A 144179-nucleotide genomic window follows, 5' to 3' on the forward strand; every position below is an offset into this window, starting at 1 on the left:
TTATCATCCTTTTCATCTAAGACATTTATTTTAAAGTCCCCAAACAAGGGTTCAAGAAATCTGTACTGACATCCAAATAGTATGCCTCCTTTACACACTGACCATTCTTCTTCATTGCAATCAAATCTTTCTTCCTCACCAATGAAGTCTTTGCAGACAATTTATGAGTCTGAGTCTTTGAGTGTGAGGTGCAGGTTTGGCTTTGTTCACTTGTTTAGAGGTGAGTTTAGGAGTTTGCAAACATAAGGACCACCCAAGGATACTGAACTATCAGTGCATTTAATTCATTGTCAGTGTGACCCACGACCCATTTTCAATATATTAGTTAAAATAAATTAAAAAATAATTTGGGGCTGGGGATATAGCCTAGTGGCAAGAGTGCCTGCCTCGGATACACGAGGCCCTAGGTTCGATTCACCAGCACCACATATACAGAAAACGGCCAGAAGCAGCGCTGTGGCTCAAGTGGCAGAGTGCTAGCCTTGAGCGGGAAGAAGCCAGGGACAGTGCTCAGGCCCTGAGTCCAAGGCCCAGGACTGACCCAAAAAAAAAAAAAAATTTGTATCTGTAGGAAGCAGACATTAATACTGCTCAAAGCTGATTGGAAGAATAAAACGGTAAAAAATATTTGTTTTAGCAGTCCAAATCATTCATATCCTTAATCAATGTTAGTTGAAACATATATATTAGGCTTGGAGTATATTTTATAGTATGTTTTTAACCAACATCATTATGGAAATCAAGGTATTTTTCTTTTTTTTAAAATTTTGATTCATTTCTTTATGTCAAGATATTGGAGAAATATATTCCTTATGATACTGAGGAATAACAAAGAGGGTTCTATTTGTATAGCATTTCTGTTCTAGTTTGCAAAGAGATAAATAATTACATAAATCAATGAAGAGAAAATGCCAAGTGATAATAGGTCAATGACCAATAAAACAGAATAATATATAGAAAAAGAGGAACTGCTTTAGGTGGATCTCCAAAAAAGCAGCCCAAATGCATTACTAAGTATTAAAGCAGAAAACTGAACAATAAGAAAGGCACAACTATATTCTTGTCATGCATGTTCATCAAAGAACAAAGAAAGAGTTCTAGAAGTACATAGTGACTATATATTGATTATCCAAATGCTACTTCAAGACTACTAGTATTGACTCCTTAAGCAATATCCATCCAATGATTTCTAGAAACCCAAACATGAGCCTAATGCTTCCTTAGGAAATCTTTTTTTTTTCTAGTGTGTGTTAAGATATATTGCATAGGTGTGTGTTTTACAAAATGCAATTATTTCTTACCAGCTTGATCTTTTACTTGATACGATTATGCCACATATTTGACCTGTCATCATGATGACATTTTCCAGAATGTTAAGCCTGATTCATCATAACATACATATTTTTGATTCTTATAATTGATAGCACATTATCTGGAGATTCCCAAGCCATAGTTATAGAAGTGAATACAGTTCCACAGTTTCATGCTACAACTTTTTCTCTATTTCTGTACAATAAAAACTATTTATAGGAGCTGAACAAATACATATTTTTGGAGATGTTATCATATAAAACCAGTTCATTCGCAACCCTCAAGTTGATTCTAGGGATAAGGAGATAGAAAAGAAGATCATGAGTATTTCCATGGGAGGTGACTAATGAATCTAGTTATGAATAAATGCTGAGTTTATAAAGCTCCCCTAGTTCTTAGCAGTACTGGAATTTGAACTCAGGGTCTAACATTTTTCCATGCCTTCAACCTTTTTTTTTTTTTGGCTAGGTTTTTTGAAGATAATGTCTTACACACTCTTCTGCTTGAGTACAGTTAGGTCTTCAATAAATGCTATTCATAGAATGATTAGTAGTATCCAGAAAAGGCATTAGAAATATTGTAGCTCAAAGTAATTCATATATAATAGCTCCCTATACTACATCTCACTTTTTGTTTTGTACCCAGCCTGAGTTTTTAACTAAAAGCCATAGTAGTGTCCCTTAGCTTTTTTGCTCAAAGATAGCACCCTACCACTTGAGCCACAAGTTCACTTACAGCTTTTTGTGGTTAATAGGAAATAACCTTTTCTCCAGCGCTGACTTTGAACCACCAACCTCATATCTCAGCTTCCTGAATAGCTAGTATTAAAGGAGTAAGCCAACATCACCCTAGGTGTTCATTTCACTTTTCAAATTATATCTGAGACTCCCTGTCTCCCAACACAGACACACACACACTCGTGCGTGCGCACACACACACACACTTGTTCCATATTCAATTTTCTATCTTCCATTTGCTATTTTTCATTCTGACTCCACGTTATTCTCCCCTTTATTTGCAAAACCTATTAACTGTTCATTGGTTACCAAATGAAATCCACTCATTTTATTTGGGGGCAGGGAGGGAGTCATGGAACTTTCATTCAGTCTGGGTGTTGTCTCTGAGCATTTTTTTTTTTTTTTTTTTTGCTCAAGGCTAGTGCTCTATCACTTTGATCCACAACTCCACTTCCAGTTTTCTGATGGTTAAGTAGAGATGAGTCTCTTGGACTTTGCTGCCCCAGCTGGCTTTGAACCAAGATCCTCAAATCTCAGCCTCCTAAGTAACTAGAATTACAAGCATGAGCCACCAATGCCTGGGCTCACTCTTCCTACTCTACCCATTACATTCTTTAATGTCTGATTGTCACTCATTCAATACTTTGCTATGACTGGTTATAATCTTTATCACTTGAAAGTCACCATTTCCTCTAGCATCATTATGTGACTCTCTTGGATAGTTTCTCAGCTTAACCAATTTCCTACTGAGCATGTTCCTGGAGACTGCTCATATATCCTAGAATTCTCTCTACCATCCAGGATTATTTTTTAATATTAAATCCTTTTACTGGTGTGTGTTTTGTAAAATGTTGCCTTGCAAATTTGTCAGTTTTACCTTTGGCCTGTGGGATTCTCCAAAGACAACTCTTCAGTGTAGGGGAAGCCTGTGTATGTACTAGGAAGTCAATCTCAAAGACCAAAGTCATTCCATTTTGAAAAAGAGACAGCCATGTTAGGGTTAAAACAGATTCTGAGAAGAGGAGAGTGCAATTACTGAAAAAAACCACAACTACGTGCCCATCAGTAGCTGACCAAACAACAGATAGGGGGCAAGCTGACCTAGCCAAGAATAAATCGTTGCTGTTTTGAAATGTGCAGATGCCCCTAGTCAATCCAGTTTGAACATATCAGGCATTGCTGAAGTTAACCAATAGGATAGCTGACAACATGGGAAGCCCCTGAAGTTGTTTGTTCACCTGTATAAAAAGTGTGCAATCCCTTTTCTCAAGGCCCTCATCTCTTAGCTGAGTCTGGTGAGCATGTTGGCCCGAATGCGCATTTGCTAATAAACAGCACCTTTGCTTTTGCACCGATCTCGGTCTCGGTGGTCTTTGGGGTGTCAGAATTTGGGCAAAACAAATCCTGGTAGAAGGCAGAAAAAAGAAACAGGATTGGACCAAGGGAGAAATTTACGTATATAGCAAGCCCAATAGCTGGTGCTGATCAGGAGCTCAGAAGCTCTTGGTCTCGGATCCTCTAATGGATCAGCCTTTATAAACTCTCTTCAGTCCAGCAGTTAATATGGGCCTCTTCATAAAGAGGCTGAATTGATCAAGATTCCTCTCTGCAGCTGAGGTTCTTTTGTCTCTTTGAAGAGGCCAAAGGTGAAGAATGTTTGCTAGCCACACAACTGGGAGTAGTGTTTTATTGAAAAACAATGCAGGAAGTACGTTTCATTGTACATCACATACTCTTAAAGTAAAGCTAGCTAACTGAGCTTAAAAATGCATGACTGAAAATGTTTTGAATCTTTGTACCAGAACCAATTTTCAGCAGGTCTGTGTCTCATATGTCAGATAGTAACAAGCTTTAGTTGTGAACAGTTCGTGTGATGAAACGTGAAGAAACTTGAGTTTTTGTCCAGAAAATGACCCTCTTTACACCCCATGGATAGATGGGGAAAGCAGCAACGTTATTACTGAATAACACAGAGCTACTGCCCTGAGTCATGTATTTTAATATTTATTTAAATGCCAGGAAAGCACAGAAATTTAGAGATTAAAGTCAGAGTGCATTTTTCCTATGAACCTTGCTTTTGCCCTCACAGCTCCCAGACAAGACAACTTATCACCCCCAAAACATCACACCATCACATTTCTCCCTGCAGAACATGATTGCTAATCACAATTTCAAATAGCTTTTTGAGAGCCGTAACCTTTTCAAAGGGTCCTCGTCACATTGATTTCTCAATAGTTTGAATCTCCGCATTCTCTCTGAATTCTACTATCTTATGGTGACATTTTCTGTCAGATAATTAAGTATATTTATCTAAAGCTGAATTCATGCATAGATAGCACAATTCTTCTATTCAAAAACGTCACTGGCTCTTCAGCTTATTTGAGCAACTCTTCTATAGTATTTCTTCAAATACTTAAAACACCCCTCATATCTCTTGTGTTAGGTTTCACATTCTGTAATAAAAGAAAACCAGATGGTTGTAGTTGGGGCCAATTATTGATCTGCTTTGTCATCGTGATCTTAATTCAGTACACTCAATGCACTTGCAATTATTACAAGGCATTGTGCTAGGCACAATGGGTATTACAAGTTGGAACATAAAATGAAACCAATTCTTTATGGGATTGATTTGCAGACGCAGTTTTGGAGTTTTAACTTGAAATAAGATATATGCTAAGCAGTTATTAATTAAGTTTAAGTTCACTTTTGTTAAATGAGGAATTGATATATTCTTCATGCTAGAGATAGCATCATCAATGTTTGGCTTTAAAGTTTGGATAGTAATTTATTTACGTTTATATTTATATGTATTTATGTTCTGAAACACCATCAATAAACATTGTTTAGTATAGCAAAAGAAAGAAAGGATGAGAAAAAGAAAGAGAGAGAGAAATGAAATATAGAGAGGCTAAAATAACAATAAGACAAAACCCTATGCAACATCTCATAATTCACACTTGGTTGAAACTTTTACTTGATTTGTTTTTCTCCATAGAATCCATGTCAAGTCAGATGCTGGTGGTTCATACCTGCAATCCTAGCTACTTGTGAGGCTAAGAATGGCTGGATCACTGTTAGAGGCCAGCCCAAGTAGAAAAAGCTTAGGAGACTCCACCTCAACTGGAAAGAAGCTGAGGTTGGTGGAACACTCTCATCTTCCTGCAACAGGAAGCCTAAAATAGGCAAATGATGTTCCAGGCATCTATCTAAGCAGGAAGCAAGATGCTATCATAAAAACAACCAGCACCAAAATTGGCTGGAGGCATGTCTCAACAGTAGAGTGTCTGCCTAGCAAGTTTAAGGCCCTGAGTTCAAGCTCTAGTACTGTCAAAAAAAAAAAAAAAGAAGAAGAAAGAGGAAAATGCTTATGTCATTTTTATACAAACCAGTGATTTTAATTACTTTTGCTTATGACTTACTACTAAGTAAAGATTCAGAGTTGCAGGTATATTTTCTTTATTGAGATCATAGATTATGAATATTACTTTATTTTCCCTTATGATTCACATGTGTTTGGTTCTACATTTTCATTTCTAGGTGAACAGACTAAGTTTCAAGTCAGTAATGTGGTATTTACTGAGTTTATTAACTCCTCAGATCTAAAGCTTGGGTATGTGATTTCTGTGATCCTGAACTCCATTTACTTGCAACTAGTTGTCTTCTGCAATGTACTCTAGCATTTGTCTGTAAAAGGTGATGATTATAAAATGAAGATTATAAAATGAAGGTTCAACACTGTACTCCAGGCTGAAAGTTACACATAAATAGAACATAAATAGTTAATTTCCTTACACACATCCAGGAATGAGAAATCAAGAGAATTACCATTAATCACCAATGACTCTTTTACTACATTTTTTCAGTTTATATATTCAGTTTAAAAAACATCCTAGTTGGGCTGGGGATATAGCCTAGTGGCAAGAGTGCCTGCCTCGGATACACGAGGCCCTAGGTTCGATTCCCCAGCACCACGTATAAAGAAAACGGCCAGAAGCGGCGCTGTGACTCAAGTGGCAGAGTGCTAGCCTTGAGCGGGAAGAAGCCAGGGACAGTGCTCAGGCCCTGAGTCCAAGCCCCAGGACTGGCCAAAAAAAAAAAACAAAAAAAAATCCTAGTTGGGCTGGGATGTAGCTCAGTGGCAAAGTGCTTGGCTAGCAAGTGCAATGTCCTGGGTTCGATCCCCAGTACAAAAAAAGAAAACACAAAAAAATACAGTTAAAAAAAAACCCAACCAAAAAAAAAATCCTAGTTGGAATATTTGGAATATCTGAAATACGTTTAGTGTCTTATAATTTTAATTTATCTTCGCAATAGGTTAGTAAAAATGATGGATTTTTCTTTTACATATGAGAAAGCAGAGATGTTAAAAGGTCATGTGCAAAGTCCTTGTCAAGTAGAGTTACTCTGGAGCTTGGACTTAGCCCAGATCTCTATCTTCATTTTCAGTGTGTTATAGTAGATTTTCAAATGCAAAATCAGCCAATTTCCTTCTCACTTTTGAATAATGATACCTGGTGAGTCATTTCAGAAAAGAAGCATTTTTCTGCCTCTCACCTGAATTAACTGTGGTTTGAATGTTACTAGTTATTGGCAAGGGGCTTGGGGCTTGAATTAAAGTGCTGACATATGGGAATAAGAAACCTTTTTGCTCCTTGCAGAAAACATTTATTTTTTCCCTGTCAGGGTATCTTCAAGGTAGCTGATGCCTGTTGGTAATAAGCTCAGAAGGAAAGATCTAGAAAGGTGACAAATGGAGGTGTGAAATCCAGCTGGTCCTGATGTAAAATATGACCCCAGGTGCCAAAGAGCCCTGAACCATGAAAGAGCACTGTGGCTAACAGAGTTTACCAAACCACAACTGAAGTGCCATCCCCAGGGGCCTAGGTGAAACATGCCAGATTAATGTCTGCCATTTTCAATGTGACTTTTTCCCCTTTAGAAGTAAAAAGGAGAAAGTAAGTCTTCAAGTGCATAGAACTTTCTGATAACATTTTAAAAGTAAATCTGCAGGAAAACCTATGGCACTTAAATTTGAAGTTACTATAGAAACATTCAACGTGATCCAAAAGAATTGTAGTAGGAATTTAGAAAACAAAACTTGGCCTATGTAAGTCTTGATGGAAGTTGCTTCCTATAGGGCCTCACAGGCATCATACATAACCTAGCCAAAAATGTTGTTTGACCTCTTACTTTCTCATACTGTGAGACAATAAACAACCTATGGTTTTAAGTATGGCTATCCTGGTAAATGTTAGTTCCAAAACCTAACAAAATGAGTAAAATCAAAGCCTAGTAAAGAACTGCTGGGTGAATGGTATATTTGTAGTTCAAAGTAATCATAATTCTTTGTTCTGTTCAAGCTTCTCCATCTCCATGCACAATCCTACTTTTCCTTCAAACTGACCTTAAGTGCTTCTTTCCCAATGAGGTGCTGTTGATTCCCACATAATGTAAACATTGCTTTACCAAAATAGTAGTTTTCTTTGAATTGTAAAGATATTTTTATACTGGTCCTGCGGCTTGATCTCAAGGCCTACTTTTATTTGGGCTTCTTTGACGGAAGGCTAGCACTCTACCACTTGAGCCACAGCATCACTTGCAGCCTCTTCTGAATAGATTAGTAGAGATAAGAGTCTCATGGAGTGTCCTGCCTGGGTTGTCTTCAAACCATGATTTTCAGACATCAGCCTCCTAAGTAGCTAGGATTACAGGTGTGAGTCATAAGCACACATCTCAAGAAGTATTGTTGTTTTTTTACTTACAAAACTTTATGGTGTAAACCAACTGTACAATTCATGGAGGGAGAGGAAAATGGGGAGGAGAGAGGGAAGAAATGAAGGAGGAGGTAACAAGTTGGATAAGAAATGTATTCACTGTATTATGGATAAAACTGTAACCCCTCTGTACTTCACTTTGACAATAAAATAAATTTTAAAAAAGAAGTTTTTGTTTTTTTTTACTTTTATCACTTAAACACCTCCTCAGAGCTATATCTAGTACCCAGAACAATATTTGGAATAATCTACTGGGTAATGACTAAGTAAATGATAACAGTAATATTCTGAGTGACATTTATGGATATCAAATTCCCTATGTTCAGTTGTAATTACAATAGACAAAATAGATGCCTAAATTTATAATCAAATTTAGTATAAGTTCTATAACTAACATATGCACAAGATACTTTAGGAACATAGAAGTGGAGCAATAATTAACCCTGACTAGACAGGACAAGAGAAGGAGTTTTAAGGTGTTTCTGAAGGCCTATTCTAAGAAGCATTGTAAAATGCTTCCTATAAAAGTGGGATGTGGGCTGGGGATATAGACTAGTGGCAAGAGTGCCTGCCTCGGATACACGAGGCCCTAGGTTCGATTCCCCAGCACCACATATACAGAAAACGGCCAGAAGCGGCGCTGTGGCTCAAGTGGCAGAGTGCTAGCCTCGAGCGGGAAGAAGCCAGGGACGGTGCTCGGGCCCTGAGTCCAAGGCCCAGGACTGGCCAAAAAAAAAGAAAGAAAAAAAAAGTGGGATGTGCTGGGCATTGGTTGCTCACACTTTTAATCCTAGCTACTCAACAGGCTGAGATCTGAGGATACAGTTCAAAGCTATCCAGGTCAAAAACGTCCCTGAGAGACTCTTGTCTCCAATTAACCACATAAAAACTGGAAGTGGTGCTGTGGCTCAAGTGGTAGCCTTGAGCCCAAAGAGGCTCAGGATCAGTGCCCAGGCCCTGAGTTCAAGCACTGCAACTGACCCCCCAACCCCATCAGCCACCCCCCCCCAAAAAAAAAAAATTGAATGTCAATCCAGAATTTCCTTTCTGGTTCAATAAAAGTTACTTACTGTTGTTAATGTTTTATGACTTTAATAAAGTCAATGAAGTTTTATAACAAAAGAAGAACTAATAACCAAAAAAAAAAATTGCAGCTTAAAATAAGTGTCATCTTTCTTTGTCACTTTCAGTCTAAACATCATGTGTGATCTAAAGCAATATGTTCCTCAAATGAGCAAATCACCACACATGCTGATGTATGTATTCTTCTGCAGACAACTGACATTGGCAGTGAGCAGTAAGGTCTAGAACTTCACTCACCTTAAAGAAGACTAAGATGGGCACGGTTTTCGTAAGCAACTATAGACATTGATTTCAGTGTTTCTCTTTAAACATAAATAATGTCTTTCAATTACTTACAGAAGAATAGAATTCCTTGTTATTCTCCATTTTTACTTTATTTCACTATCCCCCAGTCATATTGAGTCATAAAACTGACAAATAAAAATGTATACTATCAAAAACCTATAAAAACTAATTTGTCATTATAGTGTAAAAAAAAAAACAAACAACTACTTAAAATTACCCAAACAAGATACTCCAATTAGAAATAAGCAAAGAACTGAATTCTTTTTTTTTTCTAAACTAAGTACATATATATCCACTAGGTGCATGGAAAATTCTTGAAAAGTATTTGAAAAACAAACTTATTCGGTAGGGCCCATAATTTAAATAAAAATTCTCTTTAAAATATATTGCTTTTTCTTGGTGCAGTGGCTCATATCTGTAATCCTAGTTACTCTGAAAGTAGAAACTGGGAAGATAACAATTTGAGGCCAACTATGGCAAAAAGTTAACAAAACCACATTTAAGCAATAAGAGCCCGATATGGTGATAATGTATGCCAGTTATCTCAGCTATAAGAGAATGATAAATAGGAGGATAAGAATCCAGTCCAACCTAGACAAAATAAAGAACAAAGAACTTGAAGGCATAGTCCAAGTGGTAGCATGCATGACTGGCAAGTGCAAAGCCCTGAATTTAATACAAAGTACTACCGAAATAAATAACAAAGAAGTTAAGAAAAATGTATTCCTTTTAAAGCAATTTGTAATCTTCTCTTTATTATACCAGCCTAGAAAAGACAGTAATAGCCATTTTTAATGTATTTATATTTTAAAAAATTATTATTAAATTAATTTGTTTATTTATTGTCAAACTGATGTACAGAAGGGTTATAGTTTCATATGTAAGGCAATGAGTACATTTCTTATCAAACTTGTTACCTCCTCCCTCATTTTCCTCTCACTCCTCAATAAACCCCTCTGAGTTGCACCATTGGTTTTAGCATTAGCATATAGTTTTATAAGTATTGCTGTTGCATTGGTTTGTCTTTTACCCTTTTTCTCTCCATGTTGATGTTCCCCTTCCCTTCCCTAGTTCCAATAAATGTATATACACTACCCAGGGTACCAAAATCAGTTATAGTGAACTCAGGGGTAAAACCTTGGGGAAGAAAGACAAAAGAAAATGGCATAATTTCACATGGCACATTGAACATAACAACAACAATGATAAACCATTTATTTCCATATTGGAGTTCATTTCTCTTAGCATCATCTTAAGTGTTCCTATGTACAGAGCTGTTGAGCTATTGTGATCTTCTGCTAGGACTATCCCTGATGTATACTAATTATTGTTTTCTAGCTGTTTAAATGTAAACTTCCAGTAGGATGGAAGAAATATCTTTCTGCTTGATTTTCCTTCCCTACCTAGCAGAAACAGTTTCCACTTTTTGCAGAAGTAAACCATTGTTCCTGCACCTTTGGTGTGTTCTTAGTCTTGGCATGAACAACCTGGTCACAGTACCGCTGCCATTGTGAGAAGTAAATGTTCTATTTTCTTCTCTTTCTTTCAATGTTTCTAACTACTTGTGTGCCTGGATCTGACCTATGTGACATCCCTTCCAGAAGTGGGAGCACTTAAGTGATATCTGTCACAAATGCCACTTGATCCAGGGCAGAAGTGAGAGCATATGAAGTTGTGCAGAGTGGCAGTGTCTGGCATCTTCATTCCTACCAGAGAGCCAGCTCATCCCAATATTAAGCTGGTTATAATCTTCTGAATCCTCCAAATGCTTCTGAATTTTGAGTTCTCGCTAATTTTCTCTTATTTGAGTATGTTCCATGTTTACACTAATTAAAAGAAATGATTGTATTTAGATTTCTGCTTACATGCTATTTTATAAGCACTTTCCCCCCTAAAGCTAGTATGAAACTGAATTTTAATAGGAGAAGGTAATAATTGAAAGGAGGGATAAAAGAACACATGTAGTGGAAAAATGGGCCCAGATTTATGACAGGTGGCAGGGCAAACCAGACTGATATGGAAAAGAGGATACAGATAATCCACACAGATAAGTAAGTTTCAGAATGAGATAAAAGTTTAGCATTTGAAAACACTTCCAGGAAACACATATTAATATCTTCCTAATATGTAATTTTCAAAATGTTTTGTATGATTGTCTCCTTTGACATTCAGGGTAATACTGTAAGATGGTCATTGTTCTTACTTTTAAAAAAATGAAGAAATCCAGGGTGAGGGACTAAATGATTGGCCAAAATTCACAGGAAAAAATTAAAGAACTATAATTCAACTTATCTGACTTCAAGGACACGTTTCTACTGCTACATTTCAGTGATGAAATCAGTCATATCTTCAGTAGAATAGATGTACATGGCTTCCTAATGATTTGTAGTAGTGAATTTAGTCTTCAGAGCTGCATACCAACTACTCCTTGACCCTGAATACTGCATGCCAGCTACTTAAACATTGCTAACAGGTTAACAAGCCTGAAGTACCATAAGGAAATGTCCTCCATATGTAGGTGTTTTAAACATTCTGGCCTATATTTAAGTAAACAGATTTCAACTGCCATGCTGGTGTTTTTAAGAATACACTCATAGAAGACATGGTTAGGATGAAAAGATGTGGCAGAGAATAGTTGGATAGTTACTTTATTTTACCACAGTCTATAGTGTGCTATTGAAACCATAGAAGTCATGAAAAGAGACAGATTAAAATTCTTCTCCATTCAATTTGAAAACAGTCAAGTTGTTGGAAATAGTTTTTCTACACTGTATTAAAAAATAACCTGTCAGTATTTTTCCAGCTTGCCCTCAGAGAACTATGTATTCTAGTGATAAATCTTCACATATTTGAAGATTGTTATTATTCAAGGTATATCATTAGCCTTGAGTTCTCCAAGGAAAAGGAAATACATCTGTAGTTCTTTCAGTCATTTTGTACATGAAATAATTGTCCTTATATTTATGTAGTCCATGTTGTTGAAGCTCACACCAATCCCAGTGGTAAGGAAGCAGAAGTACACATTTGATGCAACAATTAGTGCAATAATAAACTTTCCTCTTTTGAATGAATTCAACTCTTGGGATAGCTAATTCTGTAAGTGAATTTATTTTTAAGGGAACTTTATATCCTTCGTATGTCAAGTAAAGTCCTTCTATCATCAAAGGATACTTTTCTACTTAAAAGTTACTTTTTGGGTAATATTTATTAATTCCCATCTTCTTAATTTCAGCTAATTACTTTAGCCTTTAAAGATAAGCTTCTCCGAAAACTTTTATGTTCTCTTGACATTGATGAGAACATATTCCTCCTCTCTGATTTTTGTGGTACCTGGAATATTAGCCAATAGAAATGTTTCTTTGAATTTACAAAGTAACTATAGGAAGTTACAATTAATATATTAACTGAAACAATATGCAAGATAGTTTTTAGGTGCTGGGTCGACCTGATGGTGCTGTCTTCTGGCCCCAAATCCCCATTCATTTTTATATAAATAGTATGTCAATACCTGTATTGGTCTAACTGTAACTACTTTGATGATGTAAAGTCACATTCATTAAAACATGGCAGTTTTGCCAAAGAACTTATCTTCTTAGCTAGGAAGTGTATTTCTCAGTCTCCTTTGCCAATTGGGTATCTATGTGACTGTGTCCTGGTCCATCAAAAGCCAGTAAAAATTAACTTAATCTTTCTCTTTTCTCCTCTTTCATGGGAAATGGAAACTGATGGAGCAGTTGCTGGAAGTTGAAAGCCACGTGCCAACAATGTCAATGTGTGCCGGCCAACACTGCATTATAGATACTTTTAGGATCCTTTAGTCCAGCTGCTTACACAAGGCCGATAGTCACCATGGAAAATTTATCAAACATCTTGTAAATGTACTATTTCTTCATACTCTACTAATCTTATCACATGAGAATAATTTATACTAATAGGTACCCCCTTTACAGAAGGATGCTTCATATAGTGTTTCCTATAAGTCATTCATAGCTTAATGTCCACGAATATAATTATAGAGTCAAACAAATGCATTATTACATTTATGGAGTAAGAATAATTTATATCAGTGATAAGTCAGATGACACCACAGATTTACCTTTGGAATTTAAGATCTGGGTTAAGATTGGCCTTAGGGAGGAGATGGTAGTTCTCAACAGGCCACCATCATGGCTCTGTGTGATTAATGGGTGTCAAAGCCAGAGTTCCCAAAAATGAAAAGGCATGGTTTAGAAAGCTACTTTTGATACCCTTACATTCCTAATTAGAAATATGCTCTCATGTCTCCTCATGGAAGAAAATATGTTTTTATGTATCATTTTTTGCTTCCCCTTGTCACAGAGAGGTGTCTCATGGAAATCATAGGAAAACCTTGAAGGTGAGGAAGCATAGGGTAAGGCAGCCCAGCTAAGGACCTTCATCTACTACACATCTAGTTCTGACCATCTCAACCAGCATCTAAGCATAGAATTTAAACAATGATAAGAGAGAGGAAGAAAACACAGGCAATGAGAGAATCATGAAAAGAACAAAGTAATATCCATTTACTGGGGCCTGGTGTGGTAGGGAAATTCATTTTCTCTTATGCTATTCTTCAATTTGATTCTAAACAGATCTCCTCTTCTCTGTGCCAGTGAAGATGAGTATCTCATATTTCCCTCATTAGTGACCTAAGAAAGTTACTCCAATTAATATCCCAATGAATAACTTATTGCCTGAAGTGCCCAGTTATTTCAGTGCACTTCTGACAATGGATTCAATTTTTCACTGGAAATAGAGTTCACAGTTTTTCAAGTAGAATAAGCAAACAGGCAATACAGTTTCATCATAATGATAGCATGTAATTCATTACCATGCTAACAGTCTACATGTCACCACATCGTTTGAAAGAATGAGAATGAAGGGTTGAACTACGAGTAAAATAAATTTTACCTGAAATATAGGCTGCTTCTGTTCTCCATCCCCATTTGCTCATATTCCTGAAAGCATCTGTTGTTGAAAAAGTTTGCCAAAAATGTCACTGCCAGATTTTTCTGGACTTGGGCTCCAATCATTCCCAAATGACAGAAAATCAGTCATGGGATTTAGGCTTTAAGTAATCATTAACCATGGGTCCTACATGGTCTGGGTGGAAAATAGATGGTTCTTAATCTGCCTGATCTGAGAAGTCAAGCTGTGCCACATGCTGCCCGCTCCCAAGGATTCAAATCTTGTCACAATGACTTCAATAAGACAAATTTTCCTTTAAAGATATCACACTCCTTCAGTGGTGAGAAGCAGAAATACTCTTGAGGATTTTCTCCATGTTAGAACTAAGGCATCTCTCATTCTTTCACATAGATGAAAATCATTTGGCAAAGTTGTATGAAGGGAAGAGAAATGGCTGTACCATTATCAAACAGTATAGAAGTCATAATTTCATTTCTCATTTAATTGAATGTCTCTTCTTTGGGTATATTCAAATATTGCCATAGACTGAAAGTATCTTCTAATTATCCCTCTGTATACTCCTCAAGCATATGTAAAACAAGCATTATTCAAAGACCAGAATTTGCTTAAATTCCAATTTCATACATATTAAGTGTCAAAGAGTCTTAGTGCCTTCTCTGTTGGAAGTAAGATAGTTATCATTAAAATGTATTGAATTAGATTTTATTGTTCACAGTTTGAGTTGAAAAGAACTTTAAACTCATCAAAAGTAACAACCAAGATATCAACAATTGAAATATCAGCAACTCTTGTTAGACAGGTCAGAGAAATGAAGATGAAGTGCAGTTAGACAGATAGATGGATAGTATGAAGCATAGCTTATTAATGTACAAATCAGTGAATGGAAATATCTATAGGAACTAATGCATCATACTACTTGATATTTAGCCCCAATGAGTTGTAAATTTATATCTACACAAGAACCTGTGTATTGATTTAATCACAATTGCCAAGATTTGGAAGCAAACCAATGTCCTTGGCTATTTGAATGGATAACGAAATCTGAGTACATGCAGACAATGGAATATTATTCAGTTCTATAAAGAAATGAGATATCAGGCCATGACAAGAGATGGAGGTAACAATCCAATCTAGCTTGGAAAGAATACATTTAGAGGGATAGCATTACATAAAATTCTGGGTGGGGAAATTGTAGGCCAGTAGATGCCAGAGTTAGGAAGTAGGGAAGTGATCAGGAATATTAGAGCAGTGAAAGTGTTCTTCATCATACTATATTAGTGGAATCATTGTTATTATACATTTCTAAAAAACATAGGATGGAATTACAAAGAGTGAAGCTAATGTAAACTATGTGAGTGATAATGACACATCAGGAAATTCTACTAGTTTTAACAATTGTGCCACTTGGATACCAGATCTCCAATGGGGTCATGAATATGTTTACAACCAGATCTTTGTGAATCTCTTGTTCCTTAATCTCCATTTTTCTATAAATCTAAAACTGTTTTTAAAATAAACTTTATAAGCCAGGCTCAGTGCCTGCAATCTTAGTCACTTGGGAGGTAGAGATTGGAGGATCACAAGTTAAGGCCAGGTGAGGTTAAAAAAATACAAAAAAAAAAAACCCAAAAAACAAAAAAAACAAATGGCTGGAACATTCACCTGTGATCCCAAGCTAAGGGGGAAGCACACAGACAGGGCACAGAGATGTGTGTCTTTCATCTCAGTGATGTGGTGAAGCATAAATAGAAGGATCACAATATGGGCCTAGCCACAGATAAAGTGAAAAGTGAAAATGACCAGCCCCCAACGAAGATGGAGTTATAGCTTAGGTGGTACAGTCCTTGACTCATGAGCACAAGGGCCTGAGTTCAAATTCTAGTGCTGCCATAAGGAGAATTTTGCTAAGAAAATAATGTAGCAAGTCTTATATTATACCAGTAGCTTAGGTTCACAGATCAATTATAGAATACACCAACTATCATTCTCCATTTATTTGTTTTCATCAACTGAGAAAGCAACAAGGAATTCAAAGGGGCTTGGCAGAGGTGTCCAACCAACAGGAAATAAGAAAATATTTCCTTGAATTATCTACCAGGACTTCTTGTGTAATTGTTGAAAAAGGAAAGGAAAGATAAAATAATACTTTTATAGACTGTTCATCACCTAACCTAAATATATCATACTAACCACTGTCTGGGTAAGCCATAAACTTATAACTTAAAAACTCTACATCTTCACAAGAAGATGGAAAAAATTAGGATCAAAGAATTTTTTGTTATTTACTGTACTCTAAGTGCTATAGATCTAAGGAAGTTTTCAGGTGCCTACTCTGAAATGACTTTAAAATGTAGTAGAAACCAGGCAACAATCTAAATTCCAAAATCTTACAAAACCTGCTAAGTATCAAGTAAAACATAATATAGCTGCTGCAAAGCCATAGCAATTCAAGAAAGCTTTATGAAGAAAATTTCATGTGGGAATATTAATCCATCAGGGACTTTTGTAGGGTATTCCCTCTTCAGTATTGCTTGCTAAAAAAAGCTCAGAGAAGCAAGCTCTGTAGATGCAGCTAGCATCAAGGAGAGAGCAGACAGACTGCTAGCCAAATGAGTACTCCTCTATCCCACAGCTTGTTGGCATTGTCCCACTAGCAATACTTCCCTATCACTAGTAAAAAGCTCAGGAAATCCCAGCAGACCTCTGGGAATGACTGACGTGTGGCTCTTGTCCAGGACAGCTCAGGATGTAGGTTTTATTTCACTTCAACATAAGAATCATCAATTCTCCCAGACACTAATGGTTTCTCCATGATTTGGAATCGTAATTTTGCAACTTAAAATTGATAATGGAAAAGATCTCTAAAATCTTTCTAAAAATGTAAAGGAACAAAAACATTACGTTCATGGGGCATTTCTGTTGATTATAGCAAATCCTATGAGTACAAGAATGTGGTGCTCACATCTTTTTTGTTTTTCTGGTGTATCTAGTTTTTCTTTTATAATTCCATTTTTGGCAGGGCACTGGTGGCTTTCACCTGTAATCCTAGCTACTCAGGAGGCTAGGATCTGAGGATCACAGTTTGAAGCCAGCCAGGGCAGAAAAGTTGCTGTGAGAGTCTTATATCTAATTAATCCCTCAAAAAATTGGAAGTGGAGCTGTGGATGAAAGTGGTGCAACCCTTGCCTTGAACAAAAGAGCTCAAGGACAACACCCAAGCCCTGAGTTCAAGCCCCACAACAGACAAGTAAAACAAAATACTTCCAAAATGAAGTGAAAAACAAAGATAAACAAAAAATGCAAAAATAGATTTATAAGATTATGATAAAGAAAGGTATTTTTCAAAAGAATGAACTGAAGAATAAAAGAGTTTGAATAAAAACCACACACATATACACACACTGGCATCATGATCATCACACATCCAATCGAAGTCACATTAGTTATTAAAGTATTTTTCTAGATTCAAGGATTTTTCTCATTAAATATATAGTGGATAAGAAGTGAGAAAACTTATAAGGAATTTGGTGCAAATTCAGAGGTAATCTAGAAAGAACAGTAGCAATGGAGGGAGGAAATTGAGTCAGGGAAGGAGATGAATGTTTGCCTAGCTAATATTCTCTGTCTCTGTTCTCCTACTCTCTCATCTCCCCGGGCAGCATTTTAGCCCAACTCTACAATCTCTGCTTATAAATATTATTTGATTTTTACTGGCAGAAAAGGGGGCATGTGCAGAAGTAGTATATTATTTCCTCCCACTAGTTCACAAATGGCAGATTTAAAAAAATTCTCATACTGTTTGGTTTCTTTATTTGTATAAATCGAGACATAACTTGTCAGAAAACACTGGTGCTATTGTTCACAACAAAACTGTAGTATTTTAACAGCTATTTGGACATTCAGCTACTGATTTTTTTCCATTAGTGATGGAAGGAAGTGTGCATATCAAACTAGGCTCTGAAAAATACGTTGCAAGCCAAGAATTAGATTTCAGTACATAAAGTGCTTTTTAAAACTCAGGCATTTTTGGATACTTGTACATCTGTTCAGATATTTGTTTGGATTACAGCAAGCAGGTAGGAAATTTCAGCAACCATTACGGACTTCTACTTGCATATACCACACATATACACAAACAATAACTGCTCTTGCAGAATGGCCAAGCTGTGTCTGAGCATTTAAAATTGAGAAAAATCTTGGCAGGAAGTAGAAAGTACATGCCTATCATGTGCGATAAATTAAATATGGTTAAAAATTAGCTCATCAAATTAATTTTTTAATTAGTATTTATCCATTTCATGAAATGAACCAAGTGAACTGCATCTTCTTACTCTAACCAATCTTTGGGTGCTGGCTAGGGATTTTATAACCTGTACTTACCAATAGTGGCACATACAGTCAATGGAATTTAAGTTGGTGTTCAGAGTCATGTGACCCAGAAACAGAAAAGAGGCATACAATACCTTTCTGTAAGCATTGTAGCTCACACTATAATCCTAAAAACTCCTTTTATCAGAGAAAATTGGTGACATTCTGGAGACAAACTTAAGGTATTTATTTATAGATAAGCTATTTCTAATATATCTTGAACTTTTAAAGAATAATGACTGTTTACATCTTTGTATCCTTCACATAAAACATTTAACAATAACTTGTAAATGATAAATGCACAATTAAATATTAAGCTTGGAGGTAGAAGACTTAGGTTTATATTTAGGCTCTACATCTTGACTTACCAACGACCTTATACATTTAGAGTCATTTTACGAAATTCATTTAATCTGCATCCATATATTTTTTTTCTTCTGTGACATGACTGCCAAATATAGTGTTGATTCATCTATCTCATAAGGATCCTTTTCCTATGAGTGTTCCTGAATTTCATACATTTTTTCTTGAAAATTTGATAGTTATTGCGATATCACTGCTGCCCAACTGATATTTACTGGTTATTGTTTATTATGTCTAGGAATAGATAATTTTGGTTTTTTGAAAGGTTATAAATTCATAAGGTAAAATAAGATTCTATTAAGACATGATATACATAAAACACGTAATACTATACAATCTGGGAGACTACAAAAGTGCTATAAGATGGTTATCAATTTTGTTGGAAGTCTTTATGGAAGTTCTAGGAGGAAAATTTGCCCTTGAAGTATGGATAGGAACTGGAAAAATGAAGAAAACACAGGAGACTGTTTCACTAAGCAAAGTGTTAGGGGTACAGTGCGAAGTTTCAGGATTTCACATCATGTGAAACTATGAATACTCCAATTTGGATGGTTTGTATGTGCTGGAAAGAAAATAGTAAGCAGAGTCAAGAATAGAGACAGGGCTTTAGATGACTGATTACATATGTCCTAAACTATTATATTGGAAATTCCAAGCTTTCTAAAGAGATGGACATCAACCATTTGGCATTCATATTGTATGACAATACAGAGAAAATGTAGCTGCTGTGGTACTTGGAAGAGATCAGGAGTGAGATGATGCAAGTAGGAATACAGAAAATGGAAATTAACAAAATCAGCACATTTAGACTCAGAGATGGTATCTTTTTAATAGAGGTGAATTTCAGTACTTCAGAATTTCATGTTAAAGCATGGAGTAGCTAGTTATACAGTAATGACAATTGTCCTGCTCATTCCCAGTACTCTTCTGTTTTAGAAAAAGCTCTCTAATTTTCATCTGGACTAATGTATAGTGTATACAGTTCAGAAGAGCAACATTTGATCTCTTAGCCATCTTTTACCTCCACCTCCACAGTAATGGAAAGAAACCAGTGAAACATAGACTTGGGATTTTGATTGAAATTGTGGAGGTGAACTTCGTGAACCAAGAGGACAGCATGTCATCAGGAAGCTGTGGGAAGAAATTTCAATGTGTGTAGGGACAGACTCTCCTGAGAATAGAGCCAACGCAGAAGTAAGTTGCCTTCAGGGTGGGAAGAAGGCCACTTTGAGTCCCTTGAAAACTGAGAACTTTTTTAGTTTCCATTACTGTGAACTGACATAAATAACACATAAGCATTAGCATACAATTTTATATCCAAATTCATTCCCTGGGCCAGCCCTAGCAAAGGACCAAACTTTAGGTGGCTTCAACCACAGACAGGTACCATCTGACAGTTTTGGAGACAAGTCTTCCATCAACGTGTGGCCAAGGTCAATTCCTTTTGAGATTTTTTTAAAATGAAAGAACCATCCCTTGTCTCTTACCTCAGTTCTTCTCATAGTTATTGGCTTTCTCTGTTCTTCTAGACACACCACCCCAAGCTTTGTCTTCATCTGACAGGACATTCTTCCTAAGCACATGTCAATTTCTGTGACACAATCTTTCGTTTTAATAATGTCATAATCCCACTGGATTATCCAGTAATGAAATGGCCTCACATTAACCTGATCATATGGAATGCTATGTTCCAACCAAGGAGCTTCTCAGGTACTGGAGATTAGGCCTCACTCTCTTTCTGTCACCAGAAGTTTGTCTCTTTCTGGAGTCATATTGCAGTCAGACATTTTCCATGACAGATATAGCTGGAAACAAAACAGTTCTGATGTTCTGAAAATAATTGATAGACACAGACCTAATGTTAAGCTTTTCTTTTCTTTTTTTTTTTTTTTTTTTTTTGCCAGTCCTGGGCTTGGACTCAGGGCCTGAGCACTGTCCCTGGCTTCTTTTTTGCCCAAGGCTAGCACTCTGCCACTCGAGCTACAGCGCCACTTCTGGCCATTTTCTATATATGTGGTGCTGGGGAATCGAACTCAGGGCTTCATGTATGTGAGGCAAGCACTCTTGCCACTAGGCCATATTCCCAGCCCCTAATGTTAAGCTTTTCTAACACCAACAATTATCGCTTAATTAGTACTTAATTAGTATCATTCTCAATTTAAGATTCCTCACTGAATTGATTGCTAAGATAAAGCACAATGAAATGCTGAAGGTTAAGGCACCCAGTGTGGAACTAGTTCATGCATGAAAAGTATTTGCTTCTACAGGGTTAAAGGAAGAGCTCAGAGGATGTGAAGATGGCATTTTTATTTTGTACAGCCAGACAGCCACAATGCTATTCACTTGAGTTATGCTGCTTTCAGTGTCAGAGATTGCTATGAATTATCTGTTGTTGTGTCTGACCACAAAGAGCAAAAATGGCTCCAGCTTCTTAGGTAGCCTTGTGTGAACATTCTTGATTTCCCTTACTGTTGTTACAGATGAAAGATAAAACATTACAACTGAATGTACTTCTTGAATGTGGGAATCTAAGTTGGTTAGCCTGCAGGAGCTAAAAATGACCATCACAGAAAAATAGTTTGTCACTGTTATTATCTAAACAATCTAAGTAGTTATATATGAACAACACAGTGTTGAGCATATTGGCCTGTCTAGATTCAGTGCTTGCATAATGGTTTATTGTCTTTTCGGTACCAGCTTGTCAACAAAGTTGTTGATGGTCTCCTTAACTGATACCTCCGTGACTTTTTCAAAAATAGACAAATCTTGGGATTCTTAAAACAGAGGACTTGAAAAACACTTACCTTAAACTTTAGAAGTATTTAAAAACAATATGGTTTGTATTTGCAAAGAATAAGTCCTTTAGTGGAAGTAGTTGTATTAAAAACTAGACATTTCCAGTCAGAAGAAATTCCACTAGTAAGTGAATGAACATAGATACCTACTCACTTTGAGAATGCTTTGGTTGAATAATGGAGGGAATGATATAGAGAAATTATAAGCTTTAATGCCTGATTCGACTTTGAGTTTGGAACATGGCTCAGCCATTTGTAGTTACACTGTAATCACCAGTGAAGAAAATAACGCCCTCATAGAATTGTTGTGAAAACAAAATAGCCTAGGATATGTAAAAGTAATAATAAAGGACAATCATAAGTGTTAATTCATTAAATGGCAGCTTTAATTTTATAAGAAAGGTAAATGACATAAATCAATATTTTTCTTTTTTTAAGCTTAACATGACAATACTTTGTCAGGAACACATCAAAAAGCATGCACTGAGTCTATGTTTGTTTTCCATGTGTTTTCCCAGACTTAGTGGCTATTATCATATGAATGACCCAGAAGAAAATAACAGTAAGTGTTTTGAGGAACTTTAGTCCTAGTAAATGAGGTTGGTTGTTTTTTTTGTTTTGTTTTGTTTTGTTTAGTTTTTTTTGGCCAGACCTGGGGTTTGAACTCAGGGCCTGAGCACTGTCCCTGGCTTCCTTTTGCACTCTAACACTTGAGCCACAGCACCACTTCTGGCCTTTTCTATCTATGTGGTGCTGAGGAATGGAACTCAGGGCTTCTTGCATATGAGGCAAGGACTCTACCACTAGGCCACATTCCCAGCCTGCCTCAGTTGTATTTTTTTTTTTTTTTGGTGTCTTAGAGAGGCTTATTTGCAATTAGAATCTGAGAAAAAAAATTAATGCACAAAATGATTCATGATTGTTAGGTGCTCCAAGAAAGTACCAAGGAAAAATGAAGCTCAGGACAGGTAAAGAGAAGACACTAAGAAGAGTATTATGCCAGGCAAAATCCCGTGTACTGTCAGCACAGGTAGATTGCATAGGTGAGCTCTAAAATATATGTTGTGTTTCAGAGAAGTCCTCATGTAAGGAAAGGGAGCGGAGCTTTCCTACTTGTAAAGAATGCAAAGGGTTCTGGATGCCCCTGAGTTCAGTGCAAATAATCCTGTAAAATCAGCAACCTTATTTGATATGTGCTTAGACTATGTGTACAGTTAAGGAATGTCAACCGTGAATGCATAAATGCCCATACAGATGAAGACTTCAATCCTTCCATCTCTACAACTCCTGCAACTTCTGCAGTTGCTTCAGCTTTGTTTCTCTATCCAATACCAGAATAATTAAGCATACTTTACAGTGTTATATCTGGAAAAAAGGAACCAGAGTATCTAAACCCAAATGACTTTTCCAACTGCTCTTAGATCTTTCGTTTGTATATTCAACAGAAATCATATTTTCTAACATTGGTCATGGAAAAAATAATGTAGATTATTGTCAGGGTTTTTTAGCCTCCCGCGCTCTCCTGCCCTGCAGGAGAGACGGGAAAACATGCCCCACCCAGATGGGCCAAGAAAAGGAAAGGGCCAACAAACTGCCACCCCAGTCCCCCTTTTGTTGGAGGACCCACAGACAGTCCGGGAGCCAGTCAGAGCTAAGACTCGTTTAATGGTGGCAATGACCTGTTCTTTTACATGGGGGAAGGGGGGGGGCAGAAGGGGAGGGATACGTGCACCTACGTAGGGGCTGTGAATGGATGCCTGACCTGTCCGTCAGGGTGGAGCACCAAGGGACCTCCCAAAGGGGCGACCTACATCTATGTCATGGCCCTCAGGACTGCCTCTGGGTTCATCACCCACAGCCATCTTGGCGCACATGTGGTCTGAGGCGGAAGGCAGGGCTGGTTAGAACCGCCTTCTAATGATGCAAGGTGGCTGGGTGGGCTTGCCCCACAGATTATGTCTATAAACAAAAGAAAATTCAGACTGCAAACTACAAAACTAAATTCAGCTACTCTAAAGCCAGCTGCTCTTATATTTGTCAAAGCTGATGTTTTATACTCTTGTAAAACTTCTGCTGTCTCTATAAGAGAAACATACAAAAAAAATAATAAAAACTGCCGACTCTCATTGTTGGTGGGAATGAAAACTTGTTCAACCCCTCTGGAAAGCAGTGTGGAGGTTCCTCAGAAGGATAAACATAGAGCTCCCCTATGCCTCAGCGGCCCCACTTTGGGGCATCTACCCAAAAGACTACAAGCAAGACCACACTAAGGCCACCAGTACAACTATGTTCATTGCAGCACAACTCGTCATTGCTAAACATGGAACCAACTGAGATGCCCCTCAGTAGAGAAGTGGATCAGGAAAATGTGGTACATATACACAATGGAATTCTATGCTTCCATCAGAAGAAATGACACTGCCCCATTCATAAGGAAATGGAAGGACTTGGAAAATATCATATTAAGTGAAGTGACTCAGACCCAAAGTAACATAAACCCTATGATGTCCCTCATAGGGAATAGCTAGTACATGAATAGGCTAGTCATGGTAGAAGATCAAAATACCTCAGTAGGTACACCCATATGATCACATAAGAAGATGCCAAGTAAAATGAACTCCACGTTATAGAAACAAGAGTTATACCACTGTTGTCATTTTCCCGACATGCCATGTGAACTCGTACTTTTTTTCCCCTCTTTTTCCTCGTCTGTTTATTTGACTGATTGGTTTGTTCAGTTCTGTTTCTCTTGTAGTCCCTTCCTGTGACTGTACCCTCACTACCACTGTATCACATCTGAGTACCCTGGATACTGTTTATACAGGCATTACAACTGGGGAAGGGAGAGGGAATACCAAAATCGAGAGAAAAAGAACAAAAAGACAAACCATTCAAAAAGTAACACTTGGGGCTGGGAATATGGCCTAGTGGTAAAGTGGTAGCCTCATATACATGAAGCCCTGGGCTCGATTCCTTAGCACCACATATATCAAAAAAGCTGGAAGTGGCGCTGTGGCTCAAGTGGTAGAGTGGTAACCTTGAGCAAAAACAAGCCAGGGACAGTGCTCAGGGCCTTAGTTTAAGCCCCAGGACTGGCAAAAAACAAAAACAAAACAAAAAGCAACACTTACAAAACCGTTTGGTGTAAACCAACTGCACAACTCTTGGGGGAAAGGGAAAGGGGAGGGGGAAATGAGGGAGAAGGTAACAAGTTCAACAAGAAATGTACTCACTGCCTTTCATATGAATCTGTAACCCCTCTGTATCACACTTGGACAATAAAGAAAAAATTTTTTTAAAAACCTGCACACGCTATCATTTCAGACAAGATGCATAGGACTCTACTGTCTCTATAATTCTGTATATTGTTTCCTCTCTTCTACTTATTATGTGCCCTTTAATTCAGAGTTTACATCCATTTCTTTTCCCCTAGATTGCTCTAATAAACATTAAATGTTTTAAACTTCTATCATTCCTGTATCCAGTTTTCCCTAATATCATCACAAGGTTAATATTTCTTTTTTTTTTTTTTTTGGCCAGTCCTGGGGCTTAGACTCAGGGCCTGAGCACTGTCCCTGGCTTCTTTTTGCTCAAGGCTAGCACTCTGCCACCGGAGCCACAGCGCCACTTCTGGCCATTTTCTGTATATGTGGTGCTGGGGAATTGAACCCAGGGCCTCATGTATAGGAGGCAAGCACTCTTGCCACTAGGCCATATCCCCAGCCCCAAGGTTAATATTTCTTAAGCATGAATTGAAACACAATCTTCCATTGCATTAAGACCTCCAATGACTCCCTTTCTTCTCACACTCTGTTCTATTTCTCTTTGTTCTAACTAATACACACAGCTTACAAGACTATGATTCTGTCTTCCTCACTCTTCTGACTTCCTTTCCTCAAATTACATCTATATGGATCAATGCCTATTGAAATACTATCTCTATAATAACATGGCAAAAATGTCATTGTTGCTGTACAGTAATGCTTGTTATTTTTAAAAATGTTCTCTACTTTGTAACATTTCTAGAAAGCATTTTCTTGATGCAGAATAAATAATAAAATATGTAAGCCATACCAGTCCTTCAAAATCTGTATCATACCAGACAGTGAGACCTCATTAACCTTTTCAGACATACCTTCTCTATTTTTTCTTCCCCTCAGCTCCACATGCTTTCCAGCCCCTGGAACTTTATAGACTCCTTGCTCCACATTGCATTGCAATGAAGGAACATTTTATTCTTTCCCTGGAAGGTGACCTTCATGGCTTTTCTCCCATTGTAGGGCTTGATTTATTCCAAATGCACATTTAACTCTCAAGCTTTTTTTTTTTTTTAGCTAAATGATAATACAGAGAAGATTCTCTGAAGCCTCTTGATTTATATCATTTCCAGAAAATAGCTTTACAAATGTAACACTTTTACCCAAGTTAAAGTATAAATCAAGCAAAGGATAACAAGTTTTCTGGAGTGAAATACGCTAATGCTGGACTCAGGTAGCAAAGTACTTACTAGAGCCAGCTTACTACTTACTGGCTCTGCAATATTCAACCCATTATTTAAACCTTTGCTACTTGAGTCTTCATCTGCAAAATAAAGGCAGCACTAGTACACATTATTGAGAGATATAGTGAGAAGCAAATGGGTTGATACACTTAAAGCTTTTAGACCAGAATCTGACAAATAGTAAATTTCCATAAGCACTAGTGGTTAACTTTTAGAAAACAAATTTCCTGTATGTCATTGAGCATATACTATAGATTATCAACTGAAGGAGGAACATCCACACTGAACCTAAAAGTGTGGAAACTTACAAATTCAAGGTGAATTTTAAAAGTTATAATTATGTTAATTATAGTTATATAAAAAATAAAAGCCTCAGACTTTTATGGAACATGAGTATATGAATTTTTACCACCCAATTTAAATAGTTAACAACTATGTCCATGGCCTTTTCCTTCTCCAAAATTAGGATACTTTTATTATTTTTGCTGATTAAAAAATATAATAAAATCTCATGATAAAATAATTTAACAACTCAAAAATGTATAAAGTAGCACATAAAATATGCCAAAGCAAGCCAAGTGCTGGTGGCTCACATCTGTAATCTTAGATCGTCAGGAGGCCGAGATCTGAGGATTATGGTTCAAAGCCAGCACAGGCAAGAAAGTCTCTTATCTCCAATTAACCACAAGAAAACCAGAAATGGCACTGTGGCTCAAGTGGTGGAGCTGAAGAACTCAGGGACAGCACCCTGGCCCAAAGTCTAAGCCCCATGATTGACCCCCCCCCCAAAGAAAAGCCAAAGCATAGTAATTATATGTTTATGACTAAATGTCTATATTCACATATATACATATTAATATATACAATATACAATGAAGCTTTGTCATTTGCCCTCTTCCCTTCTCTCACTCCCCAAACCAGTCTCATCAAGTCTCCTCATTGCATTTTCACACAAGCACATCAGATATTTTGAGCATTTTCACCCTCAATACCCTCTCTTTTCATCTTCCCTTCACAAGAGGACCTATATGCCAGACAAGATATGTTTGAACTTCCTAATATTCATTTATCACATTAATGATACACTTAACAATGATAAAGAAATCCATAGAACAGGGCATTTATATCTGAGCTATAAATGCTAATACAAAAGAGCGGCCTCGTCTCATTAACTATAATAGGCAAGTAAGGCTTGCTTTGCCAAGGAAAATCTCATTGGGTCTAATATTTAGAGAACATTTTCATTTCTATTTGTAAGGAGCCACACAAACACAACTTATGTTAGGATACAAGCTTAATGTGTTAGCAATGTTTTAAAAACAGCTGTCATACTCATTTGAAACACCTGGTAAGATGTGAATTCTTGTGCTTGAATAGTCCTAACATTAGCAGAACAAATATTAGGAAGTTTAATGTTGACTCTATAAATTTGCACTGTGTTGAAGCAAAATAATCATGGTGATTGCTATTGCACCAAAGTCATACATTTTTTATTCTTATTTATTGTCAAAGAGATGTACTAAGATGTTACTTATGTTTCATATGTTAGGCCTTGGGTACTTTTCTTGTACTGTTTGTTACCGCCATACCACCCTGAACGCGCCTGATCTCGTCATACATTTTTAATTAATTTATCTATCTTGTTTTTTGAGTTTGAAGCTGAGATATTCATTACAATGAGAAAGTAGGAGCGAGCTCTGAATGCCATGGGTGGGCTCTGAAGTCACTGTGTTTGGGACCCATTCCAAATCATATAAACTCATTGGACTCAAGGGTTGTTTTTTTCCTCTCTTTAAGAAGAGAATTAAGCTGGGTGCTGGTGGCTCATGCCTGTAATCCTAGCTAGTCAGGAAATCTGAAATTGCGACTCAAAGACAGCCCTAGACAGAAAGTCCATGAGACTCTTAACTGTAATTTTTTTTTTTTTTTTTTTTTTTTTTTGGCCAGTCCTGGGCCTTGATCTCAGGGCCTGAGCACTGTTCCTGGCTTTCTTTTGCTCAAGGCTAGCACTCTGCCACTTGAGCCACAGCACCACTTCTGGCAGTTTTCTGTATATCTGGTGCTGGGGAATTGAACCCAGGGCCTCATGTCTACTCTTGCCACTAGGCCATATCCCCAGCCCTCTTAGCTGTAATTAACCACCAGAAAACCAGAAATGAAGTGGTGCCATGTCTCAAAATGGTAGAGCACTAGCCTTGAGTGAAAAAGTTCAGGGACAGTGCCCAGGCCCTGATTTCAAACCCCAGGACCTGCAAAAAAAGAAAAAAAAATCTATTAGATGTATGAAGGGGGTTCATTATCATCCCTTCTCTTCCTGTGGTGATGGTTTTTTGAGGTTCACATCTCTGTGAGAAGTATCAGAGATTGCCCAAATTAAACCACCATGTATACTTCAACAATGGCTTTTCAATAAATCCTTTTTTCCAGGTGATGCTACTCAAACTTTAGTATGCCACATTCCTCCCTCCCCCCCTTTTCCTTTCCTTCTTTCCTTCTTCCTCCTTTTGTCCCTTCCTTTCCTTCCCTCCCTCCCTCTCTTTCTTCCTTCCTTCCTTCCTTCCTTCCTTCCTTTCTTTCTTTCTTTCTTTCTTTCTTTCTTTCTTTCTTTCTTTCTTTCTTTCTTTCTTTCTTTCTTTCTTTCTTTCTTTCTTTCTTTCTTTTGCTATTACTGGTGTTTGAACTCAGGGATGCAAACTTTCTCAGCATGCTTACCCTGCTGACACTCTACAACTTTAATCACATCTCCAGACCAGCTTTTTGTACGTTATTTTGGAGCTCAAATCTCGTAGACTTTTTAGGGGGCCCAAACTGGCTTTGAACACTAACACTAATCATTTGGATTTCATCCTCCTGGGTAGCTAGCATTACAGACATGAGCCATCAGTGCTGGACTGAATGATTTTTTTCTTAGGTGCATTATGCATTTGTCTTTTTGTGTATGTGTGATTCTTACAACTGCATCCTTTCTCCCCAGTGATAACACATGGGAGCAGAGAGAAGCAAGCACTTCCCCAGACCTACCTCCCAAATCAGTAACTTGTACGTTGAGGAGAGATGATGGTTTGAAGAAGAAGTAAGAGCAGATGTTATATCTTATATTCTTGGTTCAAAGACCACCATTCTATATTCTGCTTTTGTATGCTATGATTACAACTCTGAAAATGGTATTTTTCTGTTGCTAGCTCACTGGCTCATTGGTTGGACAATGGGAAAAATTCAGAGGAAGAGGAAAGGAGCCAGGATTTGATTTTTTTCTGTTACTGTTTGTCCCACAGCAATACCTTCATCTTGTCAACAGCAACTGGCTCCAGTCTCCAGCTGTTTTGTTTGCTTGTTCTTCATTCTAGAAATCAGCCTTATCATGACCCTTCAGAGATATGAGCTGCAGTGTGAGAGATCTGAGTCCCAACTCTGCCTCCACACTCCCATAGACACGGTTCCTCCTCCCTATCCCAGACACACTTCTTGGACAGCAGCTTCCTTCTTAGTTGGGAAATGAGTCATGTTCCCAGCAAAGTGCTAAGTAGTGTGAGCTGTTGCTTTTTGATTCTTCTCAGGCAGTTATTTATTTTAGTCACCACCTCTTTGGCTAAAATATTCTCTGAAAATAGCTAAACGCATGGATATCAAATCCTATGAAATACAAGGGTGATTTTGGCTTTCCTTATTGGACCATGACTGATAGGAGATTAAACTTTTGTGGGGAAACAGAAAGTTTAGCTGTATCTGTTGAGTGGTTGTAGGGAAATTGATTTTGAGTCTAGCTGGCAGTTAGAAATCTTAGACTGAAACTCAAAAAATATGATAAAACTGAAATATGGACTGGGTTTTCTCACTTATATAAAGCTGAAATAAAAACAAGCCATTGTTACCAGCTTTAAAATTTCTGTTATGCAATAGTGCATTGATATTGAAATATATATATATGTATATATATATATATATACATACATATATGCTGGTATAATTTAATAGTAGTTTTAGCCATAAGAATAGCTGAACATCTGTGTGTGTGTGTGTGTGTGTGTGTGTGTGTGTGTGTGTGTGTGTATTAAGGAAAAAGTTTTTTTTTTTCATAAGGAGGTTTATTAGTGGGTCCATAGTTCCCATGGGAGAAGGAGATACATGGCGTCTGCACCTTATCCAGGTGGCAGCTTCTCTCTCTGGGGGTAAAGAGGAAGTAGTTAGGTAGTGAGTAGGAGTGGCTCATTAGATATGGGTGGATCTGGGGGCTAGTGGGAGAAGCTGAGGGCCTGAGGCTAGGGAAATGCTAACATATTCCCATTTGTTGTTTATTGATAACAGAGGAGGGGTACCAGGCCGGGAGTATGGATGAAGGTTGTTTCTTCTGGAGCTACTTCCTGCTGTAAAGGGGCGAATTTGTCAGGGGTCCCTGATTTGTCATTTGGCCTGGTACCATCCAGTTTGGTTGGTAAACGTCCTCATCATTTCCATGAGAATGGTTATCAGGGCCAATGGGTGTCATGGTCTCCTCTGGCTACTTCCTGCAGCTTGGGCACATCAAGGAGTCATTGGGGCTGGGGTCTTCAGGGTCCAGATCTGCACTGGGCAGAGCAGTGTAGTAAGAGGATGGCCTTGAACTGCAAGTCCCCAGGTGGCATCTTGGGTGAGGGATGTCATCCTGTTAAAAGAGACTTTTTGAAAAGGTCAGGCAAAAGGCTGACAAGTTCACAGGACCAGTTAACATGAACAACATGGGAGAACACACCCTGGGCACAAGCCAGAAAAGTTCCATTTGGAACCCCAATTGTGGCCCATTACAAGGAATGAGGAATAACTGGACTGGGGGCAGGAAGGAAGTGTTTAGGGATAGTGGACTGGTTGGGAGTAACCAGTCAGAGGCTATATAGATATATATACAAATAGCAAGTAACAAAGGCAAGAATGCAAGTTTCTGTCCAGATGGGAAAATGGGCAGGTATGGACATTAGGTGGGTAAAGAACTATTTCTCTTGATCTCCCGGCTCCGATTAATTTTGGAAAGGCAAGTTTAAATTGGCTCAATTTAAGATAAGACTTCATCTCCTCTTACTCCTCTCCATAGTTCCTCATTGTCAGGATAGACCTTGTCCTGAAGGTCTAGGTGCTCATTGCTTGGATAGCTTGTCCCAGTTGGCATTCAGGGGATTTGAAGTCAAGGCCTGGGCACTGTCCCTGAGCACTTCTGCTCAAGGCTAGTGCTCTACCACTTGAGCCATGGTGCCACTTTCTGCATTTGGCTGGTTCTCTTGAGCCAAGCTTCCATTTTGGCTCTTTGCTGGTTAGTTGGGAGATGGAGTTTTAGAGGGATTATTTTTTTTCTGCCCAGGCTGGCTTCAAACTGCAATCCAAGGAGTCTTAGCCATAAAAGCCCTTTTTATTTCCAACGAAAGCAACAGGAGAACAATAGGAGTAGAGCTTACCTGTAACTCGTTGAGAATTGACCAACAAATACTTGCCAGAGTTCTGCTGTAACACTTAGAGAACAGCAGACTGAATGAGATCCATGTGCCATCAAATCAAAGCATATCATTTAACCTTACCGGCAGGTGGAAGAGAACACAAATGAATGACAATCAAGAGGGCAAAGGGTCAGGACAATGTAAAAGTCTCAGCTTTAGCAGATCCGAAGTGGCTGTGTCTTCCATCCCGAATCAGCAGGCTTTGTTAGTCATGTGTGATGGAGGCAGGCAGGAGAGATGGGTTGGATCTGGGCAAGGCCATAGTGGCATCTCTCAGAGTCCCCTGGATAGATTGTCACACCTCCTGCTGGGTTGCCTGCAAAATTCTACACAGACTGGTTAAAGACATTTGAAATCTCCCATTATTCCCTGGTTGCTTACTCTGAGTACTCTGGCTTTTGTAGGCTGGTGCCCTACTGGTTTAAGCAGGGTGACAACTTTAAAAAGATTTTAATAGTCACAAAATCCACACAGACCAAAGGCCAACCAAGTCTGCTCTCTGCGGCAGCCATGACAGTTTCTGAGACATGGAGGGGGAAGACACCAATGCTACTCCAATGCAACCCTGTGGCAACCAAACACAACTCTGATGTTTTTAACCTTGGAGTAAGTCTCGGTTGCAACTCTGTCATGATAGGCCTGCTATAAGCCCAAATCTAATCTGGGGGTGGGTGGGAGACAGAGCCAGGGCAGGAGCACTCTGGGCCTGTCAAAATCTTAACAGGACTGCTAGATTCTCTGAGCGGTTTTCCATATAAGAGAGAGAGAATAAGGAATCACCAGTAGTGAAACCAGGCAGTTTGGGAGCAGACTGTGGAGGCAGCTTCCTGTAGCCACGGACCGCCACAGTCTACACACACTTGTCGACCTGCCTCCTATAAAGCAAAATATCAATCTTGGGTCAGGAAAATCGAGGTTAGCAGCCACATTTGCACACTCATTCCAAAATGACTCTGGTCCCTTGATCTTAAAGAGTTTATGAGAGCACAGGAGAGAAAAAATGGAGAAGCAAAATCTTAGTCTATACCAAAGAATTGTCAGGATCAGATGTACACTTGAATTTTAGCATAGATGGACATAAAGAATAACACGCTGGTTTTACATCTTAGACACATTTGCTTGCACCCATTTGCTTGTATCAGTTTGGGTTTAAAACCTGTTTGTTTTTTTCTTTTGGCTTGGAGTCTGGTAATAAGGGTCAGGATTGCCTCCAGGTTGTTCACTGTGACTCTACCCACAGGCTACAAAGAACAGTTTAACACAAGAATTAAAGTAAGTTAAAATAGTAGTCAAAAAGGCAAGTAATTTTTAAACCATGATGCTAGTTTTTACATGTTTTACCAACAGACAGACATACAGACAGTTGTGCACAAGCTTTGGGGCGCACTTAGAATTTTTTTTTAAATTGGCCATGTAAGTTTTCTGGAATTCCAGTGGCAAAATTATATTGTTTTGCCCATATTTTAGAACCATATGGTCAGTTAGAAAACAAAAACTTTTCCAGCAAACAAAAATTTTCACAGATTATCCGACAAGGAAATGGAGAAGCCACATTTTGAGAAACCAGTTCAGCTCCAATGGGGAGCTGAAGTGGGATGCTAAGAAGGAGATGGGAGACAGGACACGAACAGAACAGAGACAGGTGGCACGGCTTAATGGCGGTGGAGCTGGTCAGAGCCTTAACAGGCTCACAGCAAGGCACTTTCACCTTCCAGCATTTGAATTGCAAGGCACATTTGAATTGCAAGGCCACAGTTACAGAGTTTAGGGTGGGGGGCAGGGTTACCGGGAGCTGAGTCTCCAGATCCCTGCCCAGCCTAGAGGAATTTGGCACACCCATCACCTGGGGGATGGGTGGGCTTCCACCTCCAAGAGTTTTTGGAACCTTGATGGAACCAAGATGGCGCTTGCTAAAACCAATTCTATTGTCCACCACGTGGTCAATGCTAGAGAAAACACGATTTAGCCAACAACAAGCAGAACTTAACTGAATCTCCAAGCTTAACAAACATCAATAACAAGAACAGAAAACCTTTCTTTGTGTCTTTCAAAGCAGATGTTAAACAAATATTGGTACCTTTGGAAGCTGGTACCAGCCCATCACAAGAAGGCAGGCAGAGTTTAGAGAGGCAAAGAAAGAGAGAGAGAGAGAGAGAACTCTATCTGCTCAAGCGCTCATAGAAGTTATGTAAGTTATGTAAATCCTGTAAAATATTCCAAATTTGTGAGATTGGGCTCAAACTTAAGCAGCTGTCCTGAACCGTTTTAGACTGCTCCCCATTTGGTGAGTGACAGCGGAGCTGAACTAGAGATCAGTTGATGCCAAACATCCACAATTGCTGATTCCCTTGACCTAGCCCAGTGTCTTAAGGTCAGCGGCTCAGTGGCCTTATGCCAAATTCAAGCTCCCGGCTGATGGTCACTCACCCTGGTTGGAGTTTCAAATCTGTTGTGGTGGATGATTGTGCCTGTCCCATGGTAAGTGATTAGCGGAGCTGAGGAGTTAAATACCAAGCGTCCCTGGTTTTACTCTGGTCAGCTGAAATGTAGGAAACAATCAGCAATGGGATCATCACCCCAATCACTGTGTATCGGACCGAGCACAGAGTGTGGCCCTGAAGCCATGGCCCTGTGTCCCTATGCTACGGTCATTTGGAGTGGGGCTCAGAACTTGGCGCCAAGATTTTTATTGTGGCCCTGAAGCCACGGCCCTGTGGCCCTACGGTAAATCGGAAAATCAGATCCAAGCCCTCATTTAGATGATCACTTACCCTGGGTGTGAGGGCAAATTTATAGATTGTCGTGGTGGATGGAAGTAGAGCACTCGGTCAGGAGAAGTTACATCGGTGGTCGTCTGGGTGGGCTTAGGACAGCAAAATAGGTCCTGGGGCAGCTTGGACTCCCCAGAAATGGGGGAGCAAATCCACCAGGAAACCTATCCCGGGTTCGGCACCAATGAAAGCATATGTCTTGGCCAACCAAGAGGACCATGCGGAGATAAGCACAGGCAGGAGAAGAAGGTTCATAAGGAGGTTTATTAGTGGGGCCATAGTTCCCACGGAAAAGGGAGCTACATGGCATCTGCCCCTTATCCAGGTGGCAGCTTCTCCAGGGAAAAGTTCTTGTTAGATTCATGCCTACATACATGAGCTGGCCTCGAGCCTCATCCTCCAGCATTTAGTTGCTGATGCTATTTCTGCTCTCTGGATTCTTCTCTCTCCCATTAACCAAGTGTACTTCCACCCCAGCCTGGTGACTGCCTCCACAGCCAATGCTTGAACACTAGCTTACCTCTTCAAGGGTGTGGCTCCTGAAGCCTTTACAGGCAGCCTTCACTCCTTGTTTTCTCCTGACAACCATTTCTAGCCTAATTCTCTTTCTCCATCACTGAGCATCCATCACTTCATTTCATTTCATTTTTCATGGTTGTGACTGCTATTTTACAGTACATGTTGATTTATTTATTTTTATATTTATTATATGATTCCTTCAATCATGACATAAGTAGTATAAATGCAGGCAAGTTGTCAGTTTTGTTTGATACCCATAGCATAGGGAATAGGTCCTGACAAATAATTGATTTACAAAATCATTGAGTGAATCAACGGACTCTACAGTAATTTGCTATCATGCGATACCAGATTTATTTCACCCAGAATTTTCCAATGAAAAATTCAAACATATAGCTAAGTTGAAAGAATTTTACAGTATCATTTCCCCAATAATTAGTCTATAAGTATATAAATATACACTTTGGTGTGGTAGCCAAGTGTACAAAAGTGTAATATGATAGACTCAGGTGCAACTCAAGTGATAAAATTGCTTACAAAAGCTAACTACTAGTCCAACAAAACAAACACCAGGAATTGGATGCAAAATGGGAAGAGATCAAGAGGAGGGAGCTAGATGAATGAAGAAAGGAAGGAGGGGCAATACAACCATAAAATTCAAAGCATATTCTATAAAATTAAGAAAATTGATAAAAGGGTGGGGTTGGGAGGGCTGGAGGAAAATTATGAAAGGGGTGACATTGATCAAGTTTCATTGTATTCATATACAACCTTGTTGAATGGCAACTCCACTGTGCAACTACTTAAAGATAAAAATAAAATTATATCTGGCATAATATTATATATGTGTTCATTTTTTCCTTCTTTTTTCCATCCCTTCCTCCCTTCACCTATCCTTCTCTTTTTTCCTTTATCTATCTTTTCCTTTCTCCCATTTAGTCCTTTTTAAACAGGTTGTTGCAATGTAGGTCAAGCTGGCCTTAAATTAATTATCCTCCTTTCTTAGCATACTAAATGCTGAAGTTACAGATGTGTACCAATACACCTGGCTCTATATATTTTCTTTTAAAAATTTAACATAAACTAATAGCAGAAAGAGAATTTCATTGTGATAATTTCATAGATCTATTCTTTCAGCAAGTCCACTCCATCTATTTTATTATACTCCCTTTATCTCATTTCTCCTTTTTTTTCTAGTAGTATTGGAGAAGAGGTTTATTATGCTATCATTATTCACATATATAAAACTTTTATCTTCTCCAGCCCCCTAGTCCTCTCTTAATTCATGTGGAATGTGGCTTACATACTTTCAGTGGTTGGTGTAAGTACAAATGGGCCTATTATTTTGGTGGGGTAAAATCAGAGTGGAGATGTTCAATGTTATAGTATCCCAAACGGAAAAGCTTGAAGTGGATGAGCAGTTGTCTATTGTCATTCCATGAAGGGCTCTCCTTTCTTCTGCCAATTGTCATGAAAGGCAATCTAAATACTACTGGAGAGTTTTAGACATTGGGCTAAAGCCTTTTTAGGTTCTGAGAATAGAAGGACAGGGTTTGAAAAAACAAAACACTCCAAAAACCATATTATAGAATTATCAAGTCATCAAAAACTTTCCAGTGTACTTAGGACTTCAAATCCTTTTATATTGTCATCCAGTTGAAGTAGTCATTGTAGCTGATATGAAATGGTACTTTTGAAAGAGATACTGTCTTTGGGAAAGACCTGTATGCACCTTTGTAAGGTGATTAAGTTCAAGGGAAACCTGAGGTACTTCAGTGATTTCAAGGTGGTTTAAATGTAGTAAAATAGATGTGAAATGCTCTAATAAGTGCTCTCAAGTCAGGCTGCCTCCACTACCTGACATTTAGAGGTGTAAAGTGGGCGGGGGGGGGGAACCCCATACAAATGCAACAAAACACGAAGTAAAATCAAGAGATGAGTGCATAAAACTAGCTTGAGCATCATTTTAATGATGACAATGAGGTAAATTATGGAAAAGAACCGTGCTCAATAACAGGATTTTTCAATTTTTTGTCTCTAGTTTGGCACTCACCTTCCTCATTTCAGTTCTCTCTGTTTTTTTCTCCATCGTTGTATGGTAGGGAGTATTTCATGTGCTTTATTTTTTAGGCGAAGCCTGTGCATTTGTCTTTGAGATTCATGTTATTTTCAAAATGCTTCTGTTCCTTAAATGTGACTAAGTCTATGACATACATGAATAAAAACCCACTCATCTATACACAGAACCTATAAACTAGATAATGTGACAGTTTAAGTCTAAGTTCTGAGATGTTCTACATTTGTTTTTATTTTATACTTCATTGCCTATTTGCATTGGCTTTTTAAGTATAGTATTTTGAACTTCTTTGTGTCCCCTTTTTTTTTTTTTTAAGTTGCATGCAAACTACAGAATAGAACTCCAGGGACAATGCCCTTCTCTTGGGTACAAAGCTGCTGTGTTCTGAATGTTCAGCCCTTCAAATGTGCATACTGAAATGTAATCTCACACTATGAAATGAAGAGTTGGGGATCTGAGAAAGGAGACTCATTTGAAGAATGGGACCATTTGAAGAGGGGAGGTCTCCTGATTTGGGAAAGTGACAAGGGTGTGGCAGAGATCATGTACTGTCCCTGCCAGGTGAGGACACTACAAGAAAGTGTCCTTTAAAAAAAGAACTTCTGGAGAAATTGGATGATCTGTCACCATGATCTCAGACTTCCCAGCCTCCAGAACTGTGGGAAATACATTTATAGCCCTTTTAATTGATCAAGTCTAAAGGAGGCTGTTATAACAGCAAGAATAGACAGATATTGATGCAGAGAAGTGGGGGTGCTGTTCCAACAAACACCTAAAAATGTGCAAGTGGCTTTGGAAACCTGGGGAAGGGGCAGATGCTGGAAAAAAAAAACAAAAAACTTAAGGAGCAGGTTAGAGAAGAAAGCCTAGGTTACTGTGAATGAACTAAGATGGAAATGTTTAGTGTCTGGTAAAATGATAGCTATGGATCTCTAAAGAATTTCTCCAGTAACCAAACACTCTCTTCTGTATTGTTAGGTCTTGCCTTAGAAAGGGGTTTCTTAAAATGAATTCCTTTAAAAATATAAAATATGTTGACTTTCTTTGCTATCTAGTTTGTGTCATTGGATGGAGTACAATTATAATGGACTGACTGCTTGAATAATGAACAATTTGGCAAGACTGATTGTCCCAAAGTTTAACAAGAAATGTGCATATAAATCCAGATCAGAACAGTGTAACGGTGAGGAGGAGTAGGCAAGTTGTATGTATAAAAGAAATTATGAGAGGGACACAGGTATAAGTGGATTAGATTCTAGTTTTGAGATGTTGGCCATATGCATATGTTCTATGATACTATTAATGAACTTACCAACTCAAATGGAAGCAACAACTATGACTTAATTGATCTTGTTGCTAATTATTGGTTATCTAGAGAAATAATTTGAAATATTGTTAATACTGTAGACTTGGATAATTAGGAGGAAGAATAAAGCACATATGTTTTTCCACTAAGAAGGCATAATTAAAACACAGAAACTAACTGGGTGCTGGTGGCTCATGCCTATAATCTTAGCTACTCAGGAGGCTGAGATCTGAGGGTCAAAGCTAACCAGGGCATGAATGCCCATGAGTCTCTGATCTCCAATTAAACTACTGAGAAAAAGCTAGAAGTGGCACTGTGACTCAAGTGATAGATCGCTAGCCTTGAGCACAGACAGGTTCTAAGTCAAGAGTCATATTGCATACTACTCACTTTGTTAATGCAAACCTAATGAATTTTCTAAGACTTAATATTAAAAAGAGGCAAATAAACACATGTTCAGGCAGTTGGAGAAAAAGGAAGCATTCTAAGTCTTGAGCCATGAATTTCCCCTTAGCATTTAATACATTAATCTATAGAGGAAGCCAAAGTTGGCTAATTATGTAGTATGAAGCTTACTTATAAATCTTTTGAACAAATATAGTGCATCTACAATAAATGTATAGTCACATTTTAAGGGTAAAATGAAAACTCGCTTTTATGAATATCCTGTAGTGACAGGAGACCTTAAAAATGAATAATTATTTTTTATTACTCCCTTATTAATTTTAAGGAAGACTTCTGGGTTAAAATGGTTAGATATAGTCATTATGATAATCTTAGAGTAAAATTAGAGTGTGGCTTGTGTTTCTATCATTGCTGGAACCAGTATGGTTTATTTATGTCTCCTTGCTTTTGTTACCACAAAGTAGCAAAGATACATCTGAAAACCAATCAAAGCCAACACTTCTCTTTTGGCCGCTGTGTTCTTAACATAAATGATGATGAAGATACTTTCTCTCTCTCTCTTTTTTTTTTCTGCCAGTCCTAGGGCTTGGACTCAGGGCCTAAGCACTGTCCCTGGCTTCTTTTTGCTCAAGACTAGCACTTTGCCACTTGAGCCACAGCACCACTTCTGGCTGTTTTCTGTACATGTGGTGCTGGGGAATGGAACCCATTCCCAGCCCAAAATATTTTCTTTTTCCTGGAGATTTGGCTTCTTTTGTCTAGAAAATATCACCTCAGATAGTAAAGGAAATACTACTGAAAAACTTCACAGGAGAATGAAATTTATTGAAATAATAAAATGAGATAGAGGGAAGGGAAATTCTTATGTCCTAAAACAGTTACTTGCAAAGCTACATTTGGGTAACCCTGCACTTAACATTGCAATTAATCAGACCATACTATGTATAAAATTACTAACTAAGTGAAGAAGTCAGAATAAAAAATTGTTAAAACTACATGTTCCTATTCTATAAAGCTTGCAAATTAGCCACAGAAACTTCTGACTGGTGCCACATTCTTCTTCTGAAATGGAAGTTAATCTTCACTTGAACTCTATATGAGATTTTCATTTTATTTAATCTCCCTCCAATAAACCTTCCTCCTATCTCCTTCTTCCCTCATAGGCTCATAAATACCATCATGAAGAACTGATGGAAAGCTGTGTCTAGCTGGGAGGAAGAACTTAGACGCACATACATCCCCTCTGATGAAAATTCCAGGGTGCTGGCCACTGAAGATGGGGGAGCCAGTGAGTGTACAGCTGATAAACACATCCTGGGATAAGCGGGTGGAGCATGGAGCATCTGCCAGAGCTCCAGGTATCCTTCTCAGGTATCTTTCTCTGTGGACTGAAGCCTTCGCACACATTTCACTTGCACTATTTGATTTTGCACTTACTCCTTGTCTAGTTCTCTGTTGAGTCTCTAAAATTCAGCAAGATTGTAAGCTTTCCCTGAGCAATGTTTGTGCCTGAGGATTCCCTTATAACTAATTCATTCTCAAGCATACTATTTCATTTACTTAGGAGACACATTTCCCCACAAAATTAAACTTTGCATATTAAGAGGACAAGTATGATACTGACATGACAACAATACTTGTCTGTTGGGAAGACTGAAGTCGGGATTTCTGTGGGCCTGGCTTAAGGGAGATGACTTTGCCTACCACTGAGTAAAAAGAGAACAGGTGGAAAGGAAAGAACAAGTTCATTTTACTTGCTGGGATATTTTTATCATTTTGAAGGTCCTCTGGGTTAGAAAATTCAAATTAATTACTATACAGGCTTAATGTGGTGAGCCAACAACACAGTTTAGAATTAGACCTGAGCCAGCAGTTTAGCATCACCATTTTGGTGATCCTTGTTTAATTTTTTTAATGTTAAAAATAGAGGTTGAGTCAATATTTTTTCTCTCTCTCCTCTCTGCTCTGAGAACTGAGATTATAATGTGTGAATTGGCTTTATGAATCATAAAGCTTTGTGCTGAGTTTAGCAGTCATTTTATCTTGCTCATCAAAAGGGGACCAGGCCAGCCCTGTTATACAAAATGACAGTCTTCAATGTGAAATACACAATAAGCTTAATCAAAAAAGGAGAGTTGTTCTTTTTTATGCTTAAATCTGATGAAGAATGGACAGCCATATAGAAATGCAATTGGATTAAAAAAAAAAGTTCTAGTGAGAATAATCTATGTGGAAAATAGAAGTCTACCAGTAAGTAAAGTTAAAAAAAAAACAAACCCAACAGTAACGTAAAGTAAAAGTTTTTCAGTAAGGTGTGTCTCTTTATATTCTTTTGTGGTTTCTAGGTAGCAGTGCTTCCCTCTAGATATAGACAGGACCCTATAAGAATTAAGTTTGTATGACTTTCTTTCAGATAAGTTCAATTAGAGACCTGCTTTGTGGTCAGCTCTCATTTAGAAAGTCCAAGGGATCATAATAATCTTGATTCTAAGACGTTCTCAATATACTTCTCTGTTCAAAGCACTTTGGGGTAGTGGTTTTACCTTGATGTACACTGTGTTTATAAATGTCATATGTGTGTAGGTTTTACTTAAGAACAAACAATGTTAAGAGATCAGCTCGAATAGTTTTTAGAAGTTTCTTTTTAAGAAGCTCCAAACAAACTCAGAATTCTAAGCCGATTTTATTTACAGTATTTATAAGTGCAGAAGATTTAGCATGCAATGGCTGAGTCAGACAGATTGCTGCTTAAAAGCTCAGCATTAGTAATATAATAACTGTTTCAAGCTGCTCATTTCAAATTCTATAGCCTTACCATATCATGTCTTCCTTTCTCTCTCTTTTATCACTAAGATAGCTTTTAGCATAAGAGGCTCAAAATTGCCAATTAATTAAAACTGCTTCCCAGATGCATTCAACTATGTGTATAATCCACATTGAGCTCCGCAGCTGGATGAAAGAATGCCCCTCAAAGATTGACTTCACTATGGTTCAGCTTGAAAATATATAGTCTAATGAACTACAGGAGAAACAGAAAGTCTGTTTTTCCTATACCATATGGCATATAGATTTAAGCTTTTCAGGAGCTCTTTGAAATGTGCATTTTCCTTGATGACCTAGAATTTGACCTTCACTTTCAATGATGGGAATCATTCTTCTGCTCTTCATGACCCAGAAAGGACAGCAAAATAATACTGCTGGTTATCTGGGCTGTCTGGATCACTACCAATCAATGCCAACAGAAAGAGAAGCATGGGTGTTGTATAGGACAGCCATATATAAGCCCTTCAGCACCTTTGCAGAGAGCTATAATTGTGCACCAATCATCAGGGTCTGACCTGCTCAAAAACAATATTCTTTGGCTTCAATGGTAGAAACACAGCTTCCAGACACCCAAAGGAAACATCCCCAATTTTCTGCATCTTCAATGTTCTGTCTAGTTTTATCCAGAGAATCTGATAGTAGTCATTACACTTTTGGTGAACATTTACATTGTGTCAAAAACATGGCATAGTGTGTGATTTTTTTCCCCTCTTTATACTGGAAAGCAAAGGAGGCTTCTCATGTGTGAGGTCACTCCTAGGAAAAATTATGTAAATATGGGTAAATTAGTGGGGAAAGGCAATGATAAGGGGCTGGGGTGGTTACATTATCCTATATAACAACATAGTTAAAATGGTGCTGGAAAAGTTTTATAGTCCAAAAATGGAGTTACTGGTATCAAACCTTAGCAAAAATGGAGGCAAGGAAGGCTCACATGCCCTATTTACTAACAACCGAAATTTTTAAACCACCACCACAGCTTACTGAATTAGTTACATAAAAATATCTTATAGCATTAAGGACAGCTATATTCTTTTTTATATTTAAAATTTTAATTAATTAATTTATTTATTGTCAAAGTGATGTACAGAGGGGTGACAGTTTCATGCATAAGGCAGTAGGTACATTTCATATCAAATTTTTTTTGGTCTTTTTCTTTTTTGATACTGGGGATCATACCCAGGACATTGCACTTGCTAGGTAAGCACTTTGCCACTGAGCTACATCCCACCCTCTTATCAAACTTGTTACCTCCTCACTCATTTTTCTCCCACTTTCCCCCCTTCCCAGCTCTCTTCCAGTTGAACAGTTGGTTTATAGCATATAGTTTAGTCAGTATTACTGTTGTATTGGTTCACCTTTGATCCTTTTTTTTCTCCATTTTGATGTTCCCCTTCTCTTCCCTAGTTCAATTAAATGTATATACAATACCCAGGTACCAAAATCTGTTACAGTGACATCAGCGGTAAAACCCAGGGGAAGAAAGACAAAAAAATGGCATAATTTCACATGGTACATTGAAAATAACAATGATAAACCATTTATTTCCACAACTTGGAGTTCATTTTGCCTAGCATCATCTTATGTGTTCACATAGCTATTGAGCTATTATAATCTTCTGCTAGGACTATCCTAGACTAACTATTACCAATGAAGGAAACCATAGAGTCTATGACAGCTAGATTCTTATACAAGGACACTTTCTTGGGATACTATCTTGTAAACCTCATGCAATGAAGCAACCTTCTCAGACTTTAAGATTCAATGTTTTGTTAGATATTCTTGAAACTTACAAACTAGAGCTTGCCAGCTTCCAAAATACACCACTAGTACCAATGGACTTTCCTTCAAAACAGCTGACACAGATTTTTTGTTTTTCAATAAAATTCCAAGTTTTTCCTTTGTACTTTGGGCTTACTAGAGGCCAACCTGATTTATGAATCATCTTGAATTGCAGTTCTGATTTATAATATTCCCAAATTAAAGCCCTCTGGCTTAGAGAGCCACTTCTTTGCATTTATTTAACACTGACATTGTGAAGGCAGAATTCCAACCACACTCTCTCTGACTGCAGTTCAGGGATATTAATGATAGTAGCTTTTCAGTCAGAAGGTTAAGGGAAATGTCAAGCATACAGGGCACTGGAGTGACCTATATGCATTGTGTCAAATAGAGTTGTTGACAAAAGTTAACAAGAAATATCCTAGTATAGGAAGATTACAGAGAGGGGGGATAAAGTTGCTTTGAGTTACATGGAGGGATATCTGGGCCTTGAAAATAGTAGTTGTTTTGCACTGGGTTATTTCTATGATCAGAAATGAGATAAAAGGGTTCGAACCACAGGGAAACAGAGTGAGGCTTTGATATGGAAAGAATTTTAGGACACTAAGGCTTTTCATAGAATTTGTTTCTTCTCAAGAGTGCCTGCGTCATATACATGAGGCCCTGGGTTCAATTCCCCAGCACCACATATACAGAAAGTGGCCAGAAGTGGCACTGTGGCTCAAGTGGCGAGTGCTAGCCTTGAGCAAAAAGAAGCCAGGGACAGTGCTCAGGCCCTGAGTCCAAGCCCCAGGACTGGCCAAAACAACAACAACAACAACAAAAAACATGGTCTTATATCACATTTTCAGTATAGAATATCTTCTATGAAAGATGTTGCTTCCTTGCAAGGGGAGATGGAATGTGACTTCTGATTTCTGAAATGAGAACCTAGCTTGGCAGAGCCAAGAGACATGTTATCTCCTTTGTCCCAGACTCAAGTGCTATGGTACAGTGCAAACACAGATCTTTGTTGTAAAGCAAGAAAAATCAGGGGGCCTTAGGGTCCATTTGAAGTATAAAGTTTAAAAAGATGCCCTACCCAACCTTTCCTATCACCTTTCCCACAGCATGGAGTCCTTTGTTGTGGGCCAGTGAGGGAGCATGCAGATTGACTGTGGTGCCAAAATACTAAGCATATGCAAATGTGCTCTAAGAGTTGCTTGCTATAAATATATACTTCATGGACTTCAAGCTAGATGATTTAAAATAGGAATGAAAGAAAATTTAACATTATCACAGAAACTATGTCTACAAAACTGAATCAAAACAACTCAAAATAAGGCATGTTCATTCAATACTTAAGGCTTTCCCTTAGAAATGAGGATGAATATGGTCAGTGCCACTTATTTGCATGGATGAAAATAGAATGCTGAAACTAGTTAATATTGTTTAAGAATGGAACCAGAGATACATGGCAGAGAATAGGAGAAGGAGCGAAGTTGATGGATACACATTGTATGCATGTGTGGGATTGTCACAGTGAAATACATCTTGTCTCACTAATGTATGCTAATAGGAAAAGAACTTCATTCAGGAAGATACTGTTTGTAGAATCTCCACAAGATTGTTACTTATGCTTTTAAGTTTTTCACAGACTGACTTGAAGGTCTTAAAATAATCAGATTCAGTGTATTTTTTCTCAAACACTTAATATCCTGAGAGAGACTTCCCTGTTCCACAGTAAAGTATCAAATCTACGCTGTCAATTTAACAGGAGACTTACCTGTGGCTAGCCCATTCATACGGACTTAGTTCTTGTATCTTACTGCTATTTCAGCACAGGCAAAGTATAGAGATGATGCACTTTTAGTTTGTAGAATCTGAATCTTAACAGCTTTTATGTTTTTCTGAATGAAAAAATGGTTATCAACATTTCTTCAGTGATGGATTTGGTGCTTAGTGGAGATATCCATGTTCCTAATCTCTTTATTATGTTTTAATCTTGCTTTTTAATGCTGTTTTTTTTCTATTCTTACCTGCTTCTTATGTTACCTCATGGAAAACAAACAAACAAACACTCCAACGAAAGGGTCCCTGGGTGTCTTTGGCTAAAAGCAAGTGTGCTATGCAAGTGTCAGATGAGGAAACCAGTGAGAGCTGCTATTCTCACAAAGGTTTCTGTCCCCTCCATGGAAATATGGTACCTTCTGCTTCCAGGGTAATCTTAACTGTATTCTACTATAGCCACTCTTAAGAAATGAATGAATGTTTGCTTTACAGCAATGGAGATCCTGCAGCCATGGCCTTCTCTTGTGGGTGCAGGTAGCCCCAGCTATCATACTCATTCTGTTTCACTTTGCCTTCTGAGTCACTCCAAATCTTGAGCTGGTGTGACATTTCCATCCCCATCTATATCACATGGGGCTCTCTCTCTCTCTCTCTCTCTCTCTCTCTCTCTCTCTCTCTCTCTCTCTCTCTCTCTCTCTCTATATATATATATATATATATATATATATATAATCTTTCAATTATAGCCAAAGGAGTTACCATTCATCAAATCAATTTATAAGTACAATGCATCTTGATCAATGTCACTCCTTGCATTGTTTTCCCCATCCCTCACAACCCAACCCCTCCCTTCAATTTTCTTAGTTTCTTAGGATTCCCTTCCTGCCTCCTCTCTTTACTTATTTGCACCCCCTCCTTCCTATGACTCGCCACTGCCCTCCTTTCCATGCCAGCCTCTTTGTATTCATTTTGTTTGACAGTGAGTTGGTTTTTCTGAGGCAGTACAAGATTAGAATTCTTCACTGTAAATACCATACTCCAGCTAATACATTGTGTGTGCTTGTATACAACCCCGTATGTGTTTATTTGTACGCTCATAAATTAGTTGTAACCTCTACATACAAGAGAAAATATGCATCCTTTCTCAGTTCCTACTCAAGTCTCACTTGCTTCTCTGGATTTGTTCCTTGATGTCTCCTGTCAATCGTGCCTATCTTGTTTGTGTCACTCTTTAACTTCTTTCCTTTTATTCTTGTTTCAACCTCAATATTTTTCTTTCCCTTTGTGAATTCATTTTTATTTCAGCCTCGGGGTCTCAATGGATTATGGTTGAGAGCATAATTATTATGGAACACCTACCATATGCAAAAGTACTTGGCAATGTTGTACAGTGTACAGGTATCAGGACATAAAGACTACCCTTTGAACTTGCTTTGAGAGGGCAACAATATTATGTATGTAAGGTTTTGTAATGTCACAGATGATTAGCACCAGAGAAGTTCAATATACAAAGTACAATGTAGATGCTTCAAAAATTTTATAATTTTTCAGGAGAAATGACATCATGTACAAAAAGCAGCCAGAGCATAGATGCAAAAGATTGGATGTCTCTCTGGGAACTAACAGAGTTTGCTTGATGACAGAAAAAAAATCAGATTACTCACTTTGAAGTAATCAGGAAAGAATTCCCAGAAAAGGTTTCATTTAAGTTTGAGGATTAACTGCTATTTGACATTCAGATTAGATACTTGGATGCATATGGTATTATAGTAGTTCACAGAGTTAATTTCTTCACTCCAATAGCTTTTCCTTTTCTTTCCCCCAAATTCTATTGTGTATTAATATAATTGCTAGCTGACATTTTCTTGGAAGGTCGGATATGTTGTGGGTTACAGTTTTCAGTTGTTTGTTCCTGTCTCTTCCTGGCATTTCTTTACTACTGTTGTAGTGGGCATACCTAGACTTCCTCTGTAGCCCAAATCACCTGCATTCTGCCTGGATTGTCCTGCAAGGACATCTCTCCACCCACCCCCCTTTTTTTTTCTGTTACTTGCCACAGTGACAATCAAAGTGTAGAAAAGAACTTGCACAAAGGAACACAAATCATAGTGATTTTCTCTCATTCAAAAAAAAAATCCCTACTGGTGGTAATCTTCTCTGAGAGATCCATTCTCCATTCTCAACAGCAATCTTGACAAGTTTCCTTCCATATTTATTTTCCTTATTTACCTGTTTGTAAAAGTCTCATGCAGAAACAAGAAAAAAAAAGACCTATACATTTTGCTTCAATGATAAATAAGAAGCATGGCTTCAGATTTAGATTAGGTTGGAAGCCAATTTGAGAGGAGGAAAATGAAAAGAACAGGAGAGATACATTAAGAACTTCATAAAACAAAGACTGAATTATGAGTTTGTATCCATTTATAAATAATAAAAACTAAATATGTAAAACCTAATACAATAGTGTCTATAAGATTTTTCCAAAATAACTCTAAACATCTTTCACCATATTATATTTGAGAAACTTACAAAAAGTCTTGTTTATGTACTCAGTATGTTTATGAAGATAATAGAGGATCACTGCAAAGCAGGAAAAGAACTGTTTGTGGTATGAGATGCAGAAGAACATTCAGACAGACCAGTCTAGAAGCAAGGTAGGAGAGAACAAGTCCAATATGTTTCCTCTCAGGAAAGGCACCCTCTTAAAAGGGCAGATTTAGAAACTTCTGGCCTATTTCCAATTTGTATTGCTATAAAAAAAAATAAAGCTAGTTTCATTCACCTGCCCATCTTTCACTTTTACTTTTCTACAAAAACAGAAGTCAGGTATATTTTTCTTCTTCCTCAATTTTCCAGATTCATCCTCCTGTCCCATTCTGATTTGTCATACTCGACATTCATTCCTATTTCTGTCTTTACCTTCTTTGGTTTAGAGACAAGAGATCATTTCACATTTTCTATTTCGCTTATTTTCTACCCAGCTACTGCCTAGTGCATGGTTTGGCTCAGGAAGGCTTGTGGATAAAATGTCAAAAGTCTGTAAAGCCACCTCAGAGATGAAGTGTTATCACAAAACTAACTTCTTAAGGATTCCAGAGAAAAATCAAGCAAACCGATTAAACAGCAACTGCATTTTCACGGTGGAGTCACCTCCCTGGGAAGCAGTGGGAAGTAAATTACAGGAAGGAAGCCTGCAGGGGAAAGTTATTCTTGATTAGACATCACTCTCACTGACCCCTCCAAGGGAAGCCCACTGCTCAGCAGTGGCACATTTTGACACAGAGCTCAGGAGCCATGCAAGCTAAGGCCAAAGGAGAAAGGACTGGTTTCAGGTACTACATTGGGGTTCCATTTTCAGCATGGACAGGGAGCTCAAGGACTTATTTATACGCTGATATTTTAGAGAAAAATAGAGACTCTTCAGATGGGAAAACACTGCTTTCCAAACAAGGAAGCCTTCTGTCTAAATTATGTTTCTTGTGAATGTTAAACATATTTTTTAAGGTTTTCTTTAATAGACTCCCTTTATTCTCATTTCCGACATAGCAACCTGAAACACCTTACCTTCTTCTGTTTACTTCAACTTCAGAAACAAACACAGAAACAAAGAAAAAGAGGAAAGCATACAGCATACAGCATGTATTTGTAAAAATACAAATAATGCTTTTCAAATTCTAAATACAAACAGCCACATCAGGGTAGATGATTACTTTTTGTCACCTAACTTATAAAAGCCTACTTAAGGTGGATAAAGCTGCATGAAAAAGAACAGTCAGAAAGTAGGCTATTATTCAGAACCTTGATTTGCTCTGGCCTTGAACTTGTTTTCTAACATGGGGAGTGACCTGAGTTCACACTCCTACCCTTATTTGCCTCCACATCTGTTTTCAGGGATTGGAGAAGCTGGGATTCTCCTCAACACTCTATCAGCAGCCTGTTGTGAAAATTAATATGTAAAGAGAAGCTACTGATCGCTCTTTATATTAAGTCAGAGGAGCTTCAGCCTGCATGAAAAGACTGTCAGTCAAAGAAAACATTAATTGTTGAGTGAACATATGAACCAAAGTACAAGAAACTCAGACTCTGAACAGCACATGTTTGGTTCCGTGGTATTAAACCAGTTTTAAAAAATGCAATCTGTAGAAATGTTGACGTGATTTCCTTAAAGCTAAAAAATGCAAACTAATATTGCATTGTTTGCTTTTCCTTCACACTGAGCAAGATTTGACATGGAGCTATATATATATATATATATATATATATATATATATATAAATGAAATTATAACAGAAAATCAGCACCACATAACATGGTATAGAGTTATGGTGTTGCTGCTTGGAAAAAGATTAATTCCTAATCATGCTGCAATTTTTAATTAAAAAGAAGGTGGAACTAGATGAAAAAAATTAGGGATGTTCCATAAGCTAGTGATAAAAGCCAAACATTAAATTAAAATGTTTTCTATGAAAATATGAATCTGCTTATAGAGATTATCCCACTAAATGATTTCACCATCTGTAAAATGCATGCCTTTTTGTTTGACTCAGTTGTTGCAAATAGCTTATCAAGAATAGAATTCATTATAAAATGAGTGAATCTTCTTAGAAGATGATAGAAAATGACACTTCAATAGTCATATCCTGTTGGAAAAGTTAAATAAAACTATACAACATATTCATACAATGTATGACAGCATCTGTATGTATGTGCCTTTTATAAAATTCAGCAACCTCTTTTACTCTCTCCTCCTCAAAACCTAAGTGTTTGGGGGATAAAAAAGACTTTTGAAATGTTTGAAAATACTATTCTCTGTTGAGCTAGTGATAATTTTAATAAAGAATACAAAAGCATAGAAACTTGTTGGATGGCTAATCTGTTCTACTAATGGTGGTCAGTTATGCTGACATTGAAGACATTTTTTTAAATCACATTGTTATATCTAATATATTGCAAAACATGACTTTAAAGACTTAATATTCATAATATTGTGCATCTTCAGACACACTATTTCTTCAGCTTTTATTTATATGATAATGAATTGTTTAGAGAATATGCCGCAGTGTGCACTGTATATCCCAGTAATGTAGTTTGAAAAGATAATATGAATACACAGGAGACACCAAAAAGATGTTTATTTATACATTTCTATATACTCATCTAATTCATCTGTTCTCCTTTCAAACTATCTATCCAACATCTTTTATTATATGTTGTGTTTGGAGGTTAGAAGCAATACTCCCTTTTAAGGATCCATAGATTTTTCTAAGTTTGGGTAAAGTCCTTTCTGGGGTGTACTGGGGATTTGGGATAACTAGCATGAAGCCATAGAAAACAATAAGGCAAGAGAAAACACTACTCCACATAGAAATAAGCCACAGAAAATGCAATGTGTTAAGCAGGAAAATATTTTAAGCATTTCAAGCCTTAAAAAATTAAGTAAGTCTTTTGGACCACAGAGATGTCTCCCTTATCACTTGATGATTGCTGCATTGAACTTACAAAAGCAAAAGTTTCACCCACTGATGGATAAATGTTGTAGATAGGGCAATGGAAAAAGTATTTGATTAATATACAACAGAAAGAGTCCTGGTCACATCCAGTAGAAGTCTCATGTTAGAAGCTACTTCAGAGAGATGGAGACAATGTATCTTTGAAAGTTCATTATGAGGACTGGGGATATGGCCTAGTGGCAAGAGAGCTTGCCTCATATACATGAGGCCCTGGGTTCGATTCCCCAGCACCACATATACAGAAAACGGCCAGAAGTGGCGCTGTGGCTCAAGTGGCAGAGTGCTAGCCTTGAGCAAAAAGAAGCCAGGGACAGTGCTCAGGCCCTGAGTACAAGGACCAGGACTGGCCAAAAAAAAAAAGAGTCTCAAAGTTCATTATGATCTTCCATTAAAATTAGTAAAGTTTGTGTTGTCATGGAAAATTTAAATGTGTGACTGTTCTGATTGTCTACCATGTAAGAAGTGGTTAGAAATAAGTTTGTGGGGCTGGGAATATGGCCTAGTGGCAAGAGTGCTTGCCTCCTACACATGAAGCTCTGGGTTCGATTCCCCAGCACCACATATATGGAAAACGGCCAGAAGGGGCACTGTGGCTCAGGTGGCAGAGTGCTAGCCTTGAGCGGGAAGAAGCCAGGGACAGTGTTCAGGCCCTGGGTCCAAGGCCCAGGACTGGCCAAAAAACAGAAAAAAAAGAAAAAAAGAAATAAGTTTGTGGGAGACTTACACTGGGCATGACTGACAATTTTTGTTCATAAATCTGTCTTATTGGAGCAACCAGTGAGTCTCAGAATATAATTGTTAAACATAGACATATGTATGCTTCCTGAAGCATATCCTTTGTTTCAGTTCAGCAAAATTCTTTAGATCAGAAAACTACTAAAAGCTAAAAAAACAAAGTTAAACACAATGAAGGAGATGAAGTACATATTAACAAATATTTGGAAGGAGTACAAATACAGGTATGAGGCTCCCACCTGTAATCCCAGCTACCCAGGAGGCTGTAGGTAGCAGGAGACTGTAGGTCCATGGTTATCCCTGGTGAAATTGTGAGAACCTATCTGCAGAATAATATAGAGGGGGGAAAAAAGGCCTGGGTTGTGGTGCAAGTGCAGATTATTCGGGAATTCAAAGCCTTGTGTTCAAACACCAGGACAAGAAAAAAAAATGAATAAAGAAGGGGTTATAAAGACACTCTAGGCAATCAAGTTAAGTAAGAATAAAATGAAACTGTTTTCTAAATACTCTGTTAAAATGACACAATTACCTGTCACTTAAGTTTCATGTATTTGGTGGTGAGACTGACTTTAGTGTCTGGTTAGATCCTGAGCACTTTAGACAATAGCTATAAAATGAGAATTATCGGGACAATCTGACTGCAGTTCACTGATGATCATTTCAGGCACACTACCACACCCAGAAGGAATGTATAAGTGAACTGTGTCAGCACTCTAGTTTTTGAATGCAAAGAATAAAGTCTAGCACAAATTAAACAGCATTCATTTACACTTACGGCAAACTGGACAAAAGCTGCAGACACTATTGAGTGAAGAGCAAAATTAACTCTTGACAAGAGGGTTCTATTTGGTGAGGGATAAAGAGGCTTTTAGGAACACTACTTGAATTCTTTCAGAAATGAAGAACCATAGAACATTCACACACACACTGCCAGTATATAGATCACATAACATAAACATCTTTAGAACATTAATACATGAAAAAGAAAAAATACACTTCCCTGATTTTAAAGAAGACTCTAGATGTATAAGGATATAGAACATTTTCCCCTTCAAAAGCACTGGATTACACAACATTAATATTTAAGAAGCAGCTATTTTAATTGCAATCATAAAATAGGACTGTTTCAACACTTTCTAAATTTATAGACATATAAAATAGTATCTTTATTGCTTAAACTTTAATTTCCTGAATTCTTTTTGTTGTTGTTGTTGTTGCTTTTGTTTTTGTCAGACATGGGCTTGAACTCAGGGCCTAGGCACTGTCCCTGAGCTCCTCCAAGCCACAGAACCACTCCCAGTTTTCTGGTGGTGAACTCGAGAAAAGTCTCATGGTGACTTTGCAGTCCTGGTTGACTTCAAGCTGTGATACTCAGATCTCAGCCTCCTAAGTAGCTAGGTTTACAAAAGTGAGCCACCGGTCCCTGACCATCCTGAATTCTTAAACACAAATCAAAACACCATCATTTAAGTCCAGGAGAGAAATTCTTTTATCTTCATAATTCAGAGACCCAAATAGGCTATAGGAATGTGATTGTATTCGTGACAACTTAACAACATAGCTCACTGAGAATACAGTTTTGAAGAGTCTCAAACTTAGCAAAACTCTACAGCAAAGTTCACCATTTGAGAAATTTCAAATTAATCTGTGCATGCCGCTTAAAACTTAAGTCTAATATTCTATCTATAAATTGAACATTAAATCTCCCACACCAGGATGCCTGTTACATAAAATATATTTGCTACCATAGGCAAATAAAGCTTGTGAATAAATTATATAGTAATCTACTCTGTAACCAAAAGGAGTTATTAGTCCTTCTGATAAGCTGATTAGAAACAGAACAAAATTGTGTGTTCATCTTCCTTAATTGTATCCTAGAATCTCAGTCCCCTGCACTTTGGTCAGAAGCTAGGCTTGCCAATTTTCTAGAACTGGGGGGCTTAGTTTTGAGAGATAATTCAGAAAAGAAAGGATGGTAAGCTCCTTGGGTTTTAGGATTATTTCTTCACTTTCATATGTAATTTTTTTAAAGGCTCACTATGAGACTGAATTGCAGAATCTAACAACAAATAAACCACAAATTTAAGAAAATAATCATTAAAATCCTTAGGATGAATTAGCCAATAAAATGAAAGACTGATGCACTGAAAACAAGTAATTATTAATAACCGGAAACTCAAATTAATCTGTGTTCATATGTGGAAGACTTAATGTTATTAAAATGTCCATACTACACCAAAAGTATACATTCCATTTAAATCTTCAAATTTCCGACAGAGGTTAATACAAAAACAGAAAAAATGATACTGGAATTCATATAAAAACCACAGAATTCTCTAAGAGTCAAGAGACTGTTGAGTGAAGAGAACAAAACAGGAAGCATCTATTATAAATCAGGCATCCAAACTGAAAATATATCTCAAAGCTTTAGTCATTTAAACAGTAAACAATGGCATAAAAACTGCTATATAGACCAAACAGACAGCCTAGAAATACAGACATTCTACAAATACAAAGCAGACAGCCTAGAAATAAACCCATGCATACACAATCAACAAATCGTTGGCAAAGATATCAAGAAAACATAATAGGGGAAATATAATCTATTCACTAAGCAATTTTGAGAAAATTACATATGCACATTTAAAAGAATGAAATTTAACCCTATTATACACAAAACTCAATTCAAAATGAATTTAAAATTTAAATGTTAGTCTCAAATAAGTAAAACTTCAAGGAGAAAATACAGGAGAAATATTCCTGGCATGAATCTTTCATAATTTCTTGTATATGCTACCCAAAGCATAAGAAATGAAAACAAAATTAGACAAATTCTAAAGAGTTACATCCAAACAAGCAAATTTCTGTATAGCACAAAAACCCCCAAAAAGTCTCAGTAATGAATTAGCAGGATTTGGAATGGGAGGAAATATTTGTCAACTGAATATCTGACCAGAAACACATCTAAAAACATGTAAGGAATTCATTAACAAAACATCTAATCACTTTATTTAAAAAATAGACTTTCTTCAAAGAAAACATACTTATGGACCGTGGGTACACAAAAATATTCAAAGTCCTTGATTAAGAGCGCTGGAAATCAAAAGCACAATGAAATGTTCCCTACTTCTAGAAGAATAGCTACTATCAAAAAGACAAAGAACAAAGAGATAATATGAGGAAAGGGAATCCTTGCAAACACACTGTTGTGGGAAGTTTTTTTGTGTGTATACATACTGCATATATATATATGTGCATATATATATGCATAACTAGGGACTGAGGCAAGAACTCTACCTTTAGGCTCTCACTCTTATTCCCACTTTTTAAAAGACAGTCACTAACTTTGTCTAAGTTGATATTGAACCTAAACCTCCTGCTTCAGACTCCTGATTAGCAGATAATACAGGCATGAGCCACCATGCCTGACTAGTATGGAGAACTACATGGGGGTTCCTCAAAAATAATAAATAAACTACTACTATATGGTCCTTCATTCCATGACTGGCTATATATCCAAAATAATGCAGCCAGTATATTGAAGAAAATCCTAGAGGCTAGGGAGAGTAGAGGGAGAAAGGAATAAGGAGTGAGTAATCATTGTGTAGTAAGTTCTAGTTAGGAATAAGACGTTCTTAGTTGCTATTACATGTTAGCATGACTATAGGTAATGATAGTGTAGTGTATATGTCAAGAAGCTAGAAGAAAAGATTTTGAAAGTTTGAAGAGGAATATTTGAAAATTCCCTCTAATCTGAACATTACACTATATATAACACACAACCAAAAAAAACCACGGTATCCCATAAATATATACAAATTGCATGTGTCTGTTAAATTTAAATTAAAAAGAAAAATATTGTGAAAGATGTAAAGAAATGAAGAACCTTGTACACTGTGGATGAGAGGGTAAAATGGTATTGCCATGATAGAAACAGTGTAGAGTTGCCCTCCAAAACTTAAAAATAAAATGACAATGAGCCAGCAATTTCACTGCTGGGTTAACAGCCAAATACTTGCATCCAGAATTGCAAAGGATACCTGCACTGCCATGTTCATTACAGCATTAGTCACAGTAACCAACATGCAGAAACAATTCATAGGTACCACTTTGATGGATAAAGTATAAGGAAAACATAGAATAGTATCCGTATGTTTATGAGTACTCTTTTATCTTTTTAGTTTTATTTGTATCTTTATGTAGTTGCATAAAGGAGGTGTCATTCAACAAAGTAGTATCTGAATACAATGAATCTTGAACAATGTTACCTCCATTTTTTCTAAGAGAAAGAAACCTTGCCATTTGTGAGAATGTGGATGTCCCAGAGCACATTATGCTAATTGAAGTTGGCCGTCACAGCATGAAAAATAAAACACAATTCCACTTACATGAGATATCTAAAATAATCAAACTCATAAAAACAGGAAAGAATTGTGGTTGCCAGGGGGTACAGGAAAAGGAAAATTCGGAATTTTTCAATTGATATGGTTTCAGTTATGTAAGATGAATAGATTCTGGAGCTATGCGAGCCAATACACTGAGCACTTACCATTAAATGTACCTATAAAGCACTCTAACATCTCTTGAGAGGTTAGATCTCATGTTTAGTGATCTTACTGCAAAGAAAGCAAATAAAAACAAAAATGAGACATAATTTGTTGGAGGTGATGGAAATGTCCATTACATTGATTGTGATAATGGCTTCACAGGTATTTGCATATATCAAAATTCATTTAATTGTACATATTACATGTATGCATATATGGTTTGTCAATTGTATCACAATAAAATAACAGATCTGCTTTGTAGATTACAAAAATCACTCAAGCTTATATTATAACATTCTCTTTCTCCTAGAAAATGTTTAAGTAATATCTAAAGGCTAACAACAGTATGCTGATAACTGTGACTCCTCGATTTGCAATTAATATTTTATCTCTATACTCTGTAACTGAATTTATGTACACTGGAGGTAATAGCTAAGAATTATGGGAGATGAGGTGGTAGGCACTACTCATATATGGACAAGTGAAAATCTTAAGGTCTTAAATATTTTCCTCATGGTGTTGCAAATTGACTATTGTAGTATATCCACTATCTTGTAAATGAACCAGATAATCCAACTTTTTACGAATCAAGTGAATAACTTACTTTGACTGGTCAAAGCATCATGTTTGATTACAGCTAAACAATAATAAAGTCATATATGAGAAACTACCAAACAAATTATTTATTGTCAATAAAATTGTCAATAAAATTGGTGAACTGAAAGCTTGATAAACAAAGTAATCATGGAATCACCAGTTTTTATATATATATATATATATATACATATATATATTTGCACACTTTCATCATGTGGTCTTTTCAAAGAAGAATGTTCATTTAGCTGTAATGGCAATGAAGTAAACTGAAAATATTTAATTCAAGAGAAGCATAAACTTCAACATCTCACCCATGCTTTTGGGGGAGGATGGAGTAGAGGATTATGATAGTTAAACATTTTTAGTCACTAAATCATTAAGGTAAATGAGACACAGTCCTCATTGTCTAGAAACATCCAACTTACTGAAGGTTATGGAAATCATTACGTATTGTTATAATCTAGAAAAGCATGATATGGTCTGGGATGAGTGCTTTCTAATTTTCACTGGTATTGAGATAGTTAGCACCAGCTCTTACCTGAGAATCATTTTGAAATTTGATTCTTTAATGACAAAGAGATCCACAGGAAAAGAATGGAGAGTGCCAAAAGCAGGGCAAACAGATGGAACTGTAGCTGTAAATGGATGCAGGCGGGAGACCAAGGAGGACTATGGTGGTTTAAGGGTGGTGGTGGAAAATTTTAGTATGGCTTGATCATAAAATGAAAAAAGAAGAATGTAGGGCAGGACTGAAAGGATGTTATATGGCATGCAAAGAAACTTGGGCTTGTTCCTGGAAGCTGTTAATAGGCATTGTATGATTTACAGATGCATGTGTTATTTATGCTGAAAAGAAACACATCCATTAATTGGTTTTTCACAGTTAATCATGCCAAGGAAAGTTGCTGAATTTAAATAAAGGTCACTAAATGTTAGGGAAAATGTGCCACATTAGAAGTAAAGAAAAACAAAGGCCACACATCATTTGAAGTCTTTATGAACTTTTTGTTTTTCCCCTGGCAAGTACTAGAGCATTAGCTTGTCAGAAGGGAATGTTCCTACAATCAGTGTGAGATCCTCATGGATGTAGAATGAAAAGAACTACCTACTACTGTCTCCACCCCAAATCAAACTTATCTCTCAGTTGCTTAGAGTTTAGATTGTTTGATCTCTCTCTACTTGAAATAGTTGGAGTGCCATATAAGATAATTAATAAAATGGCTAAGTATTGACCAAAATGCTCAATCACTGAGCAGAATCTATAGTAATATAGAACACAGGACACATTAATAAAGAGTTACAAAATTTAAAAACAGAGTATATGATGATGAAAGCAAATGCAATCTACTGTAAATTCACAGCATTGTGTGGCATTGAGTTTCCCTGTTGAGCTGACATAGTTTTGATTTTGTCTCTACCATTCTTTGATTTGGCCTTCTGAAAGAGCAAGAAAATTTTAGTAGTGTTTGTGCATGCAATATAAGATGCATAGTATTTCCTGTTAGAGTTCATAGCACAGCAATGAAAACAAAATATTTATTTAATATGGTAAATATTGTTTTAATGATTAGTAGGTTATAAAGTTTAGGAAACCTGGTCTTCAGTAGCAGAAAAGTTATCCTTTAGAGTCTCAGTTAACATACAAAATAGACTAAAATGTATAGTTAGTAGGATTTGGGAGGAGGATGTAAGACATATTTTTTAATTTTTTTTTTTTTTTTTTTTTTTTTTTTTTGCCTGTCCTGGGGCTTGGACTCAGGGCCTAAGCACTGTCCCTGGCTTCTTTTTGCTCAAGGCTAGCACTCTACCACTTGAGCCACAGCTCCACTTCTGGCTTTTTTTCTGTTTATGTGGTGCTGAGGAATCCAGGGCTTCATGCATACAAGGCAAGCACTGTACCACTAAGCCATATTCCAAGCCCCAGAACATCTTTTAAAACATTTTCCAATAATGAATTCTATCATTTTTTTCTTATTGTCAATGGTGGAGCTTGAACTCTGGATTTGGGTACCGTCCACATGAGCTCTTCAACTCATGGCTATTGCTCCACTACTTTGAGCCACAGTACCACTTCTGGTTTTCTGGTGGTTAATTGGAGATAAGAATCTCACAGCCTTTCCTGCCTGGCCTGGCTTTGACCTGTGATTCTCAGATTTCAGCCTTCTGAGTAGCTAGGAACCACCAGAGCCCAGCTTGAACTCTATCAATTGTTGAGTTATTTGACTCATAGTTCCAGTTCAAGAAGATGGAAAAACTATCATAAAATGTGGACTGTTAAATAGAGTAGAATCTGCAAACTTTTTCCTGAAACATTAACAGCAGATAAAAATGTGAGGCGCAGAGAAGATGATCTGTTCCACATTTCCTATTGCATCAGTAACATATCTAAATGAAAACACTAAATGCTGAATTATAATTTCTCATAATTCCATTCTAGTCACATTATGGAATATATAATGGGAAGTTTTAAACAAATCAATATGAACATTCCATTTCTCAGAGTCAAGTAATATCCATAAATGCCTTTATTTTCCCAACAACTACAAAAAGAACTACTAACATCAGGAGAAAATCAGCTCCATGGAACTGGGCTAAGATCATATCCGTGATTTAAAGTCATATCAAGTGAACTGAGTCAGACCCACATAAACAGATTCCATGGTTTTCCTCATTTGTAATAATTAGTATATGTCTAAGAGGATCACAGTAACTCAAAAGCTATGTACATACAATCATATAATATGATACTAAACAAAATGAACTTGAAGATATGGAAACAAGAAGGTTTTCCTTATTGGTGTGCTTTTTAATGTACTATGTGAAGTCACTTCTTTTTTTTTTTAGTTTCTTTTTTTCCCATGGTTTATCCCCTGTTGTCACTGTATTTGATTTTGGTACCCTGGGTATAGTATATACAAACTGGTGAGACAAAGGACAAAGGGTAAACCAATGCAACGATACTTACAAGACAATATGTCGGAAATTAATGGTACCACTTGGTGGGGTGGGGATAGTGGGAGAGGGAAAGTGGGAGTAAAATGAGGGAAGGGGTAACAAGTTTGACAGGAAATCTACTTACTACCTTACATATGTAACCGTAACCCCTCTGCACCTTGACAACAAAGTAAAATAAAAAATAAATAAAATGGAAACATTTCCATTATCCTCCATTATTCAAGCCTTCCAGAGCTTTTCCTGCAGTGCGGACAGAAACAATATTGACAAACTACAAGGACTGCACTTAGTGCTTCCTGTGTACTGCAAGTGCTTCCTCCTTATAAAAATGTATTCATAGACATCCCAGACTGTACTTTGTAATACTCTAAAGCATGAAGGCTTTATGAGAGATCTGGGTGGCCTAACAGCATACTCACAGCAAGCTGAACCTATTCTCCCCGACTCTCTTCTCTCCCCACTTGAGGCTTATGAGTCATGTTGTGAGCTGATTACTGTTGAAATCTGATTTTAAGATAACTCTAAAACTGTACATTTCGTCTTTCTCTAATGTAAGGCCCAATAGAGAGGGCCAGTGAAAAGCTGTATTTATTTTTTAAATAAATAGTTTCTTTATCTGTTTCTGGGAAACATTTTCAGATAGTGTCTCCAGAAATGAAGTTTTTCATAAAAATTTATGTGGTAAGTGGAAAGGAAGGCCTTTAATGGCACTATGGTCTATGTTTCTAAAAGATATTTCAAATAACATATTGCTGGGAAATTTAAATAGAACGCTTTAAAAAATGTCTTTCAAAATATCTGTTTTAAACTTTCAGTTGTCCCCCATCTTTTAGTTTCAACAGGAACAATAATGCACCCTTCTCTCATTTCACCAAAAATTATGGAAGAAAAATTAAAAGACACCAGATACAATATTAGCATACTTATATACTGTGCAACCCCTAGACAAGTCTACCCATCTAAAACAGAAACATTCCACACCTTAAAAGATATACATCCATATATATGAAATACAATTTTCAAACTGTATTTAGAATTTCACAGGATTATTATTATTATTATTATTATTAATTAATTAATTTATTTTTTTTTTTTTGCCAGTCCTGGGCCTTGGACTCAGGGCCTCAGCACTGTCCCTGGCTTCTTCCCGCTCAAGGCTAGCACTCTGCCACTTGAGCCACAGCGCCGCTTCTGGCCGTTTTCTGTATATGTGGTGCTGGGGAATCGAACGTAGGGCCTCGTGTATCCGAGGCAGGCACTCTTGCCACTAGGCTATATCCCCAGACCAGGATTATTATTCTTGATATTGCCACTCAACCTGAGAACAATATGGCTCATGAATTCTCACCATGTATAAGGAGGTGAGCCAGAGAACTCATCCTATAGTTATTTAGCTTTTTTGAAGTGTCTGCTTTGGTGACAATCTTAGGAACATTTTAGATACTGATTCTGAGATGGCTCTGGAAGAATATGAAGAGTCTATCTCTGGGCTAGATGAGCTAATTAAAGGAACATGATTTGTAAAATTCCAAGTATCTCTGTGATTTTATTTATGATGAAGAATAAAGTATAATATGGACCATATTGCAGGAGGGAAGCCTGTGAACAACCTTATCAGAATGCAATAATTCCTCATGTATTTTAAAATACTGATTTACAAACGGATTAGTTATATGAAAAAGTACACATAAAAATATATATGCTAGTCAGTTTGTCATTAGTGTGACAAATATCTAACATAAACAATCTGACAGGAGTGAAGGTTGAATTTTGGCTCCTGGTTTTGGTTTAAGTCCAGAAGCGCTATTGCTTATAGGCCTGTGGATTACACTGACAGTGAGGTTATTATCTTCATACCCCTATCATCACAGTGCTTCCCCCAGGTACTGAATCTTCAATACATAAACTTTTCTTGGCAGAAGGTGGCACTTCACATTCAAACTGTAACAACAATATGCCATAAAATTTGGTAATCTGAAGTTTCAAGCAGATATCTTACACTATTCTCAAATGAATGTATTGCTAGAGTATTTATTAAGTATCTTGATTGAATTATCAAGTTTTATTTTAATTTCAGAAGGAAACCTTCACAAAATATTAACTAGTTTGAATCAAATGAAAATGTGAGATTTCTAGGCTGGGAAATTATTTGTTAACCATTCATGAAATGATAATATTCTTAAGCTGGCCAAGACAGGAATTAATTATTTAGCTTCAATAAGCAGTCTACCATGGAATCACAATGCGTTGAATCATCTCACCACCAAACTTTACAAAAGTTTACATGAAACCTCAATAAGGATTACTCACACAATCCTTTTATAAATGAAAGAAAGAAGTCCCTGAAAATATCCCAAGTGATTAACAGTAGAAACCACCAGAACTTGTCTAAATGTAAATGGGGTCATTGTTCCTCTTCTCCATCAGCCCACACTTTCTCTTCCTCCACTACAGAGCACAGGGACTCAGAAAATATTATACTTTCTTTTGGCTAACATAGGTCTACAAGTTTTCCATATGCCTGTCTTCTGTCTCTTCTCCAATAATGATCATGTCTTGCTCATCATTTTCTTCTTATCTATCTCAAACATGGGCTCAGTATTGGCTCTGGACTGAACAGGTGATTTTTAAACTTTTTATAATATCCTAGATTATTAAAGTGAGATAATTTAATTGTAATTATTCTTAGACTAAAGGCAAAGTAAGAATTGTTTCATTGTGGTGAAACCTACAAAAAATGTGTCATTTTAACGATTTTAGCATGATAGTTAATACATTAATAATGTTGTGCAATGTTCAAGCCTGTTTCTCGCTTCTGTGCCTATTTAGCAATAATTCTCTCCAAATCTCCTCTTTCTGCAGCCCTACATTGCCTCTAATTCACTTGCTTTTTATACTTTTGCTTAGTCTATTTCCTGCAAGTGAAAACAGACCTTGTTTGTCCTTTTGTATTTAGCCATTTTTCCTGAGAGTACTTATTCCAGGATCCACCCATCTTGTAACATGTATCAGAACTTTGTTTCATTTTAGGACCAAATGATGTTCAGTTATACTTACATACTATGTTCATTGATTTACTCATCTGTTGCTGGAAACTTGGCTTTTTTTAAGCTTCGAAATGCCACACTCTGATAGGTCAACTCTCCAAAGCCCATACTAAACTTAATGCTTATTTGGTGGCTTTATTTCTGAATTTGAGAATATATAAGCTTAAAGTTAGTTTATTATTTGATTTGTCATCATCAAATTATTTAAAATAATCGAATAACTTGCAAATGCAAATATAAAGAAATCACTTTCTATTTTTCTGTTACATAATTCAAAAAAGGATACTAATTATTTAAATAGTTTATTTTCTTTAAAAAATTTTTCCTATTGTTATAAAAATGATATACAGAGAGGTTATAATTACATAAGACAAGTGAGGAGTATATTTCTTTTTGGACAATGGCACCCTTTCTCTCACTCTTAAAATAGTTTATTTACAATGTCATAATTTATGTTATTTAAATAAATTCCCATGTTGATTTGTAATTATAGCTATAGAAAGATAACATCTAATCTGCATGTTAGTGTCACAAACACATTTGCATATATTAATAATCCTTAGCAAAAGCCAAAAGCACACTTACACTATTTTGTAAGTGATGTGATTCGTGGAACTCCCAGCTCTTCAAAGAGTCTAGATAGAGAATTCTAATCCTGATTAAATCTTAAACTCTAGACAACAAAGATACTGTAGCACCATACTTTATGCATAAAAGCTAGTTTATAAATAATTGTTAGTTTGATATTTGTTTTGGCTCCTTTCTCCCTAAGATGATATTTCTAGATGTTGTGAAAGGATGGCTTCCTGTAATTGGGAAGAAAGTGTGGAAGTCATATCTTTTGCAAAAATTATACTTGAACCATTAGGATTAATTTAGCTGGTATTTTTCAATATGAGTCCAGTAAATACTTCTAATATTGTTAAATAGTTTAAAGTACTTCCAAAAAGAAAGGAAGAAAGTGGCTTCAGTACTTCCAGAGAGAAGTTAATTCACAAAGGAAACTTGTGTTTTATGAGGCTTTCCTGAATTACAGAAATTAAAGATGGAAGGACCCATTAGGTCATTCAGCTCATTCCCTAGGAGTGCCGAATTACTCCCTAAAGAATGTGTACTGGGTTTTTTTCTAGAAAGGAAACATTAAAACTCAACTGCAATTGAGATAGTAAATTTGTAATTTATGAACAATAAAGGTTTTTCTCCTCGGATATTAATACTACTGCATATTTTAAAATCTGGCTAAAGCATTAATAAAATGATTAGCAAAAGTCAAAAAAGCCATTTAAAAGTGTACTTCCTGGTGAAATAAAAAGCTCCTTAGGCAATTAGCTTAGAAGGAAATGAAAATGAACCCCTAATTCCTCCTCCTTATGCCACCCATGTAACACTTTTCCTCTTTTTACCCCAAAATATAATTTAGTGCTATATAACTTGTGGGTAATACTTCCTGCCTGGGTAGAAATTTGCACTTAATTCCTTTTGTTCAGTTACGGCATTCACAGAAGCTTTTTACAAAGATAGCATTCAAAATATTATTTTGACAGATCTGTAAGGTCACTTTCATGATTGAAACTGTTAACCCTTGGAAGGTCTCAAACCCAATTGTTAATCTCAAAAAAATGCAAACTACTATGACATCTGAAAATTTAAAAATGGAATTTATTTCACAAATAAATATCTTCAGACTTGTTTTCCTGCCTCAGCCTCCTGATGCTGGCATTATAGGCATGTGCCACACTTGCTTGTCACCTTATTTTTTCATTGGATACAATTACCAGGATAATAGCTCTACAGGTAAGTTTAAGAAAGCATGCACATTTAATTTCTTTGCACACATAGGATCTATCAATGACTTAAAGATTGGAAACTCCACAATAAAGGTCATTTGGCTTTAAAAAGGCAAGTATTTGGCTCTGTTTTTATTTTGTGGTTACATGACATTCATGGTATTTAAAATGATACCCAAAATGATCAAGAATCAATCTTTAAGTAAGTACCTTGAGAAGCATGATTGCATAAGAATCAGAGTCTTTGAGGTATTTTAAAAAAATCATTGCTATTCTAGACAAAAGGGCTGAAGAAATATCAAGGTAATAAAATGAGTAGTTTCAAAACATGTTCATTGTCTGCAAGGTCCTCTTGTTCATTTTCCATCTGTCCTTCATGCTCCCTCTGTAATTAGCATGGGCCTTAGCCTGGGCAGCTATTGATTATCAGAGGCAAAGACATTGAGAGTAAATGTGTATTTTCTAAATTCACACTAATTTATTAGCTTTATAAAAATTTTATTTTTTTCTTCATGCAATTGTTATTACAAAGGTGATATAGAGAGGTATTACAGTTATAAAGTCAGATAAAGAGTAAATTTCTTTTTTCTTTTAGAAATTTTTATTGGTATTATAGAGGTGATATACAGAGGGGTTACATTTACATGTGTCAGGTAATGAGGACATTTCCTTTTGCACAGTGTAATCTGTTCCCTCATTCTCTCCCAATCAATCCCTCCTCCCATTCTTTTGGAACAGTGTTTTTCTTTCTCTCTCTCTGTTTTCCCTCCCATTCCCACTCTCAAGTTGTGTAGTTCATTTCAACATAGCATCTAGCGTATAACCACTGCTGCATTTATTCACCCTTTGTCCCACTATTTCTGTCCCCTCCTCCTTAGCCTGCCAAAGACAGATAAATCAACAAACAAGACAAAAGGAAAGAAAGCAATAAAGAAAAAAAAAAGAAACCTCATTTCCATATCTTGGAGTTCATTTTGATAAATATTATTTTACATAATCAGATGCACATAGGTGCTGAGTCTTTATGTTTCTCTTCTAAGAAAATCCTTTAGTCTCACTGTGTGTGAATGCCTACAGACCTGTATAATTTATCATGTCACTCTCTTGTGTTTTCTCTGGATAGGTAGCTTCTTGTTTTTGTTTTAGGTTTTTAACTATGATTGCACTACAATTGGCACAGTAGATCAATTTCCGATGACTGATATTTTTCTTCCTGCCTTCAGTTGAGGGATAATCAGAAACCAAGAGGAAGATAAACTAGTTCTCTTTCTCTGTGTGTCTGTGTCTCTGTCTCTTTTTTCTTGCCAGATTCAGAGTAGCCTTTATATGCATGCAATATAAAAACCCTTCTGATTCTGTCTCATTAGATGAAAATTAAAGACTAGAAAATATGCGTCTTTTCTAATTTACCTATGATTAAAATATGCAGAGGTAAATTCTAGTATGTGAGAATAAGAAAGAAGAAATTATGCTAAAGTTCAATGGCAAGAAAAGTATTAACAACAATTATGTACAATACTGTAAAAATGATTCAATGTCTTAAGCATTAATCTCTTCAACTATGCATCAAGGGTCTACTAATTGCTGAAAACATTTCTAGTTCCCATTATCTATACATTTCTGAATTTGGGTTGGAAAGTAAATTTTACTTGTTTTCCCAAACCCAAGGGCTAGATTTGCCCTTAAGACAGAAAGAATAAGAACTAATAAAATGAATTAGTAGTTTTCAAGACACTTGGTATTATATTAAAAAGGAAAGTGATCTTCCAAAGATAAGAGCTTGGCATTTTCCAGGTTATTCAACATAGAGGACTTCTGAGAGTCTTCCTGAGTTAAGAAGACCTATCAGAAGGCCAAGCAAGAGAAAAGTAATAAGAGTTTACCAGAGTACGGGAGAAAGAGTGTTACACAAAAGAAATAGCAAACTACAGACCACTTAATTATTCAGTAGAATCTGACCATTATACATGCATGTGAGGATCGGAAGGGAAGGCCACTGAGATGACTTGAAGGAACAATGTCCACTGATCACACTGGACCTAAGACAATGATATGTCCATAAAACTGAGTGGGGAAACTCCTACTTTTCAATGAGTATTAAGTAGAATAGTCAGTAAGAATGCACTCTGAAGAAGTGAAGCACTATTAGCTCTGGGATAAACATTGCTTAAAATCCTCCTTCAAAGTCATAAATAGTTACCAAAATGAATGAACTATTTTCAAGGAATTTAGCATTCTAGAACAAAGTTCAAGAATATTTATTGCAACACAAAGTCTCTCTCACCTAGCCAGGCAAAAATTTCACAGTTTGGCATCTAGTCAGAGATATGTAGAAATAAAAAAAAAGTGAAAAATCAGAAATCAGAACTTAAAATATGAAGAAAAATCAATCAGTTGCAACTGATCTAGGGTTAGAATTCCAAAATTAGCAGATAAAAAAGTAAAAAAAATTATTCTCCCAGTTATTCTCAATACATTCAAAACCTTAAGTAGAGATCCAGAAAATATAAAGGAACAAAACAATTTTTTGAAATGAATCTTACAATATGTGAGATGAAAAATTACACTGTTTGTGATTAACAGCAGATTAGGAATTGCAAAAGAAAGGATAAATGAACCTGGAAATGTGGGGCTCTCCAAAATGTAACACAGAGAAAGAGAAATTTTTTCTTTGTATTACATGCATTTATCTCACTTCTTTCCCTCTCCCTCCCTTTCTCTCTACTCTTTCTTTTCCTCCTTCCCTCCCTTCCTCTGTCTTGCTCTCTTTTTCTTTTTTCTTTCTTCTTTTCTGTACACTGCTACTAGGGTTTAAACTCAGGACCTAGGTAGTATCACTTAGGTTTTTCTTTTTATGTTGATCTTGGAACTTGAAGTCAGGGCCTGGGCAATGTCTCTGAGCTCTTTTGCTCAAGGCTAGTGCTCTACCACTTGAGTCACAGCACCACTTCCAGTTGAGAATTTTTTTTTAAATAAATAGAGCCGCAGTCAGCTGGAGGACAACTCCAAGTACCTAAATCTATTCAATCACATACTGAGTCCCTGAAAAATGAGAGCATAAAGGAAAAACTCTTGAAGAAAGATGACCCAAAGTTTCCCAGATCTAGAGAAAGCAACAAATCCTTAAATTTAAGAGGTTCAATGGAGTGAAAGAAAATGATGAAAATTACACTGTCATTCCATAATTAAGCCAATCAAAATAGAGATAAGGAGAATAACTTAAAAGTCGCCATGTTTTGGTCTAACGTATGAAACTGTAACCCCTCTGTACATCACTTTGACAATAAATAAGTAATTATTGTTAAAAGAATGTCGCCATGCTTTAGAAATACAACAAAGAAGACTTGCTATCTAACAAAATGAAGTGACAAATGGCTATAATTAACTAGCAAAGGAACTAAAATAGTATCATAAAAATAACCTAAGAAAAAAACTACAAGATGGAACAAAGGATGCATGAAACAGAAAAACAAACAAAAACCCAAATCATGGCACATACAAGGATATTTATAACCCATTAATTATAATTGATCTAAACAATATAAAAGTAGACACTCTTAGATTGGATCAACAAACAGGACTCAACTCTATACTGACTACAAAAAAAGCTTTAATTATAAAGACTGGAAGAAGTTAAAATAAAAGGCTAGCTGGGCACTATTAGCTCACATCTGTGATCTTAACTACGCAGAGGATGAGATATGGAGAATTAGGATTTGAAGTCACCCTGATCAGAAGAGTCAACAAAACTCTATCTCCTAATTAAACAACTCAGAGCTGGAGGTGTGACAAGTAGTAGAGTGTTAACTGAGCAAGCAGGCAGGAGCAAGGTTCTTAGTTCAAACACCAGTACCAGGGAAAAAAAATAAAGAGTAATAGAATAGACTAAAGTGGTGATTTCATAATAAAATGATCAATTTATTAAAGTTCCAATGATACACACTTTAAGAGAGACAAATAAAAAAAAAGGTAAATACACCATTTACCAAAATAAATTTCCACCTCTTTCTCTTGCTTACTATGTGATAGAACAAATTTACAGGAAGGCAACAAGTATGCTACAGTTTAGAACACAAACCAACCGAGATGCCCTTCAGCTGATAAGTGGATCAGGAAAATGTGGTACATTTACACAATTGAATTCTATGCCACCATCAGAAGGAATGACACTGCCCCTTTCATAAGGAAATGGAAGGACTTGGAAAAAAATCATACTAAGTGAGGTAACCCAGGCCCAAAGAAACATAAACTCTATGATGTCCCTCATAGGGAACAGCTAGTACATGAATAGGCTAGTCATGGGAGAAGATCAAAATACCCCAGTAGCTACACCCATATGATCACATAAGAAGATGCCAAGTGAAATGAACTCCACAGTATGGAAACAAGAGTTTACCACTGTTGTAATTATTCTCAACATGCCATGTGAACTCGTACTACTTTTTTTTTTCTCTTTTTCCTTGTCTGTTTGTTTGACTGATTGGTTTGTCTAATTTTGTTTCTCTTGTAGTCCTTTCCTGTGGCTGTACCCTCATTACCATTGTACACATCCAAGTACCCTGGATACTGTTCATATGGGTATTAGAACTGGGGAAGGGATAGGGAATACCAAAATCGAGAGACAAAGAACAAACAGACAAACCATTCAAAAAGCAACACTTACAAAACCATTTGGTGTAAACCAACTGCACAACTCTTGGGAGAGGGGAAGAGGAGAGGGGAGGGGGAAAATGAGGGAGGAGGTAACAAGTAGAACAAGAAATGTACTCACAGCCTTTCATATGAATCTGTAACCCCTCTGTATCACACTTTGACAATAAAGGAAAAATGTAAAAAAAATAACTGAATTAATATTTAAAAAGTACTCTGCCCAATAAAAATAGATCACACTTTTTTCAAGTGTACTGAGAACAGCTACCAAGAAATTAAATTTTAAACAATCCAGACTGAGAGTTATGTTTTAGAATAAAACAAATGTTTTAATCTTCACTGTCATTTTCTTTTTTGTTGCTAAGGACTTAATTTACAGTGAACACTAAAGACATGATATGGACCATTCTACACTCTCAATCCAATTTCGGCTTTTAAACCTTTATAGCATTTTCCTTTAGGTTGCTTTACATGCATCTGTTCTGTTTCTTGTTGTAGAAATGAGTACTTCTGAAATTCAGTTTCTTTGGCAATTGTAGATGTGCAACCTATAAAATATGAGAACCATCTGGTTATAGAGATATATTTGGTATTTCAAATATCAGGAAGGCTGAAAGAGAAAGGAGGACATTTTACACCATATTAAAATACAAGTAAAAAATGAACCAAAAACAAATAAAAAGTCATAGCAGTAATTCATGTGCAGTACTATTGCTCAGTCATATCACACAGTAGTTGGGGGAAATCTTATCCTTTCTGAATATTAAAAGTATTAATAAATTGGAGATTAGAAGCGCCTTTAAAATGAGGTGTAATTTTGTTGATTTGCCAGTTTTCATCAAAGTTTTTGATTTTCAAAAAGCTGCTTAGAATATCTTCCCACATTCTTCTGTGAGATACAGGCTGCTTTCAAGAGGCCTACTCAGTAGATTTAATACCATCTTCTTATCTACCACAAAGGTTAAATAGGGATAAAGTTGGCAAAAGCTTGAAAGAAACAAGCTGACTGAATAGGGGAGTGGACAAATTTAAGGTTGGGTTGACTTTAATGTCACAGATTAACTGAAAAGCTAACTTGCACTATTATTCAGAGGCAACTCCTTCAGTAAATCCTGCACAAGCTGGGCAGTTCAGCCAGGAGCTAGGGACTATCCTGTTTGCTCTTCCTCCCTACTCACCAATGTTTAAAATGCAGGATCATTTTACTCTGTAGTTTTATGTGTCAGAATAGTAACTATTTCAGCATACACTTGTGTGTTTCTATGCTAACACCACTGTTGTTCACTGCACATTATCTACACAATTGTGTTTACTAGTGTTATCTCAGTTAATCCTCTCATGAGCATTCCGATTTAAGTCTTAGTTCCCTAAATACCAGAACACTGAAGTACCTAGGATTGCAACTATTTGTTGGTTAAGGAACTAGGAAATAGCACCAGTAGTTTGCAGAGATTTCCAAAACAAACCTAATGTTTGTTTGCTCCTTAGATTTGAATTCTTGTTTGATTAGTGGTATATTGTTTCCCTCATTTACCTCCTAGCAGTCATTGAGGCACTCAGTTCTTGGCTAAATTTTGCTTTTCATACTCAGCACTTACTTGATATGGGACATAATTTCTACATCTGTAAACTAGGAATTGAAAGTACAATAAGCTAACATACCTAACACACCTATTTGAATGCATAGATGACCATAGAAAATAATACTTAACACTAATTTTGTATCATCACACACAGTATTAATTCCTTGATTTTGTATCCTTGCATTAATAAATTAAATTCTGAAAGTAAGCATTGCTTATTTTTCAAGTTGTCTAAATATGATAATGAACACAAATACCTACAGGGAGGGTATTGATATATAAGAAACACACAAAAGCAATTTGGAGCCACAGCCTATAGAATATTTATGAGTCTAATTGTTATTTGTTAGTGAATTGAGCAAAATAATACTAGTGAATCAGACATAACACTTTGTAACTCCAGCTTTTGGGTTGGATTAGGGCTTCATCAAAATTAAACATATAAGGTAAAAGTAATTTTTCTTGTTTACTTCTCATTGTATAACAATAGCATGGCTTGAAGACAGGTCATTTGTATTCTATCAAGTTTGATGTAGATAATTCTTGCAATCTGATCATTAAACATAGAAAGAACACTTTCACATCTTTAACTCCCTTTCCAAAGAGGTTGATCACCAAGAAAAGTTATGTGACATACAAGCTAAGTATTCTAGACTGTGGTACCTAGGCCTTTTCTCTTATTTGGGTTGGTTTTTCTCTTTTCTATCCTTAAGTAAGTTTGTCATTAATTCATTGTGATAATTAATAAAGATACATCAGAAAGCAAATGTTTTCCTTAGGTTGATGCTTTCTAAACACTAATAAATAACTACACTGTTTAAATTTTCATAGCCAACTTATCATATGCAAAATGTACCATAAATTATACATCCTCATCATTAGTAATATATGGACTCTTCAGTGTCAGACATATTAATAGAGAATACCTTAAAATAGTCCTAGTCACTGTGGCTGTATTGTGTGTTCAATATACTGGAGGGATATCAAATATCTCTGATCAATAATCTTACTTTGTTGGGTTGGGGTTTTTTTTGTACAATTAGCAAATCACTTCTAATCACTATTATCCTTTAACAGCTTTACAAGGATAAGAGGCTATTAGTTTTGGTCAACTGAAGCTGGGTTTCAATGAGTTAACCAGGATCATTGTTTCTGAGACTGTTCCTAGCCTCAGACCTCTCAGCCCTTGCTGAGGCTGGTTCTGTAATAAGTCTCACATTACATGCGGATTAGATTTGTAGAAATCCTGTAACTCAATAGGTACCTGCCTATTCTCTCCTGGCGTCAGCCTGCCCGCACTGCTTTGCACTGTAGACATACCTGGCATTCCACCCATGCCGGCCCACTTACTAAGTGAACTGGCGTCGGCCTACCAAAACATTGGTGTATTGTTGGGAAGGAGAACGCCCTTTGACAGCCAAAAAAAGTGTGAAGTCGGGCTTGGGATACCTTGTCCCTGATGCTGAAGTGGACACACAACTCTTTCTAACTCCTTTATATCCTAGAATGAGATTGGAGTACAAATTTTTCCATGCATTTGCCAGAAAAAGGCAATCACACTCCAAAGGTAATATAGAATTCTGGCTGCCTTTCCTATCTCTCTTTTCTCCTGTTCATCCTCCATCCTTATCTCCATCACTCCTCTTGTCCTCCCCTTCTTTTCTTTGCTTTTCCTCCCAACAGTGTATCTTACCAAACATGTTTACATTCAAAGGTGGGAAAACAAAACCAAGCACGGAGCACAACACAAAATAGCCTTGGCACCAAACCCTGGAACAGTGGACGGATTTCTGGGAGTTGTGCCAAATGCGATAAGCACTGCTATTTTAACACATATCTCTAATTCTTGATGCGAATCATTCATTAAATAATTAGCATGTTACCTTGTTCAGCGTCTTTAAAATAAGGTGAGGTTTTCATTCAGGAAGTATATCTGATTGTTTAGCATCTTTTTCTAATTAACCATTAATCCCTCCCAGGAAGAATGAGTCGTTCAAGCAAGTGAACTTAAAAAGATAAAGGATTTCTCCTTTGTAAACTGCAATTAACAGCTTTAAACAGCCCACAAGTTGCTTAGGGTTTTCCCAGCAGTTGAGGTCATGGTGAGAATTTTTACCCCTTGCTCAAACAACTGGCTAAACTTAGGAAAGGAAGATATGACAAATGAAGACATCAGATGAGCAGTGAAAAACCCAAACATGACAAAAACATCCTGACTGGCAGGGCAATCCCATGCATAGCACTGTCTTCCAGAAGATTTTCTACAGTCCAGCAGCAGCACAAAGTGTCTGCATCACAGTTCTGCCATCTGCTCTAATCACTGGCACTTTTACAATACAAAAATTTGCCTTACACATTATTTACCAGCAGTTTCTGAGAAGCCTTAACTTATGACAATTTTATACTACTCAAATATTTCTACTTTTTAGTAGTTTGCAAAAATCCCGTTAAAGCATCCTTTTATGTCATGCATGAATTGAGGATTTGTTTATACTCTGCTGGTAATTCTGGAGAAACAGTCATGTTCTATGTTGCTTTCTCTCTCTTACTCTCTCTCTTTCTCTCATTAGTATTTGACAGGCCTATTCAGATTTACCCTGATTCTATGTAGGTTCTTTTGGCAATATTTATTGTTATAGGGAAAAATCATAATGTGTTCTTCTTCTGAAAGTTTTCAGGCTTCACTATTTTTTTTTTAAAGGATGTGTGAAAGCAAAGGTCAGAGGCAGGTCAATGCCACTCAAAAAGGAAAGCAATCCTGACTTTTCATGCATAATGAACATTTTGTTATTAGAGTCAGTTGCTTGAAGAGCAATTTCACCCATGAATCATGTTCATAGGATTGCAGTTTTTATTTTCTTTTATTTAATTTAATTTACATATACTTATGCATGTACATATATATGTGTATATATAAAGTGTAGTTTCACCCTTGAAATGTTAGGATTTCCAGTATGAACAGCCAACTCAATTAAGGTTTAATATTTTTAGACAGACAATCTGATCCAATTTCCCTACTTTGTAAAAAATAAATTGAACTAAAACTTGTAAAGCAAATAACTTATCCAGGGTCATGAAGTTGTTCATAAAAAAAAGACAGGGACAAAAGCCAAGTCTATTACCATCTACTTTAGGAAATTCTACTGTTTTTGTCACAGGGTAATGCCTGAGAAGTCCTATTCTCTCTAGCTGTATGAAGGCAGTACTTCCTCAGACTATTTTTTAGTGACAGAAATAGAGAAAGTAAGGGAGAGAGAGAAGCAGAGAAAGGACCGAGTAGAGAAAGAAAAGGAAGACACAGAAGAGAGAAAGAGAAGAAGAGCAAGGACTTTGGTTGAATATAAGAAGAAGAAAAAAACATAAAGAACTCTATTGGGCATCCCATGTTGTGGAAAATTTGGACAGAGATCAGAGTTCCGAGCATAGTCTAACCTAGTCAGGTAAAACATTAAGAAAAATCAATGTGGTTTTAACTGAAAAACCTATCTATTTATGCTATTCAGCACAATATATAGCAATGTGTTGACATTGTGGAAATATTAATTATTACATACATTATTTTACATGCATATCACTGGTTTATGGTGAGAACAATTGAAATCTACCAGTTTTCAAGTACTTAAAGCATTGGTCTCAACAATGATAATAATTTTGTACAACAGATCCCTTACACTCATTTTTCCTATCTAATGGAAATTCCTTATCCTCTGACAAACATCTCCCCAATCTTTACTGGCTCTTGCACTGTTTTAGATTCCTCATGTTTAACTGAGATTATGAGGACACTTTTTCTTCTGTGCCAGGCTTACTTCCCTTTCCTTCCTCAAAATGATGCCATGTTGAAAATGGTATCTTTTTTCTTCTTTCTTCTTTATGGATGATTAGATCTTTGACACCACCAAAGAATTTTGGAGGGGAGAAGGCTTCCTCCTCAGACTGTTGTTTGGACCACTACCATTGGAGCTGGACATAGCTTAATGGTTTGATCTTAGTGAACATAAATTTTCTCACCTTTAAGTGAGGATAATAATTACTACCTTAAAATGTTAGTCACTGTTAATTGTATTATTGAAGAACAATGAATCTTTGGGGTGAAGTTCTGGTGTTGTTTTAAAATATCTATTACTTAATCTCATCTAGCATTGTTGAAATTCTCAACTTTTATATGTGGTCATCATAATTTGATTGCTACTGCAGACTAATAGATCTACTTAAAATTTGTTGTATTTCATCAGGGTTGTGTTTTTATGGTAAACCTGTTATTAGAAAATGATATTAACCTGAAAAGAAGTCTTGATTAACAAAATGTCAGGTGATTCCTCCTGTGAAATCAGACTAAATTGCAGATGTTAATGAAGAGTCTTTTATGCCCTTAAGATTAGGAGAAAAGGAAAGATAAAATATTGAACATGCTTGACTGAGCAAAATGTCTCCAGTGAGCAAATGGTAACTTCACACAGAGATATTAATTGGCCCAGGGCTTATCAAGGTTGTATGTAAGAAAACAGGTTGCAGAGAAAAGGTAAATGCATGACATGGTCAGTCAGTCATTTCATATTCCAGAGATTCCAAATCATGCATGAATTATTTGCATCATTTCATGTTTTTCCCACTGGTCAAACAGACATAGGCTAATAACATTTAGAAAAACCACTGATCAAGACACATCATATTCATAAACTGCTTTTTTAAATGGCAAATACTTTGTATAACTACTTAAAGATAATAATTTTTTAAAAACCGAAAACTGTGTACACTAAAACACATTCATACTTCTCTAGTTCACCTAAGCACTTGAAATAGCTTTCAATTCAGAAATTGAGATCTTTACTGTAAGTTTGAAACTCTGCTTAATGTAATAGACACATATTACATTTGTGGTATACTCCAATAGTAAGATTTTTACCCCATCCAAGTTTCCTAAAACTTTTTGAAAACATACACATTTACTACATGTTCATCATTAAATGTATACCACATTATAGAAAATTTAGTAAAAGTATGCACAATTCTCCTAAAATATACACTGTACCAATGTTCATATTGTATTTCTGGTTTGCACTCATACAAATAAGTTGCTTTACTTAATTGCAATCACAATACTTTACCATCTCATTTCTTTCTGATTGGTTGAGACCATATATATTTTTTCCAATCAATTGTTATAATGTTTTTAAAATTATTTTTATATAAGGCATTTAAAGATTAAAAGCATTTATACAAAATGTGTCATGTTAGCCTGTTACCTTTGAATAGCTGAGATGTTAGGCTAGTTAGTGTCCAACTCTAAAAAATATTAAGAGAATCATGCACAAAGAAAAAGTCCTGGTGGAATTTGTAGCCTAAGACTGGATTCTAGGTTGGTCACTGAAGATGCTTGCAGATTGTTAAAATTCTTTTTTTTTTTTTTCCAGTCCTGGGGCTTGGACTCAGGGCCTGAGCACTGTCCCTGGCTTCTTGTTGCTCAAGGCTAGCACTTTGCCACAGTGCCACTTCTGTTTTTTTTCTATATATGTGGTGCTGAGGAATCGAACCCAGGGCTTCATGTATGCAGTGCAAGCACTCTGCCACTAGGCAATATTCCCAGCCCCGTTTAAATTCTTAAATGCTTTAAATTCTCAAATGCTCAGTAGGTTTTTCTTATAAATGGAGATTCTCAAAGAGCTTTTCTAAAAGTTAAGTAAAATAATTCACAAACCAGCATTCAGTACAATGTTTCAAATACACTAATATCTCAATCCTCATTAACAAAATAGCAGGCAGGTGACCCATTGCCACAACTAGTATCCCTCTTTCAAGTACATCATGCCAAGAACTTGAGATTCAACACAATACTTATGCTCCAAGGTCCTTGTGTATCATTTACTGGGCTGTGAAGTATCGCAGCCAATACTTCATGCTTATTTCCAATTCACGTTCCCTCAGAAATTTACTTTGGCAGCTTTTACTATGTAGGATTGCATTTTCCCCCCCAAGGTTAAACATGATTGACAAAGAAACCTAAGAGGACTACTTAGTGAAATCTCAACACCAAGTGTTCACATTTGAAATGCTAAGATCTCCTAAGCACTGAGCCTCATCATTTGCACACATCCAAGTACATTCAAAATAAGTAATTTTCTTCTTACCTCTTAAGACTACCAAGTTGACATGCGTTCAACTTTAGTCTCCCCTCCCCCATTTCACAGTTATATACTAACAAATGCTGGTATAACATAAAATAATAAATAGAACCCAAGGTTTTGGTGGTAAGATGATTTGGAGGTCTTTGTTATTTCATTTTGTCTAGGTGAGATAGGAGTCTGAATTCACAAAATGGAGTGAAGTTATGATACATTAATCTTATTCCAAATGTTAATTTATGGGTTTCTCAAGTTCCTACTTTGCTTTAGAGCTCATAGAGTGGCTTTTCTCAGTAGCTCAATGGCTCAATTTCTATGGCAGTGCCACTCTAAGAAAATTGAGTAGTTGTCAGAATGAGAATATTTTTGGTCTATGGTGTCTGAGTAGCTAGTGATAAATGTTACCCTGATATAGAGTGCTGAAACTTATACATGCACACACACACACACACAATTACAGAGTACAAATCTGATACAAAAACAAAAATCTCTCTATAAGCATTGCTACTCCTTTTTGTTTTCTACAAAAGATTCATTTCTGTTAGCAGCAAGGACATCATATTTTCAATTGCAAATGTAAATATGAAAATAAATTTCAACACACTTACTAGATTAATTTCTTCCAAGAAAGGGGCTTATATCATGATAAGAACAGACGGTAGTGGAAAAGTATATTAGGTTAGAAATTTAGTGTTCAGAATAAGAGTTGGCCACTGCCACAATCCTATTGTGAAATTATTTAGGAGATTAGGCCCAGGGTTAGTGTTATCAGGTCATGTGAATTAAACTGCTTATCTTCACATTAAAACCTACTGTACTGAATACAAAGAACCCATGTGGTTCCTGACAAATAGACACATGGTCATGTAACAAAAGGGAGGGGAGGGAATCACTGAGACAGACCTGTGGGACAGGTTTGCCTGGAGGGAGTGAGATGAAGAGGAAGTCTTCAACAAGTTGGGTAAGAAATGTACTCAGTACCTTACATATGAAACTGTAACCGCTCTGTACATCATGATGACAATAAAGAAATTTTTTAAAAATTGATGATAGAGAGGGAAGATGGCACCGCCACAGTAGGGAGGCACCCCAACTCGCTCCAACTAAATAGTGAACTGGGAACTCCAGCACCCGACAGCTCATTGAGAATCCAGCAAACCCAACAACCAGAAGCAACAGAGGAACTCAGGAAACGAAAAAGAGCAAAAAAAAGAAAAGCCTGTAGCCTCCACAGAGCCAGGGTACCCCTCCCCCACCCGCTGACCCTGGCTGAACAGGGCCAGTCTGGGAAAGGGGACCAGCAAACCAACTGCTGAAAAGTCACACCAGGATTGCAGAGTCCAGACGGCAGGAGCTCCACGGACCACAGAACTATGGCCTAGTGGCAAGAGTGCTTGCCCCGTATACATGAGGCCCTAGGTTCAATTCCCCAGCACCACTTATATAGAAAATGGCCAGAAGTGGTGCTGTGACTCAAGTGGCAGAGTGCTAGCCTTGAGCAAAAAGAAGCCAGGGACAGTGCTCGGGCCCTGAGTCCAAGCCCCAGGACTGGCAAAAAAAAAAAACAAAAAAAAAAAGAGAGAGAGAACTGAGTGCAGAGCGACAGAGACACTGGAGCTGTGGGACTGAATGGCCAGGATCGGACGTCGGCAGCAGGGGAAGAAGGCGGCGCAGACAGGGAGAGCCGGGGGTGCCACCACCAAACGACCAATCACCAAACCCCAGCACCACAGCCCTGAGGAGCCCGCAGCAGCGCGGGATGCTCACACAACCCGGGACCAGTAAGTTCCCCATTACCCCCCCCCCCCCAATGGGAGACCAGCTCTAGCAGAGACCCAAGGCCTGCAAGGAGTCTAGAGCTCCCTCCCTCCCCCTCCCTACCCCAAGGGAACAAAGGAGCCAGCCACAAGTCAGGCAGCAAGGGGCCCCTGCAGACTCTGGGAGGACACAGGAGCCAGCAGAGGCGGAGCCGGGCCACACCAGCCCCACCCCCACCCCAACAGGGACTGGTGGGCATTGGAAGCCCCACCTGAGGAGCCTGGGCCTCATGGACTTTTTGAACAGCAGTCACAGGCTCACTGAGCCTGAACACAAGCCCCACCTCGCAGCTGAGGCACAGAGTCTGTGGGCACCAACCCACGCCCGGACACTTAGCCCAGCTGGGGCTCGCGCATACCGCCCCTCCCCCAGCGGACTCGCAAGAGGGCACAAGCGCCCCCCCACCCCACCCCCCCCGGCAACTCCGGGCAGCACGCCCCCGGAGGAGCACTGGAGTGCACACACACACACCTCCCCGAGGGCCAGTGTGGGCCAGCATGCTAGCCCTCCAGCAAGAGGACCTCCTGCCCAAACCTCCACAGGAGCTTCCAACAGGTGAGTGGGGCCCCGAGCGGCTGCACCCACTGTGGTGGGCACACTTCACACAGGTGGGCAGGGACTCCAGCAGCAGTGCCCACTCTGCTAGGCGCATCTCTGCACAGGTGGGTGGGCTGCCCCTCAACAACACTGGCCCCAGAGCAACAGCCAAACTCAAACCCAGAGCCAGGACACAAACTAGTCTCCCACTGACAAACCAGGACAAAGCCAAACCAGGGAAACCACCCACAGATCTCCAGATGCGCAAATCACAAAGAAATATAACGAGTTTCATCAAAGGGCAAGCCAACTCGCCAGCTCCAAAGCAGTACATCTGAAAAGGAGATGGAGTATAAAAAAACAACTGAGGCTGTAATAGCAGAAATGATGGAAAGCCTCAGAAACAAAATCAGAAAACAATTCTAGGAGCTCAGAGTGGAAGTCTCGAAGGACATCCAGGAAGCCAAGAAAGAAATGGAAGCAAAAATGGATACAGTGCAAACCTCCATTAAAGAAGACCTGAACATTCTGAGAAGTGAAATGCATGAAAAAATAGGTTTAAAATACAACACTTTAAAGGAAGAAATTTCTATGATCAGAGCTGATCTGGCAACCATAAATAGCTCACTGACATCCATAAACCCTGCAATTGAATCCACAGCACAAAGAATCCACCATATGGAAGCCAGAATCTCTCTCGGACGATGATGCAGCCGATAAGATCCAGAAAATTACCACACTCCAAGAAACGGTAAAGCTCCTGGGCAGACTAATCCAGGAGCTAGTGGACAAAGACAATAGATATAATCTGCACATAATTGGAATAGAAGAAGGAGCCAAATACCAGAGCAGAGGGCTTCAACATATTTTCAATAAAGTGATTACAGAAAACTTCCCCAATCTCACAAGGGACCTCATCCAGGTAACCAAAGCCATAGGATACCTGGCAGACCAGACCCTAGAAAAGTCACACCCAGGCACATAATAATGAAGACTTCAGATCTCAAGAATAAAGAGCAAATTTTGAATGCAGCCAAAGTGAAGAAAGAAATGTATTACAATGGGAAGAGGATCCGAATAACAGCAGACTTCTCCACACAAACCTACCACTCGCGAAGAGAATGGAAGAAGAACATCCAAGTCCTAGAGGTCAATAAAATATCCAGCGAAACTGGAGTTTATATTTGAGGGGAAAACCAGATCTTTCCATAGCAAAGAGGACCTAAAGGAGTATGTGAATAAAAAACCAGCCCTACAGCGAATTCTAAGAGGAGAACCCCACTGAACAGAAATCGTACAGGACACATAGACAAAAACAGAAAGAAACTACAACAGCCAGAGCCCAACAGAAAGAGCAGCTCACTAAAGACAAGAAAAAAAAAAAGAGGAAAAACAACCTAACAAGAAAATGGAAGGAGAAAAAACACTCTTATCCTTGATCTCTTTGAATATAAATGGTATAAACTCTCCAATAAAGAGGAGCAGACTGGCAGAATGGATCTGCAAACAAAAAGTTGCTATCTGTTGTCTACAAGAGACCCATTTTACAGCAAGGGATAAAAACAGGCTCTGAATGAAAGGATAGAGCAAGATCTTCCAAGCATACGCACCTACCAAAATGGCAGGAGTAGCCATCCTGATCTCAGATAAGCTGGACTTCGCATTAAAATCAACTCAAAAAGACAAAGAAGGTCACTACATTTTAATACAAGGAAAAATCCAGAATCAAGACATCACGGTGATAAATTTATACTCCCCAAACAAAAGAGGCCCTACATATGTCACGCAAATTCTCACAGAACTACAGAACAAGATAGACCCAAACACAATCATAGTGGGTGACTTTAATACCCCACTCTCTCCAAGAGACAGATCCAACACCCAAAGGATTAGCAAGGGAGCTGAGGACCTAAGTAACACCATATCCCAAATGGATCTGACAGATCTATACAGAATCTTCCACCCTACAGAGACCCAATACACCTTCTTCTCAGCAGCCCATGGAACATACTCCAAAATAGATCATGTCATAGCCCACACAAAGAACCTCAGCAAATACAAAAGTATTGATGTCATCTCATGTATTATATCTGACCACAGTGGAATAAAGGTAACCCTCAAAAACAACAGTAACCACAGAGACTAAACACATTCTTGGAGGCTAAACCCCATACTATTATCCAACACTTGGGCCACAGACCAAATTAAAGATGAAATTAATGAATTCATAAGCCACAATGACAATGAAAATACATCACAAAGAAACCTATGGGACACAGCTAAGGCAGTCCTGAGGGGCAAGATCATTGCCCTCAGCACTCACATTAAAAGAGTGGAAACACAGCAGTTGAATAACCTCACGATGAAACTAAAACAACTGGAGAAACAAGAAATGATCGAATCTAAAGTGACTAGGAGGAGAGAGATCACAAAGATTAAAAAAGAGATAAATCTGATTGAAAATAGAAAGACCATTCAACAAATAAATAAGACTAAAAGCTGGTTCTTTGAGAAAATAAATAAAATTGACAGACCCCTCGCAAGACTTACCAAAAAAACGAAGAGAAGAGACTCATATCTGTAAAATGAGGGACTACAAAGGAAAAATTACAACAAATACACACTATACTCAAACAAACAAACATAAGGAACTATTTCCAGAACTTCTACTCACTAAAAAAACAATAATTTTACAGAAATGGATCAATTCTTAGAGAAGTATAAACTGCCCAAACTGAACCAAGAAGAAATAAATCAACTAAATAAACCAATAACTTACAGTGAGATACAGGGAGTGATCAAGAACCTCCCAACAAAGAAAAGCCCAGGCCCAGATGGATTCACCAACAAATTCTATAAAACCTTTAGTGAGGAGCTAATACCAATACTCCTCAAACTCTTCCGCGAAATAGAAACAGAGGGAGAAATCCCAAACTCATTCTATGAAGCTAATATTATACTCATCCCCAAACCAGGCAAAGACCCAACAAAAAAAGAGAACTACAGACCAATATCACTAATGAATACAGACGCAAAGCTCTTCAATAAAATATTAGCTAACAGGATCCAGAAACTGATCAAGAAAATTATACATCATGACCAAGTAGGCTTCATCCCACAGTCACAAGGATGGTTCAACATCCGTAAACCAATCAATGTAATTCACCACATAAACAGAACGAAAATCGAGAATCACATTGTTATCTCAGTCGATGCTCAAAAAGCCTTTGACAAAATACAACATACATACTTATTAAAAGCTCTGGAGAGAACAGGAATAGATGGAACATTCCTCAAAACAATAAAAGCCATATACAACAGAACAACTGCTAACATCATATTAAATGGAGAGAAACTTAAATCATTCCCCCTAAAATCAGGAACAAGACAAGGATGCCCACTCTTCCCACTTCTTTTCAACATAGTGCTGGAATCCCTAGGCATAGCAAAAAGGCAAGAGGAGGACATCAAAGGGCTCCACATCGGCAAGGAAGAAATCAAGCTATCCCTATTCGCAGACGACATGATCTTATATCTGAAGGACCCAAAAAACTCAGTCCCCAAACTCCTACACCTAATAAACCATTTTGGCAAAGTAGCAGGGTACAAAATCAATCCATAAAAGTCAGCAGCTTTTCTGTACACCAGCAATGTACGAGCAGAAAAGGATATTATGGAAACAATTCCATTTACAGTAGCCAAAAAAAAAAATAAAGTACCTAAGGATTAACCTAACCAAGGACGTGACGGACCTATTTAATGAGAACTATCGAAATCTAATAAGGGAAATCAAAGAAGGCACAAGGAGATGGAAAGACCTCCCATACTCATGGGTAGGCAGAACCAAGATAGTGAAAATGGCCATATTGCCCAAATTGTTATACAAATTCAATGCAATCCCTATCAAAATCCCAGTCACAATCCTCACTGAAATAGAGAAAGCAACTCATAAATTCATATGGAACAACAAAAGACCTAGAATATCCAAAGCAACTCTAGGCAAAAAAAGCAGTGCAGGAGGTATCACAATACCAGACTTCAAGCTCTACTACAGGGCCATTATAACAATAACAGCCTGGTATTGGTATAAAAACAGACCGGAAGACCAATGCATTAGAATTGAAGACCCAGAAATAAAACTGCACTCTTACAGTCAGCTGATATTTGACAAAGGAGCTAAAGACATACAATGGAATAAACATAGCCTCTTCAACTACTGGTGCTGGGAGAACTGGACAGCCATATGCAGAAAACTCAAAGTAGACCCAAGCCTATCACCATGCACCAAGATCAACTCAAAATGGATCATGGACCTCAATATCAGACCTGAATCCTTGAAACTACTGAAGGACAGAGTAGGAAAGACACTAGAACTTATAGGCACAGGAAGGAACTTCCTGAATATAGTCCCAGGGGCACAACAAGTAGGGGAGAGACTCAACAAATGGGACTACTACCAATTAAAAAGTTTCTGCACAGCTAAGGACATAGCCACCAAAATAGAAAGACAGCCAACCATATGGGAAAGGATCTTTACCAGCACAGCAACAGACAAAGGCCTAATATCTGTCATCTACAAAGAAATAAAAAAACTAAGCCCCTCCAAGCCCAATAAACCAATTAGGAAATGGGCAAAAGGAGCTAAAGAGAGACTTCGCAAGAGAAGAGATAAAAATGGCAAAGAAACATATGAGGAAATGTTCAACATCCCTGGTCGTAAAGGAAATGCAAATAAAAACAACCCTGAGATACCACCTCACTCCAGTTAGAATGGCCTATACTCTGAACTCAGGCAACAACAAATGCTGGAGGGGGTGCGGGGAAAGAGGAACCCTTCTCCATTGTTGGTGGGAGTGCAAATTAGTACAACCACTTTGGAGAACATTATGGAGGTTTCTCAAAATGCTCAATATAGATCTACCCTAGGACCCAGCCATACAACTCCTAGGCATCTATCCTGGACAACAGGTCCCAAGATATCAAAAAGACATTTGTACTTCCATATTTATCGCTGCACCATTCACAATAGCCAAAATATGGAAGCAACCCAGATGCCCCTCCACAGATGAATGGATCAAAAAAATATGGTACCTATTCACAATGGAATACTACATAGCGATTAGGAATGGTGAAATGTTGTTATTCGCAGGGTAATGGTCAGAACTTGAACAAATAATGTTGAGTGAGACAAGCCTAGAACACAGAAAACAAAGAGGCATGATCTCCCTGATATATGACTGTTAAGATGTGGTGACGGAGAGACAGTAGAGACCAGGTCTGTGAAACCAAAAACTGCTTGTCAAATGGTATTTCCCACAGGATTGGGTTAGCAACCCAACATTATGTAACTAAAACCAAACAACTACTCAACATATAAAGGTCAAAAATTGACCTCTCGGGCTGGGGATATGGCCTAGTGGCAACAGTGCTTGCCTCGTATACATGAGGCTCTGGGTTCGATTCCCCAGCACCACATATACAGAAAAAAGCCAGAAGTGGCACTGTGGCTCAAGTCGCAGAGTGCTAGCCTTGAGCAAGAAGAAGCCAGGGACAGTGCTCAGGCCCTGAGTCCAAGCCCCAGGACTGGCAAAAAAAAAAAAAAAATTGACCTCTCAGTGGAATACAACAGCTCAAATGCTATGTATGTACATTCTTATAAGACTACTGTCGACCTATTGTCTAATGTCAACATTACATTTAAAGTCCTAGGCGAATTTTCTTTGGCTTAGTCCACGTGGTGACTGTATATGTTCTTGGTACATTGGGTATTGTATATATGTCTGCCTGACCTAGGGAAGGGAAAGAAAAACAGGGTGTCAGATATCACAAGAAATGTACACACTGCCCTACTATGTAACTGTACCCTTTTTGCACAACACCTTATCAACAAAATTTTGTTTAATTAATAAATAAATTTAAATAAAAAAATTTGATGATAAAACCAGCCACATTCAGGATTTTGGAATTCTAGAAGATTCTTGCGTTAGCCTAAAGAGGAAATATTTTCCCCAAATATTCCTGTTATAAAAACTACACAAATGTATATTTTGTAGTATCCCTGGCTTCTGTTTAATTTAAAAAGTACTTCACAAAATGTAGTCTTATTAAAATGTAATCTTATTCCTGGCACCAGCTTCTCTGCTTTTAGGATTACACAGTTACACGTCCATTTCTATATTTCATCTGTTTCTTTGACTCCATTGTTTCATATGAACTTGACCTTGATCCATTTCTATCTTTGGTCTTCCTCTTTGTCTTTGCTTTTGGGGCAGCCTATGTATGTGAGGTCTCCCGCTTGGGTTCCAGGTGGTCTGGGCACATGTTAACTTAGTTTTACACATAGACATAATATTTGCCTAACCAACCTGCCTTCTAGATAAGTAAAATATAACATCCCCTAATTTCTTTGTGGAACATTTGCCTCTGAAATTTTCCACATGGAGGAGAGAAAATACACTTATTAAATTTTTAAATATATAACCTTTTGCAGAGCTGGGAATATGGCCCAGTGGCAAGAGTGCTTGACTCATATACATGAAGCCCTGGGTTCGATTCCTCAGCATCACATATATAGAAAATGGACAGAAGTGGCACTGTGGCTCAAGTGGCAGAGTGCTAGCCCTGAGCAAAAAGAAGCCAGGGACAGTGCTCAGGCCATGAGTCCAAGCCCCAGGACTGGCAAAACAAAAACAAAAAGAATATAACCTTTTTGGAAATAAGAACATTATTGTATATAATTATATAATGATTGTCAATTTTTTCATTAATTTTTCCAGTACATTATGATACTGTAAATGGTTTGACAACCATGTATTTATTAGGTTTTGTTTTCTCAGTAGAGAAAAAAACTACCTACTTTCCCATATCATACAAAATGTTTCACATGAATCCAATTTGTCAAGCTGTGGATGTTTTAGGTTTGTTTTTATTTTTTGTTTTTTTATTGTTGTTTTTTTCTTTTTCTTTTTTTTTTTTGTGACCTTGATGTGTAGGTAAATTTAAGATGTCAGGATCAGAATTAATTTTTTTTATTGATTCATTCATTCCTTAGAACCCATTTAAACCATAAATGTTTCTTTATACCTGTTATGGCTTGGACTTTGAGGGATAGAAAAGAATTATGAAAAGATTGCAGGACACAAGATGAATCTGCGCCACTTGAAGCTCACAATATAGAGCATGTCAAATACCAGGTACCAAGCCATGGCCAATGATGTTTTGTTGATAGAAATGTGTGCTATTGATCAGTTTTCTATTCTTTATACTTTCCTGTGAGTTCTCCCCCATCCCCTTGGTTCCTTTACCTAATTTTGAGTTAGTAAATTGTGAGTTGTATTTCTTAAATGATGCCCTCCAAATTGTACATAATTCAGGCACCATAAAATTGGATCCAACCTTATTTGTTAATAAAAATGAATCAGTCAATACATCCAGCTTTAAGCTTTAGCACTTCTGTTCTTTTAAAATATATACAGTGAAATTTCTTATTTAGTTGTGAAAACAGATACTTCTAGATATAAAGGAATACAAATTTGCTCTGCACTGGGATAGCTCAACATAATATTTGTCTAATAAAGAGGCACTGATTTCCATTGCCAACATGCACACACACACACACACACACACACACACACACACACACACACACTGATTAATTTCAAGCTGAGCACAATGCACAAGCCTGCAATCCTAGCTATTTTAGAAGTGAAGGACAGAGGTTCACAGTTTGAAGCCAATCCAGTTATAAAAGTTCTCATGGCTCCATCTCACTCAATGACTGAGCATAATAACGCTTGCCTGTGATCCCAGGTATGGGGGAAACACAATGACTGATGCAGTGGCATGAATCCTTCATCTCCAAGTATGATCTCAGAACAGGCCAACAAGGCATAAAGCATGGAGTTACCTCAAAAATAACCAATACAAAATGGGGCTAGAGATACGATTAAAGTGATAAAGTAGGTTAGTTAAAGTTGGTGCAAGGCCCTGAGTTCAGTCTACTACACAGCCAAAAAAAATAAAAAAAAACAACAAAAAAGATCCTCTTCAACAGATTCTAAGCTGATCGTGGTGTAGAGGCACTTAGGAGGCTGATATGGTAAGACTGTGAGTTGAAGGCAGCTTCTATTTCATGTCTGTCTCTCTCTTTCTTTCCATTTCTCCTTTCTCTCCCTCCCTCCCTCTCTCCTTCCCTCCCCCTTCTTCCCTCCTTCTCTCTCTCTCTCTCTCTCTCTCTCTCTCTCTCTCTCTCTCTCTCTCTCTCATATGCATATGTGTGTGTGCGTGATTCAGTCCCAGTAGTTATGAAATTTCACCAGGCTTTTATAGCATAAGGGAAGAGATATCTGTGTAGCTTAAGGAGAAAATCATCCTTAGCATCTCAAGTGTATGTAGCAGTTACTGTGACTGTAGTTGGGAGAAAGAGCTCTTTTGTGGTTATGAAAGTTTTCACTCATTCTCAGGAGTGGTTTACACTGATGAGACTAAAAGGAAGATAAAAGAGTTTATGAAGTCATAAACTATGTGTTATATGCATACTTCCTGTAATCTCTTACTTAACATTTTATGGCAGGTTTAATACAGTAACATTTCGGCATGCTATCACACTCCTGACAGCTACCTGCACTTCATGGACTAACGCCACTGGCTGCCTGCCCGGTGCTGATGCACTTGACAAGAAGGCCAATAAGTACTTTGAATGAGGTCAGGAAGTGTGAAGTGGGATGTGGGTTGCAGCATGCAGAACACAAAATACTTCAGAGGAGTCAGGTATTATACCACTGAAGGAAAATGACTATATCAGGCAGTTGATATAGGGTAAATGACCTAAAAGTATTCTCAATTAAAAATAAGGTTGTGTAACCATCCCCACATACACATACTTGACATTCAGTCTTTGGAATTAATTCAAGTAGATTCAAGTAGAACGTGTACATAAGGAATCAAATTCTTTTACATAAATATACCTGAAAAGATACATAAGGAGGAACTATATGAAATAAATTTCTTTTCACTTATAAAATAACTTAAATATTTTTGGATTAGTCTAGATAATTTATGGGCACAATTACAGAGCAAGACCCACAGTGAATTTAAAGCTATTGTTTTTCATCAGTTCACAATATTATTAATCATCAAGCTTTCAATATATTGATATATGTGGAATACCAAAAGCAAAATATTGCCACTTTGTGATAGTAGGGAAGATTGAGTACTGAACAACAATCATTATTAAAAAGTCAAATTCTTGACTATATATCCATTTTGTTTCACCTTTCAAAAGTCCCAGTGCCACCTTCTCACTAGACAATGCCATGAAGAAATGAGGAAAGAAGAATAGATAGAAGAAAGGGGGAAAAGGAAGGCAATTTGACATGATCAGAGTGAAGTGGGTACAATTTCTGTCAGTACACTTTGTGTGTGAATGTTTACATTTTAAAGTTACTTGTCTCATTATGCCTGAGTCGCGTTCTATCTTCACATTGTTTCTTCTGTTTGTATTTTCAGTAATACTTTGACTAGTATTTCTATGTCTTTTGTGTCCTTTTACCCTCCAATGAACCTGGTTGGGGTTATCAATTCATTTTGATGAGTCAAGGAAATTCAAGTCAACAATAAAAATGAGGTGAACTAATTTGATAGAAAAGCAAACAAATATAGTTTAAATAATTATTACCTACTTACTTACGTTTGTCCAGATGAATATTTCTGCACAGTTTTGAGTAGATACACACCAATTTTAGAATAACAATTATTGAGTATGATGAAAGGAATGACATTGATCAGGTCTCATTATATTCATATGCTACCTAGGTGAAAGGCAATTGTACAATTAATTAAGCATAAAAATAAAAAATAAATTAAAATAACAAAAAAGAATATACTAAGATGTAATAAGCTTTAAAGAATTAGTTCATTGTATATATACATATATACATGTATTATATTATGTATATATGTATAGAAACTTTAAAACAAAAACAGATACTTCTGGAAAAATAAGAAATAATATATGCTTGCTGGTCATATGAGTAGATATAATTGATTTGGGGAACAATTTGTCAATTAGTAAAGTAATCAATTATGTACATGATATACTTAGTGATGCATATGACATATTTCTCCATTAATTCTTGTATTCCTGGATCCTTTCTGTAATATCATACATGAACACTAGAAGACATGCCCAAGTATATTTATGTTGAGCTGGTAATTGTTTTGAAACAAATAGAAAAAACTCATTTTTTTGAAAAAGGATGAGATGACACAAACCATAGTTAAAATAGTAAGTAGGAAGGCTTGCAATCTAAATATCTGAGGTTGTCAGGTATGGATTTAAGATAATTCTAGTTAATTTTGTTTTTAAATAGATTCTGTAATGGAAATTATTATCAGTATCTTGGACTCTATACCATAAAAATCATAAAAGAAGAAACAATTTTATCAATTTCCTGGATTCTAGGCCTTCAAAACATAAAAATCAAATTCTACATAATGTAAAAATAATTAATATCTAAACTTCAGAACTCAGTAAATGGTGTCATAGAAGATTAGGTTGGGCAGAAGAAAGGCCTTGTAAATAGAAAAGCAAATGATATAAAACCATATTCATCAAGCCAACGAGAAAAAAATAATGAGGGTTTAAAAACCAGTCAGATATGATAACTATGAACATGCCAAATGATATCACTATGTAAATCATAAGCACATAAAATAAAAGGAAAATAGGCAAATTTGCAATTATTGTAGAGATTTTAACAAAAATAGACTGATATATATGTCAGTATCATTACATATATATGTATCAGCTATATATGTATATTTGTTTGTATATGCATATATACATATACACTTATATACACATGTATATATATGCATATGCACATCTATGTACGTATACTCCTGTACATTCATATATGTATACATACATACATATATATGTATAACTATACTTATGTATGTATAGCTATACATGCCACAAAGGAAGGATGTTCTTTTCCAGAAGTCATGACTTGATATCCAGTGAAAGAAAATAAGTCTTGACAGTTACTACATATCCCACCATGGTAGGTTTTCCCCCAGTTCATTACAAGAGAGGAAGCTTCCAGTTTGTTGTGCTCCATCACCACTGCTTTCCCACTCTCCTGGTCCCTATCCCACTCAGTAGGTTCATGTTGAGGCCATGAGGTCCTAGATGGAGAGTTTCAGAGGTCTTGTCTATGGTTTCTTTTGACTTTCCAGTTTCTGGGCACAACATCATAGGGAAGTATACAGTGTTGAAAAGCTGTTCCTCTTGTGTCAGTGGCTGGATTTTTATTTTTATTATTAATTATTATTGTTATTATTTTGGTCATGGAGTTTGAACTTGGAGCCTGCTTGCCATTCCTGAGCTTCTTTTGCTCAAGGCCAGCCTTCTCCCACTTTCAGCCACACCTTCTCTTTCGGTTTTCTGGTGGTTAGTTGGAGGTCAGAGTCTCACAGTTGCCTTTCAGCCTGGGCTGGCTATGAAATAGGATCCTCAGATCTCAGCCTCCTGAATAGCTAGGATTCTAGGCATGAGCCACCAGCGCCTGGCTTGGATTTTATAAAATACCGTATTAACTTTGACGATCAACTTATCATAAATGCTTATAGAATACAATTTCTCATCTTACAGATTTAGAGAGTATCATATCTCCACAAATTTCACTAAAGTCGACAGTCAGTGACTGAGAAATTGCTTCAGTAGAATCTCAACAATTTCTGGCAAAGAGGAAAAAAATAAGTAAAATATGGAATATTTGAGAGCAGTCCATAGTAAATTTGTTCCAAGAAATTGGTGTTCTGGAGATCTGTGGGTGGGGATGGGTTTATATGGGGGGGTGGGGTTAACTACATTTTGTGATTTTGTTCTCATTTCCTAAGCAATTCTAAACCACGGAAAGTTGTTATACAGTGGAATTGGAGAATCTAGGCAGATCTATAAGATGCCATTATATCACAACTCAATACATTTTATTCAAACTCTAATGGATTTCTGTCTAATTGAATTTCTGATGAATCAGGGCAACATTCTTGTAAGATAAAAATATGTTGAATTCATATTAAGCTCATATTTACTTAGCCCCAATTATGTTCTCATATGTTATCTCATTAAATCTTCTAAGAGATTTTGCTAAAAAGGATACAGAGTCAAGAAAGGCATCTTTTTCAAGAGGCAACAAGCCAATAAGCCATGGAAAAGTTGAATGCTTAAAAGCAGGAGAAAGAAGGCAAGTGAACCAGAATTTCCACAGAAGGCATTCTAAGGGAAAGACATTTCATACACGAAAGGGAGAGAGAGACCGAATATAGAGAGGCCTTTCCAATTGCTTATATTTATTAGGAGGAGACAGGAAATAATGCATATTTGCTGGTTTGAATATTAATAAGACTCCAATTTCCTTGGGAGGAAAGGGCTAAACAAATGATATTTTCTGAATTTTTGTATCTGTTATTTTTGCGTGTTTATTTGCTTGTTCATTTTTTGGTGAGAGGAAAAGGATTTCTATAAGGTATTCATTATCTAAGTTTCTCAGTAAGTCACAGTATTTCTTTCAGATAAGCTGTAGCCTAACATATGATGTCCTGTCTTAAATTCACAAAATGCAGATGTGTAAGTCATGTTGAGAAGTTTCATGTTCCACCATAGAAAGATAGAACCATTAATTAAAGTTTTATATTTAAAAACAGTAGAATGGGTTCTGAAATAATTGCCCTTCTAAATCAAGAAGTAAAGTCTGCTTTACACTTATTGGGCAGGTGAATTTTTCTCACTAATGCCAATTACATGTTTGATAAGCTAAAACCTGCATATTTTCTTACCTTGCTTTCAATCACACTTCTATGCTTTCAGCAGCATGCTTATTTATAAATCAGAACTAACCCAGGGAAAATGATGACATTAATAAATGTTGGTGGGGAAGAGCTAATTGGGGATGGCAGAAATGTAGAAAATAATGCTCAGAAAGTTATAGTGCTTTAGAATATGAAAGATGGAGTCAATGCAGCACCTATATTTCGTCTTCTTTGCCCTGTAAATCACATTTTTTTTTAATGTAAGAGTGCTTATTGGCCAAAGGAAAGGTTAGTGAATCAGGCCTTAAATTACTGCACTTAGTAATTGTTGACACATGTGTACTTTACAGCGCTAATTTATTTCACCATGAACCTAGTGTTTACGAACACACAAAAGCAGATTTATAGTATGTAAGATTAAGAACATTTTTATTTTTTATGTTAGATTATGAGGTTAGACAGATTAAGAAATGTAGGATACATTTGAAAATGTCAAATATCTGCCCAGTATGAGACATAAAATGTTGTATATTGAGTAACTTAGAAATAAAATAATTTAATTTATAAGACATTATAGAATGTGTTTGAAATGCTAAGATGATTTGAAGAACATAGATCTAAGGTCATGGTAACAGATAAGATCATGAAGGATCACAGGATTAAGTTTTGCTTTTAGTAATGAGACCATCTAACACAGACTGTTTCTTTGCTTAGCACAATCCTAAGCCTTTCACATCACTTATCTCATAACAGCCATCTAAAATGGGCATTGTTAATATTCCCATATAACAGATGAAGCATTCTGAGTCAGAAAACTTCCCAGTTGTCATCATTAATAAGTGGTGATCAGAAGGAGTTAAAGCCAGGTAGCCCTGGGCACCCAGAGGACCTAGGAATTACAGGTTCTTAGTCACTGGTATTTCTTAGACATTAACTTGCTTTACCGTTCACAGGTAATAGGTTGAGATGAGGCAAAAAAGAAGTCAGTTAGACTAAATGATCAAGGAGATGAAGTACAGTCAAGCAAAGATCACTGAGAAAAGTGCAATTGACTACAGGCCCCATTCTTTCAGTTTTATCCTTTCATATACTCATTTTCCTAGCATTGTAAAGGGATAAATGGATAACATACTTTAAAAAAATTATTCAGTGCACATTTCACAAATGCTCACTCTACTTGGGTGTCTGTAAAGGGTATCAAGAAGAACACAGATTAAGGATGGAGCATGGTCTTCACCCTCAAGACCTTACAATCATGTAAAATTGGGGGATAGAACCTAGTGGGAAGGAGGGATGAGAAAGAATAGAGCGAACCAAGAGTGAACATAATCAGAATATGTCATAGGCATGTGTGAATGGAATAATAAAACCCATTAAAATTGTTTAAAAGGGGTAGAGTGATACAAAAGAGTAATGAGATGATTTTGATCAAAATACATTATAGCTAGAAAAATAATAATGAAATCCTCTCATACAATGAATGTATATATACATATGTACGTATATATGCATATATAGTGGGGTTTTTTTTACTAATAATTATTTTAAAGAGCTTAGAATCTGAGTATAAACTGAGTATGAAACAGCAAAAGACAATGGTCAACAAATAAATGTTAAATTGGATGATAGAACCAATAACTGATCAAAGTTTGGGATTTTAAAGTATTTTACCTAATTTTCAGAAGAATTAAAATATTTAAGTAGGTCAGGGTAGAAATCAGAAGTGAAAAGAATTTGTTGCTGGCAATTTTAAAAAAGATTAATAATATGGGTTTAAACACAATCTTACCACATTTGTATGATAGCAAAGAGACTTGGCTAAACAGATTGAAAGAATACTGTGAGAGAGTTTTTAAAAACTAATTTGTGTTGATAAAGTGAAAAAGAACCTGGATCTTTTCAAACAAGTAATTTAATTTCATCTAATGTGGACATGTGATTACAGAACAGTCTTAGATCTTCTAAACTGTTCTGCATTTGGGGACAGTCTCTTCCCTAGGTTTAGCGACCATATTTTGGATAAATTTATGTTTGTCATTGTTGGCCCTAGTATACGTGGGACCTGCTAACTGTAGTGAGCACCTCAGCTTTTTGCGCTCTCATGTGTAATGCATTTATATTTATAGTAGACATTTTTAAGGTACACATATTAAACAAACTATGTTGAAAATGAGGAACCCATTTAGAATGTTCTTATTGGATTTCAAAATAAGGTTATTATTTCTAAGAAGTTTGAGATACTACTCTATCTGAAGAACTTGGATGAGTTCTACCCTACAAAAGCTCAGAGATTGAACAGATTTTGCTCTTGGAAATTCATTACCAATTAAACAATTCAGCTACATCCACTGTTTCCTCATTATTTTAAACAAGCTTTTTTTCACTTTATAGCAATTTCTCTTGTTGGGACTCTTTATAACAAGGTTTTCTTTGGGTCTTTTCAGGTTTTTTGTCTTTTCTCTCAAGCAAAATATAACCCATTTAAAAGCATTTTTTGCTTAGACATATTCTTTTAAAAACAGAGTTCAGAAAGAATCAATAAATGTTGTCAGATTAAAATAAAATGGTACTGTATTTTATGAGAGTATTACTCATATCTGTATGTACATACTTAACATGCACATGAGGAACATAATAAAATACTATTATTTTATTTTATATGATACATACTGTAATAAGTGACAAACTCATTTATTAGAGAATTATTTGTAGTGAGAAATACAATTTTTTTCTATTTTTTTAAATGCCAGTATCAGGGGCTAAACTCAGCCTCATTCTCATGCTCAAGTTTGTTGCACATGGCTGATGCTCTACTATTTGAGCCAAACTCCCAGCACATTTTGTTGGTCAATTTGAGATGGAATCTCACAACTTTGAGCCATGATCCTCCAAGTTTCAGACTCTTTGGTAGGTAGCATTGTAGGAATGCAATCCTCTGGCACCAGGATATTTTCTGTATTTTTAATAATTTTCCGTACATTTAGTTTAAACTATGTCTCTTGTTTTTATGAGCATTCAAGCACAAAATGAGATCTTTGTTTCTTTTGATTTGGAATTCTTGTCACATTCTTAGATATGCAGAGTAAAACAATGGTATCATTACAAACACATACAGCTCTGCAAACAATATGCAAAACTGTCATTTCCAAACCACCTTTAAAAAAGACATGATCCACATCAGCTAAGGCTTCAGAGTTAAGTGGCACGGGCCAGTGTTGATAACTAATTTTATGCATGTAAAATGAACTTGCTTCAGTGTAATTTCCAAGAATAAGTAAAACTTATGAAGTTCATCATTTCTTATATGCCATCTGGTACTTCCATCTGGGACCTAGGTACACAGAGGATGTAAGGAAAGACCCAGACGTGCCCTCTTAGAAATCTTCCTGCCTGTTTAAGCCATATGCTACCGAAACTGCAGTCCAGGTTTGCTTGGTCTATGGATTTGCCCGGCCCTGACCCATCAGTGTCATCCTTGGGGAAGCCTGTTTGTGGACCAACCACAGCTGTGGTTCGTGTTCTTTCCAGATGTTTCTCCCTCTGTCTATATGCCTACTCCTCTCCATTACAGTCTAGCTCTACTCGGGAACCTGTCCTCCATGCCACAGGATTGTGATATGCCCAGAGTTCAATTTAAAACTAAGATTTATCTTTTTATTTGTATTGTTTTTCTACAGACAGATAAAATCTCTGAGTGCTGGGTTTGCAAGCATGAAACTTGAGCTCTTGTTAAACTTTTGTGGATTCTTTTGTTGTTGTGGTTGTGAAATACAATGTCACTAAAATGATGTCAAAGTCATGATATAAGTGTGCATGCTGTGGAAATTATTTGAATAATTTTTAGTGGGAATATCGTATCTAGGGCTGAGCCAGAGTATCTCATCAAATCACTTCATAATTGAGCACTTAGAGCACTTGGGTTTCTTTTTATCCTGTTCCTTGGGAGGTCAAACTGCAGAAGCCACTTAATCCAGTTAGTTGACTTTCTTCTCTCAATACTAGAAGCAAAATGTTGGCATAAGGGACTTTTTAAATTTAAAATTTACTATAAAAGTGATGTACAGAAGGATCACAGTTACATAAGTCAGGTAATGAGTACATTTCTTTTTGAACAATGTCACCTCCTCCCTCATTTTCCTTCACTCTTCTCCAGCCCCCTCCCTCTCAAGTGTATAGTTCATTTCCATCATAGTGTCTAGTGACTATCACTGTGGAATTGGTTCATCCTTTGTCCTACCATTTCTTGGATTCCCCTTTCCTTCCCCAAATCATATATACTTATACACAAGACAAAGGGTACAGAAATAAAAAACAGTGACCACAGAGGATAAGCCAGAAAGAGAAAAAGGAAAGAAAAAAAGAATTAACTGCAAACCGTTTCTAAACCTCTTGTTTCCATTTCTTGGAATTCATTTCAATAAGCAACATTTCATATGGTCATATGCACATGGCTATTGAACCTTTGTGATCCTCACCTAAGAATATTCTCCTTTGTTTTCATGGCGTGATTCTTGGAGTGCTGTTTAATTAATAATGTCCAAGGGTAATTATTTGTCTTTTATTATCTATTGGATTATCTTGTAGGTTTATACACATATTCTAGTTATTATAAATGAGAGAAACCATGAAGCCTATGTTTCTTTGGGTCTGTTACTTCACTTAATATAATTTTATTCAAGTTTATTCACTTATTCAACTTTATTCATTTCCTTACAAATGGGCAATGTCATTCTTTCTGATGGAAGCATAGAATTCCATTGTATATATATATACCACATTTTCTTGATCTATTGAGAGGCATCTGGGTTGATTCCCTATCTTGGCTATGGTAAATAATGTTGCAATGAACATGGTTACTGGTTTGTGGTAAATTTCCAGGAGTAGGATTGCTGGGTCATAGGGAAGCTCTATGCTTAGTCTTTTGAGGAACAAGAATATGTCCAGCTAGAAAAATTCATTGTGTAGACACATTAATGTGTTTTCCTATAAGTCACAAGATGGTGGAAAATCCTGTTCCAATGCCTGTGCACTTTTAGAACTTTGAGACCTATTTGCTTTAATATTATGATTGATATTATTGTCATATCAACTTATTGTCATGCAGTTATTGTAACTTTTATTGCTCCTGGAGTGATTGATTCTCAGGTGAGTAGTTCCTACTGCACTTCTACTCCTTTATATATGAAGATTTGAAACAACAACTTCATGAACCAGCACATTTTAGGATTGTTAGTTCACTGAATCCAAGAAAGACTTTATAAACAAAGTGACACATCACCATTTCTGGAGTCAAGCTTGTATTTAACAACAATGCCCAAAAGCAGAACAAGACACAGTTCTTCCTTGTAATTCCCACTTATGTTATATGTTATTCACACTTAAAGGTGTTTCCCCAAATAGTGTTTCTGTTCACAGCAACAGCTGAGTATGACAAGTTACCCAAACAAGGACCAAACAAAGGAACCCACCGGAGCACAATGACACTGGGGCCCGATGGCCTCTGTTTTCTGAAAGCAGAGGCAACTATAACAGAGAATGGCAATCTAAATGGTCACTGACAAGAAATTAGGGAGGTATACTGTGACATACTCATATCAAAGTACTGCTATACTCCTTTAAAATTATGTGTACACAATGTACAGCAGCCTAGGGCCATTCCTTTGAGTATGAAATTACTTTTCAAAGGCAACATAGAATTTTTACCTATTATTATTTTAGCTCTAAAAATATATGCCTAGAAATTAAATAGGTTGGGGCTGGGGATATAGCCTAGTGGCAAGAGTGCCTGCCTCGGATACACGAGGCCCTAGGTTCGATTCCCCAGCACCACATATACAGAAAACGGCCAGAAGCGGCCCTGTGGCTCAAGTGGCAGAGTGCTAGCCTTGAGCGGGAAGAAGCCAGGGACAGTGCTCAGGCCCTGAGTCCAAGGCCCAGGACTGGCCAAAAAAAAAAAAAAAAAGAAGAAATAGAAATTAAATAGGAAGTTAACAAAATGTTATCAGGAGTGGACTCTGGATTTTGGGCCTGTGTGTGATCACCGCTTTCTTAGTCGCAGCTCTCCATCTTGAAAAGATTCCATTAATGGTTTGGTTTGGCTAAAGCTCTTTATTTCAATTCAAGACTCACACAGAAAAGAAATTAGAGACAGTTGGCGACTTCAGTGCCTTTTACGAATGAGAATTCATCTTCTGGAAAGTAGGAAGGCACGGAAGCACCTAGAATGGGAAGTAGCTGCTCAGATGTGTGTAGGAAGCCTTCCATGGTGAGAGTTTTACTTTCTGCATCTTATTTGATAAAAGTAACTTTTTCTCAAGCACATAATCATGTTAAAAATGGATTATGTTTGTCAAATTTACCCTGTTTAATCTGAATCTTCTTTCCTAGAAGCTGAATTTATCCTTTTAAATTTGGGCTGATTATTGATCTGGACGGAGTAAACCAGACCAACCCTAAATGTCAACACCTAGGCAATTCAATCCGGTGCAAGTTTTGACAAATTGTAGAATCTCTGGGGATGGCCTAGACAAGTAAAAATGCTCCTCTTTTAAAGAGGAGTTAGGAAAGCACTTCATCTAAATGTAAAAAGAGAAGTTCAAAGGTTTCTCCTTTCTCTACTTCTTCCCTTCTTCTATTTCTTTCAGTTTCATTTCTAGTCTCACTCTTTCCCGCTCTCCTTCTTGCCTTCATTGCTCTACTACTTAATAAGCATTAAATTAAGTATTTGTAGTACTTCTCCTGCCAAAAAGATTTTTAAAAATTAAATGTATATAACTTATTAGGAGTCTTTAACTTACATTTCCTGTATGGGAAGCAGGAAATGTTTCTCTTTATTCTCCATTTCTCCCTAATTTAACTTACTTATGCTAAAATAAATCCTTGCCAAAGCTTAAAAAAAGAAAGAAATGTTTTTTAAAATGTAAGGCAGTATCTCCTTAAGTAACAAAATAATTGATTCATATCTTAGATTTTCTGTAAGTTCCAAGTAGGAAAAAGCTGGAGTTTCCTGGGGTGTGACTGCACTAGATTTGATGTTTGGAATTAGATTTGAACTCATTAAAAAATGATGCAACTGGGGTATTAAAGAGTCTGTACTACTGAAGAATCATTTGCAAAGGTTAACAATAATAAAATTAGTGTATTGTCAAGCACTGGTGTCTCATGACTCTAAACCTAGCAAGCTACTCATAAGGCTGAGAGCTAAGAATATAAATTTAAAGGCAGGCCAGGCAGGAAAGTCTGTGAGACTTTTATTTCCAGCTAATCACCAAAAAACCAAAGTGAATGATTGGCTCAAGTAGTACAATGCTAGCCTTGAACACAAAAGCTTGAGGACAGTGCTCAGACACTAAGTTCCTGACCAAGCACTGGCATAAACACACACACACACACACACACACACACACACACACACACACACACACACAGCAATTGGTTGAGAAGAGGTCTTGTGTATATGTACATGCCTGTGCTGGCCTCAAGTTCCAGTCCTCTTGATTTTAGCCTCCCAATTAGCTGGGTTTATAGGCATGAGACACTGCACCTAGCACATGCTCTTACTTTGGTTGATAAACAACAAATGTCTCTTGATGTCGGAAAATGTGCTCCTATATAACAAAATTGACATAGATGAGAAGATTCTTTGTGGAATTTTAAATTCAGGACAGAGCTTGGATCTGACATACTGATTTTATGAGGCAGAGTATACATATGGACACGAAAGACTAATATTAAATTTTCATGTGCTGATGAAACCATTAGCACATTTGTACAGTAAAAATCCACACACTCAGGCTTGGTCACTTTTGCCTTTTCTTTGGCACTGACAAAGAAGGCATTTCACCAGGGATTCTAAAGGTGCACTTTTAGTCACAAGATGTACCAGCAGTTCCAAGGTCTGTCCAAATTTGCAGCCATTCCAACATTTCTATTGCCACATGATTTCCATGTAGTAAATTCTATGTAAATTGTATTTGCTATAGTAATAGCAGCTTTTTTTTACATGTTTTAATTATTTCTTTTAAATTTGGCCTTAGCCCAAAATAGAATTGTTTAATTTAAAGTTTATTACTTGATTCAGTCTTTTATTCCCAATTGAAAGAACTTTTACCCAGAGAAGTTTAAAGCAGTTATGTGTATAGGTTGTATTTTGCTTAATATAATAAATAAATTTAGAAAATATAACTGGAGTGTGCCAAATACTACAACTAATAATTAAAGCTTAAGTTACTTAATATGACTTATAAGGTATTCTTGAAAGTGTTGGAAAGTTCAATTTCAATATTACATGGCTCAAAATATTGTGCAAAAAGAGTTCCATGAAGCTTTTTTAATCCTGAGTTTTGGGTAATATTTGATAGCTCATTTCTATACCTTAGCAGTAACTTATGTGCCAATACTCTTACTTCTGATTAGGCACAGCTCAAAATATTTCTAACTGAATTGCTTATATGTCAATGGTGTGTTTTTCCCCCTTAAGCTTAATTGCTCTTTCAGAATTCACTACCAAAAAGCAACCTACATGATAATAATTTCTTAACTAAAAGGGAAATTTTTTTTGTATACAAGAGAATTATTATCTTCTCTTCCCTCTCCTAAGCATATGGATAAAAGGAAAATGATATGCTGACTTAGCTTCCTTCCCATAATGGAAACACAGCCAATCTAACATTCTTCTTAAATGTTTATATGCCATCTCTTTCTAATGCAAAGAATTTCAATATATCCAAATAGTCAACACAATATATACATCTGTATTTATTTGTCAAATGTAAACCAAGATATCAAACGATAATTAGGTGGGACATGCATGTTTATCATAATTAATATTCTGTCAATAGGCTAGATAAGAAAACCCCAAGGGTTAATGCTTTGCTGGGCTGCCAGATTCTGTTGTCAGTGAATTTTTCTAACTCACTCCATTAATTCATTCAGTACAATGGATCAGACTGGAGATGTGTCTTCATAAATCACTTTGGAGTGCTGGGGGTAGGAGTATCTAATTAATCAGCACTGTCATTATGTTTGACTTGTAGCAGCCTTACTGTGTTTAGGATGGCGACTCAGTATATTTAACCCACATGCTCTTAAGCAGATCTTCAGTGGTGGTATAAATTTTAAGCAATTCACAGAAAAAGTCAACCAGTGTAATTCAACCATATTTTTCAACACCAGTATATCTTTTAAAGATTTGACTCCCTCATTACTTCCGGTAAACTGTTTCATCCATCATGGTGAATACTTTGTAGTATTAAAAAATAGAAATTTGAGTCTTAATTTGGACTGTTTCATCCATCATGGTGAATACTTTGTAGTATTAAAAAATAGAAATTTGAGTCTTAATTTGGATTTGGCTAGTATGATCAGGGCAAAATATATACCCTATAGTATTTTTAAAATATTTTTACTGCTTTTAAGTAAGTATACAAAGTAGTTGCCATTCATCCAGTTTTTGAATGAGTCTTGATCAATGTCATCACTTTCAAAGTAGGAAGAAGTGTAAATTTCATTTAAATATCACCATTGTTAGATATATATTCCTATATCTATTTTTCATTCTATTATTGAATTGCTCTCTTTGTATCAGATATCTTCATATAATTGTCTTCTTTCACAAGAATATTCCATTCTAAAGTCATTGTTTTAAAGTTTTTGTTTTTAATTTTGTGTGCCCAAACAGGTTCAAACTTAGGGCCTCACGCTCTCACTTGGTATTTAAATATATATTTATATAGCTATAGATATAGATATATATGTGTGTATGTATGTATATTGCTCAAGTATTGTGTTCTACTACTACTTGATTCATCAGCACTTCTGGATTTTTGCTGTGGTTAATTGAACATAAGAGTTTCATAGACTTTTCTGCCTAGGCTCGATCCTCAGATCTGTCTTCTGAGTATCTAGGATTTCAGGCAAGAACCACCAGCACCTAGCCTGTTTTATATTTTTAAGCAATCATTAGCTCTGAGCTAAATATGTACTCTACAATTCACAATTCTAAAAGCACATATAAGTAAGTGTTACCTATTTGCAACAAGAGCAGACAATTTTAACTGCTTTCCAAAGGAGATATGACTAGTGAGCAGTTGAACTTAGTCTATATTAGCTCCATAGCATTTAAACTATCAAGATCGCATGAGGATTGGATTTTTAAGATAATTAAAATTTTACATATAGCCTTAGGGATTCATCAGTACTTTATAACAAAATCTACTAACTTGTAGTTGCTGATTATGTAGATATTAACATACTAGCTACTGCTATAAAATTACACTTTCCCCTACACAAAACGATCTCATTTGGGCAATGCTAATGATTATGTAAAAGCCATGTAGCTTTGGATTTCTTCTATGATTTCAGATAATTACTATATGATCATGTTGGTTATGGTCTCTTAAATGTTATTATGTTAGAGAAAACAGTTATGTAGACCTTTAGGGAACAAACTTCTAAACATAGGCTTGTGAGATCTTGGTCACTTAAAGTACATGTTATTTTAAACTTGCATTAATCCACAGGTCCCTCAACAGGCCAACTAACTGTTCACAATTCTAAGGAACCATCATTTATATGCAAATACAATTTTGGGTGTCTCTGCTGTTAGGTAACATTATTACTTATATAAAACATGTACTTGGTCATTTCTGGAAGAGAAAAAATAGTAATGGTCCTAACTCTTAGTGAAGTTTCATATCCTCAGTACGAAAAAGGAACTCTGAGAACATGAACATAATATGTACTGAAACTTTACTATGTTTGGTCCTCTCTAGAAAACTATATTACACTTAAAATAATCTAGGCTTTGTTTGTATTGAGCTCCATCCTTATTCTACAAGTATGTAGATTTAGGAATCTGCTTCTGTGCATGTGTTCTTAAAGCAATGACCATTTCATAAGGCATGTTAATGACAAACTTGAAAATAATACATTGAATTGTAGCATAAGCGCTGACACACTGCTCAAGAGAGGAGTGCAAGCAATTAGAAACAGCACTGGGGATTAGAGTATTTAGAAAGGTTGCTTCCAGGGGTAAGTGTCTGGGTGTTTAGAAGTGAGAGTTTCCCTTAAGAAAGTGAGCAATGATGATAGTATAGGCAGATATAATGACGGAAACATATTCAAAGAGTAGCAAGCAGAACAGCCCAATTTATGTTTGACTTACGTGAAAAGTGAAAGGTAATGATAGAAAGAAAGGCTCAAGCAAGAAGATCAAGAGTTTCTGAATGCTAGCAAAGTAGTTGAGAGAAGGGTACCCTCTTAACCATAGGAAGCCATCACCATAAAGAAATGATCGCCATTTGAGGAGCCAAATATGTTTAAGGCAATTGAAATACTATGCAATGGATATATGTGCCAAAACATGATCTGGTACTCTATTACCATGTCTTATTTTTCTGTTATTATGGGTCACTTTCAAACAAATTTAATGAATAAAACTACTTTTTATAAAATGAAGAATTTGGTGAGGGGTAGGGGGATCAGTTGTGGGGCTTAAACCCAGGGCCTGAGCGCTGTCCCTGAGCTTCTTTCTGATCAAGGCTAGTGTCACAGAACCATGTTTGGTTTTTAAGTGGTTCATTGGATATAAGAGTGTCATGGTGACCATGGTAACGTTTCTGCTAAGGCTGGCTTTGAACCATGATCTTCAGATCTCAGCCTCCTGAGTAGCTATTATAGGCATGAAAGACCGGGGCCTGGCTTAACATGAACATTTTTTTTTTAAACAAGTATTCTAATGTCTCTGCACAAAGACATGAGATTGGGAAAGATGAAGGAAAAGACATTAAAAAAAAAAGAGGCTGTTGAAGGGGGAACATGGGTGGGGGAACGCAAGACCTTGGAATGGAATAGTGGCTGTGGGAACTGGCAAGGAAGTGAAAACCTGGGAGCCTTGGGACAGAATTCTCGGAATTCTCTGCAGTGTCTTTTTGTTTTGTTTTGATAACTAATATACTCTTGCTGTCTGCAGCAGTTACAAAGGAGGCAGTATCCAGTTCTAATTTTAGTCACCTGATGGCAAAATACTAGGCAAAATAAGCAAATTGGAAAGGAATTTTTGAAAAGACTCACTGATTTCATTTTATTGATGGAGTTTTAAAATGATACTGAGGCTCAGAAAATTTCCTATAGCACAGTGGTATTGAAAGAAACAAACAAAAGGAAATGAATTTGGGATAAATTTCACATTACTATGATCGTTATGGGAATGAACATGAATTCCAATTTTAATTATATTTTGGAATTGACTTATTTAAATTGCTGTCAAAAGCAGAAACCTTAATTCTTAGTTCTCTACTTTTTTTCCATGAAGCTCAATTTGATCATTTGTGTTAATTTTTACCTTAAGTAAAAAGGGTTAGGAACACATTAATATTTTGAAGCATTTACATTAAAGTAAATGTTAAATAGTCACAAATATTTTCTTTGTGTTGTGTGTCTGTGTGTGTCTGTGTGTGAGAGAGAGAGAGAGATACACACTGTGTGTGCACATGCACGGGCTGGTACTAAGGATTAAACTCAAGGCCTCACACTCTTGCTTTGCTTTTTTACACTCAGAATTGGTACTCTACCACTTGTATCAAATCTCCATGTCCAGACTTTTTCTGATTAATTGGAGATAAGAGTCTCCTGGACTTGTTTGTTTGAGCTCATTTTGAACCCCAATCCTCAGGCCTCACCCTCCGGATTAGCTGTGTTTACAGGTACGAGCCACTGGCTCTGGCAAAGTTGTAAAATAGTTCACATCTTACCCAGGTGCCAGGGGCTCACATACGTAATCCTAACTACTCAGGAGGCTGAGATCAGTAAGATCAAAGTTTGAATCCAGCTCTGATAGAAAAGTTTGCTGGCTTTATCTCCAAAATGACCAGCAAAAAAGGATAAAAGGCATGGCTCCAGGGACGGGGGGTGTACATTGCCAGCCTAACAACCAGAAACCCTGAGTTCAAACCCCAGTATCACAAAAATAAGTCTGAAAATAAATACTAAAAAGGCAATATCATAGCACATCACTTTTGGTGATTTATCACATTATTCCCAACTACACAGAAAATTTAGTAGTTTAAGGCTAAAGCTTTTTGGTTTATGGTTTGGGCAATATTAGCATTTGAACTCAGGCCCTTGTGTTCAAGCGTTCTGTTATAATAACAGCCTTTTGAGTTTTAGCTATTTTTCAGATAAATTCTTATCCTTTTTTGCCCACACCAAAGCTCAGATTGCTGTCCTCCTACTGACACATCTCATGTCTCTGGGAGAAAAAGTGCATACCAACAAGTGCATAACCAATTTAGTTTAGCAATAGGCTACAACTACCATCCTCCTACCCTCACCTTCCTAGAATTCAATAGGACAGCCTGAGTCATCGCAATCTGCCATAAAACCCACCTTCAGATGTATAGTTATAAGAAAAGAATTTTAGATAACATGTATTACCATAAGAACAAATTTAGGATAAAAATCCAAGGAAGAGTCTGTTTCTCATGTATAGAATACAAAAAAAAAAAAAGATATTTGCCAGATATGCTGCTTTTCATAGGAAGAACCCCACAGCAAGGCTGAGATTGTACACTGAGGGCATTCTGGAGTTGAAAGTATCCAAAGACACACAGACATATGGATAGCCTTAACATGGAACCTTGTTGATTCAAAGTCAGAAGCATCATACTGAACTGTGTGCAGAAAGCTTTTGAAATGACTTCAAGCGATTTATTTCATAAGCATATGAACTGCTAGACAGACTCCTTGTGTTTTATAGGCACTACACACTGTAGGAAAGAAAAAAATGCACAAAAATAGCACTAAAATCACAGACATTTACTATTTATAGCAGAGGAAGCTCTTGGGTGGTCTTCAGGAGAAACTTTAGGCAAAAAGCATTGCTGTAATCCAATCTGTATGGCAAATCATCACAAAACCAGGAAAAGAAAGAAATGGTAGAATTCTCCACTCTAGATCAAGATATGGGAGAGAAAATATCTCCATTACTATTATCACCTTAAAAATGTAGGAACTTCTGCATAACACTCACTGTATTTTTCTGGAGATGCAATGATTTCTTACATAATTTTGAGAGGAAAAAAATACCTTTAAAAGATGTAATTTTCAAGAGAGATTAAAACAGAGAACAGTATTACCAGATTCCCATCCCAAAAGTAAGTCAGCCTGGGAATTTTTGAAAATGTTGTTCTGTAGTTCATGGAGCTTACCAAAGTTAGTTTACTATGAATTTGATGGGATTCAATGTATGGAACTGCTTTGAAGTTTCCCATAGATATTGGAGGGTGTTTGCTACTCGAATGAGACAAAGTACTATGAGCCCACATCAGCCTGTGAGCTCATCCAAGCATTAAAACTGATCCAGTAATTTTACATATGTATTCATTCATGAATTAATTCACTTAGTCTTTTCTATTCCTGTACTAATCCATTCAACTAATGCTCATGATAGCCCTACAGTGAATCAGAAACTTTATTCAGTACTGTGGCTGAAAAGATAACTTGCAAGTCGGGTGTTGGTGGCTCATGCCTATAATCCTAGCTACTCTGGAAGCTAAGATCGGAGGATCAAAGTTGGAAGCCAGCTCAGGCAGGAAAGTTTGTGAGACTCTTATCCCCAGTTAACCACTAGAAAACAGGAAGTGGCACTGTGGCTTAAAGTGGATAGAGCCCAGGCCCCCAAGTTCAAGTGCCGTGACTGATTTTTGGAGATACAAGATATGTATGTATACATGTATAATATATGTTATATTTTCTTTTCACCAGGACATAATTATATAATTTATGGAGTTTTCTTCAACTCGCACTCATGTATGTATGCTTGTAGGTAGACTATAATTTCATACAAATTTTAACATTAGAAAGAAATATTCAACATGCATTTATTTTTTAAATATTAACTTTAAGTAGTTGCACAAAGGAGTTTCAAGTCAGCTGGTCAAATTATTTTGTTGTTGTTGTTGTTGTTTATGTGGTCCTGAGGAATGAAACCCAGAACCTTATGCATGGTAGGCAAGCACTCAGCCACTAAGCCACAATTCTAGTCCCATGTCAATCTATAACTACAATGCTTCCATCATTCTCTCCCTCCCATCTAAACCCAGGCATCCCCTCAAGTTATCTAAGTTCCATTTTCACCTATATTTATTGATTATTTCAGCATATAGTTCTACATAAAGAAATTATATTTTCCCCACAAAAGAACAATATTTTCTTAATAAAAACTAATATCATAATAATGATTTGCAGTAGTGTTTTCCCCCTCCCAAATCCTTATAGATGGCTTGTGAAAGTGGCAAATTTTCCCTTGAATTTATTTTTTTTAACTGGGAGAAAAGATAGAATATTTAATATAATCAAGAAACTTTGTGGGAATGGGGAAGTAATCTTACATCTTTCCACAAGCACTGTACTGTAACAGACATAATTGTGATTAGTGAATATGCCTAGAATATACAGTGTCAAACAGAACACTAGTGAAGACCTTTGCTTCAACATCAGATTTCTTTTCTGCTACTGTTGAAATCATTCCACCAACCTGCAGCTCTTTCACAAAAGTGGCAGCAGAAGCCTTGTCTGCTCTCTGACAGCTGTGCACGCACACACCAGAGGCGGGTACACAAGCCATAAGGGCATAAAATGAGGCTAGAGGTCTGGCAGCATCATCTGGTACCTGCTCTCTGTCAACAAAGATTCTGTGCTAAGTGGCTCTACAGTTTGCGCTAGGCAAGAAGCAAAGCCCCAGGAGAAAACAAACCAAAGCAATATTGCTCCAAAGGGCTATGGAATTGTGGCTGTGGTCTCAGTTAGTGACACTGATGATACTGATGACAATTAGGAGAGAGAGTTTACAATGTGAATGGGAGCAATTCAGCTGCTACAGGATCCATCAGCAGAATGCTGCTCCAGGCAAAAGGACCCTGCTGGCCTTTGTTTTTCTCTTCAAACTGGAAAATTGGGAGGAAGTGGAGGAAAGAAAGGGGAATTTATAAATTCATATAACTTAAATTTTTAAAGCCAAAAGCTGTTGTCAAATTTAAAGTACCCACAGTGTGTGTGTGTGTGTGTGTGTGTGCGCACGCGTGCGTGTGTATTTAAAGCTCCTACTTTAACCCACTTCCAGCACTCTCCATTGTTCAACGCATCATTATAAAATAAATACTCCTTTCCACTATATGAATTCAAACAGTTCATCAACTCCTGAAGAGTTAGTTGCTGTTAGGAGAGTTCTCAATTTAAAAAAAAGTGAGCAGGTTTATTATAACTGCTCAGATTTATATTAAGTGCCAAAGTCCTTGCTCCTTTCCCAGTATGCTTTTAAAGTCCTTTCCAGGACTTGGTAATGCTTAGTCATTTTTGGAGTATACTAGAATTGTCACTGGAATCACTCTGAATGTTTTGATTTTATGTTCTACACATGTAGTTTTCCTATTCAACTAAAACTTACCATAAACAAATCACCATTTTGTAGCTATCAAGGTTTTCAAATTTAGTAGTCTTTTAAAAATCATGAAATGCCTTTTATTTTCATGGAAAATTGGTATTATCTGAAAATACCTCTATGCTTAAATTTATAACATTAAAAAATGAGAAAGTTGAACATATAACAAATACAAAAAGTGTCAGAAGACAAGATTTTACTCATCCATTATGTCTGGAATAAACACACACACATACACACACACAAATACTAGCAATAAATTAAAAGTTTGCCTTTCTGCTCTAATAAAATAAATGCCATACCATTCTAACAGTGACTCTGTTCTCATATTCATATATTCCTTGTAACTAAATTCTATAAATCTATTTCTTTGTTCTTTTTTCTTTTCCTTTTTTTTTTTTTTTTTTTTGCTAGTCCTGGGCCTTGGACTCAGGGCCTGAGCACTGTCCCTGGCATCATAGCACTCTGCCACTTGAGCCACAGCGCCACTTCTGGCCGTTTTCTATAAATATGGTGCTGAGGAATTGAACCCAAGGCTTCATGTACATGAATCAGGTACTCTTGCCACTAAACCATATTCCCAGCCCCTATAAATCCATTTCTAATACTCTGAATAATCCTGCTTTCCATCTCCAAGTGTATGGAGAGTTAATGTCCCATGTTAAGTATGTAAGTTATCCTTGAGTTATTCATATATATATATATATACATATGAATATATATGTATATATGTACACATATACATATATACATATATACGAGTGATATATATAGTTTTGCAAAATAAAACGATTTGATATATTTCCTTTAATATGTCATAAAATAAGTGTCATCATACTATTTATAAAAGGAAGCTTAAACAGTTTATTTTTAATAGTCATCCTAGTTTCCAGGCCTAATGGTAAGGTCAAATTAAGGAATGACAAGATATTGACATATACTAGGAGTTTCTAATATAAAGACATTGCACACACATTTTATTTCCAACTCATAATGACTTATATTTTAGTTAATGTTGTACTCTATGAAAAGATAACTTCATATGTAAAGAGCTCGACAGGAATACAATAATAATTCCAAATAAAACTTCAGTGTGCGATACTTATTATTTGTTACTCTGTATTTGTGACTATTCGTGTTTCCAAGGCAAATGCCAGAAACAACTTATCACCAAGAATTCTAAAATCATACCAAGTTGCACCTGAGAAGAATTTTCAATGGGGAAATAAAATCAGGCCGACCTCAATCATGGCTTATTAAATTACAGCTGGCCCAAACTGTTTGATATTCAAGCAGCTAATTAGCAATGGAGATGGCTAATTCAAACTCTAGGCTTTGATCTCTGGTTTCACCCAATATTTATTAGGTTTATTTAAAAAGAAAAAAAATGGAAAGGGAAAGTATCTTGAAGGCTGGAGGAAACAGTCCACACAGTAGTTTACTTATAATTTACAGACTTGTGGTACTTAATATATAATGCAATAATCTTCCTGGTGCCATTTGTCATTTGGATGTTGCTTCAGATTATAGCTTAGGGCACTGCATCTGTGCACAGATCTGGCAGGAAATGGTCTAAAATCTTGAACAGCTGAGCATGATGTTTTGGTGTAGTCAGAAAATTCAACCCCTGCTCCAGAGGTCACTGCATGCTTCTGTCCTGACAGCACAAGTTATTTAGCATGTGACTAATATATATACAGAACACAGGCTGCCCAACTTCTGCTACAAGCTTGATGGCTGGTTAGCCGCTAGTCTTAATTTTATGTGACAATCCCACGTAGGAAGTGCTGTGGGGGTGACTAAATGGAGCATATTGATGTCCCACTGGGTGTAGCCCCTGTTGTTTTGACAAATTCTCCTTAGCATTTATCAATCAGGCCTACAATGGGGAGTGTGCTGAATATCTAATTCAGACATGCTAGTCAGGGCTAATAGAGCAAGATAGCCTGTTATTCAATTTGTACTTGTTAGCGATGTCCCACTGTCACTGGGCAATTTACCTTCACACTTCACAAATGAAAAGAGAAATTTGCTGGGCTTCAAACACTTACATGAGTTACAAGCAAAATTTTAATTAGCATGTCATTACAGTAATAATTTATTGCCTCTTTGTAGTTTTCCCAGCATACAGATTGTACTTTTCTTATGTTAGAAAGGATGTCCTCAAGGCTTGGGAAGCAGGTAATAATAACAGCTCACAAGCTTTCCTAAAATATGCATACTGACATTCTTTGTGCCGTGTTAACTATTTATGTAAGAAAAGAAAATAAAATTGATATCTAAGGTTTTTCTCTTGAAGATTCAATCAACATTTTTACTAGCTCTGTTTTATTACTGTTGTGTGTGTGTGTGTATGTATGTGTGTGTGTAGTTTAAGAAAATAAAACAGGTTCTACCATGCTTCACTTGCTTGTTAAATATCACACTCCTGAGCAAACTAAAGAAAGCACAACACCAACCTTACTCGAATTTGACATACACTTAGGAGAAACTTTGGTACTTCTGCTAGGAGTACTTGACATCATACACGAGCTTCTCTAGATTGTGACCAAAGTGGCATCTACCAACATCATCTTAATCAGTTGACATACTAAAGGAAGAGAGCAAAAAGAAGTGACATTATCCATGTATGCCAAAATCTGGCATCTTTGGAGTACAAAGAAAGGAATGATTTATCATTATATACATGATATGTATTAGTATACATATTATAAATTAATTACATATGTAATTAATTACATATACATATATGTATGTCCTTATTTAAAGTAGACAGAAGCAAAGGAGGTAGGATGAAAATAAAAGCATAATGATTATAAATTGGTTAAAATACATGTGGAATTCTTTGACCAGAGTGTTGGCATAGTTTGAAGGGCTAAAATTGTGTTACCCTCCTCATGTAAAAGGTACAGTTAAATCACCTAAAATATTGGTATTTCATGATACGTAAATTGAATGTTGCTTAGCATATAGGGACCAAACCTATAGAACATGGCTTAAGTGCATTTTCTCCATGTTTTTATAAATTTGTATAAATATGATTCTATGACTGTAGCATTCTGTACCAGCAATTTTCAGAATATGGCTTATCTCAGCCACTAAAAAGCTGAATGCAATGGAATTCTCCTGTAATTCCAACTATATTGAAAGTATAAATAGGCTGTAGAAAGGGGAAAGGAGTGGCTCAAGTGGTAGATCAACTACCTAGCAAGCACAAGGCTTTGAGTTCAAACACAGTACTGCCCCCTTATGTTGGAAATAATTTAAGTAAACCAGTCAGATGGAATCTTCTTTTAAAAAGTTAGAACTAAATACCTTAAACTCCTAAGAAATTATTGGTAGTCTAGGAGTTTATGTCCCTAAGTAAATATGGGGAAGCTGAGGTAGGGACTCATTAACATACTAAGAATTTAAATGAAAATTAGCAAAAGAACAAATGAGAAAAATACAATAAACATGTTTCCAAGAAAGAAATGTATAATTAGCATTAATTAATTGATTTATTAACAGTACTGGGCTTACACTCAAATCCTCATTTTTTTTTTTTTTTTTTTTTTTTTTTGCTTAAGGCTAACCTTTTACCACTTGAGCCACACTTCCACTTCCAGCATTTTGCTGGTTAATTAGAAATAAGAATTTCTTACTTTTTTGTGCCTGGGCTAGATTCGCACTGTAACTCTCATATTTTATTTTCCTAAGTAGCTAGGATTACAGATGTGAGCCATAGATGCTCACCAGGTGGGTTTTTTCTCTCTTGTGCCAAAATAATAAGTGACATTATATCAGCTTTTCTTTGTTAATATCCTATTTTTCCCATGTAGTTATATTGTATCTATCATTTAAAAATAATATAAACAATTGAGAGCAGATGCAAAGTAAATTTCTTAAAATAATGTTTTGGGTTGGGGATTTACCTCAGTGGAAGAGCACTTGCCTGGCAAGTGCAAGGCCTTGAGTTCATTCATCAGCGCTGCCAAAAAGAAAAAGAAAAAGTCTCTTCTATCATAAAATTGATCAGACAGGAGTTGAGGGTCTCAACAACTACTGATCATTCTTCAGAAATTTTTAGACAACTCAGTATAATTGTGTGTGTGTGTGAAGTAAAATAGCCTCATTTAAAAAACTGAATCAAAGATCTCAAATTTTTCTTGTTACTTTATTTATTGTTATATTGTATGTTTTAGGTCAAATTACATATTTCTTTAAAAGTGACTTCATTTCGTTAAAAGTTAAATTTCCTTTTTTTTTGTGGTAAATGAGTACTTTCCAAAAATAAGATGATTAGCTGAATAGAATGTCTTAATAGGCCATAGAATCCGCTCTTTAGGCTTCTCAATGCACATGTGGTGCATTTTAGTAGCCCATTTTGCAGGTGCATAGACTGAGCCTGACCCTATGTGTCTGTTATTTACTGAAGCTAACCAGGAAGTGTGTGTTACAGTGGCTCTCAAAGCTCAGGCCCTCAGACTTCACACCTTTCCCTCCTAAAGCAGCTACCTCCCTAGAAAGTTAAATATTTGGTGGTGGCTGCTGCCAAGAATCTCAGAACATCACAGTGTTCTTAGTTCTGATTTATTTTGCCTGGAAAAAAAATGTAGGGAAAGCCTAAAGAAAAAGATCAATGATATTATTATTCATGTAGTTGATCTTGCAGTTATTGAAATGCATATTTCTACATATAAAGCTCCACTCTTGGTGTTCCAGATGATGTAGACATTAATAATACATGTTTATTGCTCTCAGGAGTCTAATAAACACTTTGGGGAGAAAAGGACTGCAAGTATGGAAAAGAAGCAACTATTAGGGCTTTCTGGCAGCAAGCAACACAAATCTATTCAAACCAATTTCACTACATTTTTTTCCTCTTTGCAATGAAATTGGAGTAAGCTAGAAACCTATAGAAAAATCACACAGCCTGGCTTCAGGGTGGACAGCCACAGAGCAACTTGGACATATAACAGTGATGCTACAACAAACACTTCAGGACATTCTGGGTACCTGGCCCTGTGTTTGCTCAGATTCACACCTTTAACCCACATGACAACACAATAGAATAGGTACTATTGTTCTTATCTCCAGGTGGACCCATGAGGAAGTTGAGCCATAGAGAAGTTAAGTGACATGCCAAATTCTCACCATCTCTTCATGGCGCGCTACTGATATGACTGAGTTCCAAAAGGTTTGCATCTTGTGACATTTTCTTCAAAATCCAAGGGCTAATTTGAGTTGTGCTCCTGACAGGCAAATGAATGAACAAATGAATAAATTAATAGATAAATAAGTGAACAAACAATTCAATAAACTAGCATTCCCTGTACTGTAGAGATAATGAAATCAAGCTGTGGTGAATGAGGATGTTTTTATGGACCCGTTGGATTACACATTTAGAGACATTGCTTTCTTCTGCAGAATACCCACACCAAGGAGAACTGGAACCAGTTGTTTGCAATTCCAAGCTAGGTCTGCCTAGCTTCTCAGCAACTAGAAGATGTCATTTAGGCACTGCCCCAGGCAAAGGAGAGCCCAGAATAAGACCCTATGGGGAGAAATTCAATCTGGTGATGTTGACAGGTACTAAAAGTTATCTGGGAAGTACCCAGTTTGTCAAGCTCCTGCCTGGGTTCCTTAAATATCTGGGTTAAAATGGTCACAAATGGAAGAGACCCAGATAAGATAACAGTGTGGTGGAATTTCTCAACCTGATAGTATCCTTTATCTGATAGTGCCTCATTTCCAGCCTGTCACCCTCCTGGGGCTCTTCCCCCCACCCCCTTCAGTTCTGGTCTCCCTTCTTAAAAAGGAGAACAGTAAACATTAACAAACCATTTATTCACTATGTGTTCCTTGGAGAAGTGTCTATTACACATGAATGTGACAGACCCTGTTGCTCCACTGACCCAATGTTCCTTTTGGTTGGGGATACAGAACAGTAAGCAGGTCAACCAGATAGAATAAGTCGTGTGCCTTGATGGGGGTACACACAGGAAGGCCATCTGCCACAGTGCTGAGGTAATTAAAGAAAGCTGCCTGGAAGAGGTAATGTCCAGAAGGAAAACTTAAAAGAACAGAAGGAAAGGAGCTGGGACAAGATAAGAAGTACATCCAGTGGAGAGAATACTTGGGGTTAAGACTAGGCAGGCTAGGCATGGGGTAAGATAAGGAAGGGTGATTAGAAAGGCGCTGTAAGTTTAATTAGAATAGGGAACAACACAGACACAGAAGAAACATTATCAATTAGAGAAAAGTACAGAGACGATTTGAAGTGATTTAAACTCTGAGTGGTAACAATTTCAAAGCCCTTCTCAGGAAAGGATTTGAAATGGGTCTTGAAGGATAAATAGTGTCATTCAGTAGAAGTACAGGGAAAGGTCTCACTTGCAAGAGGAAAGACTTAGGACACCCTTTGTACTGTTTCTTTGTGTTAAATTTCACCTGCTTCGATCTGTGGTCCCCAAGCCCACATTTTGTTCATTGCTTTAACTTCTACCCACCCTTTCAGATTCACATGGTGTTCTCTGCAAAGATATTCAGAGAAGTGCAAGTATAAGCAGGTCTTCTTCTTATTCCTATTGCAGTTATTGAGTTATTTCAATTATTTTTGTTTTCCCCTGCTCTTAGTGTAATTCTGAGACTACTAAGAGTGTAACTATTTTTATAAATCAATTAGTCAATTAATGGATATGGTGTCTAGTATGGCACAGTGTACTTTTGGAGGCAGACTGCTTAGATTCAAGCGCTGGTTCTTTCATTTTTTAGTTGTGTAACTCTGGACCAATTATGTATTCAACTTCTTTAATTGGTTAGATGGAGAAAATAAGCTCTTGTAGCTTTCTTGGTGGATTGATTGTAAGGTATTCAGTCATGTCTGCACATAGTACACAGCACATGTTCTGATAGTGGTGATATGATTACATAATATCATCTTTCATACTGTGTATGAGGACAGGAATATGGGAAAACTATACTGAAATTAGAAATGATAAGAAAAAGCCTTCAGACTAAGGACATGTTATTCTTGGTTTAATCAAGAAGGAATAACATTATGTGAATGGAGAGGAAGAGTCAGACCTATGTAGCAGTCTGCTCTGTTTGTTGACAGCTCTTTCAAGACAAGCCTCTGAGGACCAGAAGCTAATGTGCTGCTTGGAATTTGTAATGAGATTGCCAGACATCTCATCTGAATCCAGGAAGATTCAAAATTGCAACAAGAAAGAAGGAAGGGAGGGAGGGAGGAAGGGAGAGAGGGAGAAAGGAAACAAGGAGATAGAAGGGAAGAGGTTGACCAGTGATCATCCTCTGTCCCCTTTGAGCATGCCAGCTCCTACAGCATGTATCCACCATTGTGCTCACATATTCCATTAGAGCATCCTGAGTTTCCAACTTCGGTATTTTTCTTGGACCAATTTGTCTCAATTGTTTGACATTTTTTCCCATTTCTCTAGAAAAAATCTAAGAGAAACTCCATTCCCATGAGTAAGCACTTTCACCTTGAGGTAGTAAAGGACAATGTAATGTAATTAAATATTTTGTTCAATGATTTGATAAATATTTATTCAAATATTTATGGAGAGCCTACGTTCCCTCTAGGTATAGGGCACTTAAGTGAAATTAGGAGGTTTTACTGTAATCGAAAATTTTTATTTCAGAAATGGCAGTCAATTAGTTCACACCAAGGAGCATTTTAGACAGTCTGGGAAAGACTCTTTGGGAAGCTTCAAATCACAGATAATCATCCACCCCTCAATACCCAGGAGTAACCCTAGTAAAAGTTTCCAGTTTTCATGACTTCCAATGACGTCCAAGGATCACAAGATTGTGAGGATAACTGGATGGGAGAAAATATCATGCAAATATATCAGCATAAAAAACATGCCCTAGAGCCATTTTCTATTATGTACTGTTTGTATGATTTGGGCATAAGTTCATAATGTAGCAGTTAGTGACACAGTCACTCAACTCAGACAACATTGGGTTAAAACCCCTGCTCTCACTTTTCTTTTCTTTCCTTCTTTCTTTTTATTTATTTATTTATTTATTTTGCCTGCCCTGGGGCTTGGAGTCAGGACCTGAGCACTGTCCCTGGCTTCTTTTGTTAAAGGCTAGCACTCTACCACTTGAGCCACAGTGCCACTTCTGGCTTTTTCTTTTTATGTGGTGCTGAGGAATCAAACCCAGGACTTCATGCTGCAAGATGAGCACTCTACGGCCAAGCCACATTTCCAGCCCCCAAGTTCTCATCTTTATTAGCATCCTAACCTTAAATATTACCTACTTTTCTGAGTTCCATTTCCTTATTTGATCATAGAAGCTTCAGGGGCGTTAAAGATTAAGTGATGGTTTTTAGCATGCACTGGATTTCAGTATAATGAGTAACTTATTGATAGCTGAAGTCACTCTATTGGATTTATCCATACTTATCATGTGGATACATGTTCATTTCTGACATACAACACCCATAAACTCTTCAAGGTGCCTAGACGAAAATGCATAATCCCACAAAAGTATACCCCCTTTTGGTCACATTTATCTCTATTAACAACATCTCATTCCAATAAGACATCTCTGTTTATACTTCCCTCTCTTTCTTAACATAACAAAACAGCACATTCAATGCCAACTCCCTTCTGTTGCTGGGCTCAAAACTTGACATTACTAAACAATACTGTTACAGAGTAGATTGCTGTTTTCCACTATCTGTTGAAGGGACAAGTAGAAGCAGATCTAGTTTTCTTCTGAATATGAAGGTTTATTGTTGACCTGTCTCTTTCAGCTGTCTGAGTTCCCCTGTATGTGTTAGGGTAGTGGAGAAACAAGAATAAAAAGAGTTCTGAAAATATTCATTAGTCTTCTAGCTCTCATTTTCATGTTTTTATTATCCCTTTAAAAACTAAAATATTCATACAACTTCGCCAAAGTTTTTTTTTTTGTTGTTTGTTTTTTTACCAGTCCTGGGGGCTTGGACTCAGGGCCTGAGCACTGTCCCTGGCTTCTTTTTGCTCAAGGCTAGCACTCTGCCACTTGAGCCACAGATCTACTTCTGGCCATTTTCTGTATATGTGGTACTGGGGAATTGAACCCAGGGCCTCATGTATACAAGGCAAGCACTCTTGCCACTAGGCCATATCCCCAGCCCCTAAAGGTTTGAGATAATGAATTTAAGCAGAAAAAAAAAGCATACAAATGATTCATTTCATAATCTGCACAATTCTTTGTTTTGTTTTTTTCTTTTAGCCAATCCTGGGCCTTGGACTCAGGGCCTGAGCACTGTCCCTGGCTTCTTTTTGCTCAAGGCTAGCACTCTGCCATTTGAGCCACAGCACCACTTCTGGCCGTTTTTTCTACATATGTGGTGCTGGGGAATCGAACCTAGTGCTGCCATGTATATGAGGCAAGCACTCTTGCCACTAGGCCATATTCCCAGCCTGCTCAAGTCTTGATCAAAGAGTTGACTTAACTTTTTACTTTCCCATTGAACCCAAAGTTGACATTTGTTGGTATTAGAATTGATTATGGAAAAGTATGTAGACATATATTCTTATGAATTCTCTAGGCAAGCTTTAGAACTTAAGGTGGACAAATAGAGTTGTACATATTTAGAGTACAAAATCTGTTCACAGGGTAGTTTATTTGAGTAACTGGTTTAGAAACATACACATACATTCCCACTTCTTGTGCTTGAAAATCCCATTGAAAGAAGAGAAAAATCTACATGGATAGTGTTTTAGCTATAATGCCCTTCAAAGTACACTTAATTCTCAGAATGTGTCTTAGTTTTGAATAGTATTTGTATGCACAGCTAAAATTTTATTAGTTGTAAAGATAACCAGTTTCCTATCATGGGTTTCCCCTTATAAATGGCTTGTAAATAACAAAAGATTGTCTATTTATGATTTGTTTTCAAATGGCAGCTTTGAATTTTTGGTTAATGTTAGCTATTCAGTATCAAATAATCAAAATGACTTATTATTTGGCTTAGTGACTTAACTTCAGACTCTCAAATACTATATATAGACAAACATAGTTATGATTATTTACTAAGATTTTTCCACTTTTAAAAATATTTTTCTCCAGCATTTCTTGGGAAAAAAGTATATTCAGAATGTGGTATGGGCTTGACTTTTACTGTAATTTGGATAGCCAATGTAATCATTACATGATTACTGTGTCAAATTTTTAAAAATAGTTGGAAAGACAAAATGCTCTTAAAACACATTCCTATAATGAAACTAACTTGCTCTGTTCTTTTATTCTAAAATGTTTTAAAACCACAGGTTTGGGTTCTTCCATATCATATTATGTATGCCTTTTGATATTTCAACTGAATTCAAGGATACTGACATCATTAAAAGTATAATCTCAAATTTTTATGTATTAAAATACACAGACAATCCTGGCATCAGTGGCTCATGCCTATAATCCTAGCTACTCAGGACGCTGAGATCCTGGTTGGAAGGCAGACAGGAAAGGCTGTGAGACTCTTATCTCCAATTAACCCCCAGAAATGTGTTGTGAGTGTTGTGGCTCAAAGTGGTAGAGTGCTACCCTTGGGCAAAAGAGCTCAGGAACAGTGCCCGGGTCCTGAGTTCAAGACTGGCCAAAAAAAATACACAGGCAAAAGTGCAAACATGTAAGTAATTTACCTAGGCTATTGTGAAATGACAAATTCTGTTGACTATTTTTAAGTCTAAATTTTGTAAAAAAGAGGTTAAAAGAGTGTAGTTCATGAAAATAGTAATATACAAGCTATAGAGAGGACCATTTTGCAGGTAGAAGTCAAAAGAACTTTAGCTCTTAGGCAAGACACGTAGCCTCCGTACTAACTTATAGTTTTTCTTTTTCAATTATAAAATAGAACCCTATGGTTACATAGAGGTGGGCATAGAACTTCTAAGACAGCACATGGAATAACTTGCATAAATACATAAGTAGTTATAAAAACCCTGTCCATGTTGAAAATATTATAAAGATTCCCCTTTTTTCCAATTAAAATGTTATGGTCCATTTTGCATATTTGTGGGTTTGATTCAGTAATTTAAAAGTTATCATAATTTCCCTACCAAAGACACATAGAGGTTTCACAGTTAAACTGATTACTTAGTAAATAGTGCCAGTTATTAGTCCATCCTAAACTTGGGTGGAAAATAAATATGAACAAATAAAGAAACTCCTTCTCTACTTTCTTCAAAGTATCTTCAATTCCCATGATAAGTCATTGAGTGAGTTGGAGGACATTGATTTGGAGTGACACACACCCTTAATCCAGACACTGGTTCAGGGGTTAGAACAGAATTCTTAAAAGATACATGCTTTCAATTTGGAGAAAAATATTACTATGGACATAGCTTTGCTTATGACTTTGAAAAGTGTATCTTTATATTTTCAGTGCTCAAAAGTTACTAGGGAAATGGAAAACATTTAATAACAACATACACTGGTTGCTGTCATGGAAATTTAGAAGTATCAAAATAACAAACAACATAAACAAATTTTATTTATATATGTCACATGGAACTTTAGCTTTTCAAGCAAGGTGAGCCCCAAAGAGCCTTGTTCACAGAAACACTCAACTTCGCCTGTCACTTACAGACTCTCCCCCATAATTAAATGTAGCATTTGACCATTCCAAAAAATAATTTTTTTTCTTTTTAAATAAAAAAGATGGTAGAACAAAGCTGGTAGTTGTCATTTTAATTTAGTATTTCTGTATGCCTTTTGGGGGGGGGGCGTTGTTCTTTTGAATTTTTAATACTCAAGTTTGGAGACTCCTGGTAGATTTGATGGAGAGTTTGATTATACACCTAATTAAAAAAATAAAAATCAGCAATGCCTGGGAAGCATTGTCACCAAACAATAAATAATGCTTCTCTCTGAAATATCACTTGGAGATGAATGCGTTTCAAGAGTTGAAAGGTGGTGGCGCACCTGCGGGCCAAACCTTAAATGACAAATAAAGACAACTGGGTTGTAGGGTGCCTTCCCCTCTTCAAAATAAAATTCTTTACAACATACAAGACAAATGGCACAAAAGTGAAAGGGCAATGATGCAGACTGGGTAGGCTTACAGCATAATTGAATTAAGGCCTGTGTGCCACGTATGACCACAAAGCAGGCCTATGGCTAGGGCTGCTGAATGGAGGTGGCCGGGCTGTCAATAAAGAGTCTTTAAACTGGTTAAATGCATCATAGGCGTGTGCAGAGAGCTTTCTAGCTAACAGGTGGCTGAATAAACCTCAGCTGGCGCCACACAGGGCTGTCTCAGTGACCTTCTTTAGGATAATTTCAGCCCTCTTTAAAAAAAATTGTTACTGTACTTGCTGTGGTGGAAACAATTTAGGGATGAATAATTTCTTTTGGTCCCTAGAGGCACTGGTGGTTCCCCCCTCTCCCCTCCGCCCCCCCATCTTTTTTTTTGGTCTTGCTACTGAATTAACATAAAGGAACAGTGACAACAGCAAGCTGAAAAGCATAGCTGGTGGGAGGATTAAGTATATCATTGAAAGGAATTATGTTGTAAATGACTGGGAGGGGTAGGGGCTTCTGTTCCTTGGTCCCATCTGGTCCTTGAAGAATACCTTGTTGTAATTACCCCCAGATGGTTTGTGCTACACTGGGGTCTGGACAGCCAGGTGCCACTGTGCCCTGCTGGGTGTGATATTCACTGCTACATGCAGTGACAAAAATGGACTTTATTGAAACCTAATTTCTTCCAGGGTATTACACAAATATGAAATGAACCTAGCTCATCAAGGGAGAGCTTTGTTTCCTTCCAAGCTGAAACAGTCTCACCTAAGATAAGGCCTGACTGGTTATTTTACTTTCAACAACTATCTTGAAAGCAAAAAAGAAGAAGAAAAAAATCCCAATGTATGCTGGATTTCAATAGTACATGTAGTCAACATCAGTGGCAGGATTTTATTTCTTGCTGCTAGGTGGTTTTGAAATAGTGTCTAACAAAGCCTTGCAGGACCATGTTCTGAGCATTTTTGTGTTAAAATTAACAAAAGTAAAGTAAATTACAGTATATCAAGTCATAAAGACATTTTGATACTCAGGTTATGATCATTGAATAACACAAAATTTAATTATGTATCATTCATCACGCAATATGCCTCACTTGCTGATTTAAGAAACATAGTTTAAAATATTTTGGGTGGCCCTTTTAGCATTGATATTTTAGTATAAAAACAAAAAATAAAAAATTTTTAAAGGTTAGCTACCTTAATATGCACAAAGGTATAATTTTCCAAAATTATGTTAATTTTCCAAAATTATGTTTAATTTTTGATCAGAAATTTTTATTTAAAAATCTTACATTTATTGACTATATAGTAAAAGCAACAATACTCTGAAAATAAAGGCAAAAAGTCAGAATTGCAAGATTAATTATATTCAGTTGGTTCTATTCTAATTATGTTTGCAATAAATCTGATCATATTTATGTGAAAAATTGAACAACAAAATAGCTTTTAGGTCTTGGTAATTTATAAATGAAATTATCAATCTATTTCTTGCCTTTCTTATTGTAATCTTATATAGGTTAATACTATAACTTCACTCAAATTTGTTTAAAGCATGGAATTTTCAACATGGAATTTAAAATTTGTAATATAAAAGTCAATCTTCTTAAAACGAAGACCAAAACACAAATATATCTGATATTCCATTTATCTTATCCCAAGAATAGCAGTTAAAATTTTTACATGGTATAAAGCAAATACAAAGGACTAATTTTAAGGAGAATATTCCCTTCAATATTTTAGTAACACGTTAAAATATGAATGAAATGACTTAAAAACAAACAAAATAAACATGTCTTTGTAAACTATACTGTGGGCGTTACAATAAAGATTCTCAAATCAAACTTCTTGTCCTTTACAAGAGGGATTTCTTATACATTTCAGTTGACAGCTGGTTTTCTGGACTTTGTATACAATTTGAATGATGAAAAACTCTTTGTTGTTTACAAAGCAATCAAGTTCAATATAGCAATGCTTTAATAATCCTCCTTATTATTGCCATTTAGAATATACCATTATTAACTAAAAATAGAGACTGTTTTTTGCCAGTCCTGGGACTTGAACTCAGGGCGTGAGTACTGTCTCTGAGCTTCTTTTGCTCAAGGCTAACCCTCTACCACTTGAGCCACAGCACCAATTCCAGCTTTTTCTGTGTATGTGCTACAGAGGAATTGAACCATGCTTCATGGGTGCTAGGCAAGCACTCTACCTCTAAGCCACATTCCCAGTCCCAATAGAGCGCTTTTTTGCATTTAAAACAAGTTCAACCATATCCAGATGTAGGACTCGTGGCTAGCACTTTTCAATTTTAATTTTTAAGTGAGACCATGCTCTGTGCTTGTGTTAAAATATTTCTCAGGGTTGTCCTACCCCCATGGAGATTCCTTGAAGTCAGAGATTATATCCTATTTATTGAGATTTTTAATACCTAAAAATGATGATTATCTAAGGAACATGATATAAATAATAATTGGATACATGAATATTATTCATTCAATATTTATTATTTCTTAGTGCAAATATAGAACTCAAACATAATTGTGATAGGATCTCTCTTCTCAACTAATTGTAAAATAAATTGGGAGTTCATACCTACAGAGAATGAAGAGATTATGTCTTCTTAATAAGTTTCATTACATTTTTCTTGTACAGTTCTTGAAGAAAATGAATGCTTATAATATATGGAAATGGGGAAAGAGAGAGCATCCAAGGTAGATTCAAAAGATACAGATTCAGAGAAAGGTCCTTACCTTGGAGATGGCCAGTGATTTCAGACTGTTTTCTTGGGGTACTGCTGACTGAAATATTTTGGCGACAGTACATGGGGAGAACTGAGCACCACAAAAATCTAGGGGAAAGTGTTGGCCAGCACTGAGATGGGGGTGGGAGTTCAAAAAAACCCATGTCTCCAGTGAAAGTCTCAGAAATAGCATTGCTGCCTGACCTGATCGGAATTCCTCATTCCCAAGGCAGGCTCTAGATACTAGAGCCTTGTCTCCTCAAAGCCAACCATAAAACCTAACATGTTATTTTTTGTTTAAATTTACTCCATTATTTTTTTCTTTATTTCATGAAAGAAGTCACTTTCAATCCACTCTTGAATAAATTAAGAATAAATGAACAATGAGGCACTGGTGCCTCACACCTGTATCCTAGCTACTCAGGGGGCTCAGATTTGAGGATTGCCCTTTCAAGCCAGCCTGGATAAGAAAGTCCATGAGACTCCTATCTCCAATAAACTACTCAGAAAAAGCCATCAGTGGCACAGTAGCTCAAGCTTTGAGCATAAAGAGGCTCAGGGACAGCACACAGGTCCTGGGTTCAAGCCCCAGGATGGGCTAAATAAATAAAGTATTAAGTTCACCCATTTCTCTAAGTTCCTATTTTATTTGATTATTGCTTTGCCATCATTTATGGGTAATGGCATATGTGCTATGTGCATTGTACAATAAGCTCTTTCAATGCATGGCATTTGTCTTACTAATGTTATTGTTTACCAACACAATTAGAATATCTAACTAGTACTGTGTGTACAAATATTTGAACTGGTATCTAAATAGAAAGGAGAAATGCAGTCATTTTGGAAAACAAAAGGTAATATTAATGTTTTCTAACCCACCATTTGTCAGCCTTTGTGTAAGTATATTATGAATTGTGGATCGCTGAGAGTCAAATCTAAAACCATCACTCATGAAAAGTAGATCTGGCATTAAATAAATTTTGGCTTATTCTATTTCTTATGACTGTTATGCAACTGATAATTCCATTCTTCTCTGTGTGTGTGGGTCCTCACATTGTGTGTGTGTGTGTGTGTATACCAAGACTATAGTTAAGTATAGTACGATTTGTAATGAATAAGCATCTCTCTCCACATAATAATTAAGGATAGTTTATGTGTTTATGTTATGTATTTTATATATGAGCAAGAGGTTTCACATATATATATCATAACTATATGTATACATACATACACATAGATGTACACATATAATGGATTTATAAACATTAATAAATGTATTTATCCCACTGTGAATATTACTAGTTCTATTTGGTGGGATCAGATTCTTTACCTTACCATAAGATCAGAGTCTCATGGACTTTCCTCCCTGGGCTGGCTTTGAACTGCAGTTTTCAGATCTCAGCATCCTAAGTAGGTAGGATTACAGGTGTGAGCCAGCAACACTCAGATTCTCAATTCTTTCCTTCTGAAACTTTCAAAGATATAGAAAGGTTTGAGCATCTCTACTGTTTGATATGAACATCTTCCTATTTGTCTTTACATAGTGGGATAATCTGTACTCAACTGCAATTAGTGTTGACTGCTATTAAAGCAGCCAACAAAGAAATGCAATTAACCAGTGAGAGCTGTTTCTGGAAGTCAAGTTATCTCCTCCCCACTTCTACTTTATTTACTTTTCACCCAATGCCTTTACATTGGGGGGCCCCAAATCCAAACATGTATTGCCTTACATCAAGTTGGATACTTCTGTACTGTGATGTGGACCCTTTTGTGGACCAAATCAGGGCTGATTTTATCTGAGATCTCATCTTTCCTCGACCTCTTCCTTTTCATTCAAGTGTGTGTCATGTGTCCATCCTTCACTGGCCACCCCTGTAATTCCCCAAGCTGCAACTGATTTCATGGGTACTCTGTTTTATTGTTATTCTACTTTTATTGAGCAGTATGTATTTTATATGTAAGCTATAAATTTCTAAGTAAACTTAAACAGACACATATATGATTAGGAAACTGTAAGTGAATGCATAGATGGGACACACACACACACACACACACACACACACACACACACACACAGTGAAAAGCTCCTACCAACAGCAATATATCCACTTTAGAAAGGACTTAGGCACTTCACAATACTTAAGGTTAATATTTACTACTTCCAATGCCATATCCTTGAAATCAGTATTACATTTCATTATAATAACAATGCAAAGAGCACCAAGAGTTAGGTCAAAAAGCCAGATAAACTTTCAAAAGAGAACTCATATTTTCTTTATATCTTTCTCATTTCTGAAACAATATTTTTGGAGTTGTTCCGATGGTGGTGATGCTTTTAGTTGTAACCCTGAGTCAGAGGATTCCACATCCATCATGATTCTCATAGATCAAGTCATCACTCAGAAACCTGGAAAAATTCCTCTGCTGCTCAAGATACAGATTACTAATTCTCTGATATGAAAGGATGCTGAAGAAAATGGTGGTAGTTTTTTGGGCTTTTTTGCTGATAAAATGAATAACATAATAGGTTCAGAAGATCAAGGTAGCACATACAAAGTCAGCCCATGCACTAAGAATAAGGCAGAAGTTCAATAATAATACACACTTGGTGTATTCCTGTATTCATGTCCTTCAAGACCTGCCTCTCCCAAGATGGCTGCCCTCTTCTCAATGGCAACTCACCACTAGATAATGATTTGAGAAGCCACTATGAAACTCAAAATGTATAAAGTACACATATGAGCCCTTATCCACAAACATAGAAACTACAGAAGCAAACAGAGGAATTCAACCCATCATGTTCCTCAGTAGCAGAAGATAAAATTATCAGTGGTCCTATTTTTATACTTGATCAACAGACAAATGTGGTATTTCATATCAACTAATTTTCCATATGATAAAAATTTTATCATTTACATGATTGATTCTCATGAAAATCTTTTACCTACAGTACATCTTCCCACCTTTCTAATCATTATGTACCACAGATATTTGCCTGATAGCAACAGATTGGGTAACCTTAAAGGTCACCTATGCACCTTGATTTCCTCATCTGTGAAGTAAATGGATTGAAAAAGCTCTTTTCCTTGGGCTGGGGATATGGCCTAGTGGCAAGAGAGCTTGCCTCATATACATGAAGCCCTGGGTTCAATTCCCCAGCACCACATATACAGAAAACAGCCAGAAGCGGGCGCTGTGGCTCAAGTGGCAGAGTGCTATCCTTGAGCAAAAGGAAGCCAGGGACAGTGCTGAGTTCAAGGCCCAGGACTGGCCCCCCCAAAAAAGCTCTTTTCCTGAAAGCTTGGTAAAGCAGACTACCATTGAATTGAGATTTGTGAGTCATATAACAACAATTAATAATATGGTTGGGTGACTTTGTTGCATAAGTATCTAGAATTATTTTATAAAATACAAATCAGGTTATATTCCTGATATTTTGGAGTCTTAGAATATGATCTAGTTTTCTTAGCAAACTTTCTTCCCAACTTCCCTCCACCCCCGCCCCCCCCCCCCACACATCTTTCCCTGATGTTTGTTTGTTTGGGGTTTGTTTTTTTTAAATTGTCAAACTGATGTACAGAGAGGTTACAGTTTCATATGTTAGGCATTGGATACATTTCTTGTACTGTTTGTTACCTCCTCCTTCATTTCCCCCTCCCCCTTTCCCTTTCCCCCCATGAGTTGTTCAGTTGATTTACACCAAACAGTTTTATAAGTATTGCTTTTGTAGTCGTTTGTCTTTTTACCCTGTGTCTCTCGATTTTGGTATTCCCTTTCAGTTTCCTAGTTCTAATACCAATATACATGGTTTCCAATGTACTCAGATGTTTTGGGTTTTTGAGATGATATTTTCTTATGTTGCCCCTGCTGATATCAAACTCCTGATTCAAGTTATTTTTCTCTTTAGCCTTTTGAAAATTTAATTAATTAATTTATTGTCAAAGTGATGTACAGAGGGGTTACAGTTTCATATGTAAGGCAGTGAGTATATTTCTTATCAAACTTGTTACCTCCTTGATTTTCCTCTTACCTTCCCCTTTCCCCAATCCCCCCCCAGTTGTACAATTGGTTTACAGCATATTGTCTTGTAAGTTTTGCTGTTGCATTAGTTTGCCTTTTGCCCTTTGTCACTCTATTTTGATGTTCCCTTGTACTTTTCTAGTTCCAATAAACATATATACAATACCAAGGGTACCAACATCAGTTACAGTGACATCAGGGGTAAAACCCTGAGGAAGAAAGACAAAGGAAAAAGGTACAATTTCCCATGACATGTTGAAAATAACAACAATGATAAACCACTTATTTCCATAACTTGGAGTTCATTTCGCATAGGATCATCTTATGTGTGCATATGTACTAGCTATTGAACTATTGTGATCTTCTGCTAGCACTATCCTAGACATGTACTAATTATTACAAACGAGGGAAACCATAGAGTCTATGTTTCTTTGAGTCTGGCTTACTTCAATTAATATGATTTTTTCCAAGCCATGCTCTTAGATAGGGAGGATTAACATCGTGAAAATGGCAATACTCCCAAAGGCTATCTACAAATTCAATGCAATACCTACCCATCAATATCCCAACACCATTCTTTAATGAAATAGAGGAAGCAATCAGAAAATTCATATGGAACAATAAAAGATTCCAAAGAGCAAAAACAATCCTAAGTAGAAGGAACAGTGCTGGAGGAATATCAATAGCAAACTTCAAGCTCTATTATAAAGTGATAGTAATAAAACAGTTTGGTATTTGCACAAGAGCAGGCCTGAGAATAGAACTGAATGGAATAGAACTGAAGACCCAGAAATGAACCTGCAGACCTATGGCCACCTAATCTCTGATAAGAAAGCAAAATATATGTATATAGGATGGAAGAAAGACAGCCTTTTCAACAAATGGTGCTGGCAAAATTGGTTAAACACCTGTAATAAACTAAAGCTAGATCCTCATATATCAGTCTGCACCAGAATCAAATCCAAATGGATCAAAGACCTTGACGTAAAAGAAAATACCCTGAAAACATTGCAGGAAGGAATAAGAGAAACACTTGGGCTCCTTGACACAGGATGAAACTCTCTTTAGCCTTGTATAGTTGAGAGTACAGGTGCCTCCACCACATGTGACTATACTATCAATTCAAACTCCTGACCACTGTCTATAATCTGCTTTCACTAATTTCAATACTCATTTTTTTTCATTCTCCTTTTCCTTCATTTCCTTCAGCTACCTGATCTTCCTGTCAAATTTTACTTTTGTACTTTTATCCTGTAGAATTTGCTGAGCACCTAATAATATATTGCACACTCTGATCTCCCCAGGACTCTGTCTTATGCCTATCAGGTGTTATCTCAAATATCAAGTGATTAATGGGGACTTCCCTACCAGTCTAAGGGAAAACAACAACCCACCTCCACAGCGACTCTGAACTTACACAGGACAGGGTCACTAGTCACGCACTGATGCTGTATAATACGCATATGTAATAATGTTCAGTCAGAGGCTCCCATTCAAAAATCCCACTCCACAGGAGCAAGGATCTTGTCCACATTTGTTACTACACAACTTTCCTGGCATGGAACTGCATTTGGCTCAATGCAGTTGAATGAAGAAACAAGACACAGTAGATCTCTGGGTGCCATGTTTGAAGTATGACATATCCCACAGACCATTGCATCAAATTCTTTAAAATAGTTAATTCCTTTTAAACTTTTGACAAAGATAAGAATTTTGAGGTGAACATGGACAGTTATCTGAAATCTGGCTCTGAAGTGTTGCTCAAATTTAACCAATGAGCAATGATGACAATAGGACATGACAGCTAATTGTCAGCCACTTGAAACATTCTCACACATACATTCAAAATGTCAATTTCACCCCATCTTACTGTGCATGTTTAGTCTTTGTAGTGTTATCTCTTTGCATAGGAGAAATGCCAGTTTTAAAAATGTGAATAGTGCACATGTTAATTTGGATTTTTTTTCAATTCCCAAGGAAAAGACAGCTCTCTCCTGGTAAAGAGGAGGGACTAAGTCTATGATGTGTCTGAGCAGCAAGACCTCAGGTTGTGAGCACTCCTCCCCCACCATGTGCTGTTTTCTCCTGCCCCTTCAGTTTCCTTTGCCACTGACTTTCTTATTGTCACTTTACTTAAAACTTGCACTTGACTCTTCTGCCTTCTCTAGTTACCACATATTTCCCTCTTCTTTCTTTGTCAAAGTGCTCTGAGATGTGGTCAGCTTTTATGTTCCACAGTTTCTTTTAAGTCTCCTTTGTCAGACTTTGACCCACTTGCACCCCCTCCCCAGGTAACTGCACTCTGGAAGGATTGCTGTGATAGATCTTTCTCCCAACCTTCATGGTTTTTCTCAGTCCAGATTCTCCCAGGGACTTTGCAGCATCCGTGCACTATTATTGAACTGCAACACTTTAGTCTATATAGTTGTCACTTCCTACAATGTTCACAATAACCTTTTAAAGGATAGATTATTAACCCCATTTTATAGCTGGATAAAATAAGCTTCAGACACAGCTCAGAAGAAGTGGAGCAAGATTTGAACCCAGCTCTTTCTACTAGGCCACATTAATCTTCAAAAGCAAAGGAGAAGGTAAGGCTTTGTATATGGATTGTTGCCTGACTATTTTGTTTTTACAAAGATACACATTTCCCTAAACAGACTGGTTCTTAGTATCCATAACATTCCTAGATTATTTATGCCTAGAATATGTTAAAATGTTCTTTTGTAGGTAAACAGCTTTGAAGAAGATAGGTCTAGTGGCGGCCATCTTTAGGTTTTCCTCATTTTTATATACTATTACATGTGAGGTTCTGATTACAATCGCTGATAAATCCAGTTCTTCTAAGGAGGAAGAATGGTGAGAAAGAAGAAAGACAATGTAACATGAATGAAAGTGAGAAAGTAATTCTAGAAGAAAGAAATGACACCTCATCAATGCTTGGATTGAGAAGTAGAAGAATGAAATATTCTTTCAAAATTATTTTGTTTTGTTTTTTTTTTCTTTTTTGTTGTTTTAATATTGAAAAGAGGAACAATTAAGAACAAATCAATGTAGTTGGATGATTAGAATGTAGATCAGAGAAGAGATTTTAAAAAAGTGAGGAAGTTGAAGAGACTGAGGTGGTGAATGCAGAGCCCAGGAGAAGAAATGTGGGCTTTTTTGATAAAACCAGAGAGAAAGAAGATATCCAGTTCAGAGAAGCTGAACAATTGCCATAGAATTAGGAAAGAAACTGAATATATCTGACACCATCTATCTGCTTTTCATTTTCCCCTTTCATTTTTTTTTGACCCACCAATCATTCAATCTATTCTCAAACTCTTAAGCTTCAGCGATTCTTCTGAGTAGCTGGCAGCTGGTAGATCCTGTATGGACTTCTTTACTTCATTAATTTGGTTCTGAGTGCTGTCTCTCAAATTTTTAGCTGGGTAGCTATCTTTTCATTGGACTCTTGAAGTTCATTTACCGTTCTGTTTGTGGAGGTCATGAAATCCTCTATTACTTTATGGAAGGATTGATGTATTAATCTTTGATTCGCCTCCACATGCTCTAGAATAGTTGTCTGAAGACATTCAAACTTTTCATTTAACATTTTTATCAGTAGAGTTTGTAGAGCATTTTGAGGATTTTCTTCTAGGTCTTTGATTGAGTGCTCTGATTCCTGCTTGTTTTGAGTGGAAGATGAGATTCCCTTATTTGCCATCTTTCTTGTGCTTCTTCTGCCCATTTGGATTAGAAATGCCAATCTACAAGCACCTGTGAGCACCATTTAAGACCCAAAGCAGACCTTATCAAGCACTGTTGTATATCTTAGAAGTTCACAATTATATACAGATAATATAAAATCAAATTTGGTCCCCCAATGAATACAATGTTAATATAACAACCAACCCTGAGCCCTGTATTCAGTAGTTACTTATTTACCATTATAACCCTAAGAGCAATTTTTGTTCTTATATCTAGTTCTTTTTGGACTGGTGGGATTTCTCTACGAACCACTTTGATTCACTGGGAGTGAACAGGGATACCCTCTATCCAATAACCAGGGGGTCAATGCAGTCTAGAGGTACTGGAAGTAAATTTAGGAAGGTAAGTTAGGGCTAGTGAAGAGAATAGTAAAATGAATGGGGGGTCATGATTTTGGTTTAGTTCCAGTGAAGTGGAAAGGTGGAGAAGAGTAGAATCAGTAGAAAGAATGAGGTTAAAATGATATACAATGGAGAGTCAACAGAAAAGAGTAAAGGAGTTAGTCAAAGGAAAGTAATTTTAAGGAAAGAAAATGTGAAAAGAGAACATACAGGAAAACAAACACACAAAAAATATTACCGAAAAAACAACCCAATAAAACAAACAAATAAAAGCAGAAAACAAACAACAACTCAAAACTGGAAAAAATAAAAAGTTTTAAAAATGTTTAAAAAAATGGAGTCTTCCTTGTTTGGATGGGCTCTTTCCAGTTTCTGGTTTCCTTGAGATGATCTACAGTCTATTTTCCTGCTGCTTTTCTGGTTTTATTTGCTTTCAGTTTTCAGGGGGTTGATCTGCTCTGACCCTCCTCCCCTGTTAGTTAAATCCTGGGGCTCTGTGGTTCACACAGCTTGCAAGTAGGACGTGGGTGTCCTCTGTAGTTGGGGGACACTGCACAGTCTCAGGAACCATGGCTGCTCCCATCTGCTATGGGGACGCTGCCTTTAACACCTGGCTCTGAATAGGCTGCAGACTCAGCAGGGCAGGGTGCCTCCGGCCAGGAGGTTCCTCCCTTCTGGGCAGGGCAACCTTCTTCTGGGCAGAGCTGGCTGTGGAATTCATCTCGGTTTGCTGGTGGGAGTTGGGAGTGTGTGTCCTCTGTAAAGGGACAGTTTATCTGTCTGATTGTTCTGTGCTGCAAGTAGCTGCTCACAGCTTTTGATTTGATTTTAGAATTTTCAGCTGCTGGAGAGTCAGCAGCCACAGTGTCAGTGGGGCAGGGTGAGGCAGGGTGCCTCTGGCTGAGTTCACCTGAGTTTGTGAGCCCGGGGAGGAGCCTCTGCCTGGGTGGGGGTCCTTCTCCTGAGCTGGCTCTCACAGTTCAGTTACTCTTGCCATTTTCAAAGATGGCCCCTTCGTCCTCCTTGCTTTCCAGTCTTGTCTGACCATGTCTATACCAGTGTCAAAGATGGAGCTTCACTGTGGCGGTGGGGGAAGGGCTAGCTTCCAGAAGCTGCTCTGTGGGCGAGAGTGAGAATGTCTTTTGTGAGGTACACATGCTTTCTCTGTGATTTCAGTCCATCTGTGCTCACCCTGTGATCTGCCTGTGCCTGCAGCTGTCTGGAAGAGTTCTTCCTGATCTCCACTGTGTGCTTTAGATATGTGGAGTGCCTGGCACTGTGCTACTGCAGGCGTGATGGGGAGATGCTGCCTGGAGCTCAAATCTGTGTTTTCAGGCCAGCAAAGCTGATTTTTCCTTTCTGGCCAGAATCCCTATACTTCCTTAGGCTGTATTTCTAGGAGTAAAAGTTTCTCTGGACCAGTAAAACTGGGATGACAGAGGGAGCTTAGCTAGGCCTTTGCTGCTCCTCCGCTGTCTTCCCAGAAGTTCCAAGACTTTACTTTTCAGAAAGAATTTAAGGGGTAGAGTGATAGCAATGTATGTGAGAATTAATAATAATTTTAAATGGCTAGATTTGTTCTTAGTTCCTCACTTGATCCAGCTTCTACTTCCTCATTCCATAATTTATGCTCTGTTTGCACAAGTACCTCATGACAGAAAATAGCTATAGGACTGTACTTCCTGGTTAGTGCATAGCTTGCTCATAAAATTAACTGACATCAACAGACAGGACTTTAAAATATAGCAGATATGAAATAATCCAACAATTTAATTCTGGGGAATATATTGTATCATGAGGAAAACATTCAGGCAAAGTAATGAGTGTAAATTCAAACAAAAAAGTATACAAAAATGCAGTTGTTTGCAAACATAAAACATATTTGCAAAAGTTAAATAGATCTTACATGATCAGTATGACATTTCTAACTAATGAAATTCTTCGAATTAAAAAATAAATAATACCAGATTACCTTGGCTTTCTAAAAATACATATTGAGGCAATCCAATTTTATTTATCCTAATTTCAAATTCATGACCATGTCTGGAAATCATTCCATTGATATGGCATTCATTCCAATATAAGAGTTGATGCTTCTTCTCTGCAGATGAACACTTTTGGTTCCATTAATAAATTAATAGGTAAGCATTTCAGTTTATAAAGTAATTTGCTATAGTAGCTGATGGGCTACTTATACTCTGTTGGCAAAAACTGGTGTTGGAAAAAGAAGGAAAGTCCATTCTTCTTTCCCCTATACCTCACTTATTTTCTACATATGTTTATTGAATTAATAGTTCAACATAATTTACTCTGACATAACATTTTTAGCCACTTTTAGCTGGCAACAATGGCTCATGTCTGTGTCCCACTTATTCAAAAGGTTGAGATATGAACCTGAAATGCAGTTGAATATCAGCCTAAAAAGACAAGTTTACCCAAAAATTCCATCTCTACTTAACCAGAAAAATGTTGGACTGGAGGCATTGCTTCAGTAATAGAGAACCAGTCAAGAGAAAGAAAGCCCAGTGAGAATGTGAGGTCCTGTATTACACCCCTGAATTTACCCCATACAAAAAAGAAAAGAATGAATTTGTGGATTTGCCACATTAATTTATCAATCGGCATATACCATAATATACTACAAGTATTCGCAATAAGGCACTTAATTAAAAATGTTTTTACTTGGAAACAGGTAAAACATATGGGTTCAAAGACTGATGCTCCAACATACTAATACTCACAGATGTGAAAGTTTCACCCTTTAATAAATAATATTATATTTTGTAATTGTGGGTATAATTAAAATATACTCAGTAAGAGTTTCACTGCTTTTGCCTACTATCTTATAATACTTTAAGATCAGTGACATACAAGTCATAGAAATGGAAATGATTACTTTTTAATCTGAGAAAAGAGAACATTGTATCTGTTACTGAAAACAAAGCAATATATCACTCTTTACAAAATATAGTTATACAATTTTTCTTGTGTTTCTGTTCTATTTCATATGGTAGAACCTACTTTAAAGAAGTCAGAAAGAGATAGATAATACTTTATAAAATCATGGTGTACTTTATGTGTCTTTTTTCTATTTTAGTGATCTTTGAATAAATTTTTTACAGAAAATGATTTTGGAAAAACAGATCGTAAATAAATAGAGAGACACTTTGCCCTTTTATGAATGTGACTAAACAAACAGCAAAGAAACAGTGACAGAAACATTACTCATGTCTGTCCCCTACTGACAGATTCTCAAATGTTCTGCATCGTAGCTATCAAATATCTGATTGAATTGTGAACTAAATATGTTCTTAGTCAATATTCAAATTTGAATGAAGGCTTTTCTACATGAAAAATGAACTGATCTGGAAAAAAATGAACTGATTTGATAGTACAAACCTGATTTGTAGGCTTTCCCCTCCTCTTGTATTTTAACACTCCATTCTTTCCATCCTGAATGTAGCATCAGAAAGCAGTCTTTAATAAAATTTTTGTCTCTTAGATCTCAGTACCAAATCACACTCTATAATTTTATTAGTGCAGGATGACTCATTTAAAACTTCTTACCATTAGGCATCATTGCCCACTCCCCCAGCTTAATTTTGAGCTGGTCTCCAGTGAAGATTGTTTTTTGGATGACAACTCGTACAAATGTTGCTCCATTTCAATTGGTTTATCAAACACCTGTGTACAGATATCATATCATTTGTTTTTTGTTTGCCATATATTTTCATGTGAAAAATACAAATGCTATGGTTTCAAAACCAAAAAAAAAAAACAAAACAAAACTTCTTACCATTATGGTTGCAATATCACTATTATTATTGTACTCATGCAAGCTGTATTTAGCCTTACATTCATCCCTTTCTCCTAAGTATAGCTATGGCCTTGATTCTAATGACGCCATAAATGTCTGCTTTAAAATTTTAAATATTTTTACAAACTAGTCTTAATTTTTATTCAGTTTTTAAAAATCTAAATGCTTTTAGTAATGCATGTGCAATGTGGTATTTTTCACCTGTAAAGAAGAATAAAAGTGTCATTGTCAGGAAAATGGGTGGAACTAGAGATCTTCATGTTTAGTGAAATAAACCAAGTATAAAAAGTCAACTATTTTTGTACATTTTCACTCACATGTGAAATACAGAAAAGAACAGTAATGGAGCTTGAGTGCAAAAAGAACATTGTTGCAAAGGGGATCAACAAGAGGGGGAGTGAAAACAAAGAGGGCACTGGGATGGAGGATGACAAAGAGAATCAAAGTACACTACATATGTGTGTAGGAAGAGAATATTTTGAAGAAGAAACCAAGATCATTTTAAAATGGAGAGAGCTTGGAAGGGGATATGAGAATACAAAGGAAGGTATGAACTTTCTCAAAATACATCATATGCATACATGGAATTTTTACATTGAACTCCTCCTCTACTCTCAGTCAATCCTAAATTTTAGAAATAAAACAGTTAAAATAAAACAGAGAAAGGTAGTTTGTTTTTATTCAAATAACAGGGCATGAAAGAAAGAAGAGAGAGAGAAAGGAAGAAAAAAAGAAAGAAAAAAGGAAAGAAAGAAAGAGAAGGAAGAAAGGAAGGAAGGAAGCAAGGAAGGAAGGAAGGAAGGAAGGAAGGAAGGGAAAGAAAGAAAGCAAAAGAAAGAAAGGAAGGAAGGAAGGAAGGAAGGAAAAACAAAATCATTTGGATTCTTCAGTACCTGAAATAGTCCCATTTGCAGGACTTAAAATTTAAAATGTGGTGTTTGTCAGCTTTTCTATTCTAGACATTGGATAATCCTTACCAGGGTATTGTCTATCTCTTCTTTGTTGGCTAAAGAAATTTCACAATTTATCATATTGTTTGGTGTCTTGATTTTATTTTGTACTGAAATAAGAAAGATGGAACAAGGTAGAAAAAAATGTAAAAAGTGTAAACAGTTTTGGCTTTCTAACCCCCCTCCAATTTTTTTCTTTAGTTTAGTGAGAGATCTCCTTCATAGTTAACGTTTCTATCCCCTTTGATTGCAACTTTCAGTTCTCTCTCTCATTTCTTTCTTAATTTGGCATTCCGACTACAATAAAAAAGAAGAAATGATCCACAGATTTGACCAGTCTCATGGACTTAGAGTGTCACTATCTCAAACTATTCTTGATTACAGACTTTTTTGTGCGTCAGAGTCACAGGATCTTTCTAAACCTTATTTCTTAGTGTCTATGAGATTCATCTGATTCTCCCCTTCCTCTGCCAATGATCTAATTTAAGCCTGAATCCTTGTACATCTAAATGGTGAATCTAGTCTCTGAGATATTCTCTCTTCCTTTTTGTCTCAACTACCAACTCTACTTGGAGTTGATACTCTACATTGACTTTGTTCTGACTCACAAAACTCAGCAGCAGTTCAGCCAGTTCTCATATTTTCCAAAATGTTCTTAGTACTCATTCTAACCTCTCCAAAATTGATCTTGTGATTCATCCATAACTTCTGATTCTTCCTTCTCCTTTATGCCCTGCATTTCATGAATCTCACTGCCAACCCTTCTCCACGTAAGTATCAACATGATCTGTTCATATGTTTATGTTAAATTTCTGATTATTCTGTATTTGGGTTACACCATAACATATTTGCTTCCCATTCAATGTATTTTATTTATTTTTATAACTATAGCTTTCTTCCTTAGCATAGAGATAATATTTAAATGCATGGGTGTAGATGATATCTCCAGGATGAAGATAGAGAGAAATAATAAGAATTCTTAGTAATAAGCAATAAAGAATTGAAGCATGTAGAAGCAAAAAGAAAAAGAATAATCAAAAGAGAAAGAAAAGGAGCTGCCATGGTGTTGAGGAAAACCAGGAGAATGATTCCGCAAATGATAAAAGTGGACAGTATTTCAACAAGGAGAGAGTGCAGGGGAAGATTGTTGAAAGTTTAAGTAATATAAATCAGAGTGGCCCACGGAAATAGGTTATTGGGTGGCATTGTGGTTCTGATAAGGGTAGTTTCCATGGAATGAAGGGTGAAACACTGTGACATGGTTTGAAAGATGGGAGGCATATGCACATAAATAGCTAATGTATACAACTCTTTTAAAAGTTTAACTCTGGAGGGACACACAGAAATGGGCTTAGTGGTAAAGAAAAGGGTTGTAGTTTTATTTATGGTGGTGGATTCCAGACCATGTTAATCTGCTGATAAAAATGATCTCCTAGAAGGAGAAAGAGAAGATAACTAAAGCTCCAAGAGTTATCAGACCTTCAGGAAAGACATTATAATACATAAAGAAAACATAAGAATTTGCATTTGATGCTGGGAGAGAGAGAGAAAGAGAGAGAGATCTTCGTCAACTTATATGAAGAAAAAAGATAGACCTCAGTATATATAAAATGTATAAAATGTAAGATGTGACAGAGAAAATTCCTCAGTGAAGTATTTCCTGAATAAATAGGATAGGAGGTCATCAACTGATATTAAGAACAAAATATTAATGAGAAATGTCTGTGAAAAGGAGAGAAAATACAAAGTAGCTTTTTTTAAAGTAGGAAGAGTAGGATTGCTGGACAAAATAATAAGATGTTGAGGCAGTATTAAATATTAATTTCATTTTTGTGGTGTTTTTAGTGTGTGTGTGTGTGGGGGGGGGGTAAACCTTAACCCATGGCCAGGTGCTCTCTTAGCTTTTTCACTCAAGATTGGGATTCTATCTTTTGAGCTATAACTCCACTTCAGGCTTTTGGTGGTTAATTGGAGATAAGAGTCTTACATACTTCTCTACAGTAGCTCACTTGGAACTAATAGCTTCAGATCTCAGCCTTCTGAGTAAGTAGGATTACAGGAATGAGCCACTGGCACCCAGATTTGATCTTTAAAGTGAAATCAGGCACCTCACTTGGTGATTTTGTTGAGCACTATCCATGTATGCGAGGCGAGCACTCTACCACTAGGCCATATTCCCAGCCATGAGCAATATCCAATTGCCCCCATGAAAGTATAGAGAAGGATAATGGTAGGAACTAAATGATTAAATTTTAATTAGGCCTCATTGAATGATTTGAGAAGGCTAAATGTTCAAATACTGTGGTCTTATGGCTCAGTACATCCTTTATGGAGCTTACAAGTAGAGTAAATGCTCTACTGTGTTAGAAAAGAAGTGTAATGAGGTACAATAGTGTTCAGACATTGAATCTTATCTTTCACCACTAAAAGTGGAGATTATGTGCTAACAAGGAAACAGTTCTGTCTCTTTACCTGAAAATAGCAGGAAATAACTATTCTACTGATAGACGAGGAGCTGAATTTCTTAAAGTGTCCAGAATAGTATAGGCTCTTAATGATGAAATATTTAATAAGTAAAAGTTGGAGGGTAATATTATGAATGTTCAATTCACAATCAACACTGCAGCTTCTATTTGTATAAAATGAAGACACTGACAAAAGTTTCAATAATGTCTCTTTAGGGATTCTTAACACCATAGCATGTATCATAGTGTAATGGGATACATTAAAAGATGAAAGACCTAATAAGTACTTACAAAACCCTAAAATGTAAGGAGTTAAAGAAACTGTTTCACTGGGTGCCAGTGGCTGATGGAGGTTCTTTGGAATGAGTGAATGAATGAGAACCAGAGACACTGAGTCCTGTACCACAATCACAAATCTGTAAAGGGAGGACTCAAGCTCTCTGGGTACAATGTGACCAAATAATGAAAAGAATTTGAGAGAGGGAGAACTGAAGGAAGAATAAGAGACAAATGCTTGTGGAATTATATGCCTATCAAATTAATAATTGAAAGAAAAAAGTAACCAGCCAGTTAAAAGACAGAGACAAGAAAAGAACAATAGGTTTGTTTTTTTTTCCAACATGACATTACACTTGAGCATGAGTATGAAATATTGAAGGGAAAATAAAAAATCTATAAAAACAGAATTTGTTTCTGTCTTCTATTTCCATCTTTAATTCAGTTTGAACTTATTATGTAGGTTTAAGAAGGATTTTTAGTTACTAACTACCAGTCAAAAGAATTATTTTGTGCAAAATTTCAGCAGTCTTTCTTTCTTTTTCCTTTATTGTCAAAGTGAAGTACAGAGGGGATACAGTTTCATATCATAAGTGAATACATTTCTTGTTCAACTTGTTACCTCCTCCCTCATTTTTCCCCTAGTTCCCCCTCCTCCTTTCCCTTTCGCCTCCATGAGTTGTACAGTTGGTTTACACCAAATGGTTTTGTAAGTATTACTTTTGGAATAATATGTCTTTTTATCCTTTGTTTCTCTTTGATATCTTTTGATATTCCCTTTCCCTTCCCTAGTTCTAATACACGTATATACAGTATCCAGGGTACTCAGATGAGATACAGTGATGGGGGGGGGGTACAACCACAGGATGGGAATACGGGAGAGACAAAAAAAAGGTACGGTTTCACATGGCATGCTGAAAATAATTATCACAATGATACAACACTTATTTACATAATGTGGAGTTCATTTCTATACAAAGAAGCAGTCTTTCTTTCTAACTTCTTCTGCCAAACAAACATTCCCCAAATAATAAAGAAAGTAAAAGTGGAAACTAAGTACTCCACAGAGTTGTAGATCTATTTTTGCTTTAACTAACATTCCCCAAATAATAAAGAAAGTAAAAGTGGAAACTTAGTACTCCACAGAGTTGTAGATCTATTATTGCTTTAACTTAGGTGTATTTTTTTAATATGACCTGTTTGGGTCATATTAAAACATTTTTAAAGTCCTAGATATATGGGAAATAAATACGTTTTCACAGAATAGGCTCCAGTTTTACTGATCTTATGTTAAAGTTCTAAAGAGGTCTAAAGAGAATGGCTATTACTTTTCTCTGAACTAATAATAATTTATGTAAATGATATGTGTTTTTGCTGCAGTAACAAATGAAGTGTTTCCTTGGACCTAATTAATAATGAGCCAAGACAAGGAACCTCCATCTATTACAGTCTGGGTGTCAGCACAACTTGGGTAGAGATCACACAAAGAATGGGTTCTTCTAAATATCCATCCACTGAAATAACATATTGATTCTTTTAAAAAGTAACATGATAAATAAAATTGTGCATGATTGCTCTCTACTGAAAAATTACATATAATAGCCTTCAATAGGTCAAAACGAATTTTAATTTACATTATTTGATAAATACCATTGTAATAATTTTGAATGATACAATTGAATTGTAGACCTAGAAAAGCCAATTCTTTTGAAGAGCAAAACAAATTATTGAAGACATTTTTATCCTCTTTTTACTTGGATATTGATTCATTTCTATATAGCATGGAAAAGAAGAAAATCGTAATTATAGCAGCACTGTTCATTCTATTATAAGTAGAGGCCTACCAACATTCCTATTATTAACCCCTATTGTCACTGGTTTATGATCTCAGCAGTAAATCTGGCATAGATGATACCTCCTTCGGAGTAAGGGTTTTTTTTCACCATGTTTCTTCAGCCATTTGTCTATTTATGAATTATACAATTGCCAGAAATGATGTGCACTCAATAGGCTTTTGATTTCCAATCACTGTGAATAAAGGTTTATGTGTTGAAATGAAAGCACTGGCTTCAAAATAACCTTATTCTAAAATCTTATTGGCATTTTTGGTTTGTCCTTTTGTATTTTCTTAATTCTCAAATCTGGCTGTTTAAGGCCAAATTTTAATATAAATTAATAAAACCTAGTCTCACGCAATTGGCTCACTTCCCCCATGTTAACAATTGGCATAGATTGCTAGGTGGAAAAGTCAGCTGCGGTGATTGGTATCAATTGCCAGCAGACTGAAATAACACTCTCAGCTTTCTCACAATTCCCTTAGCCGTCAGGTGCTGGCAGAGACTTGGAATATTTAACATGCATTTTGAAACTCCTGATTCAAGAAAGTGTTTCTGGGAGAAAAGGTGTTGCACATAAAGGGAATTTTGATCTTTATCATCACACATGTATAAAAATTGGGTATGCAATATAAATTTGTATATTTTATGGTTAAAGAAGGATAAACATCTTTTTAGTCACCATAGCTTGAGGTGTGTATAACATGTAGAGGTTGAGAATAGCAGGAAGTTTTGTATTAAGATTCCTTAGTGATTACTCTGTTACTGACTCTATCTTTCTCCATGTGATAACCTTTAGATAGATTGAAGAAAGTTATTCTCACAATTTTCTTCACATATTCAATTGCTATTAACATTATTACTCTGTTAGCTGTACAGATAGATAGCTTAAGTGATAGTGACTTTATTCCTTAACCATTTAAATTTTTAATATTAATTAATAATTTAAGAATTCATATGTAGTCATAATTTATTTCTAGTACTATATAGTATTTAATTTTCAGTATTCCATTTTCAGTCTACTTCATATGATTTTTTTTCATATGAACTTGGACTTTTTTTCTAGTTTTTGCTACACCAAGAAGCTTTCAGTTGATGGATATGAGCTTACTGGCTCCATGTAGAAAGAAAATTTTCTGAAAGATTACTCATATAATATCAACAAATAGAAATTAAAATGATTTGGCATTCCCTTTCCCTTTCCTAGTTCCAATACACTTTTGTACAGTATCCAGGGAACTAAGATCAGTTACAATGATAGCAGGGGTAAAACCATGGGAAGGGAATACAAGAGGCGTAAAAATGGTACAGTTTCATATGGCATGTTGAAAATAACTACAACAATGACATACCACTTGTTTCCATAAATTGAAGTTCATTTGGCTTAGCATTATCTTATGTGTTCATACGGGCATAGCTGTTGAGCTATTGTGATCTTCTGCTAGGTCTATCCTAGACATGTGCTAATTATTCCCTATGAGAAAAACCATAGAGTCCATGTTTCTTTGAGTCTGGCTAACTTCATTTAGTATGATTTTTTTTCCATGTCCTTCCATTTCCTTATGAATGGGGCAGTGTCATTATTTCTGATAGAGGCATAGAATTCCATTGTGAATATGTACCACATTTGCAACAGCAATACTTAAAAAACTATTTGGTGTAAACCAACTGTACAGCTCATGGTGGGGGGAGAGAAATAGGGAGGGGAGAGGCAGGGAGAGGGGAAACGAGGGAGGAGGTAACAAGTTGGATAAGAAATGTACTTGCCTTACATATGAAACTGTAACCCCTCTGTACTTCACTTTGACAATAAAGAAGAAAAAGAAATCGCAATATAAAAAACAAAACACAAAAATCATTAAAAGAATTTCAATGGTTATGTTAAATATTTCTTTCCAATATGGTATTTCAAAAATCTGACTTGAGAACCATAATATATGATGGAAACTGAAATGCATTCTCATATGTTTTTCACAGGAAAGAAACAAAAGATTACATTGTCCTTTTTTATTTTCAGAATTTAAGTATGGGTAATATAATCATGAGAGGAAGAGTTGTAATGGTTAGTTACAACAGGTCCAATCATCACCTAAAAACTGTCACCTTGACAATGGGCTTATTAATATTACACACTTTGAGTCTATATGTTTCTGAAATGTACAGATATATTTTTAAGCAATTAGTTTATTTGCAGAAAATGTGCATATGTTCTGACACGTCTTGCCTCAGCTGAGATTCTCTTTCTGTGTGTATATGTGTGTGTATCCCATATATTTGTGTTTTGAAGTGCACCTGGAAGTGTACATAAATGTTTACTAATTGGCAGATTTTTTAAAAAATAAATTTTATATCATGTACAAAAATTTATTTTTTATATATATTTTTTATTATTAATTGAACATAAATTTTTTTACAAGGTGTTGTGCAAAGAGGGTGCAGTTACATAGTAGGGCAGTGTGTACATTTCTTGTGATATCTTACAACCTGTTTTTCCATCCCTTGTCTAGTTCAGGTAGACCCATATGCAATATACAATGTATCAAGCACATATACATTGTTCACAGACTTGGTCTCTACTGTCTCTCCATCTCCCTTTGTTAACAGTCATATATCAGGGAGATCATGCCCCTTTGTTTTCTGTGTTCTAGGCTTGTCTCACTCAACATTATTTGTTCGAGTTCTGACCATTTCCCTGCGAATAACAATATTTCACCATTTCTAATCGCTATGTAGTATTCCATTGTGTATAAGTACCATATTTTTTGGATCCATTCGTCTGTGGAGGGGCATCTGGGTTGTTTCCATATATTGGCTATTGTGAATTGTGCCGCGATAAACATGGAAGTACAAATGTCTTTTTGATATCTTGGGTTTTGCTGTTTAGGATAGATGCCTAGGAGTGGTATGGCTGGGTCATAGGGTAGGTCTATATTGAGCTTTTTGAGAAACCTCCATACTGTTCTCCAAAGTGGTTGTACTAATTTGCACTCCCACCAACAATGGAGAAGGGTTCCTCTTTCCCCACAGCCCCTCCAGCATTTGTTGTTTCCTGAGTTCAAAGTATAGGCCATTCTAACTGGGGTGAGGTGGTATCTCAGGGTTGTTTTTATTTGCATTTCCTTTACTAGCAGGGATGTTGAGCATTTCCTCATGTGTTTCTTTGCCATTTTTATATCTTCTCTTGTGAAGTCTCTCTTTAGCTCTTTTGCCCATTTCCTAATAGGTTTATTGGGCTTTGAGGGGCTTAGTTTTTTGAGTTCTCTGTAGATGACAGATATCAGGCCTTTGTCTGTTGCTGTGCTGGTAAATATCCTTTCCCATATCGTTGGCTGTCTTGCTATTTTGGTGGCTATGACCTTAGCTGTGCAGAAACTTTTTAATTTGTAGTATAGTCCCATTTGTTGAGTCTTTCCCCTATTTGTTGTGCCCCTGGGACTATATTCAGGAAGTTCCTTCCTGTGCCTATAAGTTCTAGTGTCTTTCCTACTCTGTCCTTCAGTAGTTTCAAGGATTCAGGTCTGATATTGAGGTCCTTGATCCATTTTGAGTTGATCTTGGTGCATGGTGATAGGCTTGGGTCTACTTTGAGTTTTCTGCATATGGCTGCCCAGTTCTCCCAGCACCAGTAGTTGAAGAGGCTATGTTTATTCCATTGTATGTCTTTAGCTCCTTTGTCGAATATCAGCTGACTGTAAGAGTGTGGTTTTATTTCTGGGTCTTCAATTCTAACCCACTGGTCTTCCGATC

The sequence above is a fragment of the Perognathus longimembris genome, chromosome 19 (genome assembly GCF_023159225.1).
Source record: "Perognathus longimembris pacificus isolate PPM17 chromosome 19, ASM2315922v1, whole genome shotgun sequence".
Taxonomy (NCBI): Eukaryota; Metazoa; Chordata; class Mammalia; order Rodentia; family Heteromyidae; genus Perognathus; species Perognathus longimembris.